Here is a 130955-nt window from a genome sequence, read left to right as displayed (position 1 = left end):
CTTGTCAATGTCCACATCATGGGATAGACAAAGCCCAATTAGTTAATTTCTTTTACCGAGGTCTCCCAACAGCCCAGCGTATTCTTCTCGAGTCTATGCATCAGGGTAAATTCATGAATCAAACTCCTAATCAAGCTTATGAATTCTTAGTCGAATTGGCTGAGAATGCTCGAAATTGGAGCACAAACATAGGGGATTTCGATAGAGGAGATTTAGGAGTCAAGAAGCCGGGCATGTATGAGGTTAAGTCTGATCCTGAACTTAAGAGTGTCATGAATAGCCTTGTGAGTAGCTTACAAAGTCTCAATAAAAGTTCGACGCTTTTAGTGTCAAATCCAATTTTCACGAAGCCACTCCAATTCTACAAGTTGCCACAGAGACATTTTCATCATGTCAGCTGTGTGAGAATTTCAATCATTCTACGGAGAATTGTCCCACCTTGACTCTCTCGCAGTCAGAGCAAGCCAATGCTGTTGGAAATTACAGCACGTATAGGAAACCCACTCCTAACTCCTATAGTCAGACGTACCATCCCGATAATAGGTTTCACCCCAATTTCTCCTATCGACAAAGTGAACCTATCCAATCAGGAGGTCCTCCAGGGTTTCAGAAAAATTTCAATCGTCAAACTCATGCCAGTGCGAACCTATCTTTGGTTCCGCAGCCATCCTATTCTTCACCTCAAAATTCTGATCAACGGGCGATCGTTGTCGACCCTATGACCAATTACTCTCCTCCTGTTGCTCAACCAAACTCAGCATTGGAATCAATGATGGCTGAGATATTAAAGCAACAACAGCAACTCATACATCAACAAATCCAAACTACCCAGAACCAGTCTCAGACCAACCAGGTCACTGCGCAAGCAATCAAAAATTTAGAGGTTCAGATGGGTCAGTTAGCTTCATCCATAGGAGAGAAAAACAAAGGCCAGTTTCCCAGTCAAACTGTGCCTAATCCAGCAGGAACTGTTCCAAGAGGACAGTATGAAATCAATAGTCAGGCAGGTCCCTCTAATTCTGTCCAAGCCGTCCACACCTTACGATCTGGCAAATTGGTGGACAATAAAGTTGAAATGCCTGAGGAGGTTCTATCCAAAGAAACAACCTCTAGTGCACCTTCCACAGAAAAAGAAGACCAGTCTAAGGAAACACCTCCTCCTCTCGAAAGTCGAGTAATCATTCCCAAAGCTCCGTTCCCTCATAGACTTCTAGACAACAAAAAGGGAAAACAATTGGAAGGAATTCTAGAAGTATTCAAAAATGTTCAAATAAATATTCCCTTCCTTGACGCAATTCGTCAAATTCCCTCATATGCCAAGTTTCTCAAAGATCTCACCACAGTGAAGCGAAAAACTCCTGTGCCAAGAGAGGCTATGATGACAGCCCAGTCTTCCTGTCTGATTCAGCAGACAATTGTTCCTAAATTCAAGGACCCAGGCTGTCCTACAATTTCTGTGCACATTGGAGAAACGATGATTGAGAAATGTCTATTAGATCTTGGGGCTAGTGTGAATCTTCTTCCTTTCTCAGTCTACCAGCAATTAGGTTTAGGTGAACTTAAACCTACGGATATCACTCTGAGTCTAGCAGATAGATCGGTGAAGATTCCCAAGGGAATAGTGGAGGATGTGATTATCAAGGTGAAGGATTTCTACTTTCCTGCCGACTTCGTGGTTCTTGACACTGAACCTGTCATTAACCCAAATTCTCATGTTCCAGTCATCTTAGGAAGACCCTTCTTAGCCACTTCCGATGCAGTCATCAAGTGTCGCAATGGTATCATGACCCTATCATTTGGGGACATGAAGGTCAAAATGAACGTCTTCCAAAATAAGTTTCAATCTACTGACATGGATGATTTGGAAGAAGTCAACATGATCGACACCCTGGTCAGTAGCACTTTTGAGGAAGCGGAGAACAAGGATCAGCTTGAAGCGTATTTTGGCCAATTCGGCCTTGAGTTCGATACTGAGAAATCCATCAGGGAGGTGAACTCTCTTCTTGAATCTGTCCCTATGATGGATTGGCAGCCAAAAATTCAGAGTCTGTCCTCTCTCTCGTCATCCCCAATAGTGGAAGAAATTCCAAAGCTTGAGTTAAAGCAATTGCCTGATACGCGCTGAAATACGCATTTTTGGGTAATGCTGAAACTTTTCCTGTCATTATCTCCCCTACTCTAGAAAAATCACAAGAAAATCGGTTACTTGACGTTCTGCGCGAAAATCGAGAAGCTATTGGGTGGACCATAGCTGATATCAAAGGCATCAGTCCTTCTGTGGTCATGCATCAAATTCATCTTGAGGAAAATTTCAAACCATCGAGAGAACCACAGAGGCGACTCAATCCGGTGTTACAAGAGGTCGTCGAAAAGAAGTCATCAAACTTTTAGATGCGGGTATTATATACCCCATCTCGGATAGTAAATGGGTTAGTCCAGTTCAGGTTGTCCCTAAAAAGTCAGGTGTCACAGTTGTGACAAATCAGGATAATGAACTCATACCTACTCGAGTCCAAACCGGATGGAGAGAGTTGTATAGACTACCGAAAACTGAATACGATGACACGTAAGGATCACTTCCCTCTTCCATTCATCGATCAGATGCTTGAACGTTTAGCCGGTCATGCTTATTACTGTTTTCTTGACGGATATTCGGGATACAACCAGATCCCAATTGCTCCTGAAGACCAAGAAAAGACAACGTTTACCTGTCCATTTGGGACCTTCGCCTATCGACGTATGCCCTTTGGGCTATGTAATGCTCCTGCCACCTTTCAAAGGTGCATGTTGAGTATATTTTCTGATATGGTCGAAGACTTTCTTGAAGTCTTCATGGACGATTTTTCTGTATTTGGGTCGAGTTTTGATGACTGTTTGAATCATTTAAAGCTAGTTTTGAAAAGATGTCGAGAGAAGCACCTCGTGCTAAATTGGGAGAAGTGTCACTTCATGGTTACCTCTGGGATAGTTCTAGGGCACATTATTTCCCACAAAGGAATTGAGGTAGATAAAGCCAAAGTCGATCTCATCGCAAATCTCCCTCCACCTAGAACTGTGAAAGAAGTTCGTTCGTTCCTAGGGCACGCAGGGTTTTACAGAAGGTTCATCAAAGACTTTGGAAAAATTTCAAAACCCCTGTGTGATTTGTTAGCCAAAGACATTTCTTTCGAGTTTTCTACCGCTTGTTTATCCGCCTTTGAGAAGCTAAAAACTGAGTTGACCTCAGCACCTATTATCCAACCACCCAATTGGGATCTCCCATTTGAGGTGATGTGTGATGCATCCGATTACGCTATAGGTGCTGTATTGGGGCAACGAGTTGACAAACTCCCCCATGTCATCCAGTATGCCAGCAAGACGCTTAATGATGCCCAGCTCAATTATTCCACCACGGAAAAGGAACTACTAGCAGTAGTTTTTGCCTTAGATAAATTCCGTTCCTATCTTATAGGGTCCAAAGTAGTCATTTTCACTGACCATGCCGCGCTGAAATACCTTTTTGCCAAGAAGGATGCCAAAGCAAGATTGATACGATGGATCCTTCTTTTTTAGGAATTTGATCTTGAAACTTGAGACAAAAAAAGATGTAAAAATGTGGTTGTAAACCACTTCTCTAGGCTAGTAGTTGAAACTCTTTCTGACTCTCTTCCTATTTTTGAAAATTTTCCTGACGAGCAAATCATGGCAATTTCTAGTCTCGACACACCATGGTATGCTGACATTGTCAACTATCTGGTGACAGGTCAAACTCCCACCTCTTGGAGTAAACAAAATCGCCTACGCTTCCTTGCCCAAGCCAAATGGTTCTTCTGGGATGATCCGTATTTATTCAAATACTGTCCAGACCAGATAATTCGTCGGTGTGTTGATGAGAGAGAACATAGTGGTATTCTCGAGTTCTGCCACAATCATGCTTGTGGTGGGCATTTTGGAGGAAAGAAAACAGCAGCTAAAATCTTACAGTGTGATTTTTATTGGCCCACAATCTTTCGTGACGCTCATCTCTTTGCTAAATCTTGTGATAGATGTCAACGTCTAGGAAAAATCAGTCGAAGAAATGAGATGCCCCAACAACCAATTTTGATCATCGAAATCTTCGATGTTTGGGGCATTGACTTCATGGGTCCCTTCCCCATTTCACACGGATTCCAATACATTTTAGTCGCAGTCGACTACGTGTCAAAATGGGTTGAAGCCACAGCTTGTCGAACGAATGATCATAAGGTTGTTGTTCAATTCTCAAAAACCAGTGTTTGCCCGATTTGGTACCCCTCGTGCTATCATTAGTGATGGAGGGAAACATTTCTGTAACCGAGTTTTCGAAAGCTTGATGCGCAAATATTCAATCACTCATAAGGTAGCTACTCCGTATCACCCACAAACCAGTGGGCAGGTCGAAATTTCTAATCGTGAGATCAAAACCATTCTTGAAAAAACCGTCAATCCGACTCGTAAAGATTGGTCCTTACGATTATCTGATGCTTTGTGGGCCTACAGAACAGCATTCAAAACTCCAATAGGAATGTCCCCTTATCGATTAATCTTTGGTAGAGCCTGTCATTTGCCAGTCGAACTTGAGCATCGAGCTTATTGGGCGATAAAACATTTAAATTTTGATCTAGCGAAGGCCGGCGAGCTTAGAAAACTCCAACTCACTGAGTTGGAAGAATTAAGGAATGATGCTTATGATAGCGCAAAACTTTACAAAGATCGAACGAAAATCTGGCATGATAGGCACATTCAGAGAAAATCTTTCCATGTAGGCCAGAAAGTGCTCTTGTATAACTCTCGCCTTCATTTATTTCCAGGGAAATTAAAGTCTCGTTGGACTGGACCATTTTTGATTCACAATATTCACCCTCATGGAAACATCGAGGTACTCAACCCAGCCAATGGAAATATTTTCCAAGTCAATGGCCAAAGGCTGAAGCCATTTCAGACTCTCCCTCATTCATCAGAAAAAGATTCATTTTTGAGTAATCCTGTGTACCAGGATTAGCTCCAGTTCCATGTCTGGCTGAAGACATTAAACTTAGCGCTATTTCGGGAGGCAACCCTTGATTTGTGTTTATTTGTCATTTTTTTCACATACTCATTTAGTTTAAATTTTCTCAAAAAAAAAAAATTCGGACCACTTATTTTCATACTTTTATTGTAAACTCTATGTGGCGTGCTTTTCACTTCTACATCCTATGCGGAACACTTCTTTTGGTTGTACCTACAACTTCTGCAACGTAATGACATCCGTTTTCAGGTGTACTCTAAACCTCTACTCTTTAATCATTGAGGACAATGCTAAATTTAGGTTTGGGGGTGTGGATAGCACATTTCAATTAAAAAAAAAAAAAATTTTGTACATTATTTTCGGTACATTTTCAAAAATACCTTCATCAAAATTTTTATATGTACTGCCATCATACAAATTTTTAAAACTAGGCTCATGTCTAATTTGTTTATAAATTCTTATTCCTCAAAAACAAGATATTTTGAAAAACAAAATTCACGTCACTTCTGATTGTAGTGAAAAAGTTATTTTGGATTAAGAGTTGTCTTCTTCACTGTCTAGAATGAGAGGGAAAGCTTGAAAAATAATGAACTTTGACCTCCTTGTCCTTTGGTTGGCTGAATAGAAGAAAAACAGAACTGTAGTTGATATTTTTGGAGACAGCAACCATAGGATTAGACTGGGTACCTTGAAAAGGGCTACCTGCTTTTTGAAAAAAAAGAATATCAGAAAAATGATAAAGCGTGAAAAAGGTTGAAAAGAAAAGCAGAAAGATGTGAAGGTTAGAACTGAAAAAGTGCAAATTGTAAAAAGAGTCCAATGGGACCAAAATAGTTCAGTAGGGTGAAAGCCGTCAATGGTAAAAACGTGAGTACACTGGAATATCACAGATAAAGCCCCTTAGAGGTATTAAAGTGAACATCCATACTTCTCACAATCCCAGACAGGAGGCTCAGTTTCGAGTTAGAATTTAGGCAGACCCATACATTTTAGTAGTTAAGAAGGGAAACCTTGTTCCGAAAAATTTATGTTACAATCAGAAAAATTTGTGCACACACTCAAGATATTTCTGAAAATGAGGAATAAAAAGAATTTTTACTCAAATAGACCTTTGACTGGATTCTGAAAATTGGTGTGATGGCATTATATACAATAATTTTGAAGTTGTTATCTTTTAAAATGTTAGAATTTTGTGGGTATATTCACTGCAAACCCTCACGAGTCAAACTCGTCCACTAGGGGTAACCTAGGGGTTTAAGGGCTTACTGCATAAGCTAAATGCAGTCGGGAACCTCACGAAAGAGGAGTTGTTTACATTTAAGTTTTGCTCGGGACTAGCAAAATTGAGGTTTGGGGGTGTGATAAGGTCCCAATTATTCGATTTTGGGACCGTAATTGCATTAAGATTACCATTGTATAAATGTTAGTTCCTTTAAATAATTGCAAAATTATTTTATTTATCCAAATTAATAAAGCTAATGATATATTAGTGTTAATTGTAGCGCACGTGGAAGCCAACAAATCGCGAAACAATTACGGTTACAATACACGAGTCGAAGGGAAGTTTCCAGAAAAATCTCGGTCGATTTGGGCGCCACGTCACCGCGCCGCGGTCATTTCGAGGAATTTATCCTCGAGATTTTTACAGAAGCTTCTAGAAGCTTCGGTGGTTGTAACTGATTGGGTAGTTCGAAGCAAATCATCCGAAAAGTTGACCCGATTACCCGAATACAAATGTTATAAATTGGGGGCTCTTCTCTTCTTCTCTTGTTCCATAAGTTTTGATTTTTTCTTCTTTTAATTTTCTGTAATTTTTCCTTTTGGTGAGATCTTGAGTGTAGTGAGAACATCAAGAGTAAGCCATTGGCTTATTGTAACTCTTTTGGAGATCCATTCAAGAAGGAATCAAGTTGCATCTTCATCTTCTTCTCCCATCTTCTCTTTGCTTTTTATTAATTGTTGCAATTATGAATCTTGCAATGAGTGGCTAGAATCTCCTTAGAGAGTTCAATAATGCCAGAGCAAGTCCATCCATTTAATGTAGTTTAAATTCATTATTCTTGCTTATCTTGTTAAATATTCTGTAAATTCTTCTTTGATTAGATCCTTAGTTTTTTTGATTCAACTTTGATAGCCATTACTTAGATAAGTTCAAGAATGGCTATGCTCTGTGAAGAATCGGAATATAGATTAAGCAATCTCAATCAGATTAGGATTTACATGAATAACTTTTAGTTACTTTCGTTGATTAAACGGCTCCACTTTCCGATCCATGAGCAATGACTTGCTACATGGATTGAGTTAGATTTAGAATTAATCTGCATTGTGGATGGTTTGCAAAGACTACATTGAACTCTCTAATCCCTCTCTCTTAGAATTTCAATCTTTATTTTCTGTTTAGATTTCAATTTAGTTTCTACTACAACTTTGTTTTGTTTTTAGAACTAATCTGTTTTTGTTTCTAAATTCTGTTTTGGCATTTTTATCCGAATGAATCCTTGAATCCTCATTGTCCCTGTGGAACGAATTCGACTTACCCAAAGTCCATTTCTTAATCTTAATCTCTGCATCTCTTTTGTAAGCATTACAACCGATCATAAAACTCTATTTTACAGTCAATCCAGTTTGGATCCCATTCTTTTAAAACAAGCTCAGGTATGCGATTCTATCATTCATGACGTGTTTCAATTGCATGAACTTAACCCGATATATTCATGGATATATGATACATTTGATAGAAAGTATATTAATCTAAACCATCTTTTCTTCAAGGAAAGGGCCACTTTTTTTCTTTGATAGAATCAAGATCTTGCTACCTCTGATAGAATCAAGATCCATTTTATACTTTGTAGGTAAGGTTTTGCAAATTTCACCTTTTTCTACAGAATTGCTATTATAATCTCAAGATTGGCCTTGTTCCGGCAAGAAAAATTATGTTTTCAAATACATAAGAATTCTTGTAACTTAGAAAAGTTAATGACTTAATTGAAATTTTTTAATGATTCAAAGTTCTGTTATGCATTGTTGGATGAGGATCTCAAATAGTGGAGTTCTGCTAGGCTGCTCCATAACAATTATCGAACTAATGTTACTTGTTTATAGAGAATGGCAGATTTTCTTTCTTTCTTTCTTTGTGAATTAATAGAGATGGGAGTACCAACTGTTTACAATATAACAGTTCTAACTAGTGTTCCTTGACTAGCATATGAAAAGGTGAGAATATTGTTTTGAGTTCTTAAAAGGTACAATTTAGTGTTTTATTCAGACAATCGATTGTGGCAAAAGTGACTGAATTTGGTAACAGTAGTACTCATTCTATCACATTCTTTTTTATGGTTGAAAATTTTCAACTTTCCTATGAATCCATTCAAGTTGGCTCAAGGAGGAGAAAATCTCTTACAGAGGGATATGTCAAATGATGGAGCCTACCTTGTATGCAGAAGGTGCCAACTTAGCTAAGTTGGTAAGGCTTGAGGAGTGTTGTCCCACCACCTAGGTTCAAATCCTATTGAACCCACCTTTGCCTCAACTAACCATTAATCCCTTGCTTTCCTAACAGAAAAGTACAGGGGTGATTTTTGCTGAGTTTTGAGTTGTTTGTTTCGAACTTCTATAGCATAATTAAAGGAGTTTTCTTATGTAAAAAAGATTCGAACTTATTTAAGAGCAGCGATGGAGTGGCAGAGCAACCAAATCATGGCATTAAAAAAGTGGGAAGCTAGTTTCACTTTCGAAATAAATGATAAGTGATGAAAACCCCATTAAAATAATCTTAGTTCAAAATGTAATAACTAACAAGCACTTCAATTGGACTAGTGAGTATAATGCTCGTTCAAGTAGCCAGTGACGACATAGCATATGTACCACACGCACGACTAATAAAAAGTGTTTTTGTCTTATCAGTTAGTTCAGTTTTATGTGAAAATCGATATTTAGAGAATTATTAATAATAATTAAAAAAAGTTACTTGTGTCTACAGAATATCCTGTTAATAAAGTTACTTGTACCGTGTTCTGGTTCCAGTTACAATGTGGTTCCTGAACATTTCTGCAGATTGTGCTTGGTATAAAGCTGGGAATGAAACCAGAGGAGGCAATTTCCAAAGTGAAAATTCTCTCTGATGTTGAGGGTTTATGTGTATCTTTTGCGAGTAATCGTGGCTCTTCTGATCCTGTCCTGGCTGTCAAGGTATTTCTCTTGCAGAACTTGAATATTTCTCTTGTATTTTTTTTTCAACTTAAAGAGTTCCATATCACGGTTCAATGACACTGTAAGTGACCATTCATAAATTTTTACTTCCAACGAGTTACCTTATAAGGCACCAGTCATTACATAGCAGGAATCGGGATTCTATGATGGCATGTTGTTAGTTTTTTAACTAATTGATTATGCTGCTTAAATTTTTTTTATTAGTGTGATCATGTTCGATAAATTTGTGTTAAAAGGGAAGAAGAAAAAACAAGAACTTCACACTTTTTGACCATTTAGTGTATGCATATATTTTAAATCTATATGGCATTACACCATACATCAAGTTATCACTTTTCTGTATGTTACAGGAATTTTTGAATGAGGAACCATATACAGCTGAAGATATTGAGAAAATTATAGAGGAAAATCTCCCATCAGTCTTGGGTAATTCTCTATCTTCGTTGGAAGTTCTAAAGGCTGCCAAACATTTTAAGTTATTCCAGGTAATTCCTTGGGTAATTCTCTATCTTCGTTGTTAAGGTCACTGACCGTCGCTATATCCTCATTTAACTGTCGCTATATCCTATTTTTACTGTAGTAACAGTCGTTTTTTTTCCGACTGTTTTAAACTGTCGCAATTAAAAAATCACTCCTTTTAAAATGACTCCATTTACGACTGTAGGGACAGTCGTTTTTGACGAATTATGACGTAGTGCTCAACTATTAAAACATATGTGTATCTTGCAACTATGTAAGATGATTTAACTTAATATTAGGGTCAGGACCCCTTAACACTATCTATATATATAGGGGAGTGTTTAGAGGCCCTAAAGAGAGCTAAATATTATGCCAAACATTTCTCAAACCATCGGTTAAAAGTTTCGTAATGGGTTGATTTTTTGAGAAGATGATCTCTATGATATGAAGAGATCATCCTCACCAAAAATCAGCTCATTCCGAAACTTCAAACCCTACTTTATAAGTTGAAAAATCGTGGACCATCCGATTTTTGTAAATCACTTTTGATAGGGTTAGAAGTTTCAGAATGGAATTATTTTCTGTGTGGAAGATCTCCTCATCATAGAGATCATCCTCACAAAAACTCAGCCCATTCTGAAACTTCTTACCCATGATTTGAAAAATGTTTGGCATAACGTTTGTCTCTTTAGGGCCTCCAAACACCTCCCATATATATATATATATATATATATATATATATATATATATATATATATATATATATATATATATATATATATATTTACAAATTTAATATGTTTTTATTTGATTCCTACTACTCAATTAGAGAATTGTTGACTGGAGAAATCCAAGGATGGAGATAATCGTGTATCTTGAAGATATGTGTACTAAACTTTGGATCTTGAGATTGGGTCTTAGGGCACATGTTAAAGTGCCATAAATACACTTTGGAAATGGGACTTTGTACTGAAAATACCCTTAAAAAATTGTTTTTTTTTTTTTTTATCAAAATGCCCTGAGATTCCAATTTTCAAAGTAGATTTATTGCACTTTAACGTATGCCCTTAGGGCACACAATAACAAGACCCCTTGAGATTTAATTTTCGAGATATCGTAGTCTTCATGAGTCAATCGATCCCAATTTATTAGAAAAAAAAACTATAAATTCTTGATAAAATTAAAAAAATCAATGATAGACACTGATTGCAACATTAATGAATGCTTTGATGTATCAAGGATGAAAGTGATGTGGCAAGAGCCATCGCCAACACTATTGGAACGAACCAAAAGACGGGGTCCAATGATTGTAATATCGATTAATTAAAATGTTGGTATGTCAAGAAACATAAGTTTATTTTATTTTTTTTGAAATGGTTGGTTACAAGGGCTATGTTGGTCTCCACCAATTCATAAAATCAAAAAGAGGATTACAAGTGCAAGTCAATAAAGCCTTGCTTGGTACACTACAAATCATTTGCATTGCGCTGCAAATGTATTGCAATGAAAAATTTATCAATGCTCGGTAGCAATTAGGAAATCTCTTGTGAAATTATATTTTGTGTTTAGTTGATATTTGCAATATAAAAGTTTTGTAGTGATTTCTTGTCAAAATAATATGTGAAAATAATTTTAATTTATTTATATTAAGGGTATTACAAAAATACTCTTAGCATGCTTTACAATTTACATACAAACATGTATATGAATTTACAAAAATACCCCTATGATGAAGGTCATTGTGTAATAACATTGATGAGGGGTATTCTTGTAACATATGAGCGTAAATGTATCTTTGATGAGATTTTATTTTTTGTGAATAAATATCCATGTTATTGTAGCAAGTACTTTGTAAGTTAAAAATTTGTTGATGAAGGGTATTTTTGTAAATTCACGTGCATATTACTATATCTTGTAATAAGGGTATTTTTATAATTTAATTAATTTTTTATAATAGATATTTTAATAATTTTGATATGCATAGGTTGGAATTGAATAATTATGCAAATGATTTAAGGTACTTTTTTATTCTACAAATTATTTACTGAAATTTCTCAAGAATATAGGTGATTCATACAAATTTTTTGCAATAAAATCATTTGCTTTGTGCAACCAAATACCCATAAAATTAATTTCGGAAAATTATTAGCATTTGCAAATGATTTGCAACATATGAAGCAGAGCCTAAGTGTTGAATCCACCTAAAGGCCTAATGCCTGACTTAATTATAAAGTCTGCAGTTTGATTTGTCTCTCTCCAATAGTACTCGAAGGATCCCCTCCTAAATGACTATCGAAGATCATCAATTATAAGAAAAAAAAAATGTACTTCCAAGACGGCCAGACATATCTCTTCGTTAATATTACCCCGAATCGCATAAGTAATTAGAGTCCACCCAAATTAACATCCAACGGATGCCATTATTTGAGCATAATACAAGCTTTCAATGATTACTTCAAAACTCCATTAGAGTGATGTTTGTGGACAAGGAAGCACCACTAGTACTAACAGCAAAATTAAGCCTCCCCATGAAATAGTGCCCGATGAATACAATGTCCCATTCCACAATACCTAAAATGGCATACAGATCTTTAGTAATTTTAGAAAGGTGATCATTGGTTTGTGTTTATTTAGCTTATGGGTCTTATTGTGATATGTAAGGTGCTGATGTTCTGTATAGTACTGGTGATGTTGTATTTCTTATTTAATATATAAAATTGCTTTGCTTATCGAAATAAAATTAGACTTTTCCAACGAGCCCAACCCACTCAAAACTATACCTACCTAACTCAGGCTAACTCAAGCTTAAGTTTCGCTTGGGTTAATGAGTTCAAGCTCAATGCTTGGGCTGACTTGAGTTCGGGCTGAGGTTCTGCCACTTAAGCTTATAAGCCTAGTCTACCCCTCCAACCTACCACTACATGTAAACCAATTTGAGTCAGTGGGGGTGGGGTGAGGACAGCACAACCCTAGTCAGGTCAGGCTTGAATTATTTAGGTTTTATTTGAGTTGGGCTTATTTAGATGGGCCGAGCTTCTTTCTCGAGGGTTTATTTTACTTCCCCTTGAAACATCCTAATAAATGGTCGACTAACAGAGAGGATTTTGTTATTCAAAATATTACTATATTATTGTGATCATTAAAGAATCAAAATATTAGAAAACTACAATTATTGATGAACATATAGCAGGATTTGTAAAGAGTCCATAGAACATTTGTAAAGAATCAACATACAATGTTAGCCTATATGATTTAAAAGTTTTGAATCAGACTGATTTTTTGTAACGTTGATTTTTTTTTTTATGAGAAGATCATCCTAATTAAAAAAAAAATAATAATAATAATAAAAATCAGTCTATCATAAAATTTCTAGTCCAATTAAAAGTGATTTAGAAGTGTGGACCATCGATAAAAAATGATACCTAAGTATGACAAACATGTTAGCTTCACGTTATCTGTCGAATGGGACTCATATGTATACAAGTGGACACGGCGAAAGATAGACCATAGATAAAAGATAAGACCTAAGTATGACAAGCATGTTAGCTTCGTATTCTCTGCAGAATGGGACTCATATATACATACAAGTGGACACGGCGAAAGATAGACCATCGATAAAAGATAAGACCTAAGTATGACCTAACTTTACTTCCCCATAAAAATTTGTATATCAAGGGAACCGTGTATCCCAAAGCATATAGATCTACGATTCTCAAACTCGTCACATTAGGAGAGTCGATTGAGTGTTCCACGTGAGGTAGTTAGATTATCAAGACTCAAAGATAATACTATACAACGTTTTGGGAATTTTAACATTGAGATATGGAAAGTTTTGAATAGGTATAACATGGCTATGAATTAATAGGGTTTCAACTAAATGATGAACTTCGGGCTAACACAAGAGGTTAAGTCAACCAATTCTCTATAATGTAAAAGTAAGGCACTTCATTTATATGAATGTCACAATGGTAGCCTGTCTCATTAGATTGATTGACTAACCTCTTGAAGTGAATCGAATACCCGTGATAAGTTGCATCTCTTCCAACAGGAACCAATTCTCATACAACTAATTAATCCCAAATTTCCAACAATGTATGATTTCTTAATCGTACATTAATTGATTGCATGTAAAGAAATTCTTGTCAAAATCTATTTTAAGGAAGAATCCTTCTTTACTCACAAACTAAGGTTAATAATTAGACCTAAAGAACTTATTGATCATTAAATAGAAATTTGGTTATTTCGATTATATGTAAGTGTGCTTAGAAATTACTAATCCACCAAGTAGTGCACATCTAATAATCAATGACCCACTTGAGTGATGGTAAGTACCTGACAAAGAATGGCCTATGGGTTATAAGATATTATTTATTGCAGAGGGAATGTATATTAACAATTCATTTGTGGAAGGGAGCCTTAAAGTTAAATATCCAATTTTAGGGGTTCAATTATAATATGAAGATCTATCGTCAATTGCAAATCTAGAACCAATCGATTCTAATGTCCTAAATTAGTTTTAGTGTTCAGATAGAATGGGATATCCTGGAGCAATAAGAGTATTTATTGAGTGACATTTTTTTTTAATTATAAGAAAGTGAGGAGGTTAGTAATTAGTAGGTGCAGGCAGTTGGTTTTGAACCAAGTCGACACCTTCACACTCAATCGACAATTACGTATATTTTCCCAAGTGTGAATAAAACTCTGTTGACTCGTCCAATTAACTCACTTCAATCATTTTTAAGAGTTAGAACCCAGTTTAACTCAACCAATTCCTAATGGTTAGGAATTAAATTGAATCATATCATATATAGTAATTCTCAAACGTTAGTGTGTGATCCACCTGGAAAAATCCTAACTTTTAGAGACCACAGATGGGACATTGCGACCAAATTGAGGACCATTTACTTAAAAGGAGAGATTTGTTCTCTCTCATATATTATTAGATCATTGTGGAGTCCGACTACTTTTACTAACTTAGAAAGATTTCATTTCTTACTAAGAGTCGTTGAACTCACCTTATAGTCAATGTGGAGGGCTAAAATCGTCTCCTATCTGGATCGTCCATTCGCACCATCAATATGCATCTCGAGGTGGACACGTGGCATCATTTAAAGAGGGTTCTATCTTATTAGGGAAGATTTCAAATTTAAAAGGATTATTCTCCTTATTATGTAATTGTTAATTTGGATAAGGGGCAATGTGGTAAATTGTAATTAATTAGGGTTAAGACTCTAATTAGGGTTTCTCTATTTAAAGAGTTTGAGGCTATTGTAAAGCAGAGGAGAAAGTATGGAGAGGGAAATGAGGCTATGTAACTCGGGGATTTATAATGAAACAGCTCCCCGAGCCCGTGGAGTAGGCACGTTTGCCGAATCACGTAAAAAATATTTTGTGTTCTTTCTCTTTTATTTTTTTTATTTATTATTTCTATAATTTATTGGTGAATGATTTTGCTAAAAATTAAATCTCGAGGTCAATCACAAAAATGACCTCCACAGTCAATATCCTGTTCTCATACATTCCTTCTTCTTTGAGATTTTCCCTCACTAAAATTTTAATCATTTTTTTATCTAATCCTTATTTTTTAGGGATTTTGGCTGGTTGAACGGCTGTACCATTCGTTTTTTACCAAATATTTTTCCGACCAATCGAGACCCAAATCCATGATTGGTTTGTAACCGAGCCACCAAGCTTACCTTCGGAGGAGTTGACTCGGATCTCCGTGTCTAATTTAAATCCTTAAGTGTCACGTGTCAACCCTTGATACCCAACAAAAAATATCCTCTACATTTATCAAAAAGTGATCAACTTATGAAACACTGTTCATTTTTACAGGTTTAAAGTAACAATTTTATTTTAAACATGTGAAATAGTCACTTCTTTCTGAAAAAAAATTTAACAAAAATGTGATTGCTCATGTTTTGGTATTAAAATGAACTGTGAGCTAGAATTGTAAATAACTCATTTTCAGCTGATGAAATAGTAATTCACCCTTTATTAATTTTGTGGACATAGTGGAGATGGGCTACTTATGATAATCATTTATTGGACTTATAAATAGACTTCTCGTAGTTGTTTGATACGAAAATGGGACTTGTTTCTCCTTACCAAATGGAGAACCTTCAACTTACACACATTCTTTACCCTTTGGCCTTAACAGTGTCGTTGATACTCTCATGGCTATTTTATCACTCTATTCGATCCAAGGCAAAGACGCCACCTGAGCCACCTCGGTTGCCTATCATCGGTCACCTTCATCTCCTCTTTGGACCTGACCTACTCCACATAAAGCTAGCCAAGCTAGCTGAAAAATACGGCTCGGTGATGCATCTCCAGGTCGGGGTCCGACCCATGCTAGTAATTTCTGACCCCAAGACAGCCAAGGAGTGTTTCACCACAAACGACCGTGCTTTTGCATCTCGCCCTCGCCTCTCGGTTGGTAAGATCCTCGGTTACGAGTTCACACTCATTCCTTGGGCTCCTTATTCCTCTTATTGGCGTGAACTTCGACGTATAAGTAATACGGAGCTGTTCTCGACAAGTAGAGTCACGAGTCTTTCTTTTGTTCGAGATGATGCAACACGTAACCTCGTCCATGGGATTCTTGAAAGGTCTTGTGATGGTGTTGTGGAGATAAGGGAGCACTTATTGTGTTTTTTGATGGGTACTGTATTTCAATTGTTAGGGTTAGGACTTGAGAAAGAGGAGATGAAGGAGCTTGTGAAGTTGGTGGAGAAGGCGTTTTACTATGGTGGGATACCGGTTTTGGGTGATGCTTTCCCTTGGTTGAGGTGGTTCGACTTGAAAGGAGTAAAACGTGCTATGACTCAGATCGCCAAGGAGATTGACTCGGTGACTCATCTTTTGCTTGATGAGCGAGTTAAGATGGTGGGGTCAGATGGTTTCTTAAATGGGATCATGGCTGTGGAGAAATTAATTGCTACTCTCCCCACAATTACACCAGAACGGAAGAATTCCATGATCATATCACTCGTAAAGGTCAGTCTATTTTTTTTTCTTCTTTGGAAAATTCTCATCTACAACGTGGTTGGACATCAACTGTCCAGCGAACAGTAGAATTGATAAGGTATTCCGAAGAAAACTGACCCTAACTTAGGGCCACTCTCAGTGATTTGTTCCAAAAATTACATGGTGCATGTGGAGGGAGGGGACTGCAGGTGGGCCCGGATCCTCCGCAGTACATTTTTTCCTGTAATTCACTGTAGTAACCTTCCAATAGTAGAAAGATCATGTTAAAAGTTAGAAAAACTAACACATCAATCATGTGTTGATTGTTAAAGCCAATGGGCCTAACTCATCCTCACAAAATTGGCTTGCAAGAAGAGGGTTGCCCCCGCTTTATACATTGCACCTCCCAATAGTACCCGGGCAATATGGGACTATTCTAACACTCCTCCTCAAAGCTAGAGCTGGAGACACTCAACTCTCCCCCTTCACGCATAACCCTACCTATCCCTAAGGTCACCCGCTCCGATACTATGTTAAACAATCCAGATAAACAGAGAAAAAGATGAGGTTACTGTTTCATTGATTTTACGTGATACAATTGAATACAAAAAGATAATATAACCTAAATACAAAGAGACTATATATAGGTTAAATCAAAGGAAACTGAAAAGATTATTCTACCCTTAATAAACAATAAACAAAACTCTATATTTCTTAACATTGATCATATGATGATTTGAAAAAAAAAAAAAAAAATTGTTAAAAAAACTATTTTTAAAACCTAATCTATGAGTTTGAAAATGAACGGCAAAAAAACTCTAGAATTTGATAGAAGGTATTTTCATGTTTTTCCCTAGTGGTGAAGTTTCAACCGTCTAACACCACTACAAGGAACTGCAAGGACGAAGTAGTACTAGAGAGGATCCGCTCACACATCGATTCCAAAATAAGGAAGAAACTGATCCCTGCCTTATTAAGAAAAATGGGAGCCATTGACAAGCTAATATTAAAATTTGAGAGTCAGGTGATCTTTGTTTTCAAAGCCCTTGCTTTGACCTCAAAGAGATTTTCGTTTTTTGTTTTGATTTTTTCATGATTTCTTTGTAATCTCATCCAAGACACAAACCCCTTAGACCCCTTGTAGAAAATGATGGATTAATTTAGAGTCGTGATAAAATGACTCCCCCACGTGGTAAACTTAATCGTCTCTCTTGATGTGGAGGGTGAAAACATGACTTCCCGTCAAAACTTGACTTCCCTGCTGCTACGTCAGACCACCAAAAATAAAATAAAGAATAAAAACCGAGCATGAGTTCTTCAGATCTGAAGAACCCTTCTTCCTCATTTCTTCGTCTTGCTCGTCCAGATCTGATCATAGACCAGCCACCAAAAAGAAACGCCAACATTATTCTTCCCCATTTCGTCTCTTCTTCTTCTTAAAAAAAACCTGGATTGTCTTCTTTCCCATTTCCTCTTCTTCCTCATTCAGATTCAGAATGGGCTCTTCAAATCTAAAGATCCCACACTCGATTTTTTATTTTTGGTGGTCTCACGTGGCAGGGAAGTCAAGTTTTCACTCTTCACGTGGGGGGAGTCGATTGAGTATGCCACATTGAGGAGTCATATTATCACGACTCATTAATTTATGAGTCGTGATAATATAACTTGTGAGGTGGCATTCTCAAATGACTCCATGACATGACAAGTTTAGGCACCGTAGATTTGAATGCCTCGAGATACACGATTGCACTTCCCCATAAAAAGTGTATCCCGAGAAAATCGTGTATCTCGAGGCATGCAGATCTACAGTTCCCAAACTCGTCCAGGTCATGGAGTCATTTGAGTATGCCACCTGGTGAGTCATAGTATCAGGACTCTTAATTTAGTAAGGGTTTTGTTAACATGTGCCTTAAGGACATACATTAAGTTGCATTAAATACACCTTCAAAATAAGCATCTGAGGGTACTTTTTGGTAAAAAAAATCTTTTGAGGGTAGTTTTGGTAGGAAATTCAATCAATCGTAATCTTTAATAAAGCTTAATGGTGCCCTTAGGACACATGTTAACAAAACCCATTCATTAAAGTACATGAAAATACAGAAAAAACACATAACACGGTAAATGCTCTTTAGGCAAAAAAAAAAAAAAAAGTATTTTGTTTTCATCTTTGTTGAATATTTGAGTTTATTTAGACATTTCCCTTCACATTTTGGTGAATATTTGAGATGCACTTGAGTTTTCAAACTTATGACATGCCCCTAGACCTAGGACTTCATTAATAAACTAATGACAAATGACTTAAATGCCCCCCCGCATCAATCTTTACGAAGAAAAAAAACAACCATTGATTTTTCCACTAAATATCTATCAATTTCAAACTTTTAAACCACTATTATGATACTATATTTTTTTATGATAATTCAACATGATCCTCAATCCATGTTTCCAAAACCCTTGATGATTCTACCCAAATTCAATCATCTTCTTCTTCTCCAAAAATCCTATCTTGTGCTTGAGGTTAATTTGATAGTTAAGTTAGATAATATCTTATGATTGAAGACAAGCATTTTTTTAACCCTAGATATTGAAGATGACTAGTTTGGGAAGAAAAAAACAATAGTTTTTGACTCTATGATGAAGATGAGGACATTTAAGTTAAATTTCTTTAGTCTATTCGAGAAGTCCAAGGTCAGTTGAAATGCATAGTGGGTATCTCCAATTATTAATGTTCACCAAAATGAGAAGGGTTTTATTTAAATCACCCAATTTTTCAAATGGTGATTTTTCTTTTTGGCCTTCTTTGATCCTCAAATGAAACCTGTTTGATTAATTAGGTGTGTAGATTTTTCTAATCTCAAATAATGTTTGATGCATAACATCATACGTTAATGTTTGGTTAAGATGGTTGGAAAAGCATATGTTTTATTACAGTTTAACACCGGTTCAGAAACTATTATGATAATTGGGTCCAATTTACTTGATGGAGATCGACCTAAGACGTTGACATTGAATCTGGGAAGAGTAAAATGGCCAGGGTGACGAAGACTTTCGTCTAAATTATTATACATTCACCTTAAAAAATATTTCAATCCTCAAATCAATCTTATCATATTTATTTGTATATTTTTGGTTATAAGCATTGATGAAGAAATGGATTTACTAATGTCAAACATAATTTGAAATTTTGCTAGTAGAACTACCTCAAGTTGGAAAGTCTAAAGAAAATAGACCATATCATGAATTAGTTGAAAGTACTATAAAGATAATTAAGAGCTCAAGGATTTAAAAGTCCTAGGAGAACCCTAATTTTCCCCCCACGTTTAGACCTAACTATTGCATTTATCTGTGTCGGTGATTGGAATATGTATCTAAACATAGACTATGATCTTTGCAACTATGGATACTACATCCATCGCTATGGAATGGACCCTTTCTGAGCTTCTCAACAATCCTGAAGTTCTTCAAAAGGCACAGAAGGAGATAGACATGAAGATTGGAGAGGAAAGAAGGGTAGAGGAGTCAAATTTGGAAGATCTACCTTACTTGCAAGCTATCATCAAAGAAACCCTACGACTTCACCCTCCAGGCGCCCTACTGGTCCCACACGAGTCGATTGAGGATTGTGTGGTCAATGGGTTCAAGATTCCACGTGGCACAAGTTTGATTGTGAATGCATGGAAGATCCATAGGGATCCCAAGTATTGGGAAGACCCTCTCAAATTCTTACCTGAGAGGTTTATCAAAGGGAATGGATCCAGTTCAGAGGTTGATCTAAAAGGCCAACATTTTCAGTTCATACCCTTCGGAGCTGGACGAAGGGCCTGTCCTGGAATGTCTCTTGCTCTTTCCATCCTCCATTTATCCATTGCTAGGTTGATCCATGGATTCAAGTGGGAGATCCCACCTTCTATAGCTAATGTCGACATGACTGAGGGACCAGGTTTCTCTACCCTTAAGGCAATCCCCTTAGAAGCTTTAGTCGTTCCAAGGATTGCCGCCAAATTATATGTTTAAGTTTAATGGGTTGGGTTGGTGAACATGATATAAGGCGTCGCTATAGACAAAATGGATTGTAGCTTCGTTTACCATACCCAAGCTTTGTTGTCATCATCATTGTTGTTGTTGTTGTTTGTTGTTTGTTGTTGTTTGTATTCAAGCAAGGGGAAAGTGGGTTCAATGTGTTTGGACTTTGGAACCCTGGTCGTCTAAGAAATGCAGCACACCTTACCAACTTAGCAAAGTCGGCACATTGTTGTTGTTGTTGTTAGTATTTGAAGTTATTGTTTTTAAGAATAATTAAAAGAGATTTAATAGAAGCACCACGTCCACCAAGATAATCAGCTGCCTTATTCGCTTGATGCCAATAAAATTCGCAATCACAAGAAGAAAACCTGGAAGATATTTCTCTTATATATATCACAGAAAACCTGAGTGCATTTCCAAGACAAATCAACATCTTGCAAGATACTTCTAATAAGATAGGCCAAATCTGAACTTATAGTGTCTTGTGGACGTTGTTTTTTCTGAGCAAAACTCAAAGCCTCAAGGATACCCTTAAATTAAATAGCAATAATACCAGTTTCATCACATCTACTCCAGCCACCAAGTTCTTGTAGCAGTCTATGGGCCTCACAAAACTGACTTGTAAGGTGACGATTGCCCTAGATTTATATATAGCCCAGGGTCATAATACCCAGGCGATGTGAGACTATTGCTTGCACTCCACCTCATGTGGGCCTAACTCATCCTCACAAAACTGGCTTGTAAGGTGAGGATTGCCCTAGGTTTATATATAACCCAAGGTCATAATACCCAGGCGATGTGGGACTATCGCTTATAGTTCTTACCCGAGAGGTTTATTAAAGGGAACTGATTCAATTCAGAAGTTGATCTAGATAGCTAGCATTTTCAATTCATACCATTTGGAGCTGGACGAAGGGCATGCCCCAGCCTGTCCCCTTGGTCTTTCCATCCTCCATCTATCCATTGCGAAGTTGATCCATGGGTTCAAGTGGGAGATCCCACCTTATATGTCTAGTTAAGTTTTTTGAATGAAAAATTAATTGTTTTCTTTTATTCTAATTGGTTAGTCCCACAAAAGAGCTTTAATGGCATTATTTACTGATAACAATTCTTCTTGGTCAACCTTTCTTTTCAGTTTTTGTATTATATAAAACTCCTTTATATTATGGATTTTAAAACAATTATTTATTCTACAACTGACCTTTTAACAGAGACATTGTATACACTTTAGAAGCGTTTTTTCTAATAAATTATTGTGGGTGTACACCTGTTAAGCTTTGGTTTTAATACTCTTTGTTCTTATAAAAGGAGATTTTCTAGGGCTTCAAAAGCATAACGAAATTAACTTTTCTAGAGCCTCAAGAGCAGCAAAAGAGCTATTCTATAATCCCTTTTCTTCTTCTTCTATCTTCTATATCTATATACACAAGTTCCATCAGCTTCTTTACTTTGAGTTTTCTTCAGTCGGATTATAAACCAATATCATAGAGTTCATTGGGGTTTTCTACGACATTGTTGGTCTAAGAAAACCGGGTTGTTGAACCCTAGGAAGTGTTCGCTTGAAGCCTACAACAACAACTGATTTAGTACAGAAGGGCGATTTTATTGTGCTCATTACTTGTTGAATTAATTGATAAAGGTACGTAGTATCTTGCTTTTTTTTTTTTTTTGTGTTCTGTTTAAGAATTAAATCTGAAGTTTTAGAAATACTTTTTTAACATGTCTCACATCGACTTGATGAGGGGTCAGGTTTCTCTAATCCTAAGGCAAATACCTTAGAAGCTTTAGTCATTCCAAGGGTTCCCATAAAATTATATGTTTAGCTAAATACAAATAAGCCTTTGTTGTTGTTGTTTTCAGTATTTGAGTTTATTATTGTTGTTGTTTTCAGTATTTAAGTTTATTGTTGTAGTTGTTATTGTTTTCAGTATTTGAGTTTATTTTTATTGTTGTTGTAATGGGTGACATGCATTATGTATAGCATTTTTCTTCCTTGAAATATAACTTTTACTCATCGTTATCGTTGGATTTTGAAAGTTATGCTTAGTATTGGTAAGAAATAGCACATGTAATGGACCATGTAATCATACCTTTATTTTCTTAATTATTAATTATTAGTAGGGATGTGCACCGTCCAAGCCAATATATTGTCAAGGCAGTTCCATGGCTAATATTACGGGTTATTTGGCTGTTTAGAAATGAGGTGATTTTTTAAAATTTTCATGCCTCTAAGTTTAGAATATTAAATATTTGTTAATGATTGAAAGAAATTGATCTTATTTGAGTTCCAAAAAACATATCGATCAAATGTAGTAGAATTAGCTTAGCTTGATTGATTTGTCCTACCTAGGTTTTCCTCAAACCCTCCATCAATCCATAAACATATTCAGATTGTGTGGAAGAGGCTTAAGCTAGATTGGATTAAAGTAAATGTTGTTAGTTTAGCAAAGTAAAGCCAGGTAGCCAGTGGGAGGATTTATAATCAAAGATAGTTGTAGGATACAAATAACATGGTAGAATGCAGAGCTCTCTATCTGAAGGACTAAAACTAATAAATAATTTTAGAAGAATGAAGGTTATCAATGAGTCCGACTCTATGTTATTACTGAAGGATTTGAAATTAAGGTTCAAATTTTCAGTGGAAGCTGGATACATCAAAGATGGATTACGATAAAATGTAGGTAAGCATTGCAATTAGAATACAATAATTTTTATTATTTTTTTGTTTTGCCAAGTGAATAGAATAATAGTATAATAATCAAAAATCAAAAATATTATTCAATTATATAATTAATTAACATGAAATCTTAAACCTAGAATAAGCTTCAACTATTAAAACATATGTGTATCTTGCAACTATGTAAGATGATTTAACTTAATATATGGGACATATGTAATAATAATAAATTTTCAAAATATGGGTTAGAGATTTTGGATTGAGCTGATTTTTTGTGAAGGTGATCTCTATGATGAGATGAGAAGATCATCCTAAAAAAAAATCAGTCAAATCTGAAATTTCTAACCCCTTCAAAAGTGATTTAGAATGTGGATCGTCGATTTTTGACCAATAATTTGTAAACCATTTTTTTATGGACTTACAAGTTTTAGATTGAACTGATTTTTTGTGAGGATGATCTTCTCATCGTACAGACCATCCTCACATAAAATCAGCTCAATCCAAATGTGAAGAATAAAATACAGTTGTGATATTTCCCAGTCATAGCATTAGTGCCTAAAAGTGCAACCGTGCTATGAATATGAGACCAGTGAAAATATAAGTAAACTATGAATCATAGTGGAGCCATTATTATATCTTTCAAGCTACAATTTGTTAAATAAAATATATTTATTTCTTAAAAGGGTCGGGATCTGTCGACTCATGAAGAATGGTTCACGTGAAAACACATGATCCCAACCATTTAGATATAAAAAGAAAATCCAATATTTGAGATTTATGCGTATCTTGATGACACACATCTCGTAGATATATACTTATCCCAAGAATAAATCTCAACCATCTGATTTTGTGTTTAAATAGTTGGGATCATGTGTTTTTTCCATGAGTCAAGAGATCCTGACCTTTCTTAAAATTATCATCTGTAAATTGTCAAAGAGAGTTATATTTTATGAGAGATAGTAAGCGTAATCACAAAATTCTCTAAATCTTCCTAAAAAAATCGTAAAGTTCTTCGAATAACATACTACCCAATTAAATCAACAAATTAATTGGTGATTTATTGATCAATCACAAAATTTGATAACATTTTTACTTTTTCACTCTCAAGAAACTTCAACATTCAAATGTGAAGAATAAAATACAGTTTTAATGGAGGTTGGAGAAAATGGGTTTTGATAATAAATCCAAAAACATCATTTGTATATTCCTCAAAATTTTCCAGATTCTTCTCCCAAAAAAAAAAAAAAAAAAAAAATTCTCGAATTTATATGAATTAACCGAATTGAACCTCCGTCAATTAAGTCCAAAATCCGACTTTGTTACCATGACAGTAAGTAGTGATGGGATAAGGAAAGCAGGGGCCTACGACCAAATTGAATGTGGCCCTCGCTCATCCTACTCATTTTATAATGAATCACAATCAGGTAAGGTGTTTTGGTGTTGAGTTGCATGTTTTGGGTGTAGTTTAAAACTCTCCGTGCTCCTAATCAAGCCATTTTCCACATGGCACAGAGTCCAATGTGTTTAATTTCCCATAAGAGCATCGAATGTTATTATAGGAAAGAGATACAATTCTTAATCATGACTCATATATAACATTCGAAAGGTGCTTTACATCATAAGATATTTTTTAATTTAGCCCTCGCACTCTTGTAGGTCTCACCCTATTTTAACAGGCTTAAGACCAAGGCCTGACCCAAGTCTCTTGGTGGACACTTTTTAAGGAAAACAAAAATAAACTGGTGTGGCACTCTTGGAAGATGACAAAGTTGAGTCATGACAATCTGACTACCCCACCTGCGTACTCAATCAACTCTCTCAACATGATAAGTTCAGGAATTGTAGATCTATATATCTTGGGATACATAGTTCCCTCAGGATACACGCACTTTTTATGGGGAAGTGAAGTAGTGTATCCCGAGACGTATAGATCTACGATTCTCGAATTTATCACGCCAGGAGAGTCGACTGAGTATCACAATGTGAAAAAAGCCCAAATTTGGTGATCTTGGGCCGTCAAATTTCATAAAATTCAAAGGACCAAGAGGTCGAATTTTCCATTGTCAATTTTTTTTTTTTTCGATGGGCCGAAACTGTCAAATGAATGAAGGATGGGAGAAATTCGACAACTCTAAGCCGTCAAATCTGGAAACATCAAGAATTTCAACGGTCCTAGACCGTCAAAATTCAGTTTCTAAAATTCGTGGGCCTTGGCCCGTCAATTTTTTTTGTCAATTTTTCCAATTTTCACGTAGTGTATGCCATGTGGGGTGGTCATATCATCACGTTTCAACAAAGTTTTAGCCATGTGCAGACCACCAAAAAGGTGTAAAATTTTAACTTGAAGAAGAGCATCCACATGGTTGATCTAGCATGTAAATGTTCACGTGGAAAATTTAATAGTATGCATAAGGAAGCAGATCCTCTGTAGCACACGGTTCTTGTAGCACCTATAACACAAATCTAACGGATGAGAGAGAACTATAGTGGAAAAAAAAATTTTAACATCTCAACTCTTGTGATCATGATTTAGATCTAATTATAAAAATAAAAAAAAATCAAAAAGCAGTTGTTTACATCTAAAGATCCATGTCTTTGAAAATCCACGGACCCAATATTTCAAGTGTTGGGTCTAAGTGTAAGGATGATGCAGCACTCTTTCAACCGTTGGATCTATGCTACAGGGTGCTACAGGAACCGGGTGCTACAAAGGATTAGCTTTTGTATAAATGTCGGCAAATATTTTACCACGTCAGCATCTCATGTGGCAAGAAAATCATTTTAATTAAAAAGTATATCTGTATTGACAGTCCAGGTATTTGATAGTAAATTATAGTATCACCAATGAGACTGAGATGGTAAAGAATTGGCCTGGTGATTTAAATGCACTTAGAATATACAATCGGCACAAAAAGACCTTTGGTTTTTCTTTCCAACATCAGTCATCGTTAATCACTTAAGTAAATGTTTTTACCTTCATCTTCAATTGTAAGATTTTATCTACTTTGACCTTCAAACCTCAATAACAAGATAGGATTTCTAAATGAGTAGATGTCGATAAAATTTTATTTGAGAAAATTACGGGTTTTCTGTGAGGGATTTAGTTGAGGTTGAAAATGATGCATTGAACTTTGAAGATGGGGTTGAATAGGTTAAAATAAGAGAAAGTTACTTAATGAACTTTCATGGGTGGATTTCTAAAACACCCCTACTTTTCATGGTAACTTTGATTGTCGAGTTAGTAAACTTTTTAATTGGTGAGATCGATTATTCAAATTAATTGTCAAGATCAAACACTCAAATCATTAAGAAAACTTTTTGAGCCAATTGTCGAGCTCGACCTTTTACAGTCATCAGGATTCAAAATTAAAATCATCTATCTCGGTGTTGAACATGAATCATTGATATTAACAATTCAACTTGTTGAGATTGATCTTTTACAAAGTCGTGATAAATTAATGATTATACATCGTTGATCTCACTATTCAGAAATGAATCATTTAGATCAACATGTCAAAACATCGGGATCAAAGATTTGAATGGCTCATGACAATGGTTTGAATCATTGACCTCAACAATTTAAGTTCGATATTTTATAGTGGTGAGGGGCCTCTAAGAAAGAAAGATTTTATTAATTGGATTATTAAAATGCCATCCCAAAATTCAGGGTGCATTGAGAAATACATTCCTATTGCAAGGCCTATTAAGTAATTTTCTCTCATCAAAATCCTTGATTGCTTAAGCAAAATGAAAAATGAGTAATTTTCCTTTAAAACAATAATTAATCATATGGTTCAAGACGTTGAAGATGACATATTTTGGGGAGAAAATTTAGGATTTTTCGTTAGAGGTTGGAGATGAGGATATTTCGATCATTTTACAATAATCTATTAGAGAAGACCGAGATCAAGGAGGGCATTTTATCAATTTGAAAACATAGAAAAATATCTCAAATATTTATTAAAACATGGAGAGCTATGATCTCTAGGGAGCAAGTTATTAAATTTTGATTTCGATGTCTATTTTAGTCAGCTTCGAAAAGGTAATATTTCGATCAATGTGGAAATCAATACACTTCAAGGAAATAATAGAAATATTGTGGAAGTTTTCATTAAAAGTATAGAAAATTATAAAATAAACAAAGAATTAATACTCTTAACTCATCAAACTACAACAAAAAATAATATCAATTGTGAAAGTGAAGATTTATAGTTTTGCCATATGCTAGCGCAAGTATCTGAGAGACCAACACCTAAACAAATATATGCTTCATGGAAACGAGAATAATAATCTACCATTAATTATAAGCTTCATGTAAACACGAATAATAATGTCACATTAACAACGAACATTTTAATCATAAATTTTATCTTTTAAATATGGATGAATAAGTTATTAATATATTTAGCTAATTAGAACATGGATAATTGAATGTGTATATATAATTAATTATATGAATAGTTCGTTCAAAATTTACTATTCATCAAAATATTTCTATCGAAGAATTGTATTTTTATTTTATTTTTAAAGATGATCATTTTTGTGGACACAAAAATTTGCAATCCACGATCCCCCTCAAGATCCCAATTTCAACTAAAAAAACTCCCACAAACAAATCACACAAGTAACAGAAAAAAAGATGGTTAGGGGAAGGTGTCTATGTCTGATGGTTCGACGGAACCATTCCATTATAATTCATACCTCAATATTAAATGATTTTTCCCATTACATTATAGCCCTTGGGCATCTTATCCCTATCCCTATTTCAAGATCCCTTTTGCAATGGTTCTCCCCTTTTAAGTAGATAAAAATTCTCCATCCAAAATTTAATTCTAATCTAATCCTGATTAAATTTTAACTATCTAATCATTTTTTATCTAAATAAGATAATTATTCACAGGGAAAGAATCATTTTATATTGTGAGGCTTTCCCTAACTAAATCTGATCTGATTTTGATAAAATCACATGGCATAATAAATATATGAATAATGATAATGTGACACCAAAACCTAGCATACTTCCCCATACACTCCTAATGTATTGATTTTTTTTCATCGGGATACACAATTGCATATATTTATGGGGATGTGATGTTGTGTATCTTGAGGAAATTTTATGGTTCTATCACAGGCCACATTAGGAGTGTACAGAGGAGTATGCCACATGGGGTTGTCAGATTATCACGACTTCAAATATATATATCTTTGATGTATATATCCATATACGTGTTGATTTGCGCAATACAAGGAGTCCTTATAGAGTGCTGATTTTCTAAATCAATTTGGTAGAATAACCTAAAACTCACCGATGTGACATGTGTAAGAAATGTAGATTTTTTTTATCGGGATACACAAATGCACATGTTTATGAGAATGTGCAATTGTGTATCTTAAGGGAAAGAATTACGGTTTTTGCACATGCCATGTCGTTGAATTTTTTTAGTTATTCTGTCAAAGTTGAGTTAGGAAATCATTACACATCCATATATGAGTGATTTCATCCCTCTACAATTTCAACCGTAATTTAGTATTCATCGAAATATTTTGTTAAACAAATAATTATTTTTATTGAAAATAAAATATAAAGAAAGTATTAATTAAAATTTTCATGCAAATGTTAAAATACATATTTCCTTGAAGAAAATATGTCAAAGTCTAATGCCATACTAGAAAGTAGAAAGTAAACTCATCCCTAAGAAATCTAATTAGGATTTTATTAACATGTGGGGGTATTTTTCTTTTCTTTAAAAAAATATTTTAATGCACTTTAATGTGTGCCCATAGATCATCACCAACACAGCACCCCCTACTTATACTCATAATTGTGTCTTTTAGGTATTAGTAATTGTGGGCATCCATGCGATTGGAGTTATCCATAACTATTCTCTTTAAATTATCTAAAATGTTTTTTTCCATTCCCAGTCGGTGGTTGGACGTGAAGTGTCCAACGTCATTTCATCTTAGACAAATCCCAAAAGCTGAACAGTCGGTGTGGTGTGGAAAAGTAATTGCCAGCTGCAGAAAAGAGAAGCAGACAAAGCAGTTTCTGCTCTCCAACTGCCCCTAATGCTTCCGTACAAGAGACAGATGACTGTCTACCTGTCTGAGAGGACGTCTTCCTTATACCCATACCTTTAGATTATCCTCGATATTATAAGTAAAAATCATATGTAAATCTAACGTTCAAAATATATCCACGTGTTACTCAAGCACGCATCATTTTCTTCCCTAATATACAGTCCCAAAAATAGAATCTATAATCGTAAGACACGTGGGCGGTTCAAAAAGATCATGATGACGTCGAGACTAAAGTCAAACGGTTCAAACCGTATCACGTGAGATTCTTACAGCCTGTTGTGGGCCCCATCTTACGTGGATAGCTTTTGTCTCGGTTAAAAAATTGATATTATTTTAAGCGTGAATGGGTTGATTTGAACCGTTGATTCGACTGATTGAAACTATGGGATTTGGACCACAGCTGTAAAACTGGAAGTTTAGTCAAAAAGAGTGAGCTCCAAGTTGTCGTTATTCAAATGTTAGGATAAGAGAGGGAGTACAGGAATGTTTTACTATTCGTTTTTACTTGAATGACATAAATGCCCTTGGAATTTCTCTAAATTGTTAATAGACGACAACTTGGGCTGATGTTCAAAAAATAAAAAAGTCAAAATTATCTATCATAGTTAATTTTGGGTGGGTAAGAGTAAAAGACCATCATCATCTTCGCATGTTAATGCAAATAATTATTCAATTTGAATTGACCTCAAAAACATGTGGAAGTCTCTTCAACTTCAATCAAATTAGTACAAAATTCTTACTACTTTCTCTAAGATAGATCAAAATTATAAAATGAAATTATGTATATATTAATAATGAAATTTGAAAATTCTAAGAAATGAAAGCGCGTTGGCAATATCTGTCCAACATGCAAAATGGAATAATTTCTAATTATAGATCGTGCTCACAACAAATGAAATGTGATGTGAATGTGTCTTTAACAAATGACAAGAATAGTGAAAACAACATCGTAATTGTCGCAAACATATAGGAAAGATATAATAATCTACAATTATGTTAAAAATAAGGGAATTAAATAAAAATAAGAATTTTATTTTATTTTAATTTAATTTTTATAATTTCAACTAATATATATAAGATTGTGAATCTAACTTTAGCATCATAATCTCTTTGATAAATGGCACTGGTGCTCGTATGGCATTGTCGTGTATCTCACGGTGTAAGGACAATGTAAATGAGTTCTGCACAGCTTATAATTCACCTCAACATTATAATGCAGCTTATCAAGTCAAAATTATACTATGAAGTAGTTAATGTATCACATCTTCTTGACTTGGTTGGTGTACCTCTTATCATTGTTTTCTCCATTTATAGAATTGATGAAGCTAATATGTACCGTGGTTTTAGGGAAATTAAAATTAGTTGTGTTTCAAAATTCTTGGTATAGAACCCAGATGCTAAGGTTTAATTTTATTATTTTCAAGATTTAATGGATGTCTTTTCATGTTGATTTTGACATTTTAGAAAGTCATATCTGTTGGGGAATTTTTATGTACCTTACCCTAATGTGGTTCTTTGCAAAGACTTTTTCCATTTAATATTAGATGTTGGATAATGCTTATCTTAAAAGATGAAATATTCCCACAATAATAGAACAGAAATATATATATATATATATACATAAAATGCATTAATAAGATAATCATTTAAAATTTTAATATATATTTAATATTTAATATGGTAGGGTATAATTTATATATATACGGTATGGTATCCCCACATTTTTTGTGATGGGACTGTTGTAATTCTTCGATTTCAATTCTTTGAATTTTTTATGATTCATTGTCATTTAGAATTTTTGAATTCTCTCTTTTGTAGATTTTAAAGATAGAATGTTTCTTTCCTTTTTTGTGTTTGTTAAAAGTCAAATATTCTCTTTACTTTATTACTTTTGAAAATTATAAAGACAACTGTTCAAAATTTTAATCCCATATCGAGTACTAAAGATAAAAGTAGTATTCAAAATATAAATGTTTCCACTCTCCCTCATATTTAGATGTGAATGAGAAAGAAAGTTAGTATCGTGCACATATGAGGGCCCAAGGCACCAGGGGACTATAGTCCATTGAGCTTTAGTGCAACCCACACAAAAGATCTTAATACGCGCACGCGCATACAATAACACACGGGCACGTTGAGCTGGGCTTGGTCTTGGGTTTCATTTGGGCATGAGACTCTAGTCCATTGAGCTTCAGTGCAACCTGCCATAAAATCCTAATGCGCGCGCACACGTCGCGTATGCACTAACATACACATGCGTCGAGCCAAGCTTGGGCTTGGGTTTGGATTTTATTTTAGGATCTTTTTAATCAAAATTCCATTGTTATTTTATTCAATCCCAACCATTGATCTTCTTGAACCGTTAGATTAATGATTTCTAATCTTTAATGTGTTTTGGATTGTTGGGGTTCTTTGACATACAGAAACGAATATCCACTACATTTAATCTTTCGTCTGTTGGGCTTTTTCAAACCATTGGACTTCTTGTCTATAAAAGAATTTGTGCCCTGGTGTCTGAGACACAAAAAATGAGTTTTGATCTCTCTTTTCTACTCTACTATTACCAATTATGTTATGTCATTTTAAAACTATTTTGCTTGTACAAAAACTGGTCTGATCTTGTTCGTTGTAAATATATTATTTTCGAGTATATAGTTAGTAAAGTGTGGCTATTAAATCTTTGAAACCAACCACCTGAAATCGACTGCATTGTGAAGACTATCATAAGGGGGCAAAATTGATTTTAAAGACATCGATTTTTTCGTGCCTCAATCATAAATCGATAAGTTCTTCCATTGTTTTGTTCATTACAATCAATTAATGTTTAAGCTTTATTTTTTTTTTAGAACACAAAACCTAGAAGAATGACTAATCCTTATAGTTGTACATCCCAACCCCATGAAATTTCTTAACATGAAATAAAGTTAATAGGTCACCCAATTTCAAACACATGACTAGAGTTACTATTGAACCAACCTCCTCATAGAATTTATTTGATTTTTGTTAATAAGTCGTATACAATGATGTCATGTCCAAAAAGGGAGAGATTTTGAGTTCAAGCCCCTTCATTAGACACCCACATGGATTTATCATTGCTTCCTTGGTATGTGTGGTTTGTGGGGGTATTGCATGTACCTGAGGAACTTAGGGGAGATATGGTGATCTAAGAGGCCAGTTACATTGTCCCTAATTGTCGGGCTTACAAGTTCGACTCCCCCATCATAAAAATAAAAATAAAATTTATTTCAATAAAAATACTTTTGACATTGTACCAAAATAAATTTTAATAATATCGAAAATCATTAGGAAACATGTATTCTCCTACAATCTTAGCTCTATGAATGTTGCTTTACCTTAAACTTCATTTGAGACTAAAAAAAAACCTGTACAAATAATTGAATCGAGAATTTGAGTTATACTTTTTTCTATTTGTTTGGTTTACATACAAACTAAAGTTTTGGGATAAGATTTTGTTGTTGTTTATTATTGTTGTCCTTGTTGGATGCAAATTATTCAAAAAAATGGACAAATTATCACCAGAGGTATATGAGAACGAAAAGGACTTTTCTAACCTAAATTTATGGTTGAGGCTCTCCATTAAAAGACAAACTTCTTATAGACAAGAATTAACCTTCTAAGGATTAATTGGTACAATTTTGCTAGGGATATATTTTTATTAGGAATCTCTAGCATCTCAACCATCTGTTTGATGGAGAGCCTAAATCTTAAGCTGGGGCACTAGTGTTTTCCAAAAGAAAAAATTATAATGGACTTTTCTATCATCAAACAATCGATTAAGACGTTTGAGATAAGAGGAAAAAAACAAATTTTCTTAGAGATTAGTTCTTATTTTCTGATGATTAACACTATTTGTATAGAAATATACTTTTCTTTGAATACTAGGGATTCCAAAGAAAATGTATCCCTAGAAAATAATACGAATCCATGTGAATATTGGCTGAGACCTATACAAGACATTGACCCCGAAACATTGAATATTTCAGGAATGTAACAGTTATGTATCATAATATTATGTATCTGTTTGTATCGAATGTATGCATAGGTTATGTAACATAATATATCGGTTGATATAGTATCTGTTTTTTCACTATTCGAAACATCAAACATTCATTCGATACGATATTTTAAACCATGTTAAGCCCGAAAAACAGTACTTATCCCTAGAAAATGTCCTTGTGAAAAATGTGAAAAACCCATAACCCAGTCCACTAGAGTGCGCATTTAACGCACCTGTTCTATTTAGAATCTCACCAACTTTAAAAAGCAAATTATGGAGAGCTTCCAAGAAGCAACCCATCTTCCATACCAAACGTTTGTAACTCTATATATACTAAGACTCTCTAACCATACTTTCAAATACCATCAACGACAAACCCTCTCATGGACCCACACAACACCTCTTTCTCTTCTTCTTCTTCATCTTCATCTTCTTCTGCACCTTCTTCATCTGAGTCTTCTTTGGTTTCTAAACCAACAAAAACATCAAAGAAAACAGAGAGAATCAAAGGACCTTGGATCCCAGAAGAAGACAAGATCCTAACCCAACTAGTTGACCTACATGGACCCCGAAACTGGTCTCTTATAAGCCGTTCCATACCTGGTCGATCAGGTAAATCGTGTCGACTTAGATGGTGTAACCAACTCAGCCCAAACGTCCAACACCGTCCATTTTCTCCAGATGAAGATGAAACAATCTTGACCGCTCATCAAAGGTATGGTAATAGGTGGGCCACCATTGCTAGGTTACTACCGGGTAGGACTGATAACGCTGTGAAGAACCATTGGAACTCTACACTTAAGAGGAAACTAAGAGAAGAACGGGTCGGTTATAATGCAGGTCCGAGTTTGGGATCCGGGTCGTCGGAATCTGACCCACTGACCACTTTGACACTTGCACCACCTGGTGTCAGTTGTTCAGTGCCGGAACAACGGTTAGAGAATGTTCCAGATGGCTTTTGGGATGTTATGAGAGATGTTATTGCGAGAGAAGTCAGAAATTATGTTTCTTCTTCGTCTGAGAAGTCTGGGTTACAGTAGTTGAGGGGAAGGATGATCGTGTACTTCAGGGAGTTGGATAGTTATCAAACTACAGATCTTCAATTCATGTCATGATATGCACTCTTTGGTGATTGGTGATTTTTAAGCCATTGGTGAATTCATCAATATTAATCAATGGGCATGCTTATATGATTAAATAAAGTGGATGGAGATCACCAATTAGGTTGATTGTGGGTATGTGGACACGTGGCGCAAATGGAGACTTGTGTGTGGAAGATTTGGATTCAGATGTAAATATTTGGTAGGGTTAGGGTTCGAAATGAAACAAAAACTCTTGTGTTAACCCAACAACTGTTCTCCAAAGCTTACTTCAATGATAATGGAAAGGAAAATCTAGGGATTCGTGAAGTTCTATGCTGATCCCTAGGAAATTAGTGTTAAATTTGAATCGGGTTGGAGTGAATTGATTGTATCTTATATCGCACATCCTAACCTGAAAGTGAGTAGGAATTTTAGATGTTTTTTAACATGCATCCCGAGGGAGAGTATTTATAATTCCTATACATTTTTCTGTCACGATGTGCTATATGAGGTACACTCTTGGAGTCACTGTAGTATTATTCATAAAATTTTATCTTTTAAAAATTTACTTTTAAGAATAATGTTAGAATTGACCTCAGGCTGAAACCTCATATCACACTTTTTAATATAAAAGTGAGGAATCATAAATGTTTTTCATCGAGATATGAGTGAAAAAATACCCATCATTCCTATCCACTTTCACCTCACTCAAGAAGTTTGATATGAGGTTGCATGTTGAGGTCACTCAAGCACAACTCTTTCTTTAATGGTATATGCAAAGGGAAATTCTTGGGATTTCAAAAGAAACCAGTGCTAATCCCTAGGATATTTATAGTTTTCTTCTGTCTCTTATTTTACACAACCCAAGAGCACCTATATATTGTCTCCATATCATGTAAGTTATTCCCTTACATGATTGCAACCACACCTCATATTTTGTTGTTTTGGGATCTTTTCTCTTTCTTCAAATGGATTGGAGAGAGAGAGAGAGAGAGAGAGAATTAGATCGATTCTAAAAGGCTTTTCTTTTTTCTTTTTTTTTACTTTTTAAAAAAGAAAAAGAGAGACCAAAGTGTCCAACATTCACCAAATTAGAGGATTCCAATCACTAATCTGTCAAAGGAATTTGCACATTTTAATATTCCTCCATGTTCTAGTTATTTGTGGGACTTGAGAAGGAGATGATTAATCATCTGTTGGGAAAGAAATCAAAGAACTTTTTGAGAATCTTACAAGATGAAGTATAACCAATTGTACAATTGCAAGTACATCAAATCACTCATGTTTGTCCAAATTAATGATCCAGACCATAAGAATATGAGTCAAGATAGTCTGACCGTCTACCATAAGCCCCCATCATAGAAGAACTGTAGATCATTTGCCTCAGGGGCCACATGCGAGGGTGTAACCTCACTTACCTGGTGCGTGTGATGTGTGATGTGTGGGTGTTGCACGTGCCCCAGGACTTATCCTTGGGCAAAACCATGATCTATGGACTGGGCAAAGCCCGGTCCACTGTCTACAGGATACCCGATTATCAAAAGAAAAAAAACAAAAAGAATATATATCATTTGGACTATGAAAATTTAATGTATTAGGCCATGCAACTACTTCGATAATTGTAAATGAATGATCAATTGCACATTAATAGTGATGTTAATCAACAAGATTAATTTATACCGTTGAGGACACGGATATGTCGAGAATTTTTGTAATATAAGAGTTATTTTGAGAACTTCTATTGCCGCACCAATTTTTTTTATCACACTGAGCTTAGAATTATAAGATGTTGGCATCTGCAAACGCTATGAATCATAAAAGCCTATTTGTAATTTAAAATATTAATTAAATGAATTTTTAACATTAAAAGGATTTATTTGTAATTTAAAATATTGATTAAAGGGTTTTTGAAACTTACATAATAATAAAAGGATATTTTTATAATTTTGATTATGAGATGTAATTTTAATTATTTTTAACCATAATTATATTAAGTTTAAATGCAAATACAAGGGCATTTGTAAAATCCAAATTTTGGTGTCCAATCTTACACATTAACCCTGATGTTTATACTATAAAATGTGCAAGATATTGCAATCATTCAGCATCCTAAAAACACCCTATTGTTTATTTTAGTCATTATCTTAAAAAGGCAAGAGCATCCCATCAGAAAAATAAAATTAAAATCTTTTGAAATCTCCGTAAATAGAAAAGTAAGAAATTAGACTTTGGTTTCTACTTCTGTCCCATTTCAGCTTTTGCATTTTATATGAGAAGATGAAAGCAGGAGCAACTACCAAACCCTCATTCACTTTTGAGGGCCAACCAAACATGGGCGCTACTTGGTACGCCACACAAATCATTTGCAAATTGAAACAAATTTCTAAAATCAATTTTACTGGTGTTTGATTACTCGAAAAATTTACAACGATCACCAAATTCTTAAGAAATTTTAGCAAATGATTTGATTCCAACCTATTCTTATCAAAATTACTAAAAATACCCCTTATTAAGAAAATTAATTAAATGATAAAAGACTCAATACTTATACAACAATAATACACACAAAGTTATGAAAATACCCCTCATTTAGATATATTAAATTGCATATTAAAATTACAAAAATACCATTCATCAAAGAGATTTTTAAAGAATTATGATTTTCTGACGTCACCCTCTAACATACATCCCCATCACAAAACCGTAAATCATTTTCCTTGAGACACACATGATCATAAATCATTTTTTGTACATCCAAAGGCAAATGATCTACGGTTTTGTGATGGGGGCATCAGATCACCATGACCCATTTTTAAATTATAAAAGTAATCCTCAATAATTATTGCAATAACATGAATATGAAGTCACAAAAAATAAATCTCATAACATTTACTTATATATGAAAATTAAAAAAATACCCTTCATCAAATTTATTACAAAAATATCCATCAACATGGAGGTACTTTTGGGAGTTCATATCCATGTTATGTTAACAAGTACTAAAGGTGTCATTCTCGTTTGAATAATTTCTTTGATGATGGATATATATATATATATATATATATAGAGGGGACGGTTCAGCAGTCCTAAAGTTTGCCAAGTTTGGTGCCAAACATTTTTCAAAATATGGGTTAGAAGCTTTGGAATGAGCTGATTTTTTCTGAGGATGATCTCTATGATGAGGAGATCATACTCACCAAAAATCAGCCTATTCCAAAACTTCTAACCCCATCAAAAGTGATTTACAAAAATTGGATGGTCCACGATTCTTCAACTTGTAAACTAGGGTTAGAAGTTTTAAAATGAGCTGATTTTTTGTGAGGATGATCTCTTCACTGTAGAGATCATCCTCACAAAAAATCAGCCTATTCCAAAACTTCTAACCCCATCAAAAGTGATTTACAAAAAATGTTTGGCACCAAACTTGGCAAACTTTAGGGCTGCCGAACTGCTCCCACATATATATATATAGGGAAATGTTCAGCACCCTAAGTTTTACCACACACTTTAACAAACGTTTTTTGTCTTACATGGGTTAGAAATTTTGGAATGGGCTGATTTTTGGTGAGAATGATCTCTATGATTAGAAGATCATCCTCCCCAAAAATCAGCCCATTCCGAAATGTTTAGCCCCATGTTTACAAGTTGAAAATTTGTGGACCGTCCATTTTTTGTAAATCATTTTTTATGGGGTTAGAAGTTTTGGAATGAGCTGATTTTTGGTGAGGATGATCTCCTCACCATAGAGATCATCCTCACCAAAAATCAGCCCATTTCGAAACTTCTAACCCATGTAGGACAAAACGCGTTTGTTAAAGTGTGTGGTAAAACTTGGGTGCCGAACGGGACCCTATATATATGGAAATGTTCAGCACCCTAAGTTTTACCACACACTTTAACAAATGTTTTTTGTCCTACATGGGTTATAAGTTTTGGAATGAGCTAATTTTTGGTGAAGATGATCTCTATGATTAGAAGATCATCCTCCCCAAAAATCAGCCCATTCCAAAATGTTTAGCCCCATGTTTACACGTTGAAAATTTGTGGACCGTCCATTTTTTGTAAATCATTTTTGATGGGGTTAGAAGTTTTGGAATGAGCTGATTTTTGGTGATGATGATCTCCTCACCATAGAGATCATCCTCACCAAAAATCAGCCCATTCCAAAATTTCTAACCCATGTAAGACAAAACACGTTTGTTAAAGTGTGTGGTAAAGTTTAGGGTGCTGAACGGGACCCATATATATAGGGAAATGTTCAGCACCTAAGTTTTACCACACACTTTAACAAACGTTTTTTGTCCTACATGGGTTAGAAATTTTGGAATGAGCTGATTTTTGGTGAGGATGATCTCTATGATTAGAAGATCATCCTCCCCAAAAATCAGCCCATTCCGAAATGTTTAGCCCCATGTTTACACGTTGAAAAATCGTGGACCGTCCATTTTTTGTAAATCAATTTTGATGGGGTTAGAAGTTTTGGAATGAGCTGATTTTTGGTGAGGATGATCTCCTCACCATAGAGATCATCCTCACCAAAAATCAGCTCATTCCGAAACTTCTAACCCATGTAAGACAAAACGCGTTTGTTAAAGTGTGTGGTAAAACTAAGGGTGGCGAACGGGACCCTATATATATATATATATATATTTTCAATGTGGGGGTTACTGTACCTTTTGATAGGGATATTTTTGTACATTCAGACGTATGTTAATGTAGCATGTACCGAAGATATATTTGTAATTTGAACAATTTCCGTAATGAGGTTTAATAAGTTAAAGGTTATAACAAGAAATACAAGAACTTTTTATTGCAAATATCAACCAACCACAAAAATAGATTCGCAAGAGATTTTTGAATAGTCATCAACCAAATTTAAATCATAAATGCAAATGATTTGCAGTGTTTCAGTGAGACAAGGTCAAAGTCTTCAATTGATTGACTTATTGGCAAAGACATTGATTATCCAAACCCTTGCTGCATAAATCTTTAATATTGCCAAAATCAATTAAAAGCTCACAGAAAGCAAGCAACTTCACATTAGACAGCCATATCAAACTCCACATTCTTAGCCATATAGGAGCATCCATACTCAGATATATATATATATATATCTGCAAGAAAACCAACCCATAATTAGTTTAACTTATTAAAGCTTTTTTAATTAACAAATAAATTGCATCAGTCCTTCCATTTGTTTATTTTTTTGCTATTAAATTCTTGTTGTAAGCAAGAGAACAGAACCTACATAATAATAATAATAAATGCAGAAAAGAGATAATTTAGCAATTATTTTGTAAAAAATGACTGAGAAATCAATGAGGAAATTAAATGGCTCACCAGATTGGCTAGTTCTATGAAAAGGAACATAGTCTACTTGCTCAGCTTCAAAAACAAACAGGTTCAACTGTTCATAACTAACAAGTTTTACGGGAGACAAACATTTGGATCTTCTTCATCCGAATCAAACTCGACCTGCAAATTGAAAGTATGTATTAAATAAAAGCAACAAGTACAAAACACAAGTCATCAGAATATTCAATTTCAGTTGTAGCTTTTGATTCAAAAACTAGAAAGATGGTATAGAAAGCCACAAATAAAAACAATCATTGAAAGCTACCAATTCTATTAAAAGTTCAAGATAAGTTTTTTTTTCGAGGCCTTCTATTAACACAACAATTTTTTTACTTATATAATCTTCTTTACTTATACAATTTTTTTACTTATATAATTTTTTTACCACACTACAGGTATATAATCTTCTTTTTTTTTTTTAGTTAAAAGGTTTATGGTTAGCCAGGTGAAGTTGAGTTCAAGGGGATCTGAACCCAGGTCATGGGAACATCACTCTTACCAACTAAGCCAAGTTTGAGATAGTTATGGATAAAGAAACTCACATTTGTATCTCTAAACCACCTTCCATGGCAATCCCGCTTCCAACCTGCAGCTGTAAACTTGAGTTCTCTCTCTCGACGCTCAACAAACTCAGACTGCTGCTCTGCCAGAATCTTGCCAGCTGCTTCTGTTGCACATCCTCTACTATTTTCATTAGAATCTAAGGGTTCAGATTTCACTTTCAGTGTTGACTCGGTTCTTTGTTCGGAATGAGAGGAAGAACTAGGCGAAAAGAATGACGTACTTTTCTTATTGGATTTCAAATTATGGTGTTTGTTGGGGGAATTTTTTTCAGGTCTATGGTTACTAAGCGCCTCGGAAGCAGCCTTCCGTGTCCATTCAATCAGCGGCTTGCCCTTTAGTTCAAATTGTTGGTTGGAAATATGAGATGTAGCAGTTCCAACAGAACCATCCGATAAGGCTATTCTCTTCTTCATCTCTTCCTGTCGCATTAATTCCCTTTCTTTGAGCCTGGACTCAGCAGTGACATGTCGTGATCCCTTCTTGTGCATCTAAAGAATTACCCTTTTGATGATCAAAAACTGGGAAGCGGAAGCAGTGAACTTTTTTCACTCAAAATGTTATATTGATTACTGATAATATTAATCAATATTGATTTGTTATTAGCTAACAAGGGTGGGAATAGAGCATAGTTAACACGGGTGTTACTAGTCAAGCTCTATAAGTACCCAAAAAAAATAAAAATAAATACATCCACTCCAAAGACATGGGGCGAGTGAAAATATAATAGCTATGGATAATGGTGAACTATCGATTGTATTTCAATACGAAATTTATTAAATAAAAGACGTTTATTTTCTTCAAATTTGTCAATTCTAAATTATAAAAGAGGTATTTTTTGCAACAAAGAGTAAGTGTTGATAGAATATGTACGCAAATGAAGCATACAAAATAAATATTAATATATGAGTATATCATTTATAATGGCTGTGGAAGCGCTCTACAACCTAAGATAATTTTGAACTTGATGCTCCCGCATTCCCGTTCCCACCCTCGCGCCTGCTTCATGCTCTGGTCACTAAGCCCGACCCAGGATCCTGACCCTGAGGGTGAGATAAAAAATTTATTTTATTTTAATTATAATTAAACCCCAAAGATTGATAAACTAGAAGAAAACCCGAAGTCTTATATTATTAGACAGCTCTTTAAGATGGCTAAAACTTTTATGTTTTAATGAAAAATTGAATTGGATCAGAAAACTTTTAAATTTAGGAAAATGTTGATGTGTACTCATGAAAAGAGGAAAAAAAAACATTGTTCAGTCCTATATTCTTATAAAAAAACTTATTAAAAATTAAGAGAACAGTATTAGACACCATTTTTTTTAGATAATAATTAACTTTCATTACTATTTTAATAAAAGATAAGATGTCATACTTAATATATAATTATTCTAGGAACGAGGGCTTGAAATCAAAAACTCATGTGCCAAATTTTGCAGTCATGTGTAAAAACATCCAGAATAGTTTAAATTCGGTCCACTAAATGATTTTTCCTTACTTTGAAATTTTTACTGTAACATCTACTAATTGTTAGGGCACTTTTCGCAAAAAAAAAGTATGATATTTTCAAATCTCATTGTATTACCGTTGCTACATCTTTTATTTTGTTAATAAGATACAAATCAATGAGTTGTCGTCTCACCCTAATAATTTTCAAATCTCATTGTATTACTCTAATAAATCAAAATAAACAATTAAACACACAATTGTTACTAGGAATCACCATTTATAAAATGATAAACTTCAAAACATAATAAAAACTCTAATAACATGTCCCAATCTCATCAGTACATGTTTTGAAGGTTCAATCTAACATAAGGGCACTAAATGCATAAAATAAGAAGGAAAATAAAAAATGAATATACTCGTCAATCTCTACTAGAAATCCTCTTAATCACCAGGATCATCGTCAAATTTGAAATGGAATCCAAAAATGTCGGTGAGCCAAAGCTCATAAGAAAGCAACACTACAATAATAATTCTTATTTTACACATACAAATCAAAGATATATGAAGAATAACATAGGCCCTTACATGCATATTTTCATATATTTAAATGCAAGTAATGGTGGCCGAATTTTCCACCGACTCCACCATGACCATTATCACTGATTTCATAACATCTCGGTCGGGCTCTCTGTCCCACTCGGAGACCTTTTCCGAGGGCCTCCAAGTTTTACACACAAAGTCCTACACCCTATTTACTCATTCCATAACACTAATACCATCATGATCAAAAATAAATCTCATGTTGCATATTCATCTTATAAAATTCATCTCACAGCTATCATTAAAATACAATCGTGTAAATCATATCTTGTTATCACACGAATCAAGAAATAACGAAATACCTAATATTCCTTTATTTTTCTTTTATTCGTATGTACCAAAAGAATTGATTGTAAATCCTACGTTTGGAGTTTGATCAAAAATCTTACGTAAATCCAAAATCATCCTTCTTCAATCGGTGACACCTTTAATGTTCTTTACAGTATTCCAAGGAGTTAATGTAAGCTTACTACCTACAATGTAAAAGAAAAAAAAAATAGTGTTTGAGGAAGTGATGAGAATATGAGAGTAAAAGAAAAAAAAAAATAGGGAAAAAAAAAAAAAGATGAGATGAGGACCACTAAAGACAGAAACGTTGGAGCTTTTCTCCAATGGTGGGTAAGTATTATTCCTTTCTTGAGTTCATTTTTTAAAATAATAAAATCTCATTGGTTCTCTTCCTCAATCATTTTTGGAAAATTTTCATTATCAAGCTTATTAGTTTAGGAAACTAAAATCTATCCTCCTTCATAGCTTCAACCAGAACACCTTACTTTCCTTATTTGCTCATGACAAATGTCATGATCTAAATTTATCTCTAAAAATATAATGTCACGCAGCCAATTGTACGCTAACACATAATTTGATGGATTTCTCCACTACTAAATAACAGACACTTGGAATTATTTTGAAACTTAAAATATGAGGAAAAATTGGGATAATTGAGTTATTTTTTAGCCTTAGTGGCAACCACCAACTTACAAAAATGGTTGAGACACCTCTAATTGGCTCTTAAAATAAATTACCTCCATTGCCCCTCATCAAAGCCTACTATTTTTACGCTTGAATCATTTAATCCAATTGACCAATCCTATCCTCAACACTGGATAGGCCTATGCCCATTATCATAAACCCATGGGCTCATTGATCACACATAGCATATGAATAAAATAAAATAAAATAATTAATAGTACGAAAGAATTATGTGGATCGTCGTAAAAAAAATTGGAATTCCAAAAAGGAGAACCCGTATTTTTGAGTAACTCCTCGAAAGGGGCATTACGATTTGAGAAGAAGAGGAAGCTAGCACCAAGATTCGTTGGACCATTAGAGATCCTCAAGAGAATAGGAACAGTAGCGTACTAGGTGGCATTACCCCCTCAAATAGCAGGAATACACGAGGTATTCCACGTATCAATGCTACGAAAGTATGTGCCAAACCCGACTCATGTAATCCAGTGGCAAGTGATTCAGATCAAAGATGACATGTCCTACAAGGCGAGACCCATCCAGATTCTAGACACTAAGGAACAAATCTTTCACACCAGGATTATTCCTCTGGTTAAGGTTTGGTGGCAACATCATGACTTGGAGGACACTACAATGGAGCTAGAGTCAGACATTCGTAGCAAATCTCCAGACCATTTCTCCTTTGGAGGTATATTATATAATTTTGAGGACAATTCTTTTTAGGGGGGTAGATTGTAGAAATCTGTACTATTATTTTATTTTTATTCTTATTTTGTTGAAAGGCTTGGGCCATGTGTGATCAATGAGCCCTTAGGTCAATTAAAATACCTAAGCCTATCTAGTATTGAGGCTAGGATTGATCAATTGGATTAAATGGTTCAAGTGTAATTAGTGTAAAACAAAAGGTGGACTTTGATGGAGGGCAAAGGAGGTAATTTATTTCAAAAGCCAATTAGAAGAATAATTAAGGAAAAGGTGTCTTAATCATTTTGGTAAGTTGGTGGTTGCCACCACGATTCAAAGGTCACCAAATTATCTCAAATTTTCCCCCATATTTTAAATTTCAAAATAATGTCGAGTATTTCCTATCTAATGATAGAGATATCAATTAGACTGTGTTAGGGTACAATTGACTACGTAGCATTATATTTTTAACTATGAACTGAGATCATGGCATGTGTCATAAGCAAAAAAGGAAAGCAAGGTGATGGTTATAACTATCAAGGAGAGTAGATTTTCATTTCCTAAACTAACAATTTTTGTAGAGATTTGTTTTATTGATTTACCTCGAACAACTAAAACCTCATTAATGATGGGCTCTCTTCCTCCACGGACATGCAGGGGCATCGATGTGGTATTTGCCAAACACCGTCCGACACTCAAGTTAGAATGGAAGTTGCAAAGAATAATGGCAAATAACTTTGATTACCTTCCAAAAGTCCTTTTTCTCAAAGCCTCATTTCCTATTTATTGGGCAAACTCTTTCGTTAACTATCTCATTTAGCCATGTCACCTCATTTCCTTATTTTTTATTTTGATCAGCAACCTCATTTCCTTATTCATGGGGATTCGAGCTTATCCTGAAATTATCTTTTTTTCTAAATCCTTGGGCTTATTAACGGAAAGTTCTTCCGTATTAGGAAGTGGTTCCTTTATGAAAAGATGTGATTGATACACTCAATCACTCCAAGATTCTTTCCCAATTTGAACTCAAAGATAACAAGAAAGCTTGTCTCATTATTATGTTATGATCTACCCTACCCTGCCTGAGATGGCCAAAACCCCCCAACTCAACTTAGCTACTCACTGCTGAGTAGAGCCAATGAACTCCCATTAGGTACCACACATCTGGGCAGCATTGGACTTTACCTTAATTGGCCACCAAAATTGTCTCAGATTCAAACACATGTAGGTTCCAGATCAAATTCATCTTTTACCCTATATACAAGATTGACAGTAGAAATTTTTCAAAAAAAGTTGAGGAGGAGAACCATTGGAATTTTATTATTCTAAATAGTGAGCTCAAGAAGAGAGTAATACGTACTCCACCATTGGAGAAAAGCTCCAACTCTTTTGTTTTTAGTGGTCCTCATATCATCATTTTTCTCATCCCTCTTCTTTTTTTTCCATCTTTTCTCTTCTTACTCTCATATTCTCATCTCACCCTCAAACCTCATTCTTTTTCGTATGCATGGTAGGTAGTGAGCTTAGTTTGACTCCTTTGAATAGTGTAGAGAACATTAAAAGTGCCACCGATTGAAGAAGGAAATTTGGGATTTATTCAAAAAAAAAGTATCAAACTCTTAAGGTAGAATACATGATTAATTCTTCAAGTATATATGAATAAAAGAAAATCGTATAGAACTGTGTTTTCTATTTTTATGAGCTCACATCAACGTTATTCCAAATTTTTAAAGGTTTTTTTTATCCAATTGAGTTTTTCATTAAAACAAAAATGTTTTAACAATCTTAAAGAGCTTTCCAATCATATAAGGTAGATGCTCAAATTCCAAATATTGATCATGTAGAGAGTTTTCAACTCAGCCTCATAAATATCTTTGTTATCATTATTCAACGTTGAACTAGTTTTAGGGTTGTCCGTCGTCATACTAGGGAAAGAATCGATTTTCATTGAAACATGAAAGTGGTGCATTTTTAAGTTAGTTTTCCAAAATAATAAAGGACATTGGCTTACAATTTAGATTGAATTATAGAAATTTCGGGTCCAGTAAAAGTCGATTTGTCCCCAAATTGTGATACTTTTATGTTTACTAAAGTCAAAAATGAAGGCTTCCGATTTTGTTCTAGTTTATCAAACTTTTGAGGGTTTAATTATAATTTAAATAAAATTAGTTTTTCATCTCACCTCCCTCCCTCCTCTCGAATCATGATCGTGGGCTCAACCACAAATCCAGATTTGGGGGCGTAATAGGATCTGGCACGGGGACACATCAAAGTCATGTTCACCATTACCAAACTAGAAACAAATTAACTTTGACCATACTTCCTAGTGTTGATCCAACGGTGATCATCTATTTCTCTTAATCGAGCAGTGATCATCATTTTTCAATGGCACCACCCCCTATCATGTGTCTAGATCCCATGCATCTTGAGAGTGCATTTGTTTTTAGAACTATAAGATTAAAACATCATGATGCCAATGACATCAAGGCCCATTGGTAAAATGGATTCAAGCTTCAGTACTACTTATCAAGCTAGTATTGAAACAATGAAAACCTTAAGGACACCAATAACTCAAACTAACAGCCATATCCCATGGCTTAGCTCCATAAGAGATGCGTCTTGGAGACCAAATTAGGACCACCTAAGACTTGTTTCGGAAAATTCTGTAATTCCTTGTATAAAGACAAGACATAGACACTGTTACATTTTGAGGAACTTGATTTCTGTAGCTAACATAGTATCGAAGATCAAAATTGGGCCCACATGTTTTTAGTATATGAATGGAGGTACCAATAACCCTTCGGCCTACTCTCTTCATTGGCCCTTTGAAATGAAAGTATAAGAGGATAATTGATCTTATCAGTAGACTCAATATTTTTTTATGGGTAAGTTGGACGAGTAGACTCAATATTATGAACCATGTGCTGGTTTCAAGCCTATAATAAATGCATGCTCAAATCTAGTTGTTGGGAATTGTCAATCGAGATGGATTTTTGTCCTTTTTGATGCATCAGGGTGTCCCTACCCCTTTAGAAGGGGGACTAATCCCTCCAGATACGCCCTACCACCACAAACAGGCATATCGGGTGGTGGGGAGAGTCGATTTCACAACCCCATGGAGCATATCTAGCTTGCTGAATTTATGTCAAATTCGATTTGACATATGGTTATAGAGGTAAATAAAATTATCTTTGTAACATAGGCACCATGTGACACTTTGAAATGCATGTAGTCAGTCTTAGTTCTCGACTCGACTTAATCCAACTAAAAGTAAACTTAGATCCCGATCTAACTTCTTGTGAGAAGCCTCATCCGAGCTTTAATAAAAATAGATCAATATGGTATTAGAGCAACCTCAACACACTCCCTATCCCACTCTCCATCCCATCTAAACTGCCATTTTGGAGAGCAAAATCCAAAATAAGGGTCTCCAACGCACTACCCATCCCACTATCCATTTTGGGTAGCAAGTTTGGAGTCTATTTTTTGGCTCTAAAAATTACATGACCCCAATTGCTATTTTGGAGTTATTTTGGATAATAGGGGTCTCCAATGCACTACTCATCTCCATCTCCATCTCCATTTTGGGTTGAATTAAAATAGGCAGCACAGTTGGAGTGCATACCCCTTGAATATCCAAAATGGCTATCCATTAGCACATGGTTACCCATTATGAGTAGTGATTTTGGATATCCCCATTGGAGTTGCTATTAGAAATGAAATTGGATAAGAAAAGTGTATTCTAAAACCGAAAAAGAACCCAAAATCCTAAAGACTCTCTCTCTCTCTCCATCTGTATTTAAATCAATCAAATATATATATATATATATATATAACCCACAAAAAGAATTACAAAATTAGGTCCCACAACACATCAAAAAAATGGGTCCAAATAATCACACAAAACCTATATAACTTATAATAAACACCATAACGTATAATAATGGATCTCAAAATTTTGCAGAGAAATCAAATGTGGGATGTTTTCTCTTTCTAATAACGAAATAATTCAAGAAACGCATTGCCCCCTAGTATGAGAACTATTAACAAACAATTTTGTAACAATCAAACACTCAAATTATAGGATTTTGGGAGTTAGGGTTACGTACAGAGAGCATGAGAGAGGAATCGAAGATTGGATTATTAGGGCAGACGAGGCACGCGTATTTCCCATTAGAGAGCTTCTTGTATGAATCTGAATCTCTATTGTTGTTAAGGCCGTCCACGATAAGATCATCGACTCTTCTTTTTCTTTGATGCGCTTCTCTTCCCCAGCTATCCCCACCGAACACACTCATCTTTCTCCTCTGATGATTTCTCTATGAAGGTGCGCACTGCGCATCGTTTTAAAACCTGCTTCTCGGATCGTCTCTACTTAGTTGACTCATTAGAGTCGTTTCGAATCGGACAAATTAAATGGTTGGGATCCGGTTCGTAACTCGTAAGAATTAAAAAGTTTCGGCTACTGCCACACCATATTCGACTGACTGACGTTCCAAAACTAATTTATATTTTAGAAACAATTCCTTAAAAGGCCCTGGTGGAGGGATTTTTTTCTAACTAATCCCTAAGATTTGGGTAATTTCTGAATAGTCCATTTAGTAAAACATTTTTTTTTTTTAATGATTCCTCATTATTAACGAACTCACCAAACACATGATCCCAACCCTTTAAATGCAAAATCCAATGATTAAGATTAATCATTGGGATAAGTATCTCCGAGATTTGTGTCATCAAGATACTCATAAATCTCAACCATTGGATTTTGTGTTTAAATGGGTGTGATCATGTGTTTTTTTCATGAGTCTTTCTTAAGAGTCAATGGATCCCAACACTTTCATTTATTGTCGAGCTCACCACTTTTTTTATCTAGATCACTAATTTTTATTATTGAAATCGACAATTTTTAAAAAATGTCGAAATTGACAATAAAAAATAGTGAATTCAACGTTGGTAAACCCCACCTATCTTCATTTTTTCGATTAAAATACATGAAAAAATCAACTAAAAACTTGAGATAACAAATTGTCTTAGATGATTTCAAATCAAAAGAACCACCATTGATCGATTTTCATCCAAAAACGAAAAAAAAAAAAAAAAAATCCTAGTTTTTTACATACATTTTCAAAATCCTTGAAAATAATTTCTTCTTCTTTCTTAAATATTTTTCAACAAAATGAAATCTTCAAAACTTGATTGGAATGCCGAAAGTTCAATTTTTTTGGACAAAAAAGGTGAGATCGAACAATTATGACATTAAATCATGAAAAATGTGGTGGCCCCTAAGTTGAGATTTGAACCCAACTCAATTACTTGAGGTGTGGTCTTGGCCATCTCACCAACCCTCAGATAGTTACAGTGGAAAATTTTGCTAAAAGACCTCTCAAAATGAGATAATAGGCCCAAATTGTCTTGAGCTCGATCATCTAAGATTATCTAAAACCATGCTTCTATGAGAATGCAATATGATATTCCGGGTGAAAAAAAAAAACTGTATTTTCATTCCTAAAGAGTTCGACTAGTCTTACTGACTTGGAAAATTTTCAAATCTTATTGAGGGTTGTTGAACTCAACTTGTGACATCTAAAAACATGATCTGATGCCATATAGGGATGTAAATAATAAAATTCTATGAACTTAGAAAAACAAAGTTTGAAAAAAAAAAAATTCACCATTGAATTTTAATTTTAAATTTGAGACTTCGGTGGAAGTTTGATTGCCATCCATTTTCAAAACCTTGAATCAAACTTGAAGCCGTGGTGTTGGATTGACAATGTGATAATCCATTTGAACTCAACAACCCTTAGTAAGATTTAAAATCTTACTAAGATCAAATTGAATATTTGTCAAATTAGTCGACCTGGTTCATATAATACTCATAAAAAAAACCAACTACTTATTAATCGAATCAAATTTATTATAAAATTCAATCGGACCCCATGCGTCGCCTCGATGTTTGATTTTTTCTTGACCTCACCATGATGGTGGTGAAGTGGTTGTAGAAAATCCCAATGTTACTGCGAAACTCTAGTGTCATAAGGGATTGGACAAGAATGCCCTTTTTGGATTTTTCTAGGTTCCCAAGGAGAGGGAGAGTCCGAGGGAAGGATAAAACAAGTTTCCTAGGGATCAGTACATGTTTCTAAAAATCAATATTGTTTTAAAGAATCTGCTTTGCCCCTCAAAACCAAAACACAAAACACCAAAAAAATTCACATAGAAAAGCCAGGCCGATAAGAACAAAGCCAGTGCCTAAGAAACCGTCCATCATTCTTGTTAAGATGAGAGTGATTCAGATATACCCTATGTTTTGAAACTTTGAAATGCCTCCATTGACCTTGTTAGTCCTCTCTTATAGAGTAATGCAAAATGACTTAAATGCCCTCACCTCCAACGTTACTCAAAAACCTTGATTTTTCTTTTTTTAAAACTCCTATTTTCTAGTTCTTCAACCTCTCTGATAAATTATTTTAAATATATTTAACTTAATCTTCAACCCATCATTTTCAACCTCACCTTAATCTCTTTTAAGAAACCGATGATTTTCCATTCAAAATTTCATCATCTTCTACTTCAAAAATAATATCTTGTAAACAATATTTGAAGGTTGAAGTACATAAAATTTTAAGGATGAAGAATATGGTGAATTTTTTTTTTTTTTTTTTTACTTTTTTATTTACCCAAGAGCCTGAGGAGGATTGATTTTGGTAAGAAAAATCAAGGATTTTTTTGTTACTAATTGAAGTCAAGGGCATTTAAGTTATTTTTTATTAGTCTATTATAAAAGAAGGAGGTCAAAGGGGCATGTCATCAGTATGAAAACATAAGGGTAACTCAAATATTCACCAAAACATTAAGGGTTACGTTTTCATACCCTCATCCAACCCAATGCATCCAATGCAACATTTAAACGCATATTTACAAGGAACTGAAACAAGAAAAATAAATGAAAAAACACCCTAATAAAGCCATTGATGCAGAAAACCATAGCCTAATGGAGTCGTATAATGATAATCATCCTCGAAAAATGCGATATTCGAGAAAAAACCCTTACACCAAAGCATGGGAGATTGAAATGGCAGAATTAGCTAAAACAAAGGAAGAAATCAACATGGCTCGATATGACACCACGCAATCATGGCTAGACTCTAGACCCCTTGTTGATCAGCTCGAGAAGCTTCAATCAGATCTTGCAAATGCTAAGAACCGAGCTTCAATGGCTTCCATTATCATCTCAGACCTCAAATCCCAGCTTGAGACTACAAATTCAAGCATTAAATCAAAAAAGGATGAAGAATTCAAAGCTAGGACAACAATTGAAGAATTGGGTACGTCTTTGGATCGAACACGGGCAGAAATGGAACAGATTAAATTAGAAGCAGATCAAGAAAGGCGAGCACGAGCAAGGATGAAACAACAACTACGTCTTAGGAGACAGACGTTACGAAACTTGCAGCTTACGCTTCGAGCAGTGAGAAAAGAATCAGAGGCTTTTGGAGCATCAACGGCAGATGCTCTTAACCACATCAAGCGATCGAATATAGACGATAACCCCATCAGACTCACCCATGAAGAGTACTACGCCTTAACAAGAAGAGGTAAGGAGGAGACATCGCTTGCAGAGTGGCGTGTATCGGTATCCATGGAACAAAAACTTATGGCCGAGGCAAGCCGAGATGAAGCATTGAGAAGATTGAAAGAATTTTACAACTCGCAGAACAAATCAAGGAAGAGAAGCATGGAAGTCAATGAGATAATTGGACGTAGTGAGAACGATATGGAAAGAGAGAGGGAGCATGAAGGTTCAAGAATTCAACAGCAAGCCCTTGACAACAAAATAAGAACTACTTCGGTGCAGGCTAATACAACATCTGCCATTGATCGTGGGTCTCAACAACGTCAGTTTAGAAGATCACGAAGTAATCAGGGCAAAAAAATGGTCAAGAAGAAGAGAACATCCCTTTTGCAGAAGATAAAAACTTTTCTTACGCGAAGCATAATAAGATTTTTTGGATGAAATTTAGAAAATGTAGTAGTCTGAGCGGGTAACAACCTAGGTGAAAGTCATTTGAGTAAACAAAAAACTCATTAGTCTCTTACCTAGAAAGAATGTACAAGTTCAACGCGCTAGAAGAGCAAGAGAAAGAGTTCTTTTATGATAGGCTAACATTGCAAGAGAAAGACTGGAAATAATGTGATTTAAGGTAAAGACAGATCCCACAAAGCAATGAATTCCTTAAGCCACCTTCCAGGTCCAGTTGACCCTTGACTCAACCAGTTGCACGTGAGACTTTCCGAGGTGGCAGTGCATTTGACCTTGGGATTAGTCTCATCCGAAGGGTTGGGATACCCACGATGAGCACAAACCGAAAAAACGTAAGAATAGCATACTCAACACACCCTTGAATGAATAAAAGAGATTCTTTAGAAAAAATTGTAAGGAAATATAAGGTTTGTTCAAACAATTATTTTTTTGTTCTAGCTTATTTTATTCATGATCGATCACATATCCTTTGCCAAAGCATTGAACAAAAACATTTCATAAGAAATAGAGAAAAGACTACGTAGGATATGTATACAACGCATATTTATAAATTTCATTTCAACTTATATGCCAGATGGATATGGGGGGCCAACATTCGGGGAATATTGTTGAATTGATGTGAATGGTCAAGATGTGTAGATAATCCATGAGTCTGTCGACCTCTACCATGCACATGGTGGTATAAATGATTTAGTGAAGAGGGAAGAGAGGAAGAGATTGATTGTAGGTTCAATTTATACAGCATAAGAACACCTATATTTAATCCTTTAACACTACTAATGTGATAAATAAAAAATCGATGATCCTTTACCTTACCAAGATGGCTCCTTCGCGAAGTTGTTAGTCTGATTATTGCTAACAAACCAAGTACACAAACTGACAACAAATTATATATTTAAACCGGATATGTTTATGTAAATGCTATAGAAGGGTTTCATTTGATGTATCTCCTTGGGCTCGTGATATCATCCATAAACATGTATTTGTCTATTACAAGTCTTTAATAGGTAATATTTGAACAGGTAACCGAAAGCTTTTCCTTCCTTTAAGAGAAGGGTAACCTGCAAGGGAGATTGAAAGAAAGGAGTTACTATAAAGCCTCAGCAAGGAAGCATACAATTTGCATTTGTTTTGTTGTTATAATTCAAAACATGATAATAAATGTAAATATATTGATTAACTAGATCATATATTGGATCCATTTGGCATAGGAGCCCAAAGTTTATATAGTGAGTAAACATATAGACATTGTAGGGCGATAAGAATAAAAAATGCAAATCAAAATTAAAGAGGGCATGAAATGGCCTATGTTCACAGGCAATGATGAGATCATTTCGCAATTTCCGTGAAAATTATGGTTACAATCTCTCGTCACTTCATCTGGCTAAAATTGAAAATCTCCCTCATAAAAACCCTAAAACGATTTTACCGTGAATTTATCGTCTGTGCAAGGATGAAATTACCCCTAGGGAAAAAGTTACAAAATTGCTGAATACTAACTATAGAATTCAAGCCAGAAACATAACAGTCGGGAAGCAAGACATTGGAGAAATGTCAAGATTTGTTATGGGATGAATTTTTTTGTCTTGTAATGTATTACTGGTGATTTTTTTCATAAATGAAAGAAAGAGTCGAGAAGTGATTTTAAACACACCCTATGAAGAGTCGAACCCACTATATAATTCTTGAAAGACCATCAGGTATACAACTAATCTCTCCTCACGACGGTCTGCTCATCGATCTTGTTGAATCAATTTCTGAAATGGCAGTTTTCCTTTGAAATTGCCAATTTCTTCGCCAAAACACATTAAGGTTAACTAAAAATGCTCCTCTCACCGAAACACATCCAGACATTAAAATCATGATAAGTTCTAAGTTCGAAATTTTAAAATTAGTCAAGCATTTTATTATTGTATTATAAAAATTCAGTTGGATCAGTAAAAGATTAAATTTAAAGTAGAAGTTACTTGGATTAGAATATGGACTCACCCCAACCTGAGCGACGTATCAGAGCTGTCATAATCTTGAGGAGGACCGAAGACATTGGTGACAGATTCCGATGACTGGCCTTCTTCATGGACCACATTCTCCGGCTCAATGGGGGTGTATTTCACACCTTTAGACATCCACCCCATCTGCAACCCAAAAAATTCACCAGCTAATAAAGAAAGTAGGGATATCAAAGACGTAAAATAAATAGAAAAGGTAATGGAAACTCTCACGTGCTGCCTCAATCGCTCATTCTCATCCATCAACTGCAATCCCTGAAATTTTAGGAAAGAATAGTTGAAAACAAGAATTTAAAATACCAAATAACAGTATTTCCAATAAATAATCACAAACAAAATAAGCCAATTACCACTTGGTACTTGTTTAGCATACTTATCTATAGAGTAAATTTATGTTTTTCGCATGGTCATCTAGTCTAAGTGTAATAGCATCCCAATATGTGATAAACTAAGGGAAAGTCGATGTGAGATTTGTTGGGTTATGTGCAACAAAAGTTGTAAATTCTAAAAGAGTGAGAGAAAAACCAAATAATGTGGATTAAGGTAGTGAGAATTGATTTGAATACACTAGAATTAAAAGAAGACATGAGTTCAGGAAAAAAAAATTGAATATATCGAATTGCTTAGTCACTTTCTTCAATAAGTCGTAACAACGCATTGAAATATTGGATTCTAACCTTTTCTTGGAGGGTACTAATCTCCTTTGTAATCATCTCACCCTGAATAATCGTTATTTCATAGTAAGATAATAACTCCAAATTCCTGTAAATTTATTATTATAGAGCTTGTAGGAGGAGTTCAAACCTTTGTGTCAAGTACACGGTTCAATCCTGCTTCGAGTGTTTTCTCAAGTTTCTGCAGTTCTTGTATGTTTAACCCTTGTAGCTCTTCTCCCCTCATCTGCCTGATATATATTGCACAAGACTACCTATATTAATAAATGAATAATTCAAGCTTTCAGTTCTTTGAGAGACAAAATCATACCTTAATTGGTGGGTCTTCTCTGCAACCTCCTTGCTCAACCTAGCATAATTGCTATTCTCTAGCTAAAACATTCAGCATGAAATCGGCAATCAAATATTTTATTATGTAATAATCTGAAAAAGTTGTAAATTACACCAATATATGTTCTTATTTCATGTTTAAGTAACCAAATTGAAGAACAATGCACAATAAACTCATTAAATCACAAGAAAGTGTAATTTTACATAGAAGAATATTTTCCCAAAAACTACATGCTACAAACCACACAAAGAACTATACTGATGAGAAATATGTCAAACAATAACATAAATTACACCAGGTGAGATGATACTGTTAAAGACCAAATTGATGTCAAAGTTTTATTTATGAAGTCTACCATCATTTCTCTTTCTAGGACCTACAACACTTTTCCTTGCTTGTAACTTCTATATATATAAACCATCATTCAGTCTTATTTTGCACCCTATTTTCAGTTTGCATGTATTGGAAGGTCTCGATAGTTGATACCCTCTGCTCACATCCTTTGTGTGAAATGTGTATGAAGCAAAGTATAGTTGCACCATAAAGCCCATGATCACAGCCAAATCAATTAGGTCAAAACCCAAGGGTGGACCATCATGCGAAACCCAACCAACCCCCACTTTCAAACTTTTTGTCATAAAAATTGGGTCTTTGTGTCAATCAACTTTCTAAAATTGGTAACAAGAGATAATTCCATAAGGATGATAGTGGTGTAGCTTGAAAGAGGTCTCATTTCATATCTATCACAAAAGCCTTATAGATATTCTGACAGGACCTATGTGTATACATGCACATGCTGTTCAATTCTGAGGCAGCACATTAACAAGGCGACTTGGTGAGTATGACAGGAAACATTCGAATTGGGGAAATTGGACCAATAACAGAGGTGAACGTAAAGACAATAAGGGTAAAATCAAAAGAATGTGAGATGTTTTTCACATGAGTAAAATTTTATTGAGATCAAGGCAATCACCATGAAAATAAAATAAAAAAAGAAAAACTAAGGTGAGTGAGACACTCATACCTGAATTACATTAACAAACACTCCAAAGCTTAGTCTTATTATCTAAAATCGAATCGAGAATGCGACAGATTTTGCAAATGTACGTTCTTGGAAAACAAAACAATAAAATTTCATTAAAGCAGATTCAAGATGAATAACAAATACTGAAAGGTATTTGAATGTGATGAGGCCTCACTGTGGCCCCCATCTTTATGGGCATCAGATACCTTGACATGCTATTTGCAGTCAGAATTGTTAAAATTTGAACACAAAGTTCTTAACCAAAGCTGATTTCAACTTATCTCTACATTCAAACATATTGGACATACTGCAGCAAGAGACTATATTATACCCAATATCTATAGGTAATAAATTTTGCAACCAGACGTGACATAAGTCAGTAAAATATAAATGATGTTATGTATAATCGTACAAAGGCCAATTAGCTTACCTGCAGCTCAAGAGATGGTTGCACAATTTTCTCAAGGTTCTTTGAGTGCAAATTATACCTCTCAAGTATCTCCTTCATACTTAACAAAACAATCCAATGAAGATGTTATAATGACATGCTTTGATTGAACTAATCTAGTTATAAAAAAGAGAGTTTCCAACAAGAAAAAATAAAATCATAAGCAGTGAAAATTAAACGATTACTATAATTTTATATTTCTTGGATTCTTTCAACTTATGCATTGCAGAGATGAAGTTTATACTCAAAAGTAGCAATATATAATGGAGCGAAACTAAGCGCAAACATTTAACCCATTGAGTGCATACACACATGTCAATCATCATTTGAGGAGAATAGATTTCATGGTTTGAGTTTTGGTTTTTTTATTTTTATATATATTTTTAAATTTCTTTGTACATATTCAAGTTACAAGTGGCCCCCTCAGGATTTTCATTTTTTTTTCTTGGTCGGTTCTGATAACAAAACTTCCCCTCTAACCGCTTCAATCCCTTTGGTGTACAGAACTTTATGCACCTCAAGCACACATTATGCATTTCAATTCAAGAGATACGTATAATGTTTCTTTTCTACTATGTGCGCATGAAGCCCCAAATCTAAAGTGTTGGAAAACTACGCCAGCATATGGCCTAATCAAAAGAAAAAGGTAACAAAACCTTCCATGATAGCAATACCCTCAATTTTTTTACTGAATAATAGCTAGAAACATCTAAATATATCTGGAAGATAGTTTCAATCTATAGTCCCAAAGCTCAAGCGACGCAGCTTCTCCAGTCTGCAGCTGTATACGTCAAAGAAATTAAGGAAATTCTACAATCTCCAATTACACCACTCAAAAGAATTGACCCGCTAGAAGCCACTGATCAGCATGTTTGTGATCAATGATATGGTTTATGAAGCCCTTGGTAGAGGTTGTTCCACTATGAATGTCTTTCCGGCATTGAGATGCAAATCAAAGTTCACTAAAAATGTTACTCCAATTCTTGGAACCAATGTAATACGGGTTGGTCCCGTGGGAATGACAGAAACCAAACGTGCAGAGACATGGGAACCCCAAGGAAAAGGATAATCTTCACTTGCTGACGAGAATGTTTGATGGGACTATTCGAAAAATTGAAGATGTTAGGCATGTGCCGGATTTAAAGAAAAGCTTGATTTCTCTCCCTTCCCTAGACTTGGAAGGTTAGAAATTCACCGGGTAAGGTGGAGTGATTAAAGTTTCAAGAGGGGCTCTAGTTGTAATGAAAGGAGTTCGAGTTGGAAACTTGTACAAGTTATTGAGAAGCATAATAATGAATGAAGAAGCAAATTCGGTGGTACAAAATGAAGAACTTCCGCTTCAACTATGGCATCGAAGGTTGGGACACATGAATAGCAAAGGTATGGAGGTCTTGATAAAAAGAATCTGATTCCTTCACTAAAATTCGAAATGTCCGAATTTTGTGAGCAATGTAATTATGGTAAACAACATAAAAGGGTATTCAAGGCCGGGAGACATACGAGCAAAGGCATACTTGATTACATCCACTGAGATGTTTGGGGTCCTTCACCAACTACGTCATATGGAGGTGCACGCTACTTTGTTTCATTCATTGATGACTTCTCAAGAAGGGTATGGATCAAAATTCTCATGTCCAAAGGTAATGTGTATAGTGCATTCAAGCATTTTAAAAGTCGAATTAGAAAAGTTTATGGGACGTTGCATCAAGTTTTCGAACGGATTATGGGAGAGAGTTCACATTCAATGGAACGTTCACGATGCATGTTGAGCAATGCCAGTTTAGAACAAGAGTTATGGGCGGAAGCGGTTTCAATGGCTTATTATCTCATTAATCGATCATCTTCGGTGGCATTGGAGAACAAGAATCCAAATGAAGTGTGGTATGGAAACTCCTAGCGACTATTCCGATTTGAAAATTTTTGGATGTGATGCCTATGCACTTATTCCAAATTGTCAAAGGAACGAGTTGGATCCAAAGTCAAAGAAATGCGTCTTTGTGGGTTATAGCAAGGGTGTGAAGAGATCAGTTTTGGGATCCAAGCACTCACAAAATAATCAATAATCGGGATGTTCATTTTGATGAATCCTCCATGTTAACAAAAGGGCCGAGAAGTGTTGCTAATGATCAAGAAGAAAGAGATTATAACCAAGAATTTGAGATCCATCGAAAAATGTCTTCTTCAAGTGTATTGATGCCTTTTGATAATGTTCCCATTGATAATTATGAGGAACATGTTGCATTAGAAAGTGAAGATGAGGAACGACATCACCATCAAGAAGAAAATATGTCTCTCGAACCCAAACGGTCTACAAGACAAACTTATCCACCTATATGGCATAAAGAGTATGTGGATCCTAATACTTTGCAAGCTTTGATTGTAGGGAATGAAGAACCAACTTCTTTTTATGAAGTCGTTGAGAGGAATGATTCAAATCATTGGAAGAAGACTATGGAAGAAGAGGTGTCGGCTCTTCAAAGAAACAAAACTTGGGATTTGGTAGAGTTACCAAAAAGTAGGAAGGCGGTTGGTTGCAAATGGGTGTTCAAGATAAAGAAATGCCCTGATGGAAAGCTTGAAAAGTACAAGGCAAGACTACTTGCAAAGGGATTTTCACAAAAGCAAGATATTGATTTGATGAAATTTTTGCATCGGTAGTCAAATTGATCTCCATTTGTTTGGTTCTTGGGTTGATTGCAATGCATGATGTAGAATTCGAGCAAATGGATGCGAAGACGGCTTTTTTACATGGGGAACTCCAAGAAGAAGTTTAAATGCAACAACTGGAAGGCTTCATTGATAAAGGCAAAGAAGGGCTAGTTTACAAATTGAAGAGGTCTTTGAATGGGTTGAAGCAAGCATTAAAGCAATGGTATAAGACATTTGACGCGTTTATGGTAGGCATTGGTTATACAAGCAGTATGTATAATCATTGCATTTATTTGAAGTTCTTTGATGATGGCTCATATTTGATCTTAGTCTTGTATGTAGATAACATGTCTTTGGTATGTAAGGATAAGACTAAGATTGATGAACTCAAGGCAAGCTTGAGTAGAAGATTTAAAATGAAAGATCTCAAATCTGCAAGGCAAATTCTCAGAATTGAAATTGTTCGAGATGGGTAAAATTGGATTTTATCACTTTCTCAAAGGACATACATTGAAAGGGTGCTTGAAAATTTTGGTTGAGCAAGACGAAACCGGTGAAGACACCTTTAGTATCTCATTTCAAGTTATCTTCACAGCAAAGTCATGGAAGCAAAGAAGAAAAAGAAAGTATGAAGAATGTTTCATGTGCAAGTGTTGTTGGGAGTTTAATGTTTGTCATGGTGTGCGCTAGACCGGACATTGCATATGCGATTGGTATACTAAGTCGATTTATGGCAAATCCCGAGAAAGTTCATTGGGAAGCTACAAAATGGCTACTTCGGTATTTGAGAAGGACTAGTAATTATGGTATCACATATAGCAAGGGCTCAAGTTCAATGCAAGGCTTTGTGGATGCTAACTTTACCGGTGATTTCGACAGAGGAAAATCAACATCAGCATTTGTGTTTCATTTTGCAAATGGACCGTAAAGTTGGGTTTCAAGACTTCAAGATATGATTGCTCTATCCACCACCAAAGCGGAATACATGGTGACAACGAAAGCTTCAAAGGAAGTGGTATGAGTCTAAGGATTAATGGAGGAGATGGGAATTGTTTACAAACCCATGGAACTATTTTGTGACAATATGGGTGCTATACACTTGGCCAAGAATCCGGTTCATCACAAGAGGTCAAGACACATATTGGCTCAATATCACTACATCAGACAAGTTGTTGAAGATGGTAGAATTCGGTTGGTTAAGGTGAAGACCGAGGAAAATTTTGCAAATATGCTTAAAAAGCCGATCCAAGTAGAAAAGTTAGAGTGGAGCTTAACTTCTCTAGGTTTCAAGAAAAAGTAAGAGTAAAGATTTGATAAGGCAAGGATGTGATTTCGTATCAAGGTGGAGATTGTTGGGATAGTGATCCAAAATCACTCTTCTTAAAGGTATTTTGGTCTCCTAATTATTTGAGGGGCATTTTAATCTTTTTGTAATTTCTCTAATTGAAGTCTTTTATGGGTTTGATTTCAAAAGTGTATTGGGGAGAGTTTTCTTAGAGAGGGTTTTAGAGTGAAAGAGTGTTTTCTTGATTGGGATTTTTTCTTTGTCCCAAATACATGGCCATTGTTGGAACTCTTTGAGAGGGTTTTGATCTACAAGCTTGTGGGAACAAAGTTGGAGCAAGAAGGTAGATGGGTTTGATGGTATGTGTTGGTATGGGAGGTTTCTTGTTGATTTTCTCTCCATTGTAAAGCATTCTCTATAAACTCAACCTTGTAATTTTCTTCAAGATTGATAGTGATAATTTCCTTGCCGGATTATCGGTGGATGTAGCCCTTTTATTGGGTAAACCACATAACTATTTGTGTTGAGGTCGTTTTTCCTAATTTTCTTTCCTACATAAATTTCTCTCAAACATATTTTGCTTGGTATTATTCTTGGGACATCTTTCATATTATTGTTGTAGGAGTTCTTTACAACACCAATCAACTTGTTATTAATACCTCTCTAAAGAAGCCATATGTGAAGAATTAGATTAGAAAACTCTCATGAAGTTATGTATTACTTTGGAAGAATCCTTCTCTTACAAATCCAAAATGAAAGAACCCCAACTTCGTGAGCAGTTAAAGGCTCCCCCATCTATTTCTGGGAATGACCATAAGTTTACGACTATTTTTGTGATCAACAGAGTTTTATTCCAGAAGACCACATCTTAATTACCTCTATTCTCTCAAATCCGCTTAACCCCTCATTCAAAGAAGTCTTTTCCTTCCCTTCTTAGCCATGAACTCCTTATAAAAAACCTTAGGCCTCCCTCATCTTCACATAAATCAACTTCCTCTACTTAAAGAGGATTACATGTAGGCAAGAATTTATAGAGGTCCTAAAAGATATTTCAAGAATCATAACCATCAACGATCAAGAAGAGCTCAACAAGGACAACATACAAATTCTCCCAAATACACCAACTAGGGTGGTAATATTCCCCAACAACTTCAACGTGGAATACTGGGATGCAACTGAATTACGAAAAACAATCAAGTTCCGAGAGTGGTGGGATTCATACCACAATTGAGTAGGTTCAATCATGCCTATGAAACATATAATGTTCATGAAGTTTTTGCTCCATTCACTATTCATGATTTTTAGGATCTGCTACTGCACACATGTGACTTGATACATGATGAAAGCAATCTTAATCCTAAAAAAAACAAGCGTTAACATGGAATCAATTGTGTTCTTGGGGGAAATGGAACTTGCATTCCGCTCTCATACATGCAATATATCTCTTTATTCCCCATATCGTTCCTTAGAATTAAAAAGAACTCTCTTTGTTCCACCTATCAAAAGTTAGTTTTGTTGAGAAAATTGACAAGAAAACAAGCACACCAATGTGGAAAAAAAAAATAGTAACACAAATTATGAGGTGCACCCCTTTTCTAGGGTAAGACCTCGAAAGAGATCGATCTTCTTCTCTATATCAAGTAAAGATTACAAAGCAAAAAAACCTTCCCAACTTCCTCTCTCTCATATTTGTTTTCTTTTCATCAAGAAAACCCTATAAATTATCGATTCATAATTTGACCTGACTACATAAATACCCTAAAAAATATAAATAATTCTTATTTTGTCCCCAAAATATTGGGAACTTGATGATAAGAAACAATCTGGGGATCTTAGTCACAACCTCTGCACAATAAATTTACTATTGACAATCATTGTGTTTTTTTTCTTTAGTCCTACTAGCTATGTCATTCAAGAGATTAGAAAGGGAGCCGAGGGGGTTCTAGCCTTCTAGCGACAAGCATTTGAAAGGATGGATTATTCACCCTTGATTGTCACAACAAGTTCTTTCTTTTCACACCTCATCCATATAGGGAACCTCAAACATTTGGTAAAATCATTTGGGCGGTCCAAAAACATTATAGAATTATTAACTTGAAATTGGAACATACTTGCCAATGAGGGCATCAATAATAAAAACATTACCACCTGACCAAGGAAGTGAGATATCCAGTCTAATCATTGTAAAGTCATCAAAGGGGTCAGACTAATTGTCCTTCTCATGAATCAGACATACAAGGACCAACATCATAAACTTCTTACATCTGGTGGGGGATAACAATTAAACTTGACACTAGTTTAGGTAGAATTGAAGGGAATGGCCAAATTTACTTGGCGCACGCATATTTTAGGATAAGTCTTTGATGGTGATGATGATATATATATATATATATATATATAGATATATATATATATAATATATATATATATAATGAATGATATGGCAATCTCATTCACGTCAACACAATCCATTTTTATTCTATAAAATAAAATGACTTTTATAAATAATCTAGGAAAAACCTATGATAAGTAGTGACTTAAAAGCTTATTTATAAAAAGTAATAAAAAAGTTAGGAGTTAAAAGATCTCAAACGTGAAATGCTTCCTTGTTTTCCACCCTAAGCTACTACCTATATGATACCTCGCCCACATCATCGATTAGAGCGGCCCACTTCAGACCTCTGAACAAAAAAACAATAATGGAATAATCTAGGACTTAGATATCTCGATATTTTATATGTTTATCTACAAAACACTTGGATGTTTTAGAGTTACGTGAGATTTGAGATAACCGCAAAGAAGATCCATAATTTAAGGTTTATTTTTGCTTGGTTTAGTTAAAAGATCGTTTGCAACTCTCTCTCTCTCTATCTCTCAATTGAGACCGAAGGTAGCCTCTACTGTAATGTCATCTTGTTTCATATTTTGCATGTTCAACATTTGATCTAGCTCTTTATTTTCTTGATTTTGTTTAAATGTTTCTGATGCTCTCTCTCTCTCTCTCTCTCTCTCTCTCTCTCTCTCTCTCTCTCTCTCACACACACACACACACACACACACACACAATATGGAGACAAGTGCTGCAGAAAGCGCGTATTAATCATCAAAGTAAAGTCTTCAAGCAATGAGAAAAAAGAGAAAGAAATCAAGAGAGATACCTTGAACTCGAGAACTCAAAGAGCTTTCCAGTTGCAGAAAAGATGATGAGAGCAACCTCAGCATCACAAAGAATAGAGAGCTCTTCAGCCTTCTTGAAAAGCCCTCTTCTCCTCTTAGAGAATGTCACCTGTCTAGCCGTTGTGTTGTCGATCTTCTTGATCTGAATCTTCTCTCTCGCCATTCTTCCCTCAAACCGAAAAAAAATCAAATCAATTTAATCAAGCAAAACCAACTACAAAAGAAGAAAAAACCTACCCATTTATATCTATACTTCATAAAAGTTAAAAATAGGTTTTGTTTGAAAACAGTAAAAAGAGTGGCATTTTTCCAAATTAAGTCAATAAACTAACACAAACCCTAAAGAAAGAACCACGCACACTTTCAGATCCAAAGAGAAGAAAACAAAAACAAAAAACCAGAAAATCTCAAAACCCCACCAATCCTATCTCATTGTAATTGAAGAAGGAGGAGAGATGGGTACTGGCTTGTTTTCTTGATTACCTGTAGGGTTGTTACTTCTGCTGATTTTGTTGATTCTTGGAGTAAATACCCCACCAATGAGACTGTATTTAAAGAGAAAGAGAACACCTTGTACAAGAAGAAAGAAATAAAAAAAGACTCCTTTTTTATAGCAAAACTGAGTCTCATTTCTTTCTTTTTCTCTCTCTTCAGGGTCAGAATCCTCTACTACAGGTGTGTTAAGGTTTCTTACCTTACCTCTATTTTTTTCCACGTGGCATCTCTAAGCCCATTGACCGCTGTATCAAGGGCCCACATTTGTTTCACCTAGTCATTGAAATCAGTTTTCTTTGTGAGATTGGTGATTTCTATCCAAATGAAATCTTCCAGTAATCAAATTGATTTAATAATTTGTGATTTGGAGTTAACCTACTCCTGAAGCAGGAGATTCTAACTCTTCCGTGCAGAAACTCACTTATTTTATTTTTCAATTTTTTGTGTGGACTCCCGCTTTCCGTACAAATAGCCATGTCCTCAGCAGTGTAAAGTAACTGTCACCACGATATCTCGTCACAATTTCTCGCGATAAGTGGGACTTAAAATATCTGGACTAGTATTGATAACTTTTTTTTTTTTGAAATATTGGCGGGCCATCAATAACCCTTAATGAGTAAGTCTTCTTAAAAGGCATTTTTTCACTTTGCAATCCAAATCCGAGATCTTGTATTCTTCTTTTGGGTTTAAAATAGTATTTTGCTACTTTGTACTCCAAATTTGAGATCCTGTATTCTTGTTTTGGTTTAAAATAGTATTTTACTTTTGATAATCAGGACTTCTATAAAGTCAGAGAGATCATGTCATCTCAGGAGTTATATAACTATCCTGCTCCTAGATATGCCACGTGGAAATGCCAATTGAAATAGAGTAAGTCTAACCTGACCAAGGGTCGTTGAACTCAGCTTGTGGCTTTCAAAAATGTGATCTGATGCCACACGGATGTAGAGGATAAAATTCTTTGAATCTTAATCGTTAAATTTTAATTTTAAATTTGAGAGTCCAATAGTCATCCATTTCCAAAAATTGGGATCCAGCCCTCCAAAAAATTATTTTGTAATTTATTTTTTTCATTTTGATCTTAAGTTTTTTCGTGAAATTTAGAGGATAATGGTGTTGGATTGCCAATTTGGTAATCCATTTGAGCTCAACGACCCTTGGTAAGATTTCACAAATTAGTAACGAAAATGTTTTCCTTTCAGTTATTTCTTGGCACAAGAAATTTTATCTCGAACTTTTTTAATTAAAGAGAAAAATTACTTAATATAGCGATTTGTTGTTAAAAAAACCCCTTAATTTTTTGTAACAACTTAATTAGCAAACAAGTTTCAATTAATCCTCTTACTCTCCTAGCTTCAAAAGGGGAAAATTATTTAAAGGACCTTGACGTTGTTTCTAAATAGTCCCTAAGTTTTCTCATGGAATTGAATGTGCTTCAAATCATGTCACAATAAAATATGAAGTTATTAGAGGTGGTTTTAAACTGCCTCCAAAATCATGAAAAGCACCACCAATAAGGTTAAGGGTGGTTTAGTTGTACACCCACTATAATGGTGTCGCCAATAATTATTAGCGGCCAAGTAAATATGGATATAAGACCATCTCTAATTGTAGGAATCGGATGTGGTGATCGAGATTATAAAAAGTTCAAGGAACCGGATCGTGGAGTTACAAATAATGTGTTGAAGCAAGAAAGTGTACATCATGGATTCATGTCTTTTAATCGTCATATGCGTGGATAACATTTATAAACTTATAATTCTATAATGGGTAATTTTGAGCGAAAGTCCCATTTTTTTTCTTGAAAGGGTTTTTCATATAAAAATAAGTGTCATGATTGCTTATTTTAGATCAATTGTATGTAATTGATTTCTACCTATATCGTAAATCAGCTAGGTCAATTAACTAACCAAACTTGGTAATCATCAAATAAAAGAGAAATTTCACGACACACCCCATGTCCTTCAATTGAGAAGTCTACTAAGATCATAATAACTATATATAGTAGAGCACTTGAAAAAATACCCATTATCAGAAGATAATAAGTATTCTGAAATGAATCCTTCACAAACTTAAAAAACCTCAAAAGCACCCGCTTCTCCGTACGTGTACACACACACACACACAAAAATGAGAAAAAATGATAGATATATATATATATATATATCAAAGAATTTCAAAAAGAAAAGTGATGGTTATTAAAAAAAGAAAAACATGGGAATAGGACGTTGCATCTTTGAGCTTCGAGGGACTCCATGTGGATATTTCCTTCATGGCTCTCTTGTTTTTCATGCCAAGCATATTTATAAACTAGTTTTTTTTTTTTTTTTTTTTATTATTAAATGTTTAAGGGTTTTTAAAATCCCTTTAAAAGGGGCTTAAAGTTAGAAGAAAAAACTTGTTTTATACAGGCCTTAGAGCACAGGCCTAACCGCGAGATCAAGCCTTTCCTCTTGGGCCAAAATAAATTGTTAAATTTTGTCGTTTGATTTTCTATTATTGTAACTATTATTTTTAGCCACTAATTAAGAGCATGTTTATAGTGTGTTATGTCAAATTCTTTATTTACATGATGTCGTTTTATATGTTTGAACACGTTAGAACACATGTTAAGATCATTTAAAGAGAGTTACTGTTGCCTCATCAACTTTTAGTAACACCACACCAATTGTGCGTAATTCTTTGGTAATTTACATATGAGTTCCTTTGTTTTGTATGGTTAGAAATTCAGACAAATTCAAATCAAAGTTAAAAAATGATTATATCATAAATATTTTAGAACAATTAATGTATATTTCAACAAAATTAGAAAATATATCATTACTTCCACACAATTTGTTAGAAAAATTCCAAAATAAAAAATACAATTATATTCATTTTGACTTAATTCAAGTGGCAATAGTTTATCTAACTAGAACAAGCTTAAATACCTTTACTCTGGCTCATGTCAGTGAGAGAAGGTATCTCAAATTTTCAGATCAGTTAATAGGAATGATTTAGACACCATTATATGATGGTCTTGTGTTCTTCACTTGTTTTCGAAACTTTTCTATCTCTTTGATAGATCTAGCAATTTCTAAATCATTAATTCTAGGAGTTCAAACCAAATTATTCAACATGCCAAACTCAAAAAATATCACTATAATTTATATATATTTATTATAAGTCCATGATGTCCCTAATACCAGATGTTGCCTATTAAAATCAAACCAAAAGCTTAACTACTCCTGTTTCTGACAAATTTTAGAAACACGGTTATAACTCCAAAACAGATTCAATGGGACACCATTGATCTAAACAACTCTTGAAAAAGAGAAAAAATCTATGAACCAACCCGAAAAGAAGAACATCAAATAGAAAACATAATAAAACATTTTAATGGTACTATTGAAATTAATTTCAATACTATTAGTCAAAAGAATTATATGATCTCTAAATCATCAACAAGAGATCAAGTCTTTTTTCTTGGGCCAAAATAAATTATAAAATATTATCATTTGATTTTTCCTTATTGTAACTATTATTTTTATCCACTAATTAAGAGCATGTTTATAATGTGTTATATCATATTCTTTATTTACATGATGTCGTTTTATATGTTTGAACATGTTAGGATTAATTAGAGAGAGTTAATATTGCCACACCAACTTTTACTAACACCACACCAACTATGTGCACTTCTTTGGTAATTTACATATGAATTGACGTGGCATTAGTAAAAGTTGGTGTGGCAATAGAAGCTCTCTTAATTAAATTATGCTTATTCATGTTAGAAATAAGAGCCTTTTGTGTTATTTATGTTTAAGCATGTTTGGATGATTTGAATCAAGATATGTTAGGAATATTGATTCCAATTTTGCTCTAGAAATTGTCAATTACTGTGAAAATGTAGAAAATAACCCAGAGTATATTGTTATAATACGACTAAAGAATGGTCCACATAACTAAGCTTATTCTAAAAAATTGCACGCCTTATAAATAATATAGAAGCCCATACTAGACATATTTTCCATTATTGATGTTCATCTAATTTAATATGTTTTGCGATTCTAGCACATATTTATCATTCCATGGACAATTTTCATGCTTTAGAATTAATTGGATTAACCCAAAATCGATTAATAAGCCCTATAGAGCTTGATAGTAATCAGATGAGATCGATGACTAAACTTCCTAGATCACATCGTTTGACTCAATTTTTGTAACCACCCAATCTTGATTTTAGCAATAAATAAAATTATTGTGTTTAAAACATGTTTAAATTATGTTTCTTTCCGTGTTTAGAAGATAATTTGAGAATTTAAAAATGGTTTAATTGGATGATTAATCAAAAAGGAGATTCACCCTTTTGAACTTAAGGGGTTGTCAACATATGGATTGGTGTGTCATAAGTAAAAAAGTTGATGTGCTGCTAGCAGCTCTCAACATTTTATAAGGTGAATCTCCATTTCGTGAACCGAAAATGATGAAATTCCTAGTTCCGTGCACTCTTCAGTTAATTCCCAAAATATGCATTCGTCATTTTTATAACTTAAGAACTCCTAAGTTCATCACTTTTAATATCTATGAATTCGTAAATATACCAACAAACTCATTGATTATAAAAGTGACGATTTCACTTGAAATGTATGTTTCAGGAATAAAAATGAATAGTGTATCGAAATCAGAATTTGGACATAATTTGGGCATGTTTTGGGAATAATCCCCGTTTTATAAGGATTGTGAATCCCAAAAAAACAAGAGAATTTCTATTGGCCCCCAACTTTTACCTATTACACCCCCAATTACATGAATTGTTTATTCACTTCGACTAAATTTTAATACACAGTTTAAAATATGAATTAAGATTTCCACACCACAATACTTGATTGCTGGCATAATATAAAAATAAAACCATTAATTGCCACTATCGACAATGACTTCAAAAAGATTAAGTTGGCATCAACAACAATTGTTTATACTAACCTCTTAATGTTGATCTCATGCTTTTCGCTCTTTGATATCTTTCCATTCAAGGAAATAAAATATTCAGGCCTAACATTCTTTCTCAAAGTAAGAGAACAATACTCTCACCCTATTAAATTTGTATTGTTTAAATTTAGTTGGGGTGTATCAATTAAAAGTTAGGGTGTCAAATAGAAGTTCTCATAAATAAACTGAGGTATATTTTTTGTTCTTTTTGTTCATAGATTTTCTTATTCTAGGATCAGGATCCCTGGACTCCTAAGAATGACTCGTGAAAAAACTCATGATCCCAACCCTTTGGATGTAGAATTCAACGGTTGAGATTTATCCTCAGGATAAATATGTCTGAGATTTATCCTAAGGATAAATATCTCTGAGATTTGTGTAATCAAGATACTCACAAATTGCAATAATTGGATTTTTTGTTAAAAAAGTTGGGATCATTTGTTTATTTCACGAGTCATTCTTAGGAGTCAACAGATCCCAACCCTTTATTTTATTATTAGTATGTTTTGTGAAATAGGGTATATCTCAAGTACTTACTAGGGGTTAGTTGAGATGTCAAGACTGGCTAGATTTGTTTCCCAAGTCTATATGTCCCTTTACAAAAAAGGTAACTATTTAATTGCAGTACACATGTCGGGTGGGATAGGATAGTAGGGATATCAATGAGTCGAGCCAAAATACTTAGGTCTAAATTCGGCTTAGCCCACAAGCCCCTTTAACATGAATCAATTCCTAACACACCCCAACCCTATCCAAGGTGGTCCTGGTTAGACACATGATTTGCTGTTTGATTAATAATGAGAACTTCTATTTGCACCCCAACTCTTACTTGTTACACCCCAATGAAAAAATAATATAAATAAATAAATGGTTGAGAATAAGTAAAAGTTGGGGTTCCATTAGAAGTACTCTCTCTTTTTCTCTTGCTATTTTATATTTATAGGTTTTGGATTTGTACGAGCCTAATCTTATCTCATCTATTTTTTTTTTTCTTCATTTCTTTTAGATATCGTGGGTATCCCCACCCTTCGGGTGGGACTAATCCCACGGTCACACATACCGCCCCCTCGAAAAGTCATAAGTGCAACAAGTTGAGTCGAGGGTGGCCCTAAGAAATTCATAGCTTCGCGACACTTGACCCACTCTTCTTGAGGGGCTTATTAAGGCTCAACTTATCACCAGCCCAACCCCATAGAGTTAATCCTATTTTATCTTAATTGTAAACAACTATTGAAATTGATTGAATGAGTGTTCTAATAACTTGAGCCAAATGGGCTTGGACCCATAGCTCGGTTGGGTTGACACATTGCAAAACAACTTCGAGGGGTGAATCTCCATTTTGTGCGCTAAATACAATGAGATTCCAAGTTTGATACATCGTTCATTTTTATTTTCAAAATATACCTTCATCATTTTTATAACCTACGAACTCGTGAATTCATCACTTTTAATATCTACGAATTTGTAGTTATACCAACGAATTCATTGATTATAAAAGCGATGAATTCACTCTAAATGTATGTTTTGGGAATTAAAATTAACAGTATACAAAAATCATAATTTGGACATAAGTTGCACATATTTTGGAAGAAATCCCCAACTTTTTAAGGTCATGGAAGTGGGTTCAAGTTTGTCCTTACCCATAAAAAAAAAAAAAAAAAAAAGAAGAAGCCAAACCTTTGTAATGTTTCAATGGTGTGTTTTAATCTTTAATTGGGGCTCGAAAAATGATTTATGAAATTGGAGTGTCATAAGTAAAAGTTGGAGTGCCAATAGCAGGTCTATTAATTATTAACAACTAATCGGCTGCTTATCTTATGCTCAGCAGTTGGCATTTTGACACTTTCTAAAGACTTCAGATTCCTTGTGATGATCTGATCCCTTAAAAACAGTCGTTCTTCTCAACTCTTCTTCTTCTCTTCAAAGAAGCATCAAAACATGTCAAATCTGCAACCTCTACTTTTGTTTTGGCTTCTCTTTTTAGTCTCCACAATTATTACTTCTTCCTCTCAAATGGAAGAAACAATGGAGCTCTTACAGAGAAGGCTCGACAGTCAACGAGCGTCTCCATCCGTACAAGAAGCTGCAGTTAAGGCAATTCTGCAGAGATTGTTACCTACCCATATTTCTAGCTTTGATTTCAAGATAGTTTCTAAGGTACTTCTATATTATACCTTCTCTCTCCTTAAAATTTTTTTTTTTTTTGGAGTCAAATTTGTGATTTTTTTAACCATTTCAGACCGTTCATATAGTATTGAATTATTCTGGGTATCACTGAATTTCTTGGTTTTCTACTTTTGGGTTTTGATTGGAGTTCATGTAATGTGATTTGGTAGAAAACCCATTTGGAGAGACACTATGAATGATGAATTGATGAGGTGGATTTGACCCATCCTCCATGGTTCCTATATCATACCTTCTCTCTCATTCAGTTTTTTTAGTCTTCTTTGGAGTCATATTTGTGTGTTTTTTATATTATTTATTAATTATTATTTTTATCATTTCATTTAGTATTGATTTTTTCTGGGTATCAAAGAATTTCTTGGTTTTCTACTTGTGCGTTTTGATTAGAGTTAATGTAAAGTGATTTGGTAAAAGACTTCAATAGGATGCCTAAACGTCCAACTTACAAAGTAAGATGCAGGATAAAGGGAACCTAACACAAATAATTAACAATAGAAATGAAATCTACACACAAATGCATCTCTTTTAAGAGTTGGAATAGCAAGAACTACTGGTTAATCATTGAAGTAAACGCCAAAACCATAGGATGACTCATCTCTGCAATGAGCTTGCATCCTTTGAGGGGATTGGTTCTTGAAAAATCTTAATGTAACTTGAATATGAACATTACTGATATACCTGAAAACAGGGTAGGTCCTTTGTCTTCTACAGTCACACAAAGCCACATCTTCACTAAGGTCCCTCATTCGCCCTTGCAAGACCAAATGAGACTGCTGTCTTTAATTCTCCATGACAATAACGAGATTTCACCCTGAAGGAGAAATCCATACAAAAATCTTGAAATCCCCACTCTCACGGATACGTTATTTCTCTTTCCATCTGAGTCATTTGTAGACTAATTCCACCTCTTTTTCCAGATCCTCGAGGCAAGAAATTCCTTCCACAACACTTTCCAAGACCTATGATTTACCTGATGAGTTGGATTTGATACATTCTCTATGGTTCCTAATGGGGACTATTTTTTGATTGTAATTGGGTTTGCAACGACGGTAGCGACACTAGAATGCACGTGCGAGTAAAAATGGGAAATGACAATAATTACGCCCCATTATAATAATGCCGTACATTATTTGTTTTCCAAAAAAAAGAAGATGTTCAATAGAGCATCAAAATGCAATAGAATGTTAGAAACTTTGATGAAATTAGGATAGAGTTGAATGGGTTTAATGGATTTAAAGCAAGAGAAAGGAAAGAGGGAGTAATGGTTTTACCTCACAAAGATAGATGGAGGGAGAGAATGGAAGAGAAAGAGGTATATTTTAGAAAATCCTAAATTAGAGAGAGTGAGAAGCGATATGACTTCCTTGTTTTGTTTAAAAAAAATCATAAGTTTAAGGGTATTTTGTAGTGTTAAGATGTTAGACCAATTTAATTGATATTACGTGTATGTTATAATGTTAGCCTTGGATACAAAGATAAGAGGTGTGGGCTTCTATACTTAAAAAAATTCATTGATGCGGTTTTGTGTCAACAATATCCACACTTCTATCATTATAATAACAGAGATATTTATGAAGCAACATGTCCTTATTGACAATAATTATGGTACATCCATTGTATTGTTTGGGTTGAAATAACTAACTTTATTGTTTAGAAAATTACAAATAAATAATATATGAAGCAGCAAATCTTTAATCCACGTTACACCCCTTCCAAAATATGTGAGAGATTTTGAGCTTATCGAGTCCTCAAGAGATGCAAGAAAAACAAATGAGTCTTTGAGGAGGGACTAATTGGTTAGACAAACAATGATGTTAGTAATCATCATCATCAAATCCTTATCCCAAAAAATTGTCAATTTTGTCTACAACAATGTCTTTTGTTATTGACCACCGATAAATCAATAGAGAATGCCAATGGATTTGGTGTATAAAAGTCTGCTCCATGTTTTGTTCCCTCACCCATGGGTACTGAAAAGATTGCAAAAGGGTTACCCCCAATAAATCCTCTAAATGGTGTACAAATCCCAAGACTCTACAGAGGTTGGCAGGGGTGGAGCCAAGATTTTATTGTAGTGGGGGCAAACTATAGTTAATGGTACAGTTGAAGGGCTTGAAGATGAATGGTTTTGGGGAGAAATTCAGAGGTTTTTGGTTGGAAGTTGACGAAAAGGATACTGAGGTCTTTTTCAATTAGTCTATGAGAGAAGGCCAAATCAAGAGCCAATGTCATCTTCAAAAACTGAGAAGGGGGGGGGGGGGGTAGGTGAGGGAGTGGGGCAAATGAGGCATGTAGTTAGTCGAAAATACAGGGTTATCTCAAAGTTTTGCCCCCACAGGCTCCCTACTAGCTCTGCTCCTAGAGGTTGGGTTGACTCTTCAATCACTACCAAAACTCTCCCTTTAGAAGTAGGCATGGTTTCGAGATCTCTTTAGTTTTTTGGGTATCAGAGTAATTCAACTTCACATTCATCCATCATTCACGCATCTCTCGACGACAAGATACACGGTGGATTGGATCAATTATTTGTTCCTTGCAAGTATTGTTTATACCTTTAAATTGATTGGATGGTTGTTGTTCCCTCTCTAGAACTATGGTTTAGCAATTGGGATCAGAGTAATTCAACTACAAAGACCTTATTGATCATTTTCTCCTTGTTACAACATAACATCAAACAACCTTGCTCTTAAAGTGAATAATGTTTATGTTGGGAAAATATTATGTCAAGGGCATATTGGAGATTATTACACTATGGGTCAGCAACATAAGAGTGGTTGAACCTAAAATGCAGTTCGAAACGTGAAATTACAGATATTTGCATCACTTGAAACCCCCTAGACACACTATATCTTTAAATTTCCAAAAAGCCTATGAAGTTTGTTGTTAATGACTAATGAGATTGATCAAGGACAGTGAGCGCTAAAGGGGTAACCGCATAGGCATTGAACCTAATTCAAATCCACCCGTAGTCATATCATAGGTTTGGCTCCTTTATCACGGTTGCTTGGCATTCAAAGGGTTACCCATTCTTTTAGGATACTCTACAACTGTCTGGGGGACATAGAAGTGGTGCATAGATCTCATAGGTTTTTCCTCTTAAGCATCATGCCTAGATTGATATCTTACTTGGGACTTTACTCTTTAGTCTTCTTAGATACTGGCCTGCTTATTTGCATAGACGTGCATAAATCTATACTGGACTAAGAATTATCCGATCCTTCACTTGCCCCACATTCGCAAGAGAGTTGACTTCATATACTTGTCCTTATCATGATTTCTTATGTTGATAATCTTTAGTTTGAACTTTCAGGATATTTGTGGTGGATCTAGTTGCTTTTGGATAACCAATTTCAACATCTCAAGCGGAAAAGGACCAGAGATAAGGTTTGGACCTTCTTTCAACTTAAAATAAAGGCTATTTTAAGTTTTTTCATCTTATTACAATCACTAATAATTTTGAATTTTGTGAAAGATTATAAGATACATCTTTTCGTGAGACTTATCCAAGTTCTTCAAACATTTGAAAATCTGGTAGTTTTTTCTTTGCCTGAGTGGTGGATCCTTGTTTTTGTAATGGCTACGATCAACTTGGAACTTGTCCAACTTTATTTGGTCACTCGCACTAGTATTGTTTCTCAATGAAGTGTTTATAACTTTTGAGGGTTTATTCTTTTACATCCAGTATCAAAGGAACCACGGCTATTGAAATTGCATCTGGTCTCCATTGGTATCTAAAATATTGGTGTGGTGCTCATATATCGTGGGACAAAACCGGTGGCATTCAGATAGCTTCTATTCCCAAACCAGGATCACTGCCACCTGTAAAGGATGAAGGGTTGATGGTTCAGCGTCCAATCCCATGGAATTATTACCAAAATGTAGTTACTTCCAGTTGTAAGTATTTAATATGTTCTTCATTTTTAGATTGAATTTGTGATTGTGTTGTCAATACCTGATACTTACTTGCTTCGTGTTAGGGATTTTCTAAATAACAATGTTAAGGATTACTCCCTTAACAATAAATACTTAAAAAACAAAAAATGATGGGGATTTTCTAGGATTTTAATTGCAATGAGCAGAAATCTCACTCATTGGCATAGATGACGAGCGAACACTCGAACGTGAGAGTAAGGGATCACCCAACGAATGGATAAGCTCCAAGGAGGGAGGAGAGAGGGAGGAAAGAACCATGCTTTTTATCAAAGTGATGGTCCAAATCTTTACTATTATAATGAGAGAAGGCGGAGAAGAAATGGTTTGACACCAAAATTTGAGTGGACATAAATGCCCCTACTTTTATATTTAAATTTAATCTAATCAGGGTTATTTTGGTAAAAACCAGAAAATTGCAACTTACGTCCGCATAATCACGTTACTTAGTTTTCAAAATTACAAAAATATCCTTTGCATGGTATAATCTTCAAAAACCCTTTAATCAATAATTTAAATTACAAATAAACCCTTTTGATATATGTGGGTTTGCACATGCCACCTTCTTGTCTTATTTGATAATAACTGAAGAAGCCAGGTGAATAAAACCCATACTAGTGAGCACTCCCGCGTGAGACGGTCATGCTACGATGGTACGATACAACATATAAATGAGTAGGCCCAGAAAATGGAGGCTGAAAACCCGTACTGTGCTAGTAGAAAAAGTACCCCACGGCCAGCTACAAGCAGAGGCAAGGTTTTCAGAAGACATTGAAACCTTTGCTCTAAAAAAGGGAACAAGACATACCTGTACTTGAAGTGTCAAAGCTAATGTGCAATATTAAAACTAAGATCCATATTTGGGAAATGATAGCATGTGTCTTATGGAATGGAATTTTTGTGTGGAAATGTGCTGGTATTTAATGCTACAAAAGAGGTCTTGTTTCTTCTTTATTTTATCATGTTGATCATGTTCTAGGACTTCAGTTTTTGTTGTCACCTCGAAGGTTGGATGCTTGACATAACTTTTCGACAGATTCTTATGTTTGGTGGGACTGGGAAAGGTGGGAGAAAGAGATAGACTGGATGGCTCTTCAAGGGATTAACTTGCCTTTGGCATTTACAGGGCAAGAGGCCATTTGGCAAAAAGTTTTCAATGTGGTATGGTTATTCCAGTTGTTTTTCTTGATATTATATTTCCCTATTTCTATATTTTCTAAATCATTTGTCATGCACTCTATGTGGTGAAAGATGTTAGGTTAGGGAGTTACCTATGCACAGAAAATCTCTAATTCGCATTGTCACTTTTAGAGTTTATGGTTTTTGACATTCTCACATCGAATGTCTTGGTTTTTAGGGTTGCTCTTAAATGGTACTTATGGTTAGGGTTGATTATAAGATTCATTTATGACCTAACATGTTTTTTAACAATATTTGTCATTAAAATACTGGTTTTGATGAATATTTTTATCTCAGAATATTTTGTTCCTTGAGTTTCTTGACCAAAATATTACCTCGAGAATTGAAACTTGATTTTGGCTGCTCTTTGATATTGAAGAATTGAGTATATAGTTCATTCTTGTTTTCTGATTAGTGTCTTTTGATGGCAGAATTTTAATATTAGTAAGGAAGATTTGGATGATTTTTTCGGGGGACCAGCTTTCCTTGCTTGGGCTCGCATGGGGAATTTACATAGGTAGGTAAAGGTTCTAGATTGAATGATTGGAACTATATTATTTAACATCTCACCTGTTTCTTTTCTATCATTTTTATCGGGAAGGATGATGTAAATCAGTTTTGCATTATTATATTATCTCAATTTAAAAAAATTGTTCATTGCAATCAAATGTCCCATCTCCTCAACTTCTGCCTATGCATTACAAGTCAGCCATACATCATAAAATGTGGTTGATTCTCTCTCTCTCTCTCTCACTCTCATTTGTTCTTCTTCTTTAGAAAATTAATCAAGAAACTAGTACTAAACACTTATAAAAAAAAACTACGTGTTAGAATTTTTTATGGCAACAAAAGTGATGCCTTTCGAATGGTTTTCTTCATTTTGGAGCAGACATAGTTCCTGTTTTTATGGTTTGTTTGTTTCATATATTGTGGACAGTTGCATAATTACAATACATGGTCATGATTCAAGAAGGTTTCTTAATGAATGCATAATTTAGAATATGTTTGGATATTAATATACTTTTTTCCGTTTCTGCTGGCATGGAGGAAGTAGTATTATTTAAAGGGAAATGGGAAAATATGAATTACTTAAATGATGAAATAGACGAATCATGAATGAAATGTGTGTGTGTGGGTTGGAGTATACTTACATTTTTAAGCCCAACCAAAAAATTGGGTTGGGCTTGGGATAAGGCCTAGGGTAACATGAGTCCGATTGCTATGTTTATATATAATCTATAATACATTTTAACTTGTCATATGTGGGTGTTTAGAGACCATCCTCAGCAAAAATCAATCCATTCTGAAACTCTTGACCTTATCAAAGTTGCATTACCATTACAAGTTAAAAGAATAGGAATTGTCAATTTCACCATTAACTTTGATTCAACATTTGGTGAGGTTAGAATTTCATAAGAAATGCTTTAGGTCTGCATTGTATTTCAATAGAGGTTTAGAAATGCATGGGGGAAACAAGATTGTATGAGTTGTTAACTAATCTTCAACATGATCTGCCATGCTTTATGAAGTTGAATGTTTAATAGTCAAGAACCAACATGTTCATAGAAAAAGCTGAGAAAATGTGAGGATGTTGGGATGGACTAGTGGTAAGACTAGGAAAAAAACAAAACAGGGATTCACATATTTGAGGGAATATATAAACAACCGTAATAGGAGATAGAATTAAGCCAAGCCAATTGAGATGGTTTAGGCATGTTTATTGAAGAAAAATAATGGCGTGGGTGAAAATAAGTTCGATGCAAGTCGAAGGTTCTAAAAAGGTTATAGTAAGGTTGGAAATGATGATGCTTGAGGTCGTAAGAGAGGATTTGAGGACACATGATTTGCCTTAAGTTATGACTCAAGATAGACTTGAATGGGAAAATAGGATTCGTGTGCGTGTGAGTGGGCGTCTTCGTGCGCGCACACTTGTGTGAGTGGGAATCTTCGTGTGCGCGTGTGTGTGCATGTTTGTGTGTTTGTGCTTTTGTGTGAAGTTATGCATACGGTGGGGCATGCCACCATTGGTTCTGTTCTTAAGTAAAAGAATCAACTTTTGTCTTATCACAGGTGGGGTGGGCCTCTTCCACAAAGCTGGTTGGATCAACAATTGGCTCTCCAGAAGCTTATTCTATCTAGGATGATAGAGCTTGGCATGACTCCGGGTATAACTTATTTTTGATTTTGAAATAATATTCTTCTTATGATTTCCATTGTTTATGTATTCCATGAGTCATTTTTATAAAGCAACTCATGGAAATACTTTAAATACCACTTATTTGTACTTGAGTTCATGACTTAAGGTTCTGCTTAAAGTGAGGATATCCAAGATGTACTTGTTTGAATGAGCTTTTATCACCATCTTACATCTTCTATCTAATTGACAATAGGGGAACTATTCATACTTCTTCTCTTGCATTTCATTTAATAATCTCGATTGGATTCTCTTTGGTATAATATACTATATAATTTAATCATTATAACATGGGTACTCTTTATTTATTACCCTCCATTATTACTTCGTATCAAGGTATATTGTACAAAGTCATTTATACTCTATATAATCATTCATCTTTCCCAAATTCACTATGGGGTTTCCCCAAATTTTGGATTTCTTATTATAAAAACCTCAACTGGTAACAAATAAATCTTGCATAAATGTGCGTCATTGATCTATAGATCGGTTGGAAATTTTGTAATATCAATGAAGAGTAGTTTGATAACACATGGCCAATAGGGTGGAATATCATTTTCCATGGAAAATGGAAAATTTCATGTGTTTGATTGCATTTCTCCATGGAAAAGGATTTACCACCCACATCCAAAAGTCCAACAAAAGTTGAATCTCATTTTCCTACCTATATGCATGGGAAAAATGAAATTCACCTCTATTTTCCATCCCCATATCAAAATCCTAACTCATCTCTTCTTCTTCCCCACCACTACCCTCACCACCACCACCATAGCCACCATCACACTCAACCTCATTGTCACCGTTAGCCACCTCATTTTTTATCCACCTCCACTCTCTCTCTCCCTTCTTCTTCTTCCCTCACCTTCGCTACCACCACATCCTCCCCTCTTCTTCTTCTTCTCCATCACCATCTCTGCTAGTGCTCTACCTCTGCCCTTGCCATCCGACCCCCTTATCTTCCTTTTCTCCTCCTCCTCCTCTTCTCCTCCTTCCTCTTCTCTTTTTGTTTCCCTGTTATTTTCCCAAAGTAACATCAGACAATGGACTCAATTTTTTCATGGATTTTGAAATCCATGGTTTTGATTTTCCATGCAATCCACACACCCGATTCTCAAATGTATGAAAGAAATTTGGAAATTAAGGGATTTTTTTACCCAAAAATAACTCCCAAGACGTCTAATGATCTAAATTTGATTTTGATTTCAGCTCCTACAAGTTGTTTTGACTTGAAAAACGTTCATGTAATGATCGTTTCACTTAAAACATCTCTAAAACAAACAAATGTGGAAAAACAAGGATTGAAGTGATTTTTCAAAACTTCTATCTTTTCTAGAGTTTTGATTGTGAAATATTAAATTTACCAAGATAATTTAGCCTTGTAGGTAAATTCACTTTGATAGGTCATATATCGACTAAATTCACAAAATATTCGATTAATTTTAATGCTATGACACCCTCAAATTCACTCTGTTAAAATCCAAAGTTAATTCTAAGAATTATAATTTTACATGAAAAAGTTATGTAAAAATCTCCATGCTAAGAAGTTTTCACCTGTAAAGTTATTTCCTTTTACTTTATTAGTATGCAAACACAATTACAAACTGTATGGATTTTATTATCGAGGACAATCACCATAACTAATCTTTTTCCATGTGTATGAATGCTTTACTTGAATTTTTAAAATGTTATTAGTTTTATGTTTTGAAGTTTTTATTTTTTTTCAAGGGTAAATTACACTTTGACCCCCTATAGTTTGATATAATTCCATTTTGCCTTCCTAATGTTTTGATAATTGCACTTACCTCCCTTATAGTTATCTAAGGTGTTCACTTACCCCCTTTCGTCAAATTGATGTCAACCTAACAGTTAAAATCCTTTTATAAAGACCATTATGCCTTTTTTAAAATATTTTTTTAATTAAAAAAATATGCCTGTGAAAAAATGGGTTCAATGAATGCTTAGACCGGGGCATTTTAATTATTATTTTAAAATCTATTTTTTTAATAAAAAATAATATAAAATAAGAGGGTGAAATAGTAAAATAAGGCTCGAGGGTGGGCCTTACTAGAGTGAGTTCAAAGGCTGGAGTTTCCGTTCTTCTTAAGTTGCATTCCATTTTGTTAGGGTTCTCGGCATGGAAGTTAGCTTCTGCAGACTAGCTTCTACTGTTAGCGCTTGGACTTGGAAGCAAGCTAAAGCTACCTTGAATCACCTGATCGAATTCCTCTGGCTAAAAAAGTGGTGGCACCCACCCGACTAGAGGGATTGAGAAATTAATATATTACAAAACTTATCTTTCAAGACCGATAACTAAGATAACCTCTTGATTTTTACGGATTCACCGACAAAGCCCCCCAAGAAGGAGCCGGGGTCAGGTTCCCCCATTTGAAAGGACCTGACGAATACAATACGTAGGATTAGCGTAGATAATGAAAGTGTGTGTGAGTTGTTGAGAACCATTTGAATCGATATAGATTTAAATTTGAATTAATTTCATTGAGCGTCGCTAGAATTAATGGATCAATGCACTCTATTCAGCTTGTACCTTCCCACGCTGACATATGTTGAATTAGAGATCTGGATTTTAACACCATCAGTGAAGGGGGAGGTAAGTGCAATTATCAAAACATTAGGGGGTCAAAATGGAATTATGCCAAACTACAGGGGTCAAAGTGTAATTTACCCTTTTTTTAATTCATTCGAGAAATTTGTTATGTGTCTGAAGTTCTTGTAATTTTTCTATGTCAAATTGATGATACATCTGTCTAATGCAGTTGCAATGTGAAATTCTTCTAATTGTTCCAGTTCTACCATCTTTCTCTGGGAACGTTCCAGAAGCCCTGAAAAGGATATTTCCTTCAGCCAATATAACTAGACTCGGGGACTGGTACTTTTACTTTTCTCTACTTTCCAGCGATGTGATAATCCTTGAAATTGTTGTTTGTGAAGAGATTGTCTATACTTGATGATGTCTTATTCACTATTTATAAAGGAGAATGCATGATGTTCATTAATTGCTATGACAACATTTAAGTATATTTTGTCTACTCTTCTCTCTTCTTTCTCACAATAATTTTAGATATGGATCAAGAGGAGAGACAAATTGAGATGCAAGTAATACTTGAAGTTTTTATTTTTATTTTTATTGATAAGTAAAGTTTTGTTGCAAAAGGATAGAATATGTACTAGTGGTAGTTGAGATGACCACATAAAGAAAAGGCCTACAGGCTAAGGAGAGCAAACAACAATCCACCTAAATACAAAATCCTCAATGAAAACACCTTGAAAGTCGGGGAAAAGTTTACACCAAAAAAAGTAACCACCCCAGCCCAGGATGCTGATGATGATCCTGAAAAGGTGATTCAGACCCTTAGAACACTCTTTTGTTCCTTTCCAACCAAATTCCCCAGCATAGTGCGAAGGGGAGAAGCTTACAAAGGATTTCCTTCCTCCCAAAAAACAAAGATAGATCCCACCCTTGAAACAGGCAAGAACCGATGAAAGGACTACCCAACAAACATCGAACAAAGCTAAAAGGTGAGACCAGAGGAGCCAACTGAGAGGTCAGTGCAAGAGAATATGGTTTAATGACTCACCATAGGCTTTGTAAAGGACACGTAAATTTGGCAAAATAACACCTCTTTTTATTAGGTGGTCAGTCATGAGAATTCTATCAAGAAACACTAACCAAATGAAGAAGGAGATTTTTGAAGGCACCTTGGATACCCAAGTAAGGGATTCAGGGAACTGAGCAATAGAAAGAGGGTAATGGTGCAAGGATGAGAAGAAGGATTTGACACAAAAGCACTTACCTTTAGAGCAAGTCCACTTCCTTATCCAAATTGTTATTTCAGTACTTATTAACTAATCCTTATAATATAGTTTCTATTGGATATTGGAATTATTTTATTTCCTTACTCATTGAATTTGGGCACATTAACACCTATTGGATGAAACATTTATTACCAGGATTTACATGTCTAAAATGATTGTATGCTTTGGGATGCTAGATAGGCATACATATCAAATGCTATTTCAGAGTTGACTTGTCCTTGTTACGTCGACTGGTACTTCATCGAAACTCCTTTTCTTCTTGAACAAGTGGTGAGATTTTTGGGAAGTAACTTTGAGTCAGAAGTCTATCCAGATGAAACTAGAATTGAAGAAAAGTGTGAAAGCCTATATCATTAACCATGAACCTTTAAGATATTGTATGGAATGTTAGGCGTCTGGGTAATAGGGATAGAGGAAGGGTGACCAGAAATTGGGTTGTCTTTTTTTGTTTTACTTCAGACACCAAGATTTAGAAGATTTGTGAGATTGGGAGTAACAGAGATTACGGCTGGGAGGATTGTTATCATATGGGATGAGGAATGCATTGAGATTTCTAACTCTTGTTGGACCCTTCTTATTGTTGATTTGTTGCAGTGGCGTTGGTAATCAGTGCTTGTTTCAATAGGTTCTCATTTGAGAGGGGTGGCAGTAGGATTACTAGCAACATGAGAGAGATGGGAAATCTTTGAACAATATTTCCTCTTAGTGGAGGCAGGTCACGTGGTCTAATAATCAAGAGAATCCAAACCTTTGTAGACTAGAGAATTTAATGTTTAATTGGGATTGGGAAGATCTTTTCTCTAGTGTGTCTCTCAGTTGGAGATCCCAAGACCGGCCTCTGACCATATCCCTTAGTTTTAGAATATGGAGGCCCCTCTCTCCACGGTTCATTTGACATCTTTCAATCAACTCGCACTTTGCAAATTGATTTTGTTACATGATGGGATGTGAGCTAATAAGAAATAAGATGCATTTGAACAAAATCACATATCTCCGTTAACAAGTATGTCTTAGTTTGTACTGATAAAATAATCATAAAAAGGTTTTTTTACTTATAAAAGAACATTGTCTTGGTCTTCCAAAAATTCACATAAATATTTTTTATTTTTCAATCACATTTTCCGACTTTGTAAATATCTTTGCTGGAATATGATATTTTTCTGTCTGCCATTATAGTCCATAACTGGTTGTTGATCTTTCTTCCATATTAGGAACACTGTTGATGGCAATCCTCGTTGGTGCTGTACATTTCTTCTCAATCCTTCTGATCCTCTATTTGTTAAAATTGGGGAAGCTTTTATTAGGCAACAAATAAAAGGTGTGCAGCATGTCTTATATCAGTGGAAGTTGTTTATTATTCATTTACTTGAAATTCTGTATGCTATTATATTTCCAAGGTTACAATTTGTAAAGCTTGCTATTGCCAATCAGAAAAGGGGTAAATAAGACACTTTTGTTTAAAATTTTCATTGTGATTGAAAACACACATATATTTATGTATATATATTATTTTGACAAGTAAATTTTATTTAAAAAAAAAAAACAAATCACGGGGGTTGAGGACACACACACACACACACACCCACCCACACGCACGCATGCACACACACATATAGGGGCAAGATCAAGAGCCAACTATTTGGCCAACAAGTTTCATCCTACATGGGTTAGAAGTTTCGGAAATGGACTATTTTTTGTGAGGATGATCTCTGTGGTGAGGAAATCATCCCCCCAAAATATCAGCCCATTCAGAAAATTCCAACCCCATCAAAAGTGGTTTGCAAAAAAAATGGACGGTCCACGATTCTTCAACTTGTAAACTGGGGTTAGAAGTTTCGGAATGGGCCGATCTTTGGTGAGGATGATCTCCTCCTCCTCACAATAGAGATCATCCTCACCAAAAATCACCAAAATTCACCAAAAATCTGTCAATTCCGAATCTTCTAACCCATATAGGACAAACACATGTTGGCCAAATCGTTGGCCATCCATTTTACAAGATCCAACTGCATCTGGCCGTGTTGTAGAAAACATTGAAAAATGGACAGCATCCAGGTGGTTGTGTAAAAATAGTTATCACTTGTAGATGTCCCCTAAACACGTCTCATATATATATATATATATATTTCTATCATTCATATGGATGGAGAGATTAAGGATGATGACGTCCGTAGAATTATATTTGGTTTGTGAAAGTAGAGGTTTGCTTCTGGATTTCTATGTGTTCAACGTGTCCCTATCGAACTAAAAGGAAAATTTTATAAGACGACAGTAAGATTGACTATGCTTATGAGTTGAATGGTGGGCAATCAAGAAACAACATGTGCATAGAGCGAGGGAAGCAAAGATGAGGTTGTTGAAATGGATGAGTGAAAAACTATAAAAGATCAAATAGAAATGAATACATTCAAGAAAATGTAGAAGTGGTCCCAATCGGTGATAAACTAAATGAAAGTCGATTGAGATTGTTTATCATGTGCAATGAAGGTCATTACAGTCCCAGCGAGAAGGAATATGCAACTTGAAGGTTTAGAGAGAGAGAGAGGATATGAACATAGATGCGCTTCTTAGAGATGAATATAGTCCTACGAGAACATAAAAATCCGCTTCAATAAAACTTCTTTGCACCATGAATCCTCTAACAAGTCATACACTAAGATGGGGGTTATAGAAAGTGTTAGATGTGAAGCCTCTTTTAGTGTTCTATAGTACACCTTATTTATAGTTGATGAACATATTGCAAGGCTATTTTAAAGGTCATGGGTTCAAATCTAGCTTGCCCACCAAAAAAATGGTGCAATGCTTTTTACGCTACATCATCAGTCTAATGCCCAATAAAGGAGGAGGGTTAAGTGAGGTTCGAAGCCTAAGGCTCATGATGATGATTTTGAACATAATTTCTTGTTGATTAGTCGTGTTTCACAGCCCAGTTCCCATAAATAAATTGTTATAGGTTTTATCACAACTTCGTCATTTTATTGATTATTTCCTCTTTCATTGACTATCTCCTATTTTTATTTTTTAAATTTTGTTTATATTGTTCTTTTGAATTTTCATTGCAGAATACGGAGATGTAACTGACATCTATAATTGGTAATTTGTAATTTCAATTATGGTTTACTAGGATTTTTCTTCCAAGTATATACTCACTTGAAAGATGGGGTCATCCTACTTTCATTTGGCTGTGTTAACTTGTGAACATGGGATGCTGGTATTTGATAATCATATTTCTATATCATTAGTATATGAACTCTTACATGTATTAAATTGTCGCTCTTATGGTGAAATGTTATTAACTTGAATGTACTACGTCACAATCTATCACATGGCCGTTTCCTAAAACCTTAGGATACAGAGGTAGGAGAAACATTTTATAATTCATTTGCAGAAAAAAATTTTGAGAATCAAATCTCTTGGAAATTTGGGTTCAGAAAAAACGTTAATGATTGAGAGATTCTATAAGTTTCTATTATAATTGTATTAATGATTGGGAAATTCAGGAAGCTATGTATTAATGAAACAAAACTGCAAGGAAATCTTAGAGAGTTGATTGGAAAACCTACTTGATGAAAAGATGAAAAGTTAAATTATCTATGATAATGCCTAAGTTATTATCTGATAACATACAAAGATCTTTAAGGACCCAAGAATTTTTAGTTATAAGTTGTAGTACTTTTTATTAAATACTTTACATAGTGTAGAAGTCCATGGGCCTGACTCATCCTCAGAAAACCAGCTTGTAAGGTGAGGATTGCCTCAGGTTTATATATAGCCCAAGGTCTTGATACCCAGGCGATATGGGACTATCGCTCACACATAGCTTGTCCTTAAAGGCCACTTCAGTTTACCATGTCGGAATGAGACAATCTTTGATGATAATATGATGTTTTTTCATACATGTCCAGGTGCCAATAAGTATTGGCATGACAAAGATTCAAAAAGTAAAAAGACCAAGGTACAGTAGTACAATCATATCTATTAAAGGAGGAATCATTCCATGTGAATCACATTAGAATCAATCATAATGGGTTTCATCAATCAAATTCTTGAGGTGAACGAACATATTATATACTACAAATAGTAAAAAAAAGGTTTAAAATCTTTTTTTCAATATTTTGGTCAGGAGAAAGACCGAATTGGATTTAGAAACATTCCCGAAATGTTGTTTCATGCCGATCTTGGTCAAAATCACAATTTACTACTGGAACATTCCACAACTGCACAAAACTTTAAACCATGGTAACAACCGAGGTTTAAAATCTCATTTTGAGGCAATGTTTCGGTCAGGAGAAAAACTGAAACATTCAGATAGTGAAGCATTCTCAAAACATTGAACATTTCAAGTTCAATATCTCGTTCCAATTACGTCTGAAACAGAATGTTCCACCAAAAAGTTCAGAAACACGTAGAATTTTGAACCATTGCAACAAACACTAAGGAAGTTTTAGGCCTTCAACATAGAATTGCTCTCGTGGTACGACATTTATCTACTGTTCTAATATGTCCAAGTTCCATATTAGTCTTTGAAAGAAAGTCCCTTGTGACTGTATCCAATATTTCTTCAAAACTATTCTTAAAAAAAAAAAAAAACCAAAACACTCCATTTACCACGAATTTGTTATTGACAAACCTATCACTGATATGGTCTAGGTTGCAACTTCCAAGGATTGGCACCTTAATTCTCTACTTGTGCTATATATAGCCATCTATATTAATATTTTCCCCTTTTTATTTTAGATCTCCATTGATGTTCTTACTATATCTGTTTTGAATTTAGTAGTCACAGACTCACAGTTTTGTCTTGCTTTATCTATTTGTTAAAATAGCTTTGCATTTTAGTGTATTTTTTGACACATGAATGAGAAAATTATCTTGTTTGCCTTGCATCATCATCATCATCTCTCTCTCTCTCTCTCTTCTGAGTTACATGCATGTTCAATGCAGCGACACATTCAATGAAAACTCCCCACCTACAGATGACCCAACATATATTTCATCGCTTGGAGCTGCCGTTTATGAGGCAATGTCCAAGGGTGATAAGGATGCTGTGTGGCTAATGCAAGTATGTTCCTTACTCTTTTAATTCTCGAATTCAGGGATTTAGATATTTGATTCCCCACATTTTTGCTTATTATCTCATCCAATAGGATCTTTTAGTTGGTTTTTCCTTGGAACTTATTCGAGAATGCTTCACCCTACCGGAAATGGGTTGCATCGAGGAATTATATTCCAGTTCTACTTCTATGTATTTTGTACTTGATATTTACTTGATAAATATTCCAGATTTTGGAAAGACCTTGTGAACTTCCATGGCTTAGAAAAGACATGTATGACATAAGAAAAGATACGGCTTGAAATATAATTGTGAAATAAGATTTTTGTTGTTGACCCCAATATTTTGGATAAGACGTAGATGATGATGCTTTCATATTTGTAACTCATTATATAAGGGGATTAAAGGGCCTATTACCAAGGAGACTTTCTGGAGGACCGTAAGACGTCCATCTCATCATCTTCACCAAAATCTCATCCGGAAAAAATTGGGGTCGGCTGAACAAATCCTATTCCTTTGCTCAATTCTGTCTTAAGTCATGTCTTCTATTTTGCTAGTATGTTCATATTCACTCTCATTACCTCAATCCATATTCTTTTAGGTCTTCCCCTCGTTCTCTTAGAACCTTCAACTTGCACAATCCATCTAACTGGGTTGTAATTGTCCTGCATTGCGCATGGCCGACCCATCTCAATTCTCAATCAAGTTTCTTTTAGTTTATCGTCCTATTGGGGCCGATCCTACATTTTCACAAATGCATGCATTTCTAAGGGAATTAAAGGGCCTAATACCAAGGATGGTTTCCAGATGACCATAAGTCTTTGCATATATACCCCAACTTTTACTTGTTACACCCAAATTTTTTAAATTTTTTATCACACCCCGGTTAAAGATTAAAACACATTCTTCTAACGTTACAAAGGTTTGGCTCAAATTATAATCTCAACATTACAAAACATTATAACACTCGTTCAAACAATTTCAGCCGTTTACAATTATGATTAAGCTCATATAGAATCCTAAACCCAAAAAATAGAAATCTAGCAAAAAAATGAGAGTGCTTCTATTGGCACCCCAACTTTTATTGATTCTCAATTATTCACTTAATTTCTTTATTTTTAATTGTGGTGTAATAAGTAGAAGTTGGGTTGCAATAAGAATTCTCTATTTTTACCATGAGGTCTAATTTTTATATGCAGTGGTGTTCCAGCAAAGTTGCATCTAGGTAGAGTACTAGTATGTTGTTCTATTATCTTTCCTATATGTCTTGACATTTGTTAGCCCCTTTTCAATTTTGATACAATGGATTACCATTATTTGGCTACATTGCTTCTTAAGCAGTTTATACAACTTGTTCTATTCATGGATTAATATTATGCAGTGTGGACTTTGGAACCTCTCTGTGATGCATAAAATTATTTCCAGTTGACAGTTTTATTATCACTGTGCAGGGGTGGCTATTCTCATCAGACTCTGCGTTCTGGAAGCCACTACAAATGAGAGTATGGAGTTACACGTGCCATAAAAATTCCTACCTTTATCTGCCTTTTTATATCTCTAAAATCTAAATTTTGTTATTCTTATTCACCATCTTATGTTTAAAGGCAAGACTACATTGATGTATTTAGCAGAAGATACATATCAATTATTAATATCTCCTTAATCTTGATATTTTGCAGAATCTAAACTCCAGAACTATAGTATTCCAGACTTGAAATTCATTTATGAACTAGTAGAAATAATGAACAAAAGGCAGTCTAGGTGACCAACCTAGACTAACTAGACCACACAGACTCCCACTTAAAAACAAAATCTTCAAAATAAATGAATCACTTGATGAGACCAACTTGTTGCAGTGGCATTAGGCTAAAGAGAAAATGAAGCCGTTGAAAGAGGCACCTGGGTCCAACACCTCCTTTTTTTTAGCTTAAAGCCTATCCTACCTAACATGTAATCCTAAAGCCTCATGATTATATATATATATATATATATAATATTTGGGTCGGGTTCCAGTGACTCAAGAAGAATGACTCATGAAAAACAAATGATCCCACCCGTTTAAACATAGAATCCAATTTTCGGGATTTATACATATCTCAATAACAGACATCTTGGAGATACTTATCTTGAGGATAATTCTCAACCATTGGATCTTGTGTTTAAATGGTTGGGATCATTTGTTTTTCCCATGAGCCATTCTTCAGGAGTCACCAGAACTTATATATATGCTTTAATCTTTATGAATGCACCTTTCTATGGAGAAATGATCAAGCGAAGCACCTCTTTAGTCTGGAACCTGCTATTTACCAATGCAGTACAAAGGGATATATATATATATATATATCATCTTCTACCGGAAAATTAATTTAATTAATGAACAAAATATATATCGTAAAGTGATAAAAAATAGAATTATTTTACTTAACATAATATTTTTAGCTTGTCTAAAAGCATAGTTGATATTTATAGATCGTATAGGTGTCTAATGTATATCATAATTTTCCAATGTTTCATATAGTATAGTATTGTCCTGTACGATTTCCCATTCTGATAGCCTCTAATCTGTTGTACAAGGCCTAGATTTTAAATCATGATCCATATTCCTATATTTGTAACTTGTATCCACAATGGAAATTGCATAAGGCCTTTCATTTTTCTCTTGATAAGAAGTTATCAAATCTTTTCGTCGTCAGACAATAAGTAATCAATTGGATATTTTTCATTAATTTCATTGCCTATTAATTAATTTAATTTGGATCTGACAGGCACTTCTGCATTCGGTTCCTTTTGGAAAGATGATAGTTCTTGATCTATTTGCTGATGTCAAACCCATATGGAACAAGTCCTCTCAATTTTATGGCACTCCCTATGTTTGGTAACTCTTGATTGTTTAACATAGATTAATTTTTTAGCCACTTTTCATTCCTTTCACGTGAGTATAATAGTTGCTTGATTTGAAATTAATTTGCTAATCATGTAGTTTATTACTTTTAAAAGCCAAGATTTCAGGCTTGATCCATCAAATAATAGGCCTAAATGGAAATATTTTTCCTACTTTGTTACACAGGTGTTTGTTGCATAATTTTGGTGGAAATATTGAAATGTATGGCATACTGGAAGCGATTTCTTCAGGTCCAGTTGATGCTCGTCTTAGCCAAAATTCAACCATGGTTTGTTGTGATGAAAATCTCTTACTCTTGGCATTGGCTTTGACATGTATCTAGAAACAACATGAGATCCTAGGATATATGAGTTTGAAGTAGAAATTTTATCCATCAATTTAATGAATAGGATTTTTTAAGAGAGATTCTATTGGCACACCAACTTTTACTTACAACACACCAATCCTTTTGAAATTAAATTAACATTTACATATAAATTGGTGTATTATAAGTAAAATTTAGTGTGTCAATAGAAGCTCTATTTTTAAATTAACCTGGTGGACCTGGGTGGAATCATAGTCACCAAGTTGGAGTTCGGGAAAAAGTCGGCAAGGGAAAAAGTCAAAAAAATCGAAAAAAAAATCGTGAGAAAATCAGTAAAAAATCGAAATAGTGTTAAAAAAATGTATTTTTTTTTTTTCTATTAAGTGGTGTTATCATTTATATCATCAAATCCTATCTTAAACTATAAGAATAAATGGTCTTTGAAAAAACATTTTTAAAAAGTGATGATTAAATCACATTTTTTGTTTAAATTTTGACTATTTCAAAAAGTCATGATTTAATCACCAGTCTTTAAAATCGCGATTTAAACACTACTTTTAGAAAAAGTCGGTGTCTTTGGTGACTATGGGTGGAAGCATATTATGAATCAATACCTTGCAGTGAGAGTGAGAGAGCTATGTTATCATTGAGCAATTAAATTGTTAACCCACCAACTACTCCAAAAGACCGATGTTGGAAAGGGGGAGAACTATGGACATAAGAGGGTCGCGGGGCTTCGCAGGGGTATGACACCTGAGAGTGGAGGAAAATATACACTCAACATAAATGACTTTTCTTATGTCGTTAGTTGGTCTCGTGAGTTTCTCTTCTAAATGATTAAATTGGGCAACTTAAGTAGCAAAGTTCTTACTGGGCTTAGACCCTTAGCTCAGTTGATTGACATGTTATAATGCAACTTTGTGGTCGAAGGTTCGAGTCCAGCTTACCTATCTGGAAAAAAAAATGTTCCAACTCTTTTTATGAGCAAGTATTATACATAAGATTTTAGTTTGTGCAAGAAATCCTAAGTTTGGAACATAGAAATGCTGACACCTCCATTTATTTGATTTCTTGTCATCCATCCACATTAAGTTTGAGAGTGGTCTCAAGAAAGTATGACATAAGTCCTAATTTCTTAAATAGTGTGAAGTCCATTATGGATAGAACCTATGAGTTTCTCATTGTCAACATTTCTCATAGGTTGGTGTTGGCATGTGCATGGAGGGAATAGAACACAATCCTGTAGTCTACGAGCTTATGCCTGAAATGGCATTTCGCAGTGAGAAAGTCAAGCTTGAGGTAATTAAACTTTTCCTAATTTTTACTTATCTTTTCCATTCAAAAATTATCACTGCATGTAGGATTAATTTAAGCTCAAAACTTTTAGTGTATATGTTGTACTCTAAATTTCAATATGAAATTAATAACTCAAATGCAGCCCTTAATGAACTAATGACATCAACCAATTTTTAATCTCTTTGGATCCACATGTTTCCCTTCATGGGGAAGCCAATATGGGATTATCTGTAATGCACTAAAATTTGGACTATATTGTTTCTTCCATGGATATATCATCCATTTAATGGATGTAAACAACTGTTATTTTAATTAAAAGAGAGGATGGTAGAATAAGTTGCAAAGAAAAATTGTGTCCAATCCCTTAACATGGAGCCAAACTCACTTATTTTGACTCAAGGTACAGTTGAGTGGAAAAAATAGGTTTCATGTTGCCAATATTTGGGATAGGGTATAGACAAGGATGATCAGCTATAATTTTGATGTTTCCCTCACAAATTTGAGCTTTTGTATTTAACTTTATTGTCGGGCTTGATCTTGAAAGCAGCCTGCTTAGTATTGAAGCTAATATGCATTTGGCATATCCATTCATTCTTGGAAAATAGTGTTTGCTTCAATGCAGAAAAAGTTAAATTTCTTTTTCTTGATTTTCCTAATGGATGGTATCTTATCTTAATTCTCATTCTCCATGATGAATCCAACAATCCCTTTGACCATGATCACGTTGTTGACTTTAGTAATCCTGCTTTTAGTATGTTTTCAAATAACAATATATTAGGCTTCCTCATCCATTTTCCTAATGGATGTTTTCATTTTTACTCTTATTTGCATGATATCTAACTTATTTAATGCTCTTGTAGGAATGGCTGAAATCCTACTCCCGTCGACGTTATGGTAAAGAAGTTCATAAGATTGAGGCAGCCTGGGAAATTCTTTATCGAACAATTTACAACTGTACAGACGGAATAGCGGTATGTTCTTTAAATGAATTTTCAACAATGATTTCTCTATATTTTTTACTCTCTTTAGGATGATCCTTTTGGAGACTTTGTAATTTGAGAGATATTCTTCAATTTGATGGTAGTTCAAGGAGTTGTCTGTGAAGAAAATTCTCAGTTCGCACCAACAAAAGGGAAAATCATCCCAAGTTACTAAAATTGGGTGTTGTAAGGTTGCATCTGCAATTAAATGGAGATGCCCATTTCTCCTTTTCTTCCCACCTCTTTTCTCTCTGTATTATAATATTTTCTTCTAAAAAATAAATTTTCAAATATCCCAGAATTTTGGTGTTGGCTGAACAGATGATGTTCCTCCATTTACTTCTGTCTAAAACCATTCTGTTAATTTGACCGTGTTCATATCCGCTGTCACTAACTCAATCCATCATTTTTTCTTTCTTTCTTTTAGAACCTTCACTTGCACATTCCTCCAAACTGGTAGGGCTTGAAATGGGTCGGGTTCGGGCTGGATCTGAGTATATTCATATCCAAATCCGGATCCAGCTTGGTTCCTATTAGCTAAAACCACATTTGAACCATTTTGATTTCACTAAATCCGGATCTGACCCAGCCGAGTTACTTGATACGGTGATTGCGGACTGTTCAACATTTTCTTGTTATATTTCTTTTATAATTGCCATATCATTGCATTTTACTATTATAATTCTTTTATTTTATAAGAATTCATGCTATATTAAAGTAGTAGAAAAAGGATATTTTAAAAAACATAAAAAAATAATAATTTTCAAAGCAATATAGCATTTGGATCTAGGTGGATATAGGGATGGATCGGTATTCGACCTGGTTCTGACTTGGATCAAGGGACATCAACCCATATCCAACCCATTTTTTTCTTCGGGTCTACTCCAAGGTCCAAATCCGGTAAATTCGGATTCACATCACTTGGACAGATAAAATCTGGCCCATTTTATGCCCTACAAAGTGGGACTGTTATCAGCCTTCCTTGCACATGACTAAATATTAGAAAATTAGGCATCCACACTGTAGCGCTAATGCTCAAGCTGGTTTTTGTGTAAGTATAAACAGGAACAACTTGTGCATATGTTTATGTATTTTGTATTTAATTAAATACAATTTAAAAGAATGAAAACTAATATTTTCTTACAATCTATAAAACCCAATCTGGAATGGTGCAAAATTTGTCGTCTTTTTGTGTTTCCATCTTGTTAAAGCGTTTTTCATAGTTTGACACAGTTTTCCTTTTCTGGATGTAATGAGATCAACTCATAGCATGAGGTTTTTGATGCTTGAATGTTCATTTCTTGCAGGACCATAACACAGATTATATAGTTAAATTCCCAGACTGGGATCCGTCATGGGAATCTGGTTCTGATTCATCTATAGTAGGTCACATGCAAAATATATTCTCGCCGGACAGAACCCGAAGATTCTTCTTCAAAGAAACAATCTCTTCTTTGCCTCAGCCACATTTATGGTACTCTACTGAGGAGGTCATTCACGCCTTACGTCTATTCCTTGATGCGGGAAACGATCTTGCTGGAAGCCTCACGTTTAGGTGAAACCCTACTTCATGATTATACTTGAATAATTTATTTATTTAGTTTCCTTTTTTTTCTTCTTTTTGTTGAGTAAGCTGGGATTGAACCCATGACCTCAAAGTTGCATTGCAGTATTGATACCTAGCTGAGTCCAAGCCCGACATGCTATAATTTTCTGAATTTTGATGTTGAAGGTTGCACTTTAATTCAAATATCTTTGTCCTGTATTATATTCAGAGAGCTTTTACTACCACAACAACTTTTTGTGTAGGATAACAAACAATGAATTTAAATATGGTGTTTGGGTGTGGATAGCCATTTTCTATTTTGACCATGGCACCCCATTAGTGTTTCTTATTATCCAAAAAAATCTCTTTGATTTGGGTTTCCACTCACATGAGAACCTCTCTGAACTCTAAAGGGACTGGTTATGGTTATGAAATTGAAAAAGTGATTTGAGGAAGATCAAAGGTTTCATCTTGAGACCCCTTTTTTTTTGTTTTTTATATTCTTCTTTGGTGCATGATACATGAGGGTCGGAATTTGGTGACTTGTGAAAAAACACGAAATCCAACTATCAAGATAAAATATTATCTCAAGGATACATCATGCATCCCTAGGATAAATCCCGGCCATTGAATTTCGCATTTTTGATGTTCGGGATTTTTTTTTATGTGTCAACAGATCCCAACCCTATATATAATTTCGTAAGTTTGTATATTATACACAAAAGTTGAATGATTGCAACATTTGGATTGGAAAAAAAACTCTAATCTTCAGAATTTGTTTAATTATGGCAGATACGACTTGGTTGACCTAACTCGACAAGTGCTATCAAAACTAGCAAACCAAGTATATTTGGATGCTGTGACAGCTTACCGAAAAAAGGATGCCAATGCTTTAAGCCTTCAGAGCCAAAAGTTTGTTCAAATCATCAAGGATATCGATGTCCTTCTAGCTTCTGATGATAATTTTCTACTCGGAACTTGGCTTGAAAGCGCCAAAAAGCTTGCACGAAGTCCTTGTGAGATTAAGCAGGTGAGAAGGAATCCTCTACTGTTATTTATTGTTACATAATTTCTCGAAGAATCTAAGTTGATCTCAAACTTAAACGGCTTTTTTATAGTATGAATGGAATGCTAGAACACAAGTGACAATGTGGTATGATACTACAAAGACAAAGCAGAGCCAACTTCATGATTATGGTAATATTACTTCCTACCCTAATCGCTTAAATGTTGAGTCTTAAAAGTAGGTGAAAACGTTTTATATTGGGATAATGTAGACATACTCTTCCGGATTTTGGTGAATGTTTGGGAAACACCTTGTGTTTTCAATCTGACGACATACTCCTTGACTGTGGTCTTCTATAAGAGGCTAATAAAAAATGACAAACTCTCTTCAATCTCCTACACAACCTTGTGTTTGGGTGACAAGTTCTCCACTTAGTCAATCATGATTTGATTAATTACTAGATTTTCTCTACATTTTTCTCCTAAATCAATCAACAGGAAAAAAAATTATGAACTTTTTAGACGGTGATTGAATTTTGAAGGGGGGAAAACCAAAGGGTTGCTAAATAAATTGATTTCCTCGCCCCTCCTCCCCCAAGAAGAGAGGGAGTCAATTTATCATTATTCTTGGGGGAAAATCAGGTATTTTTGGATGTATAGCCATTTTCTGTTAGTCTCTTGTAGGTATTTCTATGGTCAATAGGGACATGTCATCAATTTGAAAACACAAGAGCTTCTCAAATATTCACCAAAACTTGGAACAATTTATTTCTAAATTACCCATTATATTGTTGTTAATACATTTTTTTTCATGTTTATGATCAGCAAACAAATTTTGGAGTGGACTGTTAGAGAAGTACTATCTGCCGAGGGCTTCGATGTATTTCAGTTATTTATCACAAAGTTTGAAAGAAAATGAGAGATTTAAGTTGGAGGAATGGAGAAGAGACTGGATATCATTTTCAAACAGTTGGCAATCGGGGACGGAGCGTTACCCCGTGACTGCCCAAGGTGACACCCTTGCCATTTCTAATGCATTGTTCAAGAAATACTTCGGTTGAGATTTGGAGAAATTTTGAGAAAAAAAAAAGTGTACGTGTTTTATGAAATGGGGTGAGTACTTTGCAAAACTTATTGAACCAGAGGTATTTTTTCGATTATGAAAATGATCATGTCTGATTTGTAATTATTAATTTTACCAAAAGGGTTATACATTGGGTTGTCACATTTGCTATTTTACGTATTTACATTTCTTGTGAACCTACATTCAACTCAATGGCATAGAGGTAACTTGATCAAATTTTATGTATAACTGTTTTTGTTATGAAGAAGAAAAAAAAAAAAAGATAATTATGAAATTGGGTATGTGGTCATTTTCATAAAAAAAAAAAAAAAAAAAAAAAAAAAAAATCATGACTGGTTCAGTAATTTCAGTAAAATATATAACTGTTTTAGTAATTTCTTCAATAATGAACATGTAAAGCCAAGGAAAGTTTGTGATTATGCATTAAAAAACAGGTGCTTTAGCTAAATAACAATCAAGGCCAAGTTGCTAATGGCCCTAAGGGAGCATTGGAATTCAAGACCTCCATTTCCCGAGCCGTGGGCTTGGCCATCTCACCAACCCTAAGGGTTTGTCATCCATCCTAATAATTCTCTAGTCCAAGCATGCCTAACTGATGAGTTCTAATGCATTAGTGCTGGTATGATCATATATGAGATGTATGATTTGTCCTTAAAGGTTGGATCCTTTTATTCATTCTCTCTCTCAATCATTGCTTTTGCGCTTTTAAAGTGGATCGTTCTTCCCAATCTCCACTTTCAAAATAGAGTCGTGCTGGAGTGACCGCTCGAACTTCATATCGCACTTCTTTACGTGAAAGTGTATGGGATATGAGGTTCCATCCTGAGATCACTTCAGCATTATTCTTCAAAATATTGGCATCCGTTAGGAAAAAAAACAGTTGAAACGTACTCCTTATTGGTCCTCACTCTTAAGTCTTATCTATTATAATACCTTTTATTTCTTAAGTAGATATTGAATTTTTTTGTGTGCTAAAGAATAAATGTTTGTAATGCAATCTTGATGAATGTTACAACCATAGTTACAAAGTTAACACGAATTTTAAAGGGCAAGGAAAAACTTCGGAAAAAATATAGAAAATGGAAGGATAAAAGAAAATATAAAAACATAAAGTATTAAAAATTAAAATTATATATATAAGACATTTTTTAATTTATTATATATTTCCAATATAACATGTTCTTAAATAAAATTATACATCTTACGATCTCAAAAACATGTTTACTTGTCAATATATCTTTTGTTCAAAATAATTAACTATTGAAAAAAATGAAAAATCATAACAACAAAATATCATCAAATCTCATATTTCTACATTTATGAATCATCAAATTCTATTATGTATCAAATCTCACATTGAAAAAAGAAAGTGTTTTTTTTTTTTTAAATTTGTTTAAAAGGTAAAAAAAATGCATTTAAAAAGAAAAAGACTGACTAAAAAAAATGATTTTTTTGTTCAAAAAGTTGAGTTATGTATTTATTTATAATTGTTGTAATCGTTAAATGTATAAAATTAATTTTTTTAACTTGTAATTCCGTAATTAAAAATTAAGATCAACAATGAATTCTTCAAGCAAATTAAACTTTTGATCACTGGCAATTTATCAGAGAATCATCGATTATAAAAGTGACAAATTTTCTGGAAAAGCATGTTTTGGGAATTAAAATGAATAGTGGACTGGGACCGGACCGTAATTTCGACATAAGACGCACACGTTTTGGGAAATATTGTAAATTTCAAAAGGATTGGTGTGTTCGAAGTAAAAGTTGGTGTGGCAATAGAATTTCTCTAAAAAAAGAAGAATTTTATCGATGAAAATGCTGCAAGTTTCTTCACTCTGTGCTAGGGTTTCTACATCTCTTCAGTATGTCTTCGTCTTTAACCTGCACTAAATTGTTGGCATGGACGTTAGCTGCTATTCTTCTGCAAATCATCGGCCTCTCGCTCTTCGTTTTAGGGTTTTTCCCTGTAAAACCAGCTCTCTCAGGCTTCAGGTACGTTGGTTTCAACAATTATTTTCATTCGATAAATTTATCTGTATTTCACTTATATTCTGCCCAAATCTAGCGGAACGGAGAGCTATCGTACTCCAACCTGCGATTCCATCGAAGATCTGAACGAGAAAACTGTTCTTCCTCCTGATCAGCTAAGATTTTTATACAAGGTCCTTCTTTTAGTCCTTTAAATTTGTGTAATTTTGATTGAACTTCTGCACATTTGATGAGGATGATTGTGTTGGAAATTCTGTTAGTTTGTGCAGTTTATTTCACTTGTAGTTGTTGATATTTCTCTGTGTAATTTGTTTTTCAAGGTTACATATTTCAGTTTTGAATTTGGGTTTTTGGTTGCTCATCGAGGTCTACGTGGTGCAATTAACTAATTTTTTAGAGTTGCTATTGACACACCAACTTTTACTTATTAGACCCTTAATTTCTTAAATTATTTATCACACTCCAATTAAAGATTAAAACACACCATTCAAATGTTACAAAGGTTTGGTTCGAATTATAAACTCAACATTACAAGACATAACACTCGTTGAAACAATTTCAGTAGTTGTTTACAATTATGTTCTTTATGATTAGGCACAATTATGTTCTTTATGATTAGGCTCATATTAAATCTTAAACTCAAAAAATAGAAATCTAGGGGATAAAAAAACAGACGAGAAAGCTTCTAGTGGCACCCCAACTTTTATTTATTCTCATCCATATACTTATTTTTTATTATTTTTAATTGGGATGTAATAAGTAAAAGTTGGGGTGCCAATATCATCTCTCTCTTTCTCTCAGCAACTGAGATAATCTGATTTTAGGTTGAAGGTGTTAAGTTTTAGGACAGTGGTTAGTGCCAGATGGAGAGTGTGCTTAAAGAAGGCCCTCAGAAACTGTTCTATACTTAGCCTGATTTGTAATCTTTGGTGGATTCAGTAGCTTAGTGTTTGAACTGCTATTTTTGGCCTGAATTATACTTCTTTAGTTCTTACATTATTTTCAAAGCAAAAGTTGTTTGGTTGCACATTTTTTTGAAAAATGTATTAATTCATTTAAAAATAAAAACCCTAAAATCATTTTTTAAGTTGGAAGGAGTTTCAGTTTGGTGATTTTGGTGGACTGAAAGGACGAAAAAATTCTTGTACATTATTAATTTATTTTTCCTCTTTTTGCGAGTTCAACAGACTGAAAGAATAACAAACTCACTCCCACCCCCACCTATCACTTCCATCATTTATAGATCTAGTGCACACAAACACCCTATTTTTGCAGAATTAATTCTATTTAACGAATGCCATGCAAAGAAACCCTTAATTTTCATGTGTTATCAAATTCATAGAGTAAACTGATTGTGTAAATTGTCGGGTTTATTCTGCACCTTATTATGCTCTTTGGTGTGTATGTACCATAGTGACAAAGTTGGGATTCAGGAAAATTCGGCAAGGGAAAAATTTGAAAAAAACTGGCAAAATTCAGAAAAAATGGGGAAAAAAATTAAAATATTTTGTTATTTAACATAATATTCAACAGAATTACAAAATTTCAAATTAAATATAATCTAATTTTTTTAAAGCTTTGTGAATAAGCTGGGATTAAATTGCCTATTGAAAGAATCATGAATTAATCACGACTTTTTCAAAATATTGGAAATTTTATCTATGGTGTGTACACTCTAGAATTTGATGGTCTGTTCTTGTTGCAGGAGATGTCTGAGATCCCTCCATCATTTGACCGATTAATATTGATGGTGTGTAAGTTTTTTGGCTGTAAGGAATACCTCCAAGATCCGTACACTTTGTTTCCAATATTTCTAATCTGCTATTGCAGTTCTCTTGACTATAATTTCAGTTTTCGTTTTCAACCATGTCAGTGTAGGTTATTGATGGTCTTCCAGCGGAGTTTGTGCTTGGAAAGGGTGATCAACCTCCAACCAAGGTTATGATGGAAGCTATGCCATATACTCAGTCACTATTATCAAATGGAACAGCAGTTGGGTATCATGCAAAAGCTGCACCTCCAACAGTTACGATGCCTCGCTTAAAGGTGAATGATTCAATGGTTTTATAAAAGGGTATTTTAGAAACACCCCCCTACTAAATTGGTGATATTAGATTTACCCCTTTGCATAGTGCAGGATTAGGTTTATCCCCTTGACCGTAAGTCAACGTTGCTTTTTCTTGATGATTTAACAGTGAAATTTTGATTTTTTTTTTTTCCTTCTGTAATCTGTATTTACTGTGATTTTAATTCTGTACTCACCGTGTTGCTCTGTATTTTCAGGCAATGGTTTCTGGGGCAATTGGGGGATTTTTAGATGTGGCATTGAATTTTAATACACAAGCTTTCTTAGATGACAATATTCTAGGTTAGTTTGGTTAAGCATGTTGTGGAAGGATAATTGACCAAACTAACTAGAGGTTTTGCAAAGCTAAGTTTATTTTGTTTTCTTAATCCACTGTTGCAGGTCAATTTTATAAAATTGGATGGAAAATGGTGATGCTTGGTGATGAAACATGGATTAAGTTGTTTCCAAGTTTATTTACAAGGCATGATGGAGTTAGTAGTTTCTATGTAAGTCTTCTGTTGTATTGGGATAGAATTCTTGTTTTATTATCATACTTTCATTGGCTCCTCGGCTTTATAGTACTTGGTATTTGCTTCTTGTTAGAAATATCAACATTCTGTCCAACATTTATGCTTTTACATATCACTATTTCAGAAACTTGACGACCACTTAAAATAGAAACCTTAACCTACGAAACTCTAACTAAGAAGTATTCTTGTTCTTCATACTAACGTTGACAAGCCTTGTAGATCTGTCTTTACTTATGTAACTTGTTTTTTCCAACTTGTAATGGATACACTAGTCTCATCTAGACTGATACTATTTTTCTAATTTTAATCCTCTACTTTAGGTCAAAGATACTAAAGAAGTGGATCACAATGTTTCTCGACATTTGGAAGCTGAGCTTTTGACGGATGATTGGAATATTTTGGTATATTGTCTTTTACACCTTGCACTAGTCAATCTCTTTTCGTGGATTGCTATTAAGTGAGACCTGCAATTTCAGTCTGTCAACAACTTTTTCGTCCGATCTCTTGGTGTACATCTATATATTTCATAAGTGACGTTTTTATGCCATCTGCACCTATCATCACAATTAATGTAATATGCAACTTATTTATTAATTTAGCTGCTGATATCGTTTGTATTGTAAATGTTAGACTCCATTGCTCGAGCACTAGTGTTTTCCATATCAATTTGGTTGTCTAGAAGCATAAAATATGGCTTGATTGATGGTAGGCTAGAAGCACTTGTTCATTCATTATCCTTTCCTCATGTGCTTTATGACAGAGTTCTTTTCTTTTTCTATCTTCGCTATTAACCGTGTAGCTCCCTTTTCTCTCTGTGGTCTAAATGTTGGTCCATAAAACAATAAAGGCAACATTCTTTGAAAACTAATTCCTTTTGGTGTTTATTGGTCTAAATGGAAGGAAATGGGTATGGGCTATTCAATGGAAAGGAAGAGATCTTAGAAACAATTTTCTTGAAGATAAAATCTCTTTTGCACTCATATTCGTCAATCTTGATTGAATTTGGGGGCTGTCGATTTGACAACTTTGTGATTATATAGGAAAGTTTGACCAGGGTGTAGCCTTTGTATATTTTCTATATTTATTCTTTTTTGTCCGTTCCCTTCTTTCTTGTGAACCTTTCTTTCACTAATGAGTAAGTTCTTTGTACTAGTACGAATTTTTCCTTCTAAGAAACATTGCATTTTGACAAAGCTACTACTTGATGGTTAATTATATAACTTAAATCTCTATTTTCTTGTTAATTCCCCCCCCCCCCCCCTCTCCTCTTCTCTCTCTCTCTCTCTCTCTCTCTCTCTCTCTCTTTGATTGGTTCTTTTTTCTTGATTACCCATGGCATGAAATTAACGTGTTCTCTTTTATGTTTCAATGCTTATCTTGGTAGTATGTTAATACGAAAGAGAAGAAGTAAAGAGAGTGAAGATCTTAGTAACTTTCATTTTTTTTAAATGCATGCGGTCTACTTTGAACTTTATCTCAGAACCAAGTGTAAAATCGTCCTTCATGAAAGTTGATAGCTACTTAATATGATTTGCAAAATTTTGCCTGAAATGAAGAATTTGGAGTTGACATATATTGGAGATATTCTTCCTTGGTGTCTCATTATGCTTGCTTATGAAATTTCCATTATTATGTTTTTGCAAAAGATTCCCAAGATAGAGTAGTTTCATTGTTGTAATGTTCTTAAGTTCTCATCTATGCTGAGTTTTATTATAAAATATTTTACTACGTATTTGACTTTGAATTTTAGTTTCTTCTTGGAATTCACTTTATTTCTGGTGTGGTCCTATTTCTCACTGACGTTGCTCTTTTAGATTCTTCACTATCTAGGTTTGGATCATGTTGGGCATATTGGTGGACGAAATAGGCAACTCTCTTATCCTTTTTTTATTTACACGATAGTTCAAATGTTATTGTTATTTTGGATTTCTTGTATTTCCATTGGAGCATAATTGAATCTTTGTTCAATAATTTCAGTATCTTAATGACTCCAAAATTAAAGGAGATGGATGAAGTGATCAAAATGATTCACATGAGCACCGTCCGACCCCAAAATCATCGGCACGGACGAACACTTTTGGTTTGTGTTTCCTTATTTCTTACCACTCATATTTATAGTCTCTACTTGATGCATTCGGATTCTATCCTAGTTTAGTTTCAGAAAACTATAGTGCTTAAAGAGAGTAGGTATATATCTCAGCTATACTCTTTACTGTCAAAGCATGAAATAATTTTATTTATTTTTCCTCAATTTTATCCGATTTCATGAACAAGACTTGACTCGTTAGTGGCATGGCTTACTTATGGAAGACTGCTATTTGTTCTAGAAAAAGGTTTGAGTAGTATTTTTGCTTATATGGTTTGGAGCAGGTTATAAGTTTCTTGAGAATTGACATAAAATCTTGTTTACGCTATTCTATTTCTTGCAATAGATCAACTAAACATATCAAGTCAATATGTTAAACGGTCGGAGTCAAATTTGAATTTTAGTAAATTGTCACTCTAGGTTATGTTATGTGATGGTTGTAATAATTGAGTATTTTGAGAGTTTGAATTTACTAACCAGTTGTTTCTATCCTAAATTTCTTTCGCAGGTGGTGGTCAGTGACCATGGCATGACTGAAAATGGGAATCACGGAGGATCTTCATATGAAGAAACTGACTCCTTGGTTCTTTTTATTGGTCTGGGTCATAAGGTCCCAGATTATGCATCAGCAACCCACAATGTAGTTTTCCAGGTAACTATACTGTGAGTCTTTCTGCTTCGTTTGCTCTCAATAAATTTTGATAAATTCTATTGTATTTTTGCCATTAATACCTTAATTATGTCATTATTAAAGATGACTAAATGAGTCATCTGATACTTCAAAGTAGATTATGAACAAAAACTTTCATACTCAAATTACTATAATGGTTTTATTTATTTTTTAAGTGCTGAGATATGGTTGTTTAACATATTTGTTTTAGAGAAATCATATTAAATTAGTTAATGTAACAGTTTTATATGGTATTGTGAGGCTTCTATGGGACAAATCATACTTTGTATTTATGAGCTCTGTAATTGCATATAAATCATCTGAATAATTGATGCTTGTTTGATCAATTTAAACCATGTGACTCGTTCTAACCTTTGTTCCTTTAACCAAATTTCATTTTGTATGAGTTTCTATTACTCCCGGGGCAATAATGTTTCCCCTAAGTTTGTTAGCTTGAGGCGATTTATTTCTCGCCTCTTATTCCTTTTTCCAGGTAGACATTGCGCCAACATTAGCTCTTCTTTTTGGTGTGCCCATTCCAAAAAACAACATCGGTGTCCTCATTGCAGAAACCTTTGATTCTTTGACAGGTCCAATTACTTACTTCTCTCTTCTTTATCAATACAGCAAGTAAATACCATTAAAACCCTAGTAGTTTTGATTTCTTTCTTGAAGGATAAAGTCACATCCCTCTTGTCACCCGACACAGCTGGATCATCTCTGTTTTCTAGAGAGCTGCATGTAATGTATTTCATCATATGCTGAAGAAACAGTTAAACCATATAACTGTACATCTAGACAATCCTATATTTCATTTCTATCAGTCATAGATTAGGGAATAAATAAAATATAGGATTTTTGATAGAGCTGCCATTGGCACCCCAACTTTTACTTATTATGCCTCAACTTCTTAAATTATTTATCACACTCCACCATTCAAACATTACAAAGGTTTGGCTCAAATTATTATCTAAGCATTACAAAACATTATTACACTTGTTCAAACTTCAAACAATTTCAACAGTTGTTTACAATTGTGATTAGGCTCATATAAAATCTTAAACCCAAAAAATAGAAATCTAGAAAATAAATAAATGAGAGAGCTTCTATTGGCACCCAACTTTTACTTATTGTCAACCATTTACTTATTTTCTTTATTTTTATTGGGGTGTAATAAGTAAAAGTTGGGGTGCCAATAGCAGCTCTTTTATAAAAAAATCATGTATGATTTCCTCGATCAATTTAGGGGGCTACCATGTTAATTATTTATTAAAATATGATTGTGCTTTGCTCATATGTGAGTTTTATAGTCATCTGCATTGGTTTTTGTTGTATTATTTGAGAACTTACAGATGGGCAGTGGCTGCGAGCATTGGAGTTGAATTCCTGGCAGTTACAAAGAGTACTGCAAGCACAATTACCTGGGCTATTATGTGGTAGTTCTCCATTTGACGTTAATGACGTGCAAAGCTCGGGATTTGAGTGTAAAGGTAGTGTAGAGCGGAAATTTTGTTGCTTATTTTCAAAAGCTGCATCTCTCCATAGTTTCTGGACATCTCAGAAAGGTCAGACCCGCAGGTAAATTATAGAATTTGACACAATCCTTTTTAAATTTCATCGAACGAAATTTGAACTGAAATGCTATTGACGCTTTGAGTGTCTTTACTCTTTGATTTATATACAGGTCTAATAGTATTGGTGACTTTAAGGGCACAGTTGTAGCATATTATGAATTTTTAAGAACTGCAAGTGAGTGGTTATCGCGAAGATCCACTGATGTAAGTATCACATTTTAACAGTTGCTGAGTTAATTTTAATTTCATATGCGACTGTTGGTAACTATCATGGTTTAAAATTTCGTTTTGTTCCGTAATGTTTCGTACGAAACATTTCAGATTTTCAACTTGCCAAAGACGAAATGACCTCCAAATCGAGAAAATCAAAGTTTTGATATTTTTTTTATATATGATTTTTCTTGGTCTACAGATCTTCAAGAGAGGGAGGGAGGGAGGTTCTCTTTAAAACCAGCATTCAAACTTACGAGAGACCTTGGTCTCTTTTAGAAAACTGGGTGTCATTTAGACCAGCCAGCCCCCATGTTTTGGTAAATATTTGATATTCCTGTGTTTTCAAACTAATGACATGCCCCTTGACCACAATCTATTGTGAAAGACTTTTTAAAAAAATGTTATTAATGTATCGAATTTGATTGTTTTCGGGAATATTTCGTAATGTTTCACGAATGTCTCGGTATCATTTTGGTTTTTGAAAAAATGGGAACGAAATGAAATTTTAAACCATGGTTACTATTGTTTATAAACAGATGAAAATCAATATCTAAGAGTTTGATCCTTGTGCAGAAGCCTCTTAACTTGCTTGCTTCTGGAATTGCAATGATGGTTGTATCGTGTGTGATATTTTTGAAGATTTTATTCCGGTTGTGCAAAGAAGATTACCTTAAGCAAATTCAATGCCTTCTTGACTTGGACAACTGTGGCTACAAGTGGCATTTAGATGAGACTTTTGTTTTGTTTGTCATCTTGATCCTTGTTTTCAGTATGGGCTCAAGTTCCATGGTAGAAGAAGAGCAATATATATGGCATTTTATGACATCCACATTGTACGTGATATTTCTCCGTGAAACAATTCAATCTCTTCCCGGACAAAACTACAAAAAGTATTCTCGTATATGTTCCATCGTTTTGGTGCTTATTTGTGGAAGGATTTTGAGAGGTTGGCATCAAGGGGGTGTAAACTGGATTCATCTTCCCGACATCTCAAAGGGGCTTGAACATTCTGGTCCTCATGTCATAAAATTCATCCAGATAATAACAGCTCTCCTTGTCATCTGTCTTGGCATATCTGCTCTTTATATATTAAGATTGAAAACGATTTTGGTTACGGTGGTTCGGGTATTCTTTTTTATATCCGGATTGTTGGTGTTGGTGCATATCATGGAATACCAAGACCATACATTGGTCGCATCCCATTACAGTTCCACTTTAATTGCTTGGTTAATATATGCAGGCCTTAGTATAACCGTTACGGTATCTGTTTTACTATCACCGTGGGTTATGCCTATTTCGATTAGTAAGACTAACTCAAGTGCTGAACCCCATTTGATGACTCCTCTTTCCATTGATATATGTTCCAATTCTCCTCTGTTGGGATTAAGAGATTCTGTCTTCTTAATTGGATGGGCATACACAGTTTGTTGGTGCCTTCTGCAACTATTACTACAGCAGCCGATAAATGCAATGCCTATTTTGTTGCTTCTCGTGCAAATCCTGGCGAGTGTTCATTATTTCTCAGTTGGTTTGCCGCATCATAAACAGTGGGTTGAGGTCAGTTATGAAACCCTTCATCCTTTTCCACTTTATGTTTGTGTGTGTATGTGTGGAAGAGAGGGAGGGATGTTGATAAATATGGACTGTTATGTGCTCCAGTTACAATGTTGACAAATCTTCAAAACCACAGTTGAAGGTTCAAAAATCTAACTAAAACTCTCCACATTAAACTGCATTCGAATAGAGAATGCACATTTTCTGTCTAAATATATGGGTATTTTTTAAATACTACGCTGTTAAATTGGTGATATTAGATTTCCCCCCTTGCAAAACACAAGATTATGTTTACCCCCCTTGACCGTAAGTGAACGTTGCATTTTCTTGATTATTTAATGATGAAATATTGATTTCTTTTTTTCAAAATGCTCTTCAAATACTTGAATTACTAAATCAAAATTTGGAAATAAAAAATCATAATTTCACTGTTAAATCATTAAGAAAAAAAGCAACCTTGACTTACGGTCTAGGGGGTAAACCTAATATCACCAATTTAACAGGGGGGTGTTTCTAAAATACCATTCTCTATCAATTGACTTACTGTAGCACCACCTTGAGGTTGTGACTTTGATCCTAGCGTAAGATTGTAGGAGGGAAACATTTTAAAATTGGGAACAGTAACAAAGACTCATTAAATAATGCTGCTTGTGAGCTCACCCTCATCCTTCAATCCGAATGAATGAGATGTTCTGGTCCTGCAAATGTTGATGGAAGTTCTGCTATATTATCCATATAGCCTTGACCAAATCATACCCTTAGCTTTAGAAAAACACTTTCCTTGGTAAGATTTGAAATCTTACTAAGGGTCGTTGAACTCAAATGGCTTACCAAATTGGCAACTCAATACCACAGCCCTCTAAATTTTATGGAAAAACTCAGATAAATTTTGTTGGGCTTGACTCAAGGTTTTGAAAATGGATGGCTACTCAACTCCCACCAAACACCCAAATTTAAAACTAAAATTTAACAGTGAAAAATAATTTTTGTTTTGTTTTAAGTTCATAGAATTTTCTCCTCTACATCCCTGTGGCGACGGATCATGTTTTTGGATGCCACAAGGTGAGCTCAACGATCCATAGTAAGATTTGAAATCTAATTTAGTAAGGCTAGCCTTACTCTGAGCTTTATCTGTTGAGCGACACTGAAACTGAGACCCATACATCCATCTTTTACCATGCCCATCATAACAGGGATTAACCCACAATTCCGCAACATATTGTAGGAGCCGCAATTTCAGGTAGTAACATCAGACACTCATTTTCTTTTATTTTCTTCTTTGTAGGTTTCTGCCTTATACTTTTTGGGAATGGCAGGCCATTTTAGTCTTGGGAACAGCAATACCCTAGCTACTATCGATGTCGCTGGAGCTTTCATAGTAATTGTTCTCTCTCCTTGGCTTAGTTGATCCAATTTCCTTTTCATACATACACATTGTTTTTTCCATTATAGTTACATTGAATATATGGCACTTCTAATTACATTGAAATTGTTTCTTTGGTTTCCAGGGCATCTCTAGTCACTCTACGTTACTTGCTGGCATCTTAATGTTCATAATTACCTATGCGTCTCCACTGTTATTTCTTCTTAGCATGACTATGTATATACCCATGAAGGACATGACCTATCTTTCGGCTTCCCTGGATGCAGACTTAGGACATCTTCTCCAGATGATGATCGGCACTCCTTGTCTTGTTCCCTTGGGATTGAATTCAGTAACGTTGACTGCGTTCACCATTGTATTGCTGCTCATGAGGAACCATTTATTTGTTTGGAGTGTCTTTTCACCGAAGTAAGGCTTACTGACTAAACCCAGCCAATAAAACAAGTCTTCTAGACTACAGAACCATATATATAGTTATATACTCTAGCAACTATAGGGCTGTATGTTTTGTAGAAATTCTAGGGTTTGGTATCCGCTTTTTGGGAGGTGGTCCCAACGAGATAGCCTAAAAATCAATCCAATTGGTTATAATTGTCGAACCGTGTTGAATTTTATCTCAAGAGATTTCCCTAGCCGGACATATCAAATTGTTGTTTTGTAGGGAAATGCTTATGTGGATGTCTGCACTGCACATAATTTTCTTCATTTGCAACAACTAACGGCATATTTTCTTCCTACAGGTACTTGTATGTTTGTGCTTCAACTGTGTGCGTCTATATTGGGGTGTTTGTAGTAGCTGTGACCGGGGTTTATACATGCTCAGTATTTTTATTACGGAAAAAGATGCTCAGTTCCACTGGAAACAACACAAACAGAAACCTCAAGTGATGAGAAGCCCAACCATCGATTTGCCCAAGCTAAGGTGTACAAATCACTAATGTTTTTCCATTTACACCAATTAATTTAGAGAAATTATATATATATATATTTTGGCTCTTATTCTTCTTTTGGAACTTCTATTGGTTGCTGTTGTTCGCAGTTGTATGTTTTGGCTGGTATGGTTTTAACTAGGCAAAATGGATAACTTGTGAATGAAATATTGTGAGAGAGGAGTAGCTGTGTTTTTTTAATAGAAAGTACTCTCTTCAGGAGTTTATCATTTTTATTTTAGGTTTCATGTGTTTTTGTTGTAAAATCTTTAAGGAGTTTGAGGGATTTTTTCGGAACGCTTTTTATTTATATACAGAGCTATTTGTAAGGTCCATGAGTAACTTTTCTATTTAATTATCTAATCACGAACCATGTTTTAGGGGACGATGAACCTTTACGAAACATCATTTTTTAACCTTGTCAACTTATTAAACCTATTTAACTCTTATCATACTATATCATGAATTATATTTTTAGAAAGCGATATATTTTATTTCGTCAATTAAGGATATATTGTAATGAATGAATTCATTTTAATTGATAATTTATTTTTATTTAATGTAATTTGAATTATATTAAATAATTTAATTAGAAAAATAAAGTTAATATTTACAATTATGAATGAAAAAGCTAGGCATCATTTTGAGGTAACCCTACTACTTCTGTTTACATTTGGGATAGCCCTGGGATTTTAAATTTGGTGACATTCCCCTTGACTGTGGTCTTCTGTGTTAGACTCACAAATACGATAAAAAAAAAATGCCCTTTTCATCAACTTCTTGCTATGATATATTTTATGTTTTCTTCAGGATTCCATTATCTCGAATAACTGGGTAATTTTTTTGAAAAGTTATTTAACCTCGTCTTCAACTTCTTTCCAAAAGCCTTGATTTTTCTTTCTAAAAATGAGGTTGAAGTGGTCGACACTGGATTTTTTTGAGAAAAATGGAGAGCCTGTATGATTGTCAGGGAATTCGTTTTCAAGGGAGTAAGATTTCCTTTGGGAATGATTATGGGAAAAATGAATTTGGTGGAAAAATGAATTTTACAGTTTGATTGCACCTTAAAAGAAAGTGTCATAGAGGGAGTTGGCTTTTGAGCTTTCAGGGTGGGGAGAATAACATTAGGAGGTGCAAAAATTATTTCTGGGGGTGGCGTGGCAAAACATTTTCTCTTCCATGCGTAATTGGTTTCAAAACATTGAAGAGTGAGGGCATTTAGACACTTTTACATAAGTCTCTCATGAAAGACAAAAGTCGAGGGGTATCTCTAATTTTCACCAAAATCAAGAGATGAACCTCAAAATGACCAAAAAACCAAAACCTTACACTTGGTGAAAGAAATGGTAAATGTCGGAAAATATGATACAGTCAGCCTAGGTTAATCTCTTCTTTTAACAAAATCCAACGGTTCACACCTAAGTACGACAATCAGCTCTAGCTGACACTAACCTTGCACTAATCCTCAAATCTGAAATAGATTTGATTACCTGAAACTTGATAAAAACCCGAAAATACCCCGAATTCATTAACTTCCTTTTACAACAAATCCCTGTAATTTTCAAGAAAGTTAAACTTTCATTTGGTCCATCAGAAAGTCTCATCGTTTCTCTCTCTTTAAGTCTCTCTTTCAGAATTCGGACACACAAAGACAAAGAGAGAGAGAAACAGAGCAAAAATGGAAGAAAGTGGAAACAGAGCAGAAGCAGAGAGATGGCTTGGAATCGCAGAAAAGCTTTTAATGGCGAGAGATCTAATCGGATCGAAGAGATTCGCAGTTCGAGCTCAAGAAAGAGATCCATTATTAGACGGTATAGATCAGATCTTAGCTGTTGCAGATGTTCTCTTAGCTTCCGAAAAACGAATCAACAATCACTTCGATTGGTACGCGATTCTCCAAATCGATTCTCGATCTAACGATCTAGAACTCATTAAACGTCAATATAGACGTCTAGCTTTACTCTTACATCCAGATAAGAACAAATCTGTTTTCGCTGATAACGCATTTAAACTTGTTTCAGATGCTTGGGCTGTTTTATCTGATCCATCAAAGAAATCCCTTTACGATAATGAACTTAATTTGTTCTTGAAATTTGACCCAATTTCGTTAAACAATAATAATCAACTAATTTCACAACCAGCTATTCGAAGGAGTGCTAGAGAGAAGAAAAAGACAGTAAAAGCTACTGAATTTAGTAGTAATTCTAGTAGAACAACTGAATCTAGGGTTCCATCGAGATTATCGAGTTTCTGGACTGCATGTCCGTACTGTTATAATATGTATGAGTATCCTAGGGTTTATGAGGATTGTTGTTTAAGATGCCAGAATTGTCGTAGAGCGTTTCATGCCGCTGTGATTCCGTCTCCGCCGAATGTTGTTTCGGGAAAAGAGGCGTATTATTGTTGTTGGGCTTTCTTCCCTATTGGATTTTCGGGTTCTAGTGGTAATACAAAAAAATCGGGTGGTTTACCGAATTGGGTACCCTTTTCTTCAATGTTTCCGTTCCCTTCTCACGAAGGAGAAATTCCAACTCCAATGCCAATGCCAAGACCAAGACCACAGAATCCGACTACATCAAAAGTTAGTTCGGACAAAGAAGATGATAGTTTGATGGAGACGGATGTTTCGGATGAAAGTTGGGATTCACGGGCTGAAAAGAAGAAAGGAAAAGCTGTGAATGATAAAAAGAGTAAAACCCCTAAGAGTTCACCTGCAACGAAATCAAAGAAAGGAAATGTGGTTGAACGGGTGGAGATACCCGAAGTTGCAAAGCCTCAGAAGAAAATGAAGAAAACTGCGAGGAAACAAACGGGTAGACCGCCCAATAATAAGACAATTGGAGGAAGATCGGACTTAGAATGGATAGATATGGATTTGAATGTGGAAGTTAAGGCTGACGTAGAAGAACCCGAAGTTGTTAGAGGTGAAGGAGAGGAGTTAGGAAACATAGATGAAGATGCCACTGAAGGGATTGGGTTTTTTGAGGGGCTTGATGATATATTGGGTAGTTTGCCAATACTTTCGGTTCCAGAGGATCAGAAGGTTGAGAGTGCATAGTTGGTATGGAGTTCTTGAGAAGTAGAACTCCTCTTGTTGTTTGTAAGGTTATCGGTTAGTGTAACATTTGGCAACCCTGAGTTCCTTTTAACAGGTTGCTTTTGTAGTTGAACTTTAATGTATAAATTGAAGCAATGTGATCTTATCCTACTTTTGACTATTTGTTCTGTGAAGCATCCATCACTGATTTTGAAGCTCAGAGTGACTCAAAATTCGTTTGTAGGTGGGCTTACTCGACTCGTGGAGTTACTATCTTGCTACTAACATGATGCTTTCATCAAATGTTTATGAATGAATCAGTCAAGAAACAAGATATTGAATAATTGACTAACTTGATGATTATCTTCGGCATATCTATCATTGTCTCCCCCCACCCCTACACACCCATGAAAAAAAAAAAATTCGACCCACAAACATGGGTCAAGTAGGCTCATCTACAAACTAATTTTTGAGTCACTCTGATAGATAAGCAAGATATTGAATCATTTGGCTTATCTATCATTGGCATCTCCTTCCACATTTTTTGTTGAAAGCCCCAAGTTTCTCATGGAATTTATTATCAAGCTGAATCACTTAACCTAGTTGCGTTCCGTCAAGTAGGCTCTTCTAGAAACTACTTTTGAGTCCAATAGATGAACAAGATATTGAATAATTGGCTAAGTCATCTCTATCATTGGCCTCTCCTCCCACTAATTTTTATCAAAAATCCCAAGTTTCTCGTGGAACTCATTATCAAGCAGAATCTCTGAACCTAATTGCATTGCCAAATTGGAGAAGAAAATCAGAGAATTTTGTATTATAATTATTCATACTCTAGTTTCGACTACTCTGCATTTTGTTATTGCCTTATTTAACTTGCATCAGCACAATTAATGTGATCCTTTTTTTTATTTTGGTTTCTCATGGATTTGGTCCCATTGCCTCTCACAATGTTTCTCCTTTTCCTCTGGTGGGCAATATTGGCCAGGAAGAGGGTACTGCCCATGTTACCTAAGCCATTGATGAGGACTTCTGTTTTATTTTATTTTGTTTATGTGTGCGGGCAAACATTTGCGAATCACAATTGTAGCAATGGTTAGAGGTGATACCATCTTTGCAAATAAGCTTTTGGGCCATCAATGATACCGATGAGCAAAGAAAAGATTGAATTTGATAATCATGTTAGGTACTTTTATCATTTCATTAAGGATCTATGATATCCTTTGTTCCCAAATATTTTTTGCAGGCTTAATGGCACTTTGATCTTCCATGCAGTTTGTTATTACTCTATTACTTTTCATTCATCTTTCTCTTTGGATTGGGAAGCTTTGTTTTTGGCCTTTGATATTGGATTATTTAGTAAACAAGGCGATTGAATGTTGAACTTTTGAATGAGGTTGACACCGAAAATTTCCAGCAAATCTTTTTAAGTATCTGTTAAAGATGATGGTATAACAAGCTGGCCAATTTGATACCATTGGGCTAAGTCACCACAGTTCTCATAGTTGATGGATTTGGTCTTACTATTCTTGTTGTAGGATTTCTTAATCTAAGATAACCTTTTCCCAGAATTCTTTTCTTGCTTCATATAGGATTAGATGTGCCATTGCTTATTCCTAATCTAGAGAGTAAACAAATCCAGGGATCACGATGTTTATTATCTTATCTTCAAAACAATCTGAGGACAGTGTGATTTCAGATATGCTCATAAATAAAAAAAACCCTCTCAATTTTGAGACTGAAAGCGATTTCAACCAAGGAGAATTAGGGTTTATAGGCTAAGAATCAGAGAAAGGTTAAACAAAAATCTAATCAGAAGAACAATTGAATGATCTTGGATTTCAAAATGCAATCTTCAATCGAAGCTAAATCTTCCCATTAGCTTCTGAGGTCATAATTGATTTCTCCTTCGGGGGAGTCGATTCTTCCTCTGGTTTGATTGTAAGATTAAATTCCGTAGTCACCATAATTAACTAAAATGATTTTCTATGAATTTGTGGTTCTTCATGTAATTTAAAAGGAGATATGATAAGAGTTGGATATGGTCCATCCTAGGGTTGGCACTGAAGCTCATTGAGGATTTAACATAAATACCCCTTAAGATTTATAAAATATAAAGATTGGTAGACTAAATGAAGATGGTTTCATACCTATGTTTGGAGTTTTGAAATCCCATAGATTTTTTTTAATATGAGTTTTTTCATGAAATTTAAAAGGCTGTGGTGTTGGATTGCTAATGTCGTAATTGATTTGAGAAAAATCACCCTTAGTAAGACTTAAAATCTTACTAATCAGTGAGGAAAGTGTTTTTCATTTGAAAAGGGTTGAAAGCGCTATCATCCTGGTGGGAATTTGGTTCACACCTGATGCGATGCGTCATCTATGGTTACTGAGTTAGTAAGACAAGTCAGCAATATTCATGTGATACATGCAAAAATCCTCCCTTTTTTTTAACAAACCGTACGCAGGCCCTGAGGCCTGAGCCCCTCACAATTAAGACATCTCGAAAGAAGTGGAAGACGATTCGGCAAATAAATAAGGATTTTTTTTATTATATTATAACCTCCCTTGATAAAAAGTAATATTTTGAAAACAACCTTAAACTTCTAAAATTTTAGTTACATTCTTGAACTTTTGATCTTCCCACAAGTCTAGGGCAGTTGATGGATCAGGTAGATCGGATTTGGGCAATGAAACCAAACCCATTTATTTATTGGGTCAGGTTGAGATAGGCTCTGTTCATGCTTAGGGTTTGATTTTTTGAACTTGAAAGTTAGGTCTGTGGAGTGGCCCCCTATTGAGGACCCCTCTCGTCTTGACTTGTTGAGCCTGAAAGCTAGGCTTGAATAGTTGCAGGTCAGGTAGGATTTGGACATACATACAGATTGGACTTGGACTATAATTTTGAGACTTGATGAATTGGATCATTTATAATCGGACCTAAACCCGACCCGACCCATTTAGGCTCCATTGAATGGTAGTACTCTTGATCCAATGACTAGCCTTCATCACTTAACCAATCAGTTCGGTTTTTGATGTGTGGGACGAATTGTAGTAAACAGTAAAAGGAGGCAAATCAAATTCTTTCATTTTATTTTAAGAAATTAAGGGAGGTATTTCAAATATTCTTTATTAACAAGAGAGGTCTATATATGAAAAAAAACGTCACAGAATATACATTAAAAAACTCAAAAAACCCCACCATTTGAAACAGATGGAGCAATCAGCAGGGCAAGTGTTATCTCTATTCTTTCGGTTTTCGAATTCGTTTTAGTTTATTATTTTCTGCTTCTTCAGATAAAAAGCTTCTTCAGCACTTTGGGTGAGCTCTCCCTACGCTTTCCTTTTCTTCTAGTTTCGTTGTTGTTGTTGTTGATGTTTTTTGGTGAAGTTTTCATGAAACAGAGTATAATTCTGCACAGTAAAATCAGGAAAATCTTTATCGGGTCTATGACATAGTTCGTGGATCCAGACCATTTTTTGTTCCTCGAGATTCATATCACAGTAATGGAAGACCATCCAACAGTCTGGGTTTAGAGTAGATCTCCTCCTGAAGCTAATTGTAGGTATCATTCTTAAAAAGAGGAAAGTTCTTCTATAAAATCAAATGGGTTTCAATGGTTTTGATCTTCTTGCATCCGCTTTTAAGTAATCGACCTATATGTTTTTTTCTCTGAAGTTGGGGTTGTTTTCGTTTAAGCAGAAAATTGGGATGAAATGGGCAATTTAATGGCCTAATGTAGTTGAACTCACAAAATCGAAGGTGGGTTTCGTAGATTATGAGTGGTTTTAACCGAAATTCATATTGGGAGAGATGTTAAATTAGAAAACAGTTTGAAGATGGAGGGGGCTTGAAGCCGAAAATGGGATGATGTCAGATTTTTTTACAACATGGGTAGATAGAATCAATTGAAGTAACAAAGGAAATTTAATGGAAATAAATTTAATTATTAATTATGATGGTTAATAATGGATTATGTCATTGATTGCCACTAAATTTCATAGTCGCCATCATTATCGTCATCAAATCCTTACCCAAAATATGTATGCTTAGCTGAATGAATCATGTTCATTCTTTCAATTCTATGTTATACAAAAGGAAACAAAAAGATCACAATTCATAGTAGGATATTACAAAGTTTTTGCACTATGGCTAGCTTGACATAATCCTCCTCCATCTGGGCTTTGGATTGAAAATGTAGCACAAAAAGAACAACATATGGTGAATTATTTCATCGTTGTGTGATACATGCTCACAACATTTTGAATAAGCCATTATTGTTCAATATACCACAACCTGGCCATCGCTCATGGAAATTAGCTATGCGAATTTAAAAGTCCATCCAAGGGTTGGAATTGCTAAGGTCTTTAGGGATTTGGTATAATAACCCCTTTGAGAATAATTACTGTTCGTTGTTTTGAGTAGTGTTTTTAAAGGCGTGCTAGGCTTACATCTTGTGGTGCACCTCAAGTTTGAGTTCATTAAAAAAAAAAAAAAAAAACCTTGAGAGATAAGGATAAATGAGAAAAAAAAAAAATGAGGCGTGCATCTCACGCATCTCACACAAAGATGCACCAAAAATTATATACGCCTCACTCTGAGGTAGTACTACGGTGTATCCCTTTTGGCCGAGGCATTCGACTCAATTTAATTTTCATGTTTTTTCCTTTTTTTATTTATAGAAATTATATATTTATTTCTTCTTCTTTTCCTTCTTTTCCTTCTCATTTATTTCTTTGTTGTTGCTAGCATGCAACGTAGTTGAACCACTTCAAAATATATCCAGATGGACAATTGTAATATATGTAAAGAAAATTGTTTAATTGAAATGATCTATAAATAATTTTTACAGGCTTTAGTATTATGTAGAGGACGTTGTCGAAAAAATAATATTCAATAGTATGTTTTTCTATAAATATAAACTAGTTATGTTCTGCAAAAACATAGATGTTTCTCTTTTATTGGAATATAAAATAATAATATTTTATATTACTATTAATGTAGGGAACTAGGGATTAAAACTAGGAATTCGATTATATGAATTTAAAACTTAAAATATGGAAATATGTGTATTATTTATTTAAAAATATTTTGCATGTGAACCTTACTCTTTATACCTCGAGGCTTGCGCCTTGAGGCGTTGGCCAATTGAGCGCCTTGTCTCATGCCCCTTTGTTTGAAAATATTGATTTTGAGTATGAGAGAGCCTCTTGAGAGATATCCTTAAGCCTCCATGGCCTTGGAGAAGAAAAATGAGTTGTGTAGAGTGGTGGGCTCCTCCTCCTCCTTCTCTTGGTTGGTTGAGTTTGCTTCTCAACCCCCACTTGTAGCCATTACTAATTAGGTTGTGTATACTATAAGGGCATATTGGCATGAAAAAAAAGTTCTTCTCCCGAGAACTTGTTATTATCAATGGGATTCCTCGAGTTCCACTTGTTTCCTCAGCTTTGGCCTTAGACAACCATTCATACCCCGTTTGGGCAGACAATTCTAACCATTTTGATAACTGGATTGCTCCCAACGTGTTTCCCTAAGGGGAGGCTTTGCTTGATTGTCACAGTGAAGCTCTAACAAACCCCTTAGAGTTCAAACTTGGTTGGAAGACCATTCGAGGGAAAAGAAGAAAGGCAGTCCCTCCTCCCGCCATTAGTCCAGACCTGATCCTACCAAATCAGGATCGAACCTGAATTTATAAATAAAAAAGGAAAAGAGAATATGGGTGTCATCCATACAAATAAGTGGTGTTTGTTATGGCTGTTGATAACCTAAATGTTGTTTGATTTTAGTGGTTATTTCATCTCCATACTCATTTTTATGCGATCTTCTAAATTTGTCCACCAAAAAGTAAGCAAAGTACCTGATAAAATGTGCCATAATGCTTTGAGATTCATGCCATTCCATTCATTTTTCACCCTTCACCTATAAGTAGCTTATCCAGTTGTTTGTCTATGGTGTCACATTTTTTTTTCTTTTTTCTGAACATACATGCTACTCATAATTCAGTTAATAACTTCATCCTCTCTCTATGCCCCTCTTACTCCACCTTCCTCTCTCAATTCATCATTTATTTATGGGTAGTTTGGAAATACCCCTGGATCGGTGATCTTAGGTTTAACCCCTTGACCGTAATTTAACGTTGTGTTTTCTTGACGATTTAACATTGAAATTTTGATTTTTTTTAAATGCTCTTCAAATACTTAAATTACTAAATCAAAATTTGGAAAAAAAATCAAAATTTCACTGTTAAATCATCAAGAAAAAGCAACCTTGACTTGTGGTCGAGGAGGATAAACCTAATATCACCAATTTAAGAAGGGTGTGTTTCTAAAATACCCTGTATTTTTTTTTCATTTTTGCCTCCGGAAGATTCAATTCTCTGGATTTATTCATTATTTTAAGAATTTTAGCAAAAAATTTTAACTTTTCTGGTTCAATTATTTAACTCTCATGTCAGTGAGCAAGTGCGATACAAGAAGCAGTTTTCATTGGAGATTGTTGTCTGGTGTATCATATCATTCATAGCACGGCATCAAACCATGAAAACTAGGCTCCGGGCAAATACCAGAAATCATGTCAACAAGAAGGATGTGGAAGACTCTAAGTTGATTACACTGAAAGGGGAGGAGATCATGTTGGGTCATGTTGTATGGGTCAGAGTACATAGTGGTTCATGGTGGCCTGCACAGGTTTGTGGAATATGTTTTTGTATGCGGAGGACCTTTCTGCTCTTGTTGCTTTCTGGTGATGAGACCACGGTTTAAAATGTTGGAATGTATCGGTTGATATGTATCAGTTTCAGCCAAGACCAATATGAAACATTGACCCTGAAACATTCAATGTTTCAGGAATATATCGGGTTTGTGTTGGAATGTATCAGTTTGTATAAAATGTATTGGCCGATACCGTATCGGTTTTTTCATTAACTGAAATTTTCAATCGATACGATATTTTAAAACATGTTGATGACTGCGGGTACCACCGGAAAGATGTTTTATATTAATTTAGCCTGGAAACCAATATTTTTTCTTTTCTTTTTTGCTAGGTTGTTAATGAGGACATGGTGAGTGGGAATATTAAGCCCAAGAAAAAATTAGTGGGTGAAATTCTTGTTCGACTTTATGGAACATATACTTAGTTAGTGCTCTTATCCTCGCTTAATTGTTTAATGATTTAATTGCCATGTAGTTTATATAACTTAGTAACTCTGGTTTTTCTTTCTTTTGCAGCTTATACGTGAACCCTATGAAATACCGCTCTGAATTTGAGGATGTGAGCATTTATGAAATGGCTAACTCCCTTTTTTAGTCTTCTTTTTAGCAAATACCCTTAGTTTCCTCTGCTGTTTTATTGTGTTTTTTGGGCTTATTCATACAGTACCTTTGGATTCTATTCAGATTCTCAAACAAAATAATGGTAGTTATCGTGAAACATTTCTGAAAGCTTTGGAACAGGCAAGTTTTTGTTGCAGACCGTTATGAAGGCTGTTGGTTTAATTATGAGAGCTTCTATTGCCACACCAACTTTTGCTAACACCACCCAATATATGTGTGCTAATTCTTTTGTGATTTACATATGAATTGGGGTGGCATTAGCAAAAGTAGGTGTGGCAGTAGAATCTCTTTTAATTATTCGTGCATCTCTTAGGGAATGGTATCTGAGACACAACTGAGTTTTCCCTATAATTTTGGCTCTTGTTGTAGGATATTTCTCAATCAAAATCTCGTAGGTTGACTAGAGATTCCAAACTGAGAGGTTAGCCTATTCTTTAACATGAGTATATGTGTTGCCTTCGACTTGTTCAACCTTACCTTAGCCCTTCTGTTTTGTACAATTACATGTGCATAATGTGTAAATGAAATTCTAATTAACAATGGTCTTTGGATAGTTTATACTTGTTATCTCGTTTATTTTTAGCATGATTTGTTATGCTTCTCCCGTGCAATATCTTGTGTTTGCATTACTGAAGTGCATGAGATGATCATACTGGATATCAAAATTTTTCGTACATGATGAGTTTGTCTAGGCAGATATAAGTAGCCACATAAAAATTGGCAAAAACAATCTAGTGATAGACTATCATCTAAATCTGAAGTATATAATTGTGCTTTGAACAAATACTACTTGAGCCACACAAGTTTATGTACCAAACTCGTCAAATACAATGTTTCTTAGGTGATATCCCAGTGTTGCATTGCTAGGATCAAGTTGTATTGGGCCTTCTATATGTTCTTCCCAAGCACATTTCCTTGTAAAATCACATTTTTGACATTCTTTCCTTAAGAGAGTTAGTTCTAGCCCTTGTAGCAGCCAAAAGGCACTAAGTATAGGCATTTTGGCAACTGGAGCAAATCTATATCATAGTTCCATATTCTTATGAAAAAACTGTCACGAATCTTCGTTTGATAATGTTAAAATGTGACAGCTATCCAATTTTTTTTTTTACATGGTATTTCCTCTTTCAATTGTGTGTTTACCATTGAGAAGGGGGATTGAGTAAGATTATTAAATTTTTTAGAGCCTGTAAGCCCTACTGCGAGAGAATAAATGGCTTTAGAGATTTTTTCGGATAGAGGAGAAGTATTCGTTATTCTTAATAGAAAAAAACTATGTTTAATTTATTGAAAAGAAAATAAAATTTTGCATGCCTCTTGGACTAAATAAAATAACTAGTTTGAGAAAGGAATTTACTAATTTCGTGATTAATGATATATGTTCAATAATTGACACAAGTACAGTGGACCAGAGTAACCTTTTTATGTCAACATGAACTAGGTAGGATCACTATCACTATTTTCTCATGTGGGAAACATGATGGGATACTCATGAATGTAATCATTAAGCTTTGAATGATATTCTTTTATCAAATATTACCTTAGCAGAATTTTTTCTTGATCAAGGCTAAATTGGATGCAATAAAAAACCAATTTTATTAATTGAAAAAAATTATTCTTTTTTAAAGGGGGGAGGTTACTCTCATTAATAGTACTTTCTCGAGTTTGCCCAATTATTCTCCGTCATTCATCTCCATCTTGACAGTTCTTCAAATTCTGTCTTGTTGATTAGCATAAGATTTGTCTTCCCAAAAAGGAGGTAGGCTATGGATTCAATGCTTTTAAGAAGATGAACATAACCTTTTTGGGAAAATAGTTGTGAAGGCATAGCGTGGATAGAGAGTTGTGGAGAATGGTTATTGACTCAAATATGAAAGTAGCTATAATGAGTAGGCATTGAAAATTCAAGATACTCTCGTATGGTCGTGTTGTTGGGAGGCATGTCTAGTATCCACAGTTTCATAAGGCCGTTATATTTGGTCAGGGTCCAATTCACCGGTGGCTATAAATTGGAAGAATGTATCATGCAGTAATTTTCCGTTGTATGTAGATTTCCCCTCTTTATGTTCCCTTTTTGGACATCAAAGACACCATGATTAGCCACTGCATCGTCAAGGAGCATAATCTAATTTCATGCAACTTGAGTTTAAGAAGAAATCTTAATGGTTGAGAAATAGAAAAATGACAAATTTTAAGTCATCACTTTACAACAGTTCGACTCAAGCAGATTACCTTTCTTTCCTTGTGAGAATCCATTTCGGGAGCTTGGGTCCCTCCAAAGTGGCATTTTTCGTTTGGATGGTGATTTTGGATGAATACTCACAGTGAACCATTTGATTAACAAGGGTTGTAAAACTCCCAACTTGGGCACCATGTGCAATAAGGCGGATAGAAACCATAAGTTATCTTTTGTTGTTTTCAACTAGGAGGGTGTGTGAGTGGGCCATCTTCTATCAATTTAGGCCATAGAGGACAATTCCAAAAGTGTGTTTTTGATTTATTCAGGAGATCAGTAGCTGACGTGTTGTCTCATAAAGGTAATACCTGAGGATGCTTCCTTTTGTGGTGGTTTGGGCCATTTGTAAGGAGCGGAATAATTGTGTTTTTGGAAACAAAGAAGATAATGTGGAGCCGATTGTGTTAAGTCCACGGGGCTGATGATGTACAAGTGGTCTTCCATAATAGGAAACTTCAGGGACATTCAATTTCGAAGACTTGGTGTTTGCAGATAGGAAGAATTAGAAAATTTATTTAGTAGCTTTCTTTTGTATTGAAAGTTTTTCATGAGTTCCTCTCATTGTTCCTTAGCTCCTCCATATTTTTGTTCTTCTGCATCTTTCACCCTTGTTAAACGGATCCTTTTTTTTTTATATGTAACTTTTAGTTGATAAAAGAATTTCAGAATTTATACTAGTCGGCCTTGCATGACCTAATAACCTACTTCATCTAATGGATAGTGGATCTTTTGTCTACTCACTTTTGTCTCAAAAAGTTATTCAGTCTCACAAAGAAAAGGTAACCCTAGCCAAGCATATCTTCACAACTTAAAAACATCCAAGATTGTTGTCTAAAACTCTATATTATATATGATACCTTGTGTAGAAAACATTACTTCAGTTATTTGTTTAAATTGGCAGATCTATTTCTTTTAGTTGTTTCTCTCAAGTCTCAAAACACATTTTTGTTTGAAATAAAAATGAAATAATAAACAGAGAGTAGGACGAGAGAGGAAAAATAAACAGTTTTATGAGAGCTTTACATTTAAACATAAAACTCAAGTGAATGAAAGTATCTTAGAATATTATGTAAAAATACAATTGTAAGAAAAAGGAAACTATAGAAGGTTGGACAAAAGTGGGAAATGGTTCCACTGGTCCACCGGAGGATCAATGGGAAGAAAAACACTGTTGTTTATAGATTTTGTTGCATTACAGTGGATGTTTGATATTAACCTTAATTAGTGATTATTTGAATAGAAGTTGCACCTACATATTGTTGAAAATACTATCAAAGTCTTTTTGTAACTTGTTTAACAGTTGGCTGTTTATTTTAGTTATAAGGCGCCCAATTTGTGTCGTATTTTAATTGGACAATAATATAATTGGAGCTATTTGAGGTAATTTGATTCAAGCATCCTACAATTCCTAATGATTGATGAAATACTTTTTTTTTGTTGTAGAAACAACCATAGCTGAAGCTTCCAAAAACAAAATGTCAAAACAAGATGGTACCAAGAAAACAAAGGCGGTAGATGGCTCGAGTTCTGTGAGTGCAACTTTTAGCTTCCCATGTTTCACCAATAGCTGGTACTTGTGTTCTACTAAGGTTTAAATTTAGCCTTGAGGCAATGTTTCGATCAGGAGAAAAGCTGAGGTGGTCTCAAACGAAGCATTCCTAAAACATTGCATGTTTCGTTCTAGTCTTGGCCGAAATCAGAACGTTTCCTCCAAACATTCCGAAACAAAGTCAAACTTTAAACCGTGTGTGTTTTGGGGTGAAACTTTTTGGGTCCTGTATTTTATGCAGCTTACTGTTAAAATCTAAACACTCTCTTTACCAGCAACATAGTAACTTGGGAAATCAATCGGAAGGAAGAGCGATGAGATCAAGAACAAGGAAAGTTGTTCGTGTTGCCGAAAATTCAAACGGTGATGCTTCGAGAAATGGAAAAACAAATCAAGATAGTGTTAAGAAAATTAGCAAGGAAGACAATACCCGGATTTCTGTGAGTTTATCATTCTAGTGTCTTGCTTTCGTCTTGTGTGTTATAGGACTGTCAATGGATCATGCCCGGATCAGATCGGGATCAATTTGGTACCGATCCAATTATGATCGGATCAGATCCAGGACTGATCCGAAAACTATCGGATCATGTTTTTATCAGATCTCAGTGTTGTCCACATCCAGATCCAATCCATAAACAATCGGATGGGAGTCCGGATCAGGCCAAAACCAATTTTATATACAAAATTTAATCAAATTTTATTTCTCAACAAATCTAAAATATAATTTATATACTTTCTAACATATTATTGGATCAGAACATGATTGATCCGATCCAATAAAATACTGGATCAAAACCTCATCGGATTGGATCCCTATCAGAATTCCAAAACATCGATCCAGACCCAAAGTTATTGGATTGGATTTTGGGTCTCATCCTATCCATTGAAAGTCCTAGACTGTGTTATTGCACTCACATTGCTCATTCAAACATTAATTCGATTCTCTCAGGAAAAGAGTCATCCAGGAAAACAACTTGTTAGTACACGAACAGGAGTGAAGCGCGGGGATCTCTCTTTGGATAAAGTTGGTGTTGAGGCTTCTAAAAGTGGAACTCCAAAACAAGATGGCATTCGAAAGAGACACAAGTCAATTTCCCTGAGCCCTGTGAGTATGCTTGTCTGATTTATGGAAAAAACTTTTAAGCACCTATCCCGCTTCAAAATTTTGGTAGAACCCTCTCCTTTAGATTACCCATGGTGTGTTCAAGGAGATATCGCAATATTAAAGAAAATGGAGGGGTGTGAAATAAACATAAAAAGCCACATGTCATGTTATGAGGAGCGTTCCTCCAAAATTTTGAAGCATCCTGACTGCTTCAAAGTCAGACTCCTGATTTATTGTCCCGCCTTTGCCCATACACTGATTTATGACTTAAACATGCTACCAGGGAACACACACATCAGAAAAATCACCAAATCCGAGTGTGCGACGAATTAAAGTGATGCAAAGTCTTGGTCTTGTTGCTCCATATGGGTCTCCATTCAACCGAAATGGTTTCATGTTGCCAAGTTTGTGATCTACTTCAACTTAAAACTTTTTTTTTGTCAATGTAGCACACCAGGATCCCTTTTTGAACACATGGGTTTAATCCCATTTCGGATCTATTCGATATCTTTGTGCTTCGACCTCATGTGCAACACTTTTCATACTAGGTGGTTTGAGGGTTGCATAAGTTATGAGAAGGAATTTTGCTAAGTTGACACTTCAAAATGAGCTTTGACAAAACGAGCCCTATTTGAGTTTTGACCAGCTTCTTTGTAGTTGAGATTTATATACACATGTGTTGGTCCTTTTTGTGAGAACTGGTAATGCAGAAGTATATCTAAACTTCAGGATAGGCTTCTAAAGTCCGACAGAAATGTTTTTTTTTTCTTTCTATTTTCTATAGTTGGGCCTTCACATGTGTCTATCATCAACTAACTTTGGTTATGGATAATTTTGGGTATGAAGCTTTATGTGTTTTTCCAATGGATATTTTCCAAATAATTACCGAAGTTTCAAAAATGCCGATAGTGTCACATGATTTGACACAGCTACCACATAATGTTGACAAAATGTCATCAAATTGTCAACATTACATGATAACTTTGTCGACATTAACAACACTTTGGAAATATTGAAAACTTTTGTAATTATTCAACTTCTTGATCATCATCACATTTCGCATGAATAATTACAAAAATGTGGATGTGGGGACTAAGAATCTGTGTTGGTGACATGACGATGAACGACAAAGACAATATATAAGAAAAGGTAGACCGCTGGTGGTAGGATGGTTTGGGAATTATAGTTCGAGGATCATTACTTTGATATCAATTATTTTGACCAGAAATTTGTAAATTGATGATCATATTGCAAAATAAGAATAAAAGATGAATAAGAATAAAAGATGAATAAGAAATTGTAAATTGATAATCATATTGCAGATTGTCAATCTCCTAAACCTAAAAGGATTTGATTAATGTTACTCATTCATTTCCAAAACCAAAAAACAAGTGATATTTATAAACTAATTTTCTAAAAAATTAATTTTAATCTTAATTAAATTCAAATTCAAACTATCTACAATACAAATCCAAATCTAATCAACATTTTTTTCCTAGTCAAGCAAATAAAATTATATTAATATGAAATTTTTTTTACAGTGTAAGTGTCCATGACCCAAAAAATTTATAACATGTTTTGAGGCCAAGCGTCATCTTAGATCGTCTTCCACAGCTTGACTCACATTAGAAGGTAAAATAAATAAGCTATTGAATCGGACACCAAGGATATTTTCGTAACAGAAGCAAAATTTTCCAAGGGATCGGCAACATTATTTGTTCTCTTTTTAATGCTCAAATCTACTACTATGTAGCATGACCCATTATATTATTACACTCTCAAATACTAATATTTAGGTGTATGTAACAAAGAAATTCCTCGTAATAAGTATTGTGATTCCTCCTCTCTTTGGAGTATAGAAAATGTACAAATCAAATATTTAATTTAACAATTCAGGAACTAATGAATCCTAATAAATGAATAAATCATGAACAATTCATGTGCCTAATGAATTGAATGAACAAATAACAACTTGGATTTATAATGTTCATCCTTTCGCCCATCTTTTAGTCCCAGTAGTTAATCATGTTTGGCTAATTGTGGCCCTTCTTCGCCCTCCGATGGTAACAAATTTTCCATTTTATATTTTTTTCTCTCCTGAATATAATAACAGTTAAAGGTCACCTGCCGTCTATCGTCATTAGAGAATGGTGCAGGTGCCAAGTAATAACCTATCAATCCTTCAAAATTAATAAGTGCCCCTCAACAAATTAATTAATGTCCTATACCTGTATATGGTATGTTTTCAGATCTCCATTTTATTTTTCCCATTTCTAAATGATCAAAATGTCTTTAATTGAACATGAGGTTTAAGGAGTTTGGTTAATTAGGCTCTTCAGAAGGAAATTTATCATTTGTGATAAATTCAAAATGTTAGAACTTATGTTTTTTTTTTACCTATTTTACATATTTCCATTTTGCTACTAAATTTTGAGTTAATTCAATGATTCAGAGATTGAGCTGTGATCATGATTAGTATGATGAACACATCGAACTCAACTCCCAATTAAGAAATTTCTGTGGATACGTTCTAACTCGTTTTTCTTTACAAAGAATGAATCCATATTTGGGGCATGCAACCGTAGGGACTAGTCCTATCCAAAGGGTTATGTAATATCAAACCCTCTCCCCTACACACACTCTGAAAAAAAAGAGAGAAGAAGGATGAAATAGTCTTGTGTCCTATATATGCCCTTTGAGCTTGTTGTCAAGTTGGATTATGTACAAGTACAACAACTATGTAAACATGTGTTCGATCACTTTAATTTTTTGATTGTGATGTAGCAGATGCATGATAAAGGAAGATCATCAACTTTTACCTCAAAAGATAACCGTAAATCCCCAATGAGAAAATCAGTATACAAAATTGAAATTTTATTGATAATTTGAATGAATGAAACATCTTTTGTAATACTTTGATAGACTTTAGGTCATGTAATTGGAATATAATTCATATTACTATCATACATTAATTCAAATAAATAAATAAATAATTGAACTTTCCTACTAACCTTGAAATACTTAATAATGCCCTTTAAAACAAATACGGTCTTAAAATACCCCTAAATGCACTAAAATAGAAATTACTAAAAATGAGAAGTAAAAAAAAAAAAAATGTTTCTATTCCCCCCAAAAAACCTTTTTTTACAATCGTAAAATGTGCCATCATAGTGCTCCTCGAAAGTTTTTTAAATTAGTATAGTAATAGATGTCATTCAGATTTACAAATGGGAAGTTATACCCATTTGAAAAACAAAATAAGCTATGGTTCGGTTGTTCTGTAAAATATCATATTTTTATTTTCAATATTGCAGCAATAAATTGTGAATAATAGGGTAATTATGAGGTGAGGATGAAAATTTTGTGAACTATAATTTTCTTTTATTGGAAAGATATACCTTATCATTAATATTCCCAGAAGTAATGTAAAACTTCCCCTTGAATCAGAATAAAATTATTTATAAATATGGTTACAATGATGGAACGAATCGAGAAGGATTAATGAAACAAAACAAAATACAATCATTTTATTTCTAGTACTTGAACTTGACCACTAGGGTAGGGGACCATCTAACTCTAATTTTCTTTTTCAATATAAGTTGATTCATCCATAAACGTGCTATAAGATAACACACTTTATGACTCAATATTCAATGATCTAACCATCTTTGAATGAAATCCGATACTCCTTAACTAAATTGTTTATTGACTCAATATTCTCTCTTGTTCCTTGTAAAGAGTTTCAAATTTATAGGATTTTTTCTAGATTAAGATTTTTCGACGATCAAGTTAGTAGTAAAATAATGATCAAATTAGAGCACGAGACAAAAAGTTATTTACCTGTCTGTTGATATCTGTATTTATAGATTTTCAGAATTCTTCTCACATTGGTAATTCCATTCTTTGAAATTCTTGCGCATGTCTCCCAATCCTCCTTGAATTAGGATCTTTCCATATTTATCTTGTTGATTCCGTGATGAATCATAATTCTTTCTTATGTTAATCTCCTTCTAAATTAGTCTAACAATCTCATAAATTCTAATTAGCATTATGTAGGTCCTAGGAAACCTTTTGTTTTAGGTCGTTCTCATCCTCTTACTAATTCTTTAATCTTTCCTCTATGACCGAGGCTCTCAACCATGTTAAGCCGAGTGCCTTCGTTCCTTGTGCGTGTTGCTCAGATGGAGTCCCCTTAGGAATTAGCTAAGGTGAGGAATGGATGTCTCGACTTAGCTACCCTCCTACTGAATGGTCCCACATACTTCAATGATGAGACGTACGTCCCTTTCGATTCAGCCTTGCCTTAGTGGTCACGTGGAGGCGTCTTATTGGTCACCCCCTTTCCTCGCTTTCCATGTAAAGAAAGCCATGTCCGGATGCTCGGTCACCGGCACATGAGCAGATTCGGGAGGAGTCCCTGACCGAGTTGAACCGAGGCGGTTATTGGAATCATCCGCCGATAACCCGATCCCGGAAAGAGGGATCATCATTGTATGAGCGGAGGATTGGGCGCAAGCAGGATCTATTTGTTTTTTTCGAAATGAGGGTCCGTAAGGAGATGAGATCAAACATAATTATGCCCCCAGAGTTTATTAATATTGGTACTCACAGGTCAAAAATGCACTTAGGTTATTTGTGATTATCCATCTTGAAATTCCTATGTTGCCTTCTGAAGTGCTTTCTTATTTCTAACAATTTTAAAAAAAATGCATCTAAACAACTGGCTAGGTTAAGAAAGGGAAAAAATGGAACCACTACATTTCAATGATTTGGAGGTCTCTTCTGTGAAAGTCAATCAAAATATCCAAGACAGGAGTAGATCTTAAATTAATGACAAGAGAAAAATAATTCATTCTATTTTTTTTCTTAATTTTCTCCTTTTTTTTATGGCTTGTAAAGCCACTCTCCAAATCCAATTACCATGTCCTCACCACTCTCACACAATATTCATTAAGGGATCAGTCGATTAAACTGGTTGGTCAATGGATTAATCGGCAAATCATCATTTAATCCCCATTCCCCCATACAAGGATTTTGACCTTTTTTTTTTTCCTCTGAAGCCCTCTCTCCATCTACCTTATCTTCTTCTTCTTCATTTAAGATTTATTGATTTTTTTGCAACCTTGATTTTTTCATAAGAACACAAGTCTGACGAAGCCTTCATCATCTTCTTCTATTTCTAAAATCTTACTTTATTTCATTTTCAAAATAACAACCTTGATTTTTCCCTAAAAATCTATAGTCTTCAACGCCCTTCAACTTGAAGAATATATCTCCTTCAACCTTCAAATCTCAAGAACAAGATAGGGTTTTTTCAATTAAGTGAGGTTGAAAATGATGGATTCTGGGGAAAAAAACCCAAAAACATCTTGTATATATACCTAATTTTACCAAATTTCCCCAAACCTTCTACAGTCTTATCAGAAGTAAATTGATCCTACTCCCACAAAATAATTGCCAAATCCAAACTGTCACTATGGTCATCTGTGCTAGGTTTAAGTATAAATACAAAGGGTTCTTTGTATCCATATTGATCCTTACCATTTTATATGCAAGCAAATTTCTATAGATTTTGGAACCTGCCTATGTATAATCTCCCACAATTCAACTATTTATAGCACTCAAGAAAAATAAAAAATAAAAAACCCTACCTGCATATATATATATATTTAAACTAAAGCTACATAGGAAACTAGTAAGAACAAATAAAAAAAGATAAAGAGAGAATGTGACACATAGAGAATAAAATAGAAGAGTAGAGATCTTCTCCTTGGTATCTGAGCTTATGACACATATACTTTCTCGAAATTAAAACTCCAATGTATAATGTATTATGTGTTTCAGTACTGAAGGGGAATAAATCTGCAAGTTTCAAGGGGAGCAGGAAAGTGGAGAGGCCACCCCCTCTTAAACATAAGGCTGCAATGGAACCCTTCAAAACAGCAAGAATCAAATCAA

At 34.7% G+C, this 130955-nt stretch overlaps 5 protein-coding genes and 2 pseudogenes across 19 annotated transcripts; 5 read left to right on the top strand and 2 right to left on the bottom strand.

Annotated features, from left to right (window-relative positions):
- The first annotated feature begins 15739 nt into the window (after nucleotides 1-15739).
- Nucleotides 15740-20671, top strand: LOC147403734 (xanthotoxin 5-hydroxylase CYP82C4 pseudogene; annotated as a pseudogene). The gene is made up of 2 exons (XR_015177191.1): nucleotides 15740-16672; nucleotides 20021-20671. The product of XR_015177191.1 is annotated as a xanthotoxin 5-hydroxylase CYP82C4 pseudogene (transcript).
- Nucleotides 20672-33708: 13037 nt separating this feature from the next.
- LOC147403733 (transcription factor MYB73 pseudogene) lies at nucleotides 33709-34952 on the top strand (annotated as a pseudogene).
- A 4350-nt stretch (nucleotides 34953-39302) lies between these two features.
- On the bottom strand, nucleotides 39303-48498 carry LOC147403732 (uncharacterized). Its single transcript, XM_086439447.1, has 3 exons — nucleotides 48250-48498; nucleotides 40418-40927; nucleotides 39303-39995 (listed from the first exon to the last, which is right to left on the bottom strand). The coding sequence occupies exons 1-3, from the start codon at nucleotides 48436-48438 to the stop codon at nucleotides 39948-39950; spliced, it is 747 nt and encodes a 248-aa protein (XP_086295573.1). The 5' UTR covers nucleotides 48439-48498; the 3' UTR covers nucleotides 39303-39947.
- A 4563-nt stretch (nucleotides 48499-53061) lies between these two features.
- Nucleotides 53062-64400, bottom strand: LOC147403731 (MADS-box protein SVP-like). 2 transcript variants are annotated; one of them, XM_086439445.1, is made up of 9 exons: nucleotides 64265-64395; nucleotides 63763-63950; nucleotides 56653-56731; nucleotides 55178-55239; nucleotides 54998-55097; nucleotides 54871-54912; nucleotides 54407-54448; nucleotides 54174-54319; nucleotides 53062-53245 (listed from the first exon to the last, which is right to left on the bottom strand). In XM_086439445.1, the coding sequence occupies exons 2-9, from the start codon at nucleotides 63942-63944 to the stop codon at nucleotides 53230-53232; spliced, it is 669 nt and encodes a 222-aa protein (XP_086295571.1). In that variant the 5' UTR covers nucleotides 63945-63950; nucleotides 64265-64395; the 3' UTR covers nucleotides 53062-53229. The 2 variants fall into 2 exon arrangements, with proteins under 2 accessions (XP_086295571.1, XP_086295572.1); XM_086439446.1 differs by lacking the exon at nucleotides 54871-54912 and having other exon boundaries at nucleotides 64265-64400.
- Nucleotides 64401-71080: 6680 nt separating this feature from the next.
- CYL1 (alpha-N-acetylglucosaminidase family / NAGLU family) lies at nucleotides 71081-96918 on the top strand. Of its 2 annotated transcripts, XM_086439443.1 has the most exons (19): nucleotides 71081-71404; nucleotides 74742-74815; nucleotides 75114-75325; nucleotides 76398-76522; nucleotides 76972-77057; nucleotides 78611-78705; nucleotides 81540-81621; nucleotides 83780-83886; nucleotides 85631-85661; nucleotides 87513-87630; nucleotides 89073-89123; nucleotides 90387-90496; nucleotides 90689-90791; nucleotides 92028-92126; nucleotides 92984-93094; nucleotides 94411-94658; nucleotides 95442-95679; nucleotides 95768-95846; nucleotides 96480-96918. In XM_086439443.1, exons 1-19 carry the CDS (start codon nucleotides 71186-71188, stop codon nucleotides 96713-96715), a joined length of 2424 nt encoding a protein of 807 aa, XP_086295569.1. In that variant the 5' UTR covers nucleotides 71081-71185; the 3' UTR covers nucleotides 96716-96918. The 2 variants fall into 2 exon arrangements, with proteins under 2 accessions (XP_086295569.1, XP_086295570.1); XM_086439444.1 differs by lacking the exons at nucleotides 95442-95679; nucleotides 95768-95846; nucleotides 96480-96918 and having other exon boundaries at nucleotides 94411-94662.
- Nucleotides 96919-98526: 1608 nt separating this feature from the next.
- Nucleotides 98527-109916, top strand: LOC147403729 (Alkaline-phosphatase-like family protein). 9 transcript variants are annotated; one of them, XM_086439430.1, is made up of 17 exons: nucleotides 98547-98733; nucleotides 98807-98903; nucleotides 100436-100480; nucleotides 100609-100776; nucleotides 101014-101098; nucleotides 101198-101304; nucleotides 101649-101729; nucleotides 103143-103195; nucleotides 103306-103408; nucleotides 103923-104066; nucleotides 104578-104674; nucleotides 105437-105662; nucleotides 105769-105862; nucleotides 106448-107428; nucleotides 108711-108803; nucleotides 108934-109217; nucleotides 109550-109916. In XM_086439430.1, exons 1-17 carry the CDS (start codon nucleotides 98606-98608, stop codon nucleotides 109695-109697), a joined length of 2934 nt encoding a protein of 977 aa, XP_086295556.1. In that variant the 5' UTR covers nucleotides 98547-98605; the 3' UTR covers nucleotides 109698-109916. The 9 variants fall into 9 exon arrangements, with proteins under 9 accessions (XP_086295563.1, XP_086295561.1, XP_086295556.1 ...); XM_086439429.1 differs by having other exon boundaries at nucleotides 98548-98733; nucleotides 106445-107428; XM_086439435.1 differs by lacking the exon at nucleotides 109550-109916 and having other exon boundaries at nucleotides 98541-98733; nucleotides 106445-107428; nucleotides 109076-109216.
- A 492-nt stretch (nucleotides 109917-110408) lies between these two features.
- On the top strand, nucleotides 110409-125642 carry LOC147403728 (uncharacterized). 4 transcript variants are annotated; one of them, XM_086439442.1, is made up of 12 exons: nucleotides 115961-116097; nucleotides 116207-116296; nucleotides 116327-116341; nucleotides 119231-119462; nucleotides 119819-119910; nucleotides 120003-120045; nucleotides 120171-120227; nucleotides 120477-120528; nucleotides 123787-123872; nucleotides 124168-124332; nucleotides 124842-124997; nucleotides 125281-125642. In XM_086439442.1, the coding sequence occupies exons 2-12, from the start codon at nucleotides 116283-116285 to the stop codon at nucleotides 125407-125409; spliced, it is 1041 nt and encodes a 346-aa protein (XP_086295568.1). In that variant the 5' UTR covers nucleotides 115961-116097; nucleotides 116207-116282; the 3' UTR covers nucleotides 125410-125642. The 4 variants fall into 4 exon arrangements, with proteins under 4 accessions (XP_086295564.1, XP_086295568.1, XP_086295565.1 ...); XM_086439439.1 differs by having other exon boundaries at nucleotides 115963-116097; nucleotides 116181-116296; XM_086439441.1 differs by having other exon boundaries at nucleotides 115982-116097; nucleotides 116167-116296.
- The last annotated feature ends 5313 nt before the right edge of the window (nucleotides 125643-130955 follow it).

Source organism: Akebia trifoliata, chromosome 4 (assembly GCF_017979445.1).
Source record: "Akebia trifoliata isolate Shusen 1 chromosome 4, ASM1797944v1, whole genome shotgun sequence".
Classification (NCBI taxonomy): Eukaryota; Viridiplantae; Streptophyta; class Magnoliopsida; order Ranunculales; family Lardizabalaceae; genus Akebia; species Akebia trifoliata.
Note: the sequence above shows the minus strand (reverse complement) of the source record. Positions and strands in the feature narration are given on the sequence as shown.

What these genes read in the sequence shown, in the direction of transcription:
- LOC147403729 (XM_086439429.1), top strand. Translation starts at nt 98,606, where the DNA reads ATGTCTTCGTCTTTAACCTGCACTAAATTGTTGGCATGGACGTTAGCT. An exon ending in CCCACAATGTAGTTTTCCAG is followed by an intron (nt 104,067 to 104,577) that starts GTAACTATACTG and finishes TCCTTTTTCCAG; the next exon opens with GTAGACATTGCGCCAACATT. An exon ending in ATGTCGCTGGAGCTTTCATA is followed by an intron (nt 108,804 to 108,933) that starts GTAATTGTTCTC and finishes TTTGGTTTCCAG; the next exon opens with GGCATCTCTAGTCACTCTAC.
- LOC147403732 (XM_086439447.1), bottom strand. Translation starts at nt 48,438, where the DNA reads ATGAGTGTGTTCGGTGGGGATAGCTGGGGAAGAGAAGCGCATCAAAGA. An exon ending in ATTCCTCTCTCATGCTCTCT is followed by an intron (nt 40,928 to 48,249) that starts GTACGTAACCCT and finishes GTAATTCTTTAG; the next exon opens with ATGCACAAGAAGGGATCACG. An exon ending in GGTGGTTTAGAGATACAAAT is followed by an intron (nt 39,996 to 40,417) that starts GTGAGTTTCTTT and finishes TTCAATTTGCAG; the next exon opens with GTCGAGTTTGATTCGGATGA.
- LOC147403728 (XM_086439438.1), top strand. Translation starts at nt 111,417, where the DNA reads ATGGAAGAAAGTGGAAACAGAGCAGAAGCAGAGAGATGGCTTGGAATC. An exon ending in ATCAACAATCACTTCGATTG is followed by an intron (nt 111,623 to 119,230) that starts GTACGCGATTCT and finishes CTCTCATGTCAG; the next exon opens with TGAGCAAGTGCGATACAAGA. An exon ending in ACCGCTCTGAATTTGAGGAT is followed by an intron (nt 120,046 to 120,170) that starts GTGAGCATTTAT and finishes GATTCTATTCAG; the next exon opens with ATTCTCAAACAAAATAATGG.
- LOC147403731 (XM_086439445.1), bottom strand. Translation starts at nt 63,944, where the DNA reads ATGGCGAGAGAGAAGATTCAGATCAAGAAGATCGACAACACAACGGCT. An exon ending in GAGAAGACCCACCAATTAAG is followed by an intron (nt 55,098 to 55,177) that starts GTATGATTTTGT and finishes AATATATATCAG; the next exon opens with GCAGATGAGGGGAGAAGAGC. An exon ending in ATGAGCGATTGAGGCAGCAC is followed by an intron (nt 54,320 to 54,406) that starts GTGAGAGTTTCC and finishes TTTGGGTTGCAG; the next exon opens with ATGGGGTGGATGTCTAAAGG.
- CYL1 (XM_086439443.1), top strand. Translation starts at nt 71,186, where the DNA reads ATGTCAAATCTGCAACCTCTACTTTTGTTTTGGCTTCTCTTTTTAGTC. An exon ending in ATTTCAAGATAGTTTCTAAG is followed by an intron (nt 71,405 to 74,741) that starts GTACTTCTATAT and finishes TTGAACTTTCAG; the next exon opens with GATATTTGTGGTGGATCTAG. An exon ending in ACTGTACAGACGGAATAGCG is followed by an intron (nt 93,095 to 94,410) that starts GTATGTTCTTTA and finishes CATTTCTTGCAG; the next exon opens with GACCATAACACAGATTATAT.